Source organism: Rhinichthys klamathensis, unplaced genomic scaffold, assembly GCF_029890125.1.
Source record: "Rhinichthys klamathensis goyatoka isolate OS25496 unplaced genomic scaffold, OSU_Roscu_1.1 h1tg000228l_1, whole genome shotgun sequence".
Lineage (NCBI taxonomy): Eukaryota > Metazoa > Chordata > Actinopteri > Cypriniformes > Leuciscidae > Rhinichthys > Rhinichthys klamathensis.
The window spans coordinates 462,289-606,467 of NW_026606752.1; the positions used below are offsets into that span (position 1 = coordinate 462,289).

The following is a 144,179-nucleotide window of genomic DNA, read 5'->3' on the forward strand; positions in this document are numbered from 1 at the left end:
CAAACAGAAGTACCTCTTTACAGTAATGTCCAAATTCATCCTTGAAGAAGTTCTGGCCGTGTAGAAAATGTCTGACCATGGACTCTCCAGATGGCAGGTTTCCATCCTGATACAAAGAAACAGACTAAATAAGCTTGTTAAAGGGTTAGTTCACCCCAAAATGAAAATTCTGTCATTAATTACTCACCCTCATGTCTTTCCAAACTCGTACGACCTTTGTTTATCTTCGGAACACAAATGAAGATATTTTTGATGAATTCCGAGAGCTTTCTGACCACCCTATACAGACTGCAACGTTATTACCATTTTCAAGGCCCAGAAAGGTAGTAAAGACATAGAATTCTCAGTGCTTCATAACATAAAGGTTGAACCACTGGAGTCACATGGACTATTTTAACAATGTCTTTACTACCTTTCCGGGCCTTGATAGTGAGCATTGCGTTGCTGTCAATGAAGGGGACCAAAAGCTCTCGGATTTCATCAAAAATATCTTTATTTTGTGTTCAGAAGATGAACAAAGGTCTTACGGGTTTGGAATGACGTGAGGGCGAGTAATTATGACATCATTTTTGGGTGAACTATGCGGTGAAGAAACAAACAACAATTGGTGTCCTACCATCTCTACCCACGTGCCTCCGACTGGAATAAACTGGCCTTTCTGCACAAAGAGCTTGATTTCTGAGAACAGACCTGGATACCAGCTCTTCACCCACTGGAACTGTTGTGCCTGCACAAACACATCTGTGGTTTTATCATTTCATTGACATCTATTGCTTTGTACTGAGCTAATTATATATTTTATATCCCTTAACCCTAACATTTTTTTTTGTTGTTGCATGCTTACATTTTAACTATCCATACATTTAGTATGTTTATTAAGCATTTTCAATTGGCTGATGGCCAAAGTCAAGGCAATTCCTTCTAGTTGTACCTAAAAACAAAGAAAATCTGTAACAAAAACGTACTTGGGAGCATGTAAAGACAAACTCTGGGTTCTTCTCCATCAGTCTGATCACAGTGACCCAGCTGCGAGCACACTTCCTGATGGTCTCTTCATACGGCCACAACCAAGCTGAGGATGGGAATGAACAAATTCAACAAGATTTAACATTTCCTATGTACACTACCATTCAAAAGTTTGGGGTCGGTATGATGTTTAATGTTTTTGAGAGAAGTCTCTTATGCTCACCAAGTCTGCATTTATTTAATCAAATACAGTAAAAACAGTAATATTGTGAAATATTATTACAATTTTAACATGACTATCCTATTTTATCACAATTTGAAATGTCATTTATTCCTGTGATGCAAAGCTGAGATTTCAGCATTGTTACTCCAGTCTTCAGTGCCTTCAGAAATCATGCTAATATGCTGATTTTAATAATTTCTAATTATTATCAATGTTAAAAACATTTGTGCTGCTTAATATTTTTGTTGATGCAAACATTTTTTTTTCTGGATTCTTTGATGAATAGAAAAAAAAAACAGCATTTATTTAAAATAGATCTTTTTTTTTAACAATGTCAGTCAGTCTATAATCTGAGTTTTGATCAATGTAATGTGTACCTGCTGAATAAAGTGATAATTGCTTTCAAAAATATAAAAATCTGACCCAAACTTTTAAACATTAGAGTATATTTCCACCTGCCAAAAGCGTCATAATTAAAAAAAAAAAATAACGAAGTGAAGTAATAATTATTTAATATTACCCGAGTCAATATGGCAGTGGCCCATGGCATGGACCACATGTTGGCTTTCCCCATTTTTCTGGGCAAAAAACTTCTGAGCTAGACTTCGAGCAGCAGCAAATGAAGTAGGATTGGCTGGATCGCACAGATTCACCATCTCATTGGCTGTAAACAAGGCCTGGAATCCACGCTGCTCTCCATCTCCTAGTAACTGTGCAAACAGCAAAAAAAAAATTGACTGGGAATGTTTACATTTTTGTTCTACTGTTCACTTTAAAGGCAGGGTAGGCGATTTGTTCCAGAAACATTTTTTGTTTTGCTGGTTGAAAGTCTTTTCACATCCTGATAGCAATCACCAAGTAAAGCGGTTTAAATGTATATGTATATATATCGTCTGTGGAAGGCGTAGTAGGACCATAAAATGTTTGTCCAATCATTGCATTCGGCACCGCAACCGAGCTTTGCAAACTCCGCTGAATGCGTTCATGTGTTTTGAAGAAGGCGTGGCTTTGGAGGGATCTCATGTTTTCAAAGCTAGCTCGCTATTGCTAGCCGCTCCAAAAATTGCCTACCCTACCTTTAACATCACAGTTCAATGTGAAAATACCTTGACAATGTCCACAAGCATCTCAAAGTCGGTGAGAAGCTCCCTAACATCTCGATTGAAAACAACAAGCTCGGCCTTCTGGAGAGTGAACTTCCTCTTTGGGTCGGGGGCGGCAATCATGGAACCTTGTCCGGCTCCAAAAAGTCCATTACACGCAAGTTCCACGTATAGGGTAATGCTTAAATATGAGATTAAAACATTAAAATGGAAGCAAATGTATATCAGGTTTGGAGTCAGACTTTAGATTTCCACTAACCCATGAGGTTCACTGTCCTTCAAGCACTCGGTCAGAATATAGCTGGTCTTCTCACCTTCTTTGGTCAAACCCTGAAAAAAAATTCACAATGCGTGAACTCTTAAATGTTAAATGTCATTCATGAGATCATGATCTGGTCTTGGGTTTCCACACCTGAACTGGTTGGTGATCCCGCCACACCATACCCTCTCCATCGCTCTCCCATCTCAAATGGACCTCCTTCTCTTTCCAGGCCTCAGGGATCTTCAAGACCACTTTGAACCAGCACGTCCACCACCTGCCAAACATGTTTAGTCAATACACTAGTGCTATACAGTTTGTTGGACAGTAAACATTTACACAACTTACGTGGGTCCGAATGCATCGCCAACGTTACAAGGCTGAAAGTTTTGCTGGATGGCCTCTGAATAAGGAATTCTCTTCTCCGACAGGAACGCAGTGATGGACTCAAGTGGATGAGTGTCTCCAAACAGTCTGCAGTGAATGAGAGTGTTTACATCACTGCTCATAACAAACTACCAAACAAGGTCAAAGGTCTTTCATTAACCTTCAATAACTTGTTTACAAGAAAGAAACACAAATATTCATTATTTAAAGACTTATTAAGTACAAATAGTTCGTTTAACATTAAAACTGATAAGTGAATTTGCATGAACACTAATAATTAAATATCAAACAGAAGTGCACTGGCTTACCTTCCTCTAAGATTGCAGTCTGTGAAATATATATCGGAGATAAACTTCTCCGCTCGCTCCAGTAGAGTCCGTCTGTTTTTCAGCACGGGTTGGTGGTACATGATTAAAAACGAATGTAGTTATATGAATGAACATATCAGCTCCAGACGCGTCTCTGTATTAGCACCCGGAAGTACTTTGACAATAACAATAATCTGTAAATGCCGTGATAAACACTAGAGGACGCCATTGCACCATGTGTTCTTTTCTTTTACTGTCTATGCCTTTTTTTTACAGTCTATGGTCTATGCCGGTCTATGCACGTGTTTCCAAAAATATAAGCATGGCCGGTGTCATGAGAAATCGAGTCCCCTCTTAGATTATACTTGTACATACGAACGATATTAATTTAAAATATGTATAGCTTAATAGTGCATAATAAATCAAATTGAACGTAATTTCTATCACTTGATAAACTGTTACAATAATAATCTAATAATAAGTCTATTAAGTTAATAATTTAACATTATTATTCTTTTAATAGGCTAACTGAAATATTTGGGCATTTAACACTAAAATTAACACGTAATTAAGCCTACATTTAAAATTATTGTGAATAAATGTAGGGTAAGTATATAATGCATGCATTTATAAACTAAGCTATCAGGCTATCGGGTATCTGTATGCTATATTCCATCTGTCTATTTATCTATCTATGAGTAAATCTATCTATCTATCTATCTATCTATCTATCTATCTATCTATCTATCTATCTATCTATCTATCTATCTATCTATCTATCTATCTATCTATCTATCTATCTATCTATCTATCTATCTATCTATCTATCTATCTATCTATCTATCTATCTATCTATCTATCTATCTGTGTCTGTGGCATGTTTGCCAAGGAGACAACGTTGTCAGTGAAGAGCTTGATATGAAATAGAAATGTGATGTGTGAATATAGAACAAAGAGAAGGTAAATATCACAATATTTGTATTGTTTGTCCAAATGTTTTTATGTATTTCTAATTTGTATGATTGTTTTCAATATATATTTCAAATTATATTAGTAAACATATAATAATATGAAATAATATTAATAACATAGGCTAATTAATAATTATTATTCTCTTCTGTGATTGAGGTTTATAGCAGGTGTTATAGCGTTTAACCACAAATCTAAAAGGGAGGCGAGAGTCGGACACCTGCTATAAACCAATAAAGCTCATTTGTTATTACAGTTTTTCTCCATTGGTTTGGCTCATTTCTTGAAACAGAAATTACATTCTCAAAACAACATGGACAAACCTCCAAACCACTTGGCAATTGTTCACAACAGAATTGAATTTCTCATTCATTTCATCAAATTGCAAATGTCTAAGTACATGTCTCAATGTCTCAGTACATCTTTGCAAATGATTAAGTACAGGTAGCCTACATTTAGCACAATTTCCAAGTGAATAGATCTTGTTGATCTAAACTGATTGTTGATTCTCAGTCTAATGGTTGTTCACTCCAAAACGTGTCAGCGTCATTTCATTGTATAAGTCATCACATGCACAATAGTCTGTTCAATTGTCAAAATTAGTCAAGAACATAATACCATGAATACCATATATGAATCCCTTGGAACATTTGATAAATTTATTGCAGCAATTGACAGTCAGGTGAAACTAACTTGACTAACAAAGGAGTTTCACACATCTCAGATGACCAATCAAACAGTATGTTTAGTTACCTGACAGGTGCTGTCCATGACTGTGAATGCTGCCAAACATGTAAAGAGCTTGACTATGCAGGACCAGTACAGTTTATGAACATGGAGGCACCTGGCCAAGTAAATGAACAAGGGCAACTGTCTGCTCGAGGAGGAGGAGGAGGAGGAAGAAGAAGAAGGAGGAGGAGGAGGAGGAGGAGGAAGAGAAAGGGTGCGTGGTGGTGGAATAGGGGGAAGAGGCAGAGGAGCACGAAGACACCATGGACTATAGAGTACGGTGGCCAGGAGAGGGAGGGTGAGGACAGCGACCAGTGAAGAACTGTTAGTTGTGAAACTCCAGCTTTATTTACAGCACTGTAGGCTGCATATCATTTTCATTGTTTTTTGTTTGTGTGTCTATATTACAATATATTATGCTGTATACATTTTCTTTTTACTCTGATGTATGGAAGTTACTTTATGTGTGTGAATGATCATGGTTACAATTTCCTTGGCAGTATGAGTGTGTGATGTCAAACCTTAGATGTCAAACTCTTACCCTAAAATCCTATTTCTTTTTTTCAGTTTTATACACAATTGTATTCTGTTAGCTAGACTAAAAACAGTATAGTAACCATTGCCAATAAAGGACTAGGCTAAGGCTGAAAGGTGGACATGGGGGATATTTCAATGGTCCTCTGCATAGTGACAAAACATCTAAACATTTTGACTTGCAGGGCTTACACAATGCCATAGGGACGAAGCATTTTGGGGGCACTGACTGTTTAAATAAGAAAGAAATTTAGTTTTGACACATGAGTGAACTGTTTTGGGAGAGGTATGAGCTTTTGCAGGTGAACCATGGTGTTGTGCTGAACTGTAAGTCTGTTTTGCCAAATGATCTTAGAGTTTTGAGAATGTAATTTCTGTTTCAAGAAATGAGCCAAACCAATGGAGAAAAACTGTAATACCCCATGTCTATTGTCTACAGTTTTTAGTTAATCTGTGATATTTTTTTTATTTTTTGGCCTGTGTAAAAAGAGAAATATTATCCATCTAATGATCTTATTCTTATGTCAGAAACTGATTGTAGCACTAAAACCTAAATAATTTCATACTTCTCTATAGTCTTAAACAAAAAGTCTGCACAAGCTGCTTATTTGCTAATCTAAGTCGTTTATTGTCATTTAAAGCAGCAAAAAATAAAATAAATGTTTCTTCTGCTACTTTAAATTTAATAGGATTTTTTTTTTTTTTTTGCTGCTTTAAATGACAATAAACTACTTAGATTTGCAAATAAGCAGCTTGTGCAGACTTATTGTTTAAGAAGACTATAGAGAAGTATGAAATTATTTAGGTTTTAGTGCTACAATCAGTTCATTTCTGACATAAGAATAAGATCATTAGATGCTTTGGAGTTGAACGCCTTAGCTGGAACAATTTTTGAAAACTAAGATTATGTTATCATGGGGAGAAGATTTTGAATATTTTTAGTCAAAATTAAGTACTTCATTTTCATATAATAGTAGTAATAAAAGATTAAAGTTCTACACATGGCAATTTGCATAATAAATATACTAAATAATTTTATATTATTAAAATGTTAAAATAATATAAATAATGCCAAAAATACTATTTATTTCTTTTTTTATTGGGTCAATTTATTAGCAGCACAAAAAACATCACAGCACATATAGTTCACAATACCAAAACACTTTAAGACAGTTTTAAGACCAATGAGGAAAAATACAATGAAAAGTAACACCTCAAAATTCATGTGCACACAACTAACCCACATACAATAAATCCAAATCACATTCTGTCGCCTTTCTTTTCACATTTTCCATCAGAGGACAGTCTATTTCCAGATTCAGTGAGTGCTAAAGAGAATACAAAGGCTGTTAACTGGAAAATCACAAAGATTCTTCAGTCAGTCAACTTCAACAGACCGGTTAACCAGCTTAACCAGCCTAGAACAGCATTGGAACTGGTATAAGCAAAACCCACTGGCTTATGGAAATATGGACTTTATTTGCTTATGTCATACAGAAATCACAGCTTAAAAGATCTCCAAAGTCATATCATAATCAATATGATAATTCTTGAATAATCATATTTCTCAGTCGACTCAGGCTACATCTACACGAATCCGGATACATTTGAAAATGCATCTTTTTCTCTGGGCATCTACATGACACAGGGTTTAACTAAAAATGTAAACCTTTTATGCGTTTTGGCCGTTCACGAAAACGCCGCTTTGGGAGCCTGAAAATGCACACTTTTCAAAACGAGTTTCAAAGTGCAAGTTTTTGAAAAGATACCGTTATCGTCTCAGAGTAAACAACAAAAAGGCGTATTTGTGAAAACGGTGACGTCATACACACGTGTTCAGTTTATAGTAGCTTTGTCTTTACAATGTAAAATCGCCAACTACTGGTCTGGCATGAAAAATACAGCGTTTTTAGTCGGTCTTGCAGATCCATGTGAACCGAGATCGTTTTGTCAACGTTTTCAACTTTTCAAAAAACACAAAGAAAAAACTTTTCGGTTTTTAGTACATCGTTGTCGTGTAAACGTACCCTATGTTTTGGCCTTCCACCCACATTGAGACAGTGCTTTTGTCATGTGAAAACTGAGCTTTTTGAAGACACTAAAGTGGGTGTATTTTTAAACAGAGGTATTTGAAATCAATTATCTTTAGGCTACATCTACATTAGTTCATATACAGCGTTTTCATTTCAAAATGCTCTCTGTCCACACTAGGGTTTTTAAGCATTTTCCAAAAGTTTCTTGTCCACACTGAAACGTCGGAAGACGAGTGCATTTTCTGTCACCTTTACAGGAATGTAATAAGAAGATCGTACAAAGTAACATTTAATAACATTTTTAGCAAGACTGTGAAAGTGACCGGTATAAACATCACATATCGATACAATATGCATCACATGACAAAACGTGCCATCGTTTTCAAAAACCTCAGTTTTCACAGTCCACACTATAATACAAAATCTGCATTTTTAAATTGATCCACTTGGGCGAATGTCTTTAAAAAGCTCAATTTTCAGAGGACGATGCTGTCTCAGTGTGGATGGAAGGTCTAAAACTAGAGAAAAAAATGAATTCACACCATGTCGTAATTACGTTACTTCGAAATGACAACAGGTGAGAGAGCTGTGGGAACAGAGCGAGGCCGGTGGCGTGATTGCTAATGAGCCTCAAGTGTCTCACAGTGGAGCTCCGGATGGATAAAAAGAGGAATGACAACAGTGAAGAGCGAGAGAGGACCAGGCCTGGACAATTTTACGTTGTGTTTTGTTTATGTTTGTGCGGCAGTAGTCCATGAGGGGCTGCCGCTTTTATTTATTTTATTTTGTGCTTGTTTATTTTATATTAAAATTTACATTGAATGTTCGCCGGTTCCGCCTCCTTAACTGAACTAAGACATTAGACATAAGACATTTAGGTTATTTGACGCGTACGATCACACCGGTGTGATTAGAACGGTCAGTGCATCACGTGATCAACTGCTAAATTCAAACGTGCTTTCGCGCGTTGGCTGGCGCTGAGCCAGAGACAGACGCACTCAGTGCTGTCATATATCACAACTATTGAGTATTTTAAACCACATAATGTTTATTTTAGGTTTCAGACATTTAAAAACACATAAGTACTAGCAAAACAGTGATTTTGAATTAGTAAAATAGACACTGATGTCTATGGAAACGGCAACAATAATCATTTCCATTATAATAAGACAAAACGTTTTATTCATATCAGATACACATTGTGTAAGTAGCTTTACATTTTACCCTATTCTTCTCCTAGTTCACCGGCCACTTACTTTCATGTATTTCGTGAGAAACAACAGGTCCGATTCTCTGAACTGTGAAACAAACTAACATGGCGCCGCCCATCGTGCATACAGCTCAACTAACGCGATCGTTATAAATATGTTTAAACAACAAAACACATCCACTTGCACATATTTGACAATCGGAATATCAGTGTTTCATGCTGTAGCTAATACATTTGTGAATATTTTGAATAGAAAAGGAAAAAAGACATAAAAGCAGATCATCACTCATTCAGCTCTGTGTTGTGATTGCGCTGTGTCACGTGACAAGAAATGACGCGTCACCATGGAAACATTAAAGTGACAGGTTCTAAATAACGGTCGCCTTGAAAAACTCACGCTGGGGGGTCAGTTAGAATATTTTAAACTTACGTGTGAAAGGGTTAAGACATGGCCTGAATGCACACTTTCACAGTGCTGCTAAAAATGTCAAATGTTACTTTGTACAATCTGCATTTTACATTCTTGCAAAGGTGACAGAAAATGTACTCGCAAATGTCCTGCGGCAAAGACCAGACATGAAATGGCGATTGAGTGTGAGATGCACCATTGAGTGGTGGGATATTTTGCTAATTAAGTGATTGTGCCAGAAGATTACTGTGAAAACATCATTTTCGATGCACGATATATCGGCCACCATATCTGTATCGGTTGATATATGTTTTTTTATGTCTGGTTTATTATGTCTGGTCTATCTCATCTCAGTGAGCTTTTATTACATTTTATTCATGCGCAGTGAGATGATTTTAGCGTTTTCAGATGTTTCAGTGTGGACAAGTAAAAAAAAAAAAAAAAAATTGGAAAGCACTTGAAAATGCTGAAAAACATTTTCAAATGTACTCTATCTGGAATAAATGTAAATGAAGCTTCAAATCAAGCAGCTAATCAAGATCGTTGTGTACTTGAAAATTACAAGCAGGTGAAGGTGAAGGTTCAAAATCAGGATCGAGCCCCCCTGACGTAGCGTTCATCAAGCTAATCACTCGAGTCATGCAGTATCTTCACAGTTACAAGTCTGAGCATTACAGTACTTTATATTCGTACGGGTTACTGGGTGTGCATGGGCGTCTAGTCTCATGATTGCTCAGGCAACGAGAAGTCAAAGGTCAACCTACACGCAAGCTGGGAAACAATAGGCCAGTTCTGTGGCAAGCTCAGTGGGAACCGAGAGCGTGGCTCTTCTCGTACCCTTTCATTACTCTAATCGGTCGAACAGCACAATAGTAAATATAGGGTGGGGACATCATAACTATCCATCTCAGGCCACCACATATCCATGCTGAACCAGAACGTCTTCATTGCCTCGGGCAGAAGCTGTGTTTTCCCACCACATCTGACTGGCACTGCATGGAGAGATGTCACATGCCGCCGGACAGCAAAGGAAGGCCACCCTTGCAGAATATTGTATGATGGTTTCTGCTTCGCAAAGCACCAGGTTTGATGTTGACTGGTGGGTTATTCGCATGTGGTGAATTACATACTGTACGAAAATGACATATTTTTACTCTTCTCACGTGTCATCTTAGGTTTTCGGATCCTGTTGGATTAGAATGTGGTTGAAGAAGAACTCGGTATTCAAATAGTCTGAGTTCCTTGAACATTTTTGATCTAAATATTGCATGCAACTAGACGGTTCCTTAGCAACCAGGCCCATGAGCCAAGGAGACAAATGCAAATGATGGAAAAACGGATGGACTGCATGTGGATTTCAGAGCGTAATTTGCTCAGGTTTCGTCAGATGTTGAGAGGTTATACTTTGGAGATGTTTCCTTTGTTGTGGCAAAAATTCATCTCAAACAGACATCACTGCGTAAGAGACACTCAGAGTCAAATTATATAAAATAGAAGTATTTATTCTTGCAAGAATAGGAGCAGTCTAATACACAGTTGTTACCCTGTGCAGAAGAGTGACACACCCCCAGACAGACTGAACCAGCTTTTATCTAAGTTTCAAGGCCTTCTTTTCCCCCAGAGCCTTCCTCCTAGTAGTTTTCCATAGACTAAGCCCCCCTGCACCAAATGGCCTTCCGACATCTAGGTCAGAGGTCCCTGTTCGTCTGCTCTCTGGAGTGTCTCCCCCTTCTGCTTCCCCAGGTACATAAACAGAATCTTCTCTCACTACAAGTGAGAGACACACATGTGACATTCTTTGAATCATCTATATTTTACACATTGAATAGGTTCTCTCTCTTATGATATCTGTTAGGGATCAATGACTATTAAAATTTCCACAACAAATTCCCGCTTTTTATCATTCTGATTACCCATAATCATAACAATAAACAATAAGACAAATTTTAAGTCATATCCTCACACTTATACTCTTCATCTCTGATTTTTGCATAAATGATCACTCTCCTTGAACCTGTGAAGAAAAGTTTAGAATGAAGAAGCATAAGGCTGTTTTTGTGGGGGAAAGGCCCCGTAATATTTTAGCTAGCAAGTAAACATTTTTACGACGCCGGGCTAAGCGAGAAATCACTGTTCCTGCGCTCCTGTAAACAGACCCTCAGTCACGCCAGTAAGGAAAAAGGTAGTTATAACATAGTAAGGAAACAAAAAGATAAAAGTATAATAAAAATCACTCAGTTTCAAACCCTATCTTTGTACGCCATCTCGTAACACGGATGACCGCTGCTTGTAACCTTCTTTAAATCTTTTGCCCTTAATCTTTCTCAGAAAAATAAACAAATAGAAGAAAAACAAACAGAACATACATTTAACACATATCTCACTGTAGCTCCCGCTAACTGTATCGTCACATAATTTTGTTCATCCTTGGGATAGACTGTCATTTTCACCAATTGAACAGACAGCATGTTTCACCTGTCACTGTAATCATATTCACCCATGAATAACAAAATTATTAGAATAACAATCCTAACTCCTATCATTAAGCCTTTTCCATTAATCTACGCCCATCTTCATATTTCACCTCGGTTTTCCTAACCATATTTTGTTCACTTCTAATTCAATTTAGTAAGCTCTATTTAATGCCATATTTAACAAAATCTAACCAGAGAAGTCTTATAATTTATCCATTCTTCTAACCAATGCAGTTGTTCAATATTAACTCTAATATTTCCATTACAGACACAATCAATATATTTTCTACATTTACAATCAAATCAATACCTAGTTTGATTCAATCAAACAAAATCATCACAAAAACAGATTCTTCTGTTAAACTAAAACCATCAGTTGTGTTGATCATCTCGTTCGCCCCACGGACGTTCCGTGTTCTTTTACCTTTAACTTTTAATCCAAAACATGCTGTGGTTCTACTTAATAAGCTTCAACAATTATCCCTACCATTTACATTAATTAATAGATCTTCTCTTCCCAAAAACATTTTCCTTAAATATTTCCTAATGAATAAGTAACCAATCAAATCTTTTGATCTACTGTATATCAATACTAAGCCCTATTTTGATTTAATCAAATCAAATCCTCAAAATAATCACAAAACCACATTCTTAAATCATTAGTCGGTTCACATCCTCCTCCAGGCGTGTTGATCATCTCGTTCGCCCCATGGACTATGGGATGATTGTGGCCTGTTGGTGTTGTCTAAGGTGAGAGGCTTGGACCCAGGTGACACACTGATCTCCTGAGATCACCACCGCACCCCCACTGGAATGAACCATTTCCTGCTTCCCGTCACCTGTGAATGGAGACCTTAAGTATTTTGTTAGTGACCGCTTGTCTTGCCGCTCGTCCCCTTTGGTGTGACCTGTGGATTCAACAATCTGAAACATTATCACCGGATAATTTCTTGCTCACTTAATAGCACTCAGTCCTTTTCCCCTGAAAAACACATATCCACTTTGCTTATTTGTTCTTACATAATGGTAATTATTCTAGTTCTCAATAACGTTTCACATTTCTCAATCTCAATTTTAGTTGTCAAGTTCTCAATTACCATAACTTAATATCTGACCTCAAAGTTTTCTCTTCTAGGAGTTTATCAGTCTCCAATCAGGATTCACACTAACTTTTACAAGGCTACTGCCTCTTTTGCAGTTATTATAAATCATCTTTGAGATCTGTCTCTCTATATTACCTGAACCCTTTTAAAAATGCTTAATTAAAACACAATTCTCCTTCTAGTTACCTTTACTATATTTTGCAACTCACATTTGTTGCAGTCATTCATTTTGCATCAACCTGTATTCAATTCACTTATAAAAATTACTATTATAGATCTTTTCTTCAAAAGGATTCACTTTGAGATCAATCTTTTGACCTTGTTTTTTATCTCTTATTTCTCAGACCAAAAATTGTCACTGTCGTCATTTAAACACTGATCTATTTTCAAACCAATATTATTACCAGAAATGTGTTGTCATTTTATCACATTTTTAAACACCTTCTCGGTGGTAATTTACAGTTACCTACTAAATTGTCCTGATGACCACCATTAAAACTCTCTGTCATCTAGTGAATTTGTTTCAGCCTCAACTTCAGCATCAGACACCTGTCCTTGACTATAGTTTGATCACTGTGAGCTTGCAAACGGCTCCAACTAACTGCACACTCTTGAAGCAGTGTGTCCCATTCAGGAATGTAAACAGAGCCACTGATAAGCAGTTCTCTGTATTCCTTTGACCATCCACCAATGGCGGATTCAAATCACAATAGCCAAATCATACTCTTTATCATTATTATTGGCAGAACATAATTTCATGAGCAGCACAGAAAATGCTCAAAATATTCGAATTTGTTTTCTGTCTTTACCTTAGTAATTTGGTATTATCATCAACAACACTAATTACAAGTACTGTTGCTGTTATCCCAGCTTATCTTTTACAAAACATCATCTGCAAATCTCTTCAAAGTGAGATCTTCAGAGCAGAGCTGTTTACAGCATTTGCTCTCTTCTGTCTCACTATTTATTTACTTATTTATTTTCCCGGACTGTTCCGTTACTCTTCATAAAGTGTAACAATTTGTACATCATTATTTTCATTACAACTGGTTTGAAGCCTTTTTCTTCCATCACATTATTGTCTCAGTCTTATCTCTACTGTTTCTCCAAAACAGATTATATTACTCAGTCCGTAAATTACACAGACAACCATTATAGCTACTTGCTTCAATACCCTTATTTTCTTAATCTTAATAGAATAAAGCAGATATATCATCATTATTTTATCAAAATCTAGAATTGTTCCCCATTCTGCTTAAAACATTCTTCATATCATGTTAATCCCTGTCAATCATACAATGCCTTATTTTATTCTAAAACTTTTCATATCATTTAAACTTCCATAAATTCTATCAGACCATGTCTATTTTCATCACATATAGTTCTCTACTATATTTCTCCTTTCTTTTCCCTACATGCCAGTTCCTTCATTATCCTCTCCTTTCTTTTCTCAAACATGCCAGTTCCTTCATTATCTAACCAGTACATGATTGTTTGAACAATCCCCACACACACATGTCTCACACACCAACCTTTTTTGTTTTTTTTTCACTTCCCTCTTCCACCAAGTCTTCATATCACAGTTCCCTCTATTTCACACAGACAGCCTTATTGCTTCTTGCTACTTCAATCCTTGTCATATAAATTTAAGTTCTATAGACATCTAATGTCATGCATCCATTTACTGGATAAAGAAGTAAAAAAAAATTATTTCTCCTGGCAGTTCGACATTTTATCTTCAACTGAACAATCCATTATCTGTTCACATTTTTTACACACATGTTGAACGCAGCCACAACAACCTTTTGTCCCGCTGCCCTGTTCCACTGATTCTCGCACACTCTTAGTCTATTTGTGCTCATGGTAGCTCATGATCATGGTATTTTCTCAGTTTTTTTTTTCTCTAAAACATACATTTCCCCCCATACAGTCCTAGTTCTACAGAAAACCGGTGTATCAAATTTCGCAAGCTTGCTTTTGAGACATCCCCATACTGGCTGTTTTCTGTTCTCTGTGGATTTCTCTTCAACGCGCGTTCTCTTGGTCTGAAAGGCGTCCCTCCCAGACCCGATTTTTCTTTTAACCCAAATCGGTCGGGTTGCACTATTAGTGCCCTCCTAATTATGGTTTACCAAAAAATCTTTTCTGGTTCCCCCTAATTAGCCTCAGCACCTAAAAACAATTTGCTCCGTGGTGGAACAACTAATTTTCAGGGTACCTATCTGTTTGAAATCTCTTGATCTGTTACAGTTCTCACTTAATCCCAGATTATTTATCTGCTTGAAATTTCTTGTTCTGTTACAGACCTCAATTAATCTCAGATTTTTTCCTCTCGTATCTGTTTGAAATCTCTTGATCTATATATAGATCTCAATTAATCTCAGATTACGTACCACAGAAGCAGCCTTCAGCCAATATGGTTCAATTTCACTCTTCTCCCCAATTAAACTGAATTTAATTAACTTACCCAAAAGAAAATAAATTGAACTGTCTCTTACCAGAGATGCTTCTGTTGCCACCTGCGGGTTCTTTAGGTTCCAGTGGTCGATTCTCCCGGCCCTGATATCGGTCGGCCCCTCTCTCTCAAGTTTACGAGGTAGAGCTGGAACTTACTTAGCCCAGGTGGCCAAACACCGTCCGATCTCAGGTCCAGGAGGCACGTCCAAGGAATATCACTTCTGACACCAAAACTGTTGTGGCAAAAATTCATCTCAAACAGACATCACTGCGTAAGAGACACTCAGAGTCAAATTATATAAAATAGAAGTATTTATTCTTGCAAGAATAGGAGCAGTCTAATACACAGTTGTTACCCTGTGCAGAAGAGTGACACACCCCCAGACAGACTGAACCAGCTTTTATCTAAGTTTCAAGGCCTTCTTTTCCCCCAGAGCCTTCCTCCTAGTAGTTTTCCATAGACTAAGCCCCCCTGCACCAAATGGCCTTCCGACATCTAGGTCAGAGGTCCCTGTTCGTCTGCTCTCTGGAGTGTCTCCCCCTTCTGCTTCCCCAGGTACATAAACAGAATCTTCTCTCACTACAAGTGAGAGACACACATGTGACATTCTTTGAATCATCTATATTTTACACATTGAATAGGTTCTCTCTCTTATGATATCTGTTAGGGATCAATGACTATTAAAATTTCCACAACACCTTCTTTCTCAGCCAGTTTGTACGCAGTGGTTTTGTCTTTCTGCTCTTCGGTGTTAGATCTAGGTAAAAGAACAGGAGATTGGCAGTTAATTGTGGGAATATGTGGAACAATAAAACTGGTAAACTTGCATTAAGATGCAGTCACATCAGTGTGGCAAATTCACATGACCAACTTAAACACAAGCTCAATTTGCGTAGGGAACTTTTTCGCTCTTTTTTGAAACTCCTGACAAGGCATATTCCTATAAAATGACTGGATTTTGCCCACACTACGGGCAATTTTAAAGAGCAACGGTACATTTAATCTTATGAAAACTACTAATAAATTAATGTGGCATTACATACGCACATGTGCTGTCAGATCATTTCTATGTTAAAACAAACACATTGTCCTGGTAGTTGGATAAAAGCTGGAAAAGCAATGGATCTTAATCAACACATTCCTATTGAAGGCAACTTTTTCCATTTAGTGGTCTGTGCCTGAGGCTTCCTAAATTAATGTTAATTAATTATGGTGGGATCTTTACAGCACCGTCACATATTGTGTTAAATAAATGCATTATTATTAAATTTGAACTTTAAGCCTATGTGGTACACACAGTTTCCCTTCACTTGCAACAAACTGAATTGTGTCTTTTATGCCACATGGCATTTGATTTTCACACTTAGTTGTTTCTATAGTGGCAAAATTGCAATATGCAAATGTTTCCCCAAAATATTTCCCCCAAATTCAAAGTTCTGTCATGAAACTCTAGATGGCCCAGGCTGATAAGTCCTTAACTCAATCTGCTGCAATCATATCATTCTCTATCTACTTTTCCACCAATGGTTCGCGTCTAGAGCCAGAGCCTGTTCTCGGCCAGGCGAACCGGCCGCGTGTTTCCACAGACATGAGGAACGAACGGTGATATAACTCTACTATGTGTTGTTTACCTGCATATAGACACTTTTTGTGCAACAACACTATTACTTCACAACGTTAGCTTGAGGCAAAACAAAGGGAAACCTGGAGGCGGCCAATACAAATCAGCTAGATTGTCAGCTATTAAAGGGATAGTTCACTTTGAAATACATTTTTGATATGTTTTAGCTTAGTTTCCGCAGAAGTTTCAATTTTGATATTTTTAGGTCAAACCGTTCTTGTCTGTCAGTCATATAATGCAGGTCTATGGTCACCACCTCAAAGAGCATGCACAGAGAAGTCCAAATTAAACATGATTTAATGACTCGTAAATGTAAGTACACATTGATGGCCTAAGACACGAAACGAGCGGTTTGTGTGAGAAAACAAACAGTATTTATATCGTTTTTACCTCTTGTAACCACAGCCACGTCCAAGTGATCTGAGGGCGCGGGCGCTTCGGTCTGCGCGTTCTCACACAAACCGCTCGTTTCGTGTCTTAGGCCATCAATGTGTACTTACATTTACGAGTCATTAAATCATGTTTAATTTGGACTTCTCTGTGCATGCTCTTTGAGGTGGTGACCATAGACCTGCATTATATGACTGACAGACAAGAACGGTTTGACCTAAAAATATCAAAATTGAAACTTCTGCGGAAACAAAGACACCTACATCTTGGATGCCCTTGAGGTAAGCTAAAACATATCAAAAATTAATTTCAAAGTGAACTATCCCTTTAATATTTATAGTCGGCTACATAAGAAGCTTAAAACGTCATCTTGGTGTGCTGTTGGGTGCCAGAATCGACAGAGTACATGCTCCAATTTCAAATTTTATCGCATTTTGCCTGACAAAAAAAAAAAACAGATGACAGCTGTGGTTAAATGCAATAAAATGAGAGGATGGACAGAAACGATCATCAAAAATGCTAGCGATTGCAGCGCACATTTTATATCAATAAACTATTGTCTTTTGTTGGTATGGATTATGGTTTGGTTATGTGTCTAAAGATTTCCCATGCATGCCACACCTAGAGATGCCATCAGAAATTGGGGAACAAATTAAGTGATTTCACACGTAATGCTAATTTGTTTAGCACATAAGTTAGCAAATTTTTTGTCATACAACTTGCTAGCTAACGACCAGAGACTAAACATAAGTCTCCCCCCAAGACCAAACATATCAACACTGTCATATCCATAACCGTGCACTCCAAGAGTTGTCATGACAGAAATAAAAACATCCTTATACTTTTGTTGTTGGATCTATATTTTACGTCAAAATATCTAAGATGATTAAGGGTTCAAGTTTACAAGGAAACTCTTTGCCTTAGCTTCACACAAAAGTCTTTTTCAAACCAAGCAGCTTTCTGTTGGTCAACGCTGCGAATTCGAGTGGCCCATTTGAACCAGTTGTGATATGTGGGAAAGTGTTTTGAATCAATTCCCAATCCCATAGATTACTATTGAATTAACACGATTTCGACTGAAAATTCACAGAAGGTAAATGTGACTGCATCTTTATGTCATTTGTTTCATTTTGGTATGAATTAAACACTCACCTTTTTCTCAAAAGACACCACACTAGTGTAATGATCAGTAGCAGTCCTAGCATGGAGGCCACTATTATTGTTGCTAGTATACCTGAAAGGAGAATTAACCTCATAATTAACAGTATGTTTGATTACCCTCAATTGTTGGTTTAATTTTTGTACAACTTTGTATTATAAGTTTACAAAGTTTCCATTTTAACTTTGAACATTTATCAACGAACATGATCATAACCTGGTTTAAAATAAATTTTGTGCATGAAATGAAAGCCAGTGGCATTAAAGTCAACATGAAATGGCATTTGCAATCCATTTTATAGTCATAAAATAATGGATTCCTGAGTGAAACAAGATACTAAACAAGAAAACACGGCAGGATTTGATTTTATCCATAGGGAATTGATTGGATTGTGGAAAGTAAACGCTTTTGATCATTTTACTTTAGAATAATGTTTACTTTTGAATTGTGGATGTGAATGTGTGTGTATTAAGAATGTGTAGGGTAAATTTTGATTTCATGTTGACTTAATAAAAATAACTTACCTGCTTAACTCCTTAAATATACCCAGATTAGCTTATTGGTTAGCCGTTCTCAGTATGATTAGCAGTCATCACACAATAATGTTACACAGCTGACATAATGCACAAAAATACACAAATGTGGATATGATTACACATGTGGCAACAAAACCCAGTAGTGTCAAATGAGACATGCATGCTCATGGGCGCAGTGGTTTAAAGTAAAGATATCTGTCAGCCACTGCAGCACTACAATTAGAACTAAACCATAGATACGTCAATGATAAGGTCCCTAAAGTCATGCTAAATGAACAAACATGCCCTCTCCATATGTTCAATCTTATGTCAACAGCAATTATGCTGTGGTCAAAGACGAGTGACGTAACACTGCAGTTACACGTCACTGCATGGCCACCAGCAATTCGCCTTGCGTATGAGTGTCATAACGCAAGACGTCACGTCTGTTAGCCAGAGGTGAGGAAGTATCTGACATCACAAACACACACACACACACATGCACAAACTGTGTTACCATAACATACCCCAGCTCATCCAAGTAAAGTCTCCTTAGAGGAAAGAAAAGAAAACTGAATTGAGAGGAAAGTTTTGTATACATATTGCACATCCAAATTTTTTTGATCTTTTTTAGATCTTCATCAGCAGAAGAAATAAAGTCAAATGGAAAATAAATAGGTTTGAAATGACATGAGTAAATGATGACAGAATGTTCATTTTTGGGTGAAATATCCCTGTAAGGGCAAAAACATAAGATTCTGATAATTGTAGAAATTTTAACTCAATACAAAATCAAACATAAACAAATATGGCCACAGTGATACCTTATAATATTCACAAATCACTTTTGAACACCATTTAGAATAAAAACAGGGACATGGTTCTCCTTTACAAATGGAAGAAGTGATACATTTTTAATTGACGTTATGCTTTTATTTTACAATCCATGATCTAGACATTTCACAAAAAAATGATACAGACCAAAATCTGAGTCAGTGTACAAAAAGATTACTCTGTCTGCTTTCTCCTTCGTCTCAGATCACACCCAAAAAAAAACAGTACCACACAGAGTTCGAGAATGTTAAAATACTTAAAGTGCTGATTTTGTCCCTTTGTCCCTTTTAATTTGCGAATGACTCTTTTCAACCACAGAATACAATTACTGCAATACGCAGCTCAACTTTTCTCAATAAAATGTAAAAATATGTCCTCAACATTATGGTCTTCTGTTTTTTTTTGTGCATTGCATATCATAATTAAGATTGTTTGAGCCATACTCTCCCACAAAAATCACTAATGCTTAAAACAGACCAGCTTTTAGTCTGGACTAATCATTAGAGAGTTCATATGGAGTTTGGAAAAAGGTCTATTTTGTGGTCCTGTAGACAGCCATCTAGCAAATGTTGTCTAGCATACTGTCCAGTTCTTTGTAAAGTAACTACAAACTTCTTCGTAATTAGCGGCATAACATATCATGAACATTATTTGCTCACCGATTCATTTCATCTACTGCAAAAGCAACTAGTTTGAGAGTCTCTGAGACAGTGTTAGCGGGGTACCATCAAACTAAATAAATATTAGTCAAATGATGTGCTAGCCTTAGGAGCAGAGTTGACTAAATATTGTGCGTGACAGCGTACTGCGGAAATTTAGGCCCTCTGGGAGGTTTGCTGTCTTCTCTGGGTCTAATCTTCCCATTCAACACGTTGAGGTCTGTGGTAAGTCAAGGCTGAGTTGTAGTCCTTCGGCAATGTAGCTTGAGAATGCCCCATGGTGGTTTCCATGTTTGGGTTTCTATGCCGTTTGATTTGCCTCCTTATCTGCCTCAGCATGGCTTTAGTCAGTGATTGTTCGAGCTCAACTGCCTCATCCCGAGATCTTCCTTTTATGAGTTGCCTTATGGTCTGAAGGTCCAGATCAGACCGGCAGTGCAAGTAGCTCCTGAGGTTCAACTCAGGAAAAACAACCTCTCTCAGAGCTTCGACCATCAGACCCTTTGCATGGTATCTCTCGAGCTGGTGAACGACATTCTCCTCCAGGGATACAAAGCACATCCCTTTATCCGTACCCAATGCTCCCATATACCACGGTGTTGGTGTTTTCTTCCCAACGGAAGAGGAGTAGCCTGTGTTGTTTGGTACCTTATTGTTCGACCACTGCTGTTTTTGAGTTGCCTGGCTCCACTGTCCCTGCTTGTTGGTCTTTTTCCACTTTTTATCCACTCCTGGTTGGAGACTCAAGTTTGGCAGAAGCTGGTAGAGTCCTTCGTCAGCCAAGTCCGCAAGGTTGCCCACCAGAAGCTTCTGGATGACTTGCTTCCTCTGAAAGGGGGACGCCACTGAAAAAATACTGTGCAGTCCTGCACCAGACACAATGTAGAGGGGTGTTCAAGCAGAGCATTGCAACGTAGGACTGCCAGGGCAAAGCCTTACTAGCGCAGAGGCTGAAAGGAAAGATTAAGGACCAACCTTTCCTCTTGGTAAGTCAGCTTTTTAGGAAACATTGCCATGCAGTGAAGAACGCAGCAAGCGGTAGCCTGGGATATTGATGGATTGAGCCTTCATGCAAAGATGTTAGAAAACAGCAAGACTAAAGAAGATTACTGGGCTCCGGTGATAACAGCAATCCCAAACTTCTCTCATAGCATAGAAATGCCTGAGAGTTAGAAGCAAACTCTGTTATGCACCAACTCAGGTTTAAAGGAAAAGATTTATGTCAATGGAAGCATCTAATTTAAAACCCAGCATATGTTTCGAAGGAGCCTGAAGTAGCGAAGGTCTTTCATTGAGGAAAAAAGGTAACAGTGCATAAACTGAGGCCTTAGACAGACGTTGAGAGAGAGACAAAGCCATCTTGAAAGCTCATATTCCTATCAATTCTTTGATAGGAAACCATGATGCTCACATAAAGCACTGCAGCAGATATTTGAGCATTTCAGCTTTAGCCCTTCATTAGGCTTCCTGGTCATATCATACACATTCAAATTGCAATCTAAACTGTACTTACCGTCCTTAAAAGAAACCAGTACCACTCTGTTGTCTGTGAGTTGTGGCTTCCGGTAATTTCCATGAAGTGGCACGGTAGCAGAATCTTGGGCATAAGAGGCATACAGAGCTGTGGCCAATGCCAAAAACTGTAAAGACACAACAGTAACATTACTACAATATGGACAGGTGAAACTATTGCCTCAGAGGTGCATACCACGCTTAAAGTGTCATGGTTTGGCTAGTTAGCACCTGCTAATAGATACCGTAACTAGATGTACAACTGTTGATGACCATTCAAAAGTAGACATGCATTCTGACTAGATTAACTTTTCCAAGCAACACATGAATAATTTTTTCTGCCTTTCATATCACAGCTTACAAAATGTGCTAGTTGTTAATTGCAAACATGGCAGATTTCAACTGTAGTCTAGCATTAAATGTGAATGCTAATGAATAGCTTAGCTCCAGGTATTATAGACCTTTTAAGAGAATGTGTAGCCTATATTTAATAATAATTGCCGATTTGATTTTTTTAAGCACACAGTGCTCCCATTTAGTTTAATATATGTTTACCAGTCCTGTCTTATATGTTATTAGATAGAACAGTTATGCATAGAAAGTAGACAGTATATGAAAAAGTATTAGCGCTTGCCGTGTGGTTGATGTCCAATGCTAGCTGAGCAGAAATACATAATAGTGTTTCGCTTGGTCCCCTCAAAGTAGCGTTGGATTTTCTCCTTGGCTTAGCGTAAAGGTTGAGAGGTCCATCTATCTCCGTTTTCCATGTTCGTAGAGTTAGTTTGTGGAGTAAATATATATGCTATAATCTGTGTGTGTACAAAGCTTTTTTTTTGTTTCGCGTGCGTACACGTCACTGGTAGTTCCTATTGAGCTGGTTTAGACCCTACTCTGAAGCAGGAGCTAATTTAGTTCCCTCAAAAGGCATTCCTAGAACTAAAATCATTCCCAAATCCTGTGGTGCGAACATGCCAAAAAGCACGTTAGGCTTCTGAACAATAAGCGTGATTAATTTACTTGTTTTCTTGAAATGGTGACAGGTTTCCTGAACACGGTCCATAGCACACTGGGATAGCAGGGTGGTGTGGTCAGAGAACCATCGTAGCGGTAATACTCGTCCAGACGTGCTGGCAGCAGTGCACGGACGTTAAATGCTGGGACCTGTATTTTCTGATCTGTCAGATAACAGGTTAGTAATAGGAGTGTTAGCATACTTGTGTTGTGCATATCATAATCAAAGATATTTGAAACTATATGAAAGTAACGTACCTCTGTACTTTATCCCATTTATGTATTTGAAGAATTTGTCAAAAGCAGGGTTAAACTCTCCAATCTAAACAATATAAAACACTGCATGATTAGAAAATAGACTCATGCTGGGTAAATTTGTTGATGTGACTTTCAAGCAATGAGCTTATTATAGGGACAATTACCCTAAAGCATCTGGAGTTAAATGCCTTGTGGTGATGGCCCATTGTGGTTGTGGTTGTGATTCCCACAGTTGTGGGAATCAAACCGGAAATCTTCCGGTCATCAGCCCGAGTCTTAACCACTACACCACATCAGTCTCAGTGGTTTTTTTAAGGTCCGGACTCACCTCAATGAAAACTCCCAGCACAGCCAATCCATCATGCTTGTCCACTGCCATTGAGATGTTTAGGTATTTGTCAGAATTGAAGTGTACTACATGCATCTGGATACAACAGAAAAGGCTGCCTTTAATGAGGACTCATAAGTAAATCTATCCATCCATCTATCAGAATTTCTTTTTTAAATCTGATTCAAACCACATTTGGAGGTGGTTTCAGCCTTGTTACCAAAGCAACCCATGCAAATAGGTTGGTTATGTCTGGACACACAAATCTTTTTTGTTTACCTACAATTAATAGTGTGGACAGTCTGTTTTGTAGCGCAGAATCTGACGGAAAAGATATAGTCCGGAAATAATTTTCGTTTAGGCTATCTACAGCTCAGATCTAGAATTCAGAAGTGAAATAGCCCTGTAATATACACTCACCTAAAGGATTATTAGGAACACCTGTTCAATTTCTCATTAATGCAATTATCTAATCAACCAATCACATGGCAGTTGCTTCAATGCATTTAGGGCTGTGGTCCTGGTCAAGACAATCTCCTGAACTCTAAACTGTATGTCAGAAAGGGAAAGAAAGGTGATTTAAGCAATTTTGAGCGTGGCATGGATGTTGGTGCCAGACGGGCCGGTCTGAGTATTTCACAATCTGCTCAGTTACTGCGATTTTCACGCACAACCATTTCTAGGGTTTACAAAGAATGGTTTGAAAAGGTAAAAACATCCAGTATGCGGCAGTCCTGTGGGCGAAAATGCCTTGTTGATGCTAGAGGTCAGAGGAGAATGGGCCGACTGATTCAAGCTGATAGAAGAGCAACTTTGACTGAAATAACCACTCGTTACAACCGAGGTATGCAGCAAAGCATTTGTGAAGCCACAACACACACAACCTTGAGGCGGATGGGCTACAACAGCAGAAGACCCCACCGGGTACCACTCATCTCCACTTCAAATAGTAAAAAGAGGCTACAATTTGCAAGAGCTCACCAAAATTGGACAGTTGAAGACTGGAAAAATGTTGCCTGGTCTGATGAGTCTCGATTTCTGTTGAGACATTCAGATGGTAGAGTCAGAATTTGGCGTAAACAGAATGAGAACATGGATCCATCATCCCTTGTTACCAATGTGCAGGCTGGTGGTGGTGGTGTAATGGTGTGGGGGATGTTTTCCTGGCACACTTTAGGCCCCTTAGTGCCAATTGGGCATCGTTTAAATGCCACGGCCTACCTGAGCATTGTATCTGACCATGTCCATCACTTTATGGCCTCCATGTACCCATCCTCTGATGGCTACTTCCAGCAGGATAATGCACCATGTCACAAAGCTCGAATCATTTCAAATTGGTTTCTTGAACATGACAATGAGTTCACTGTACTAAAATGGCCCCCACAGTCACCAGATCTCAACCCAATAGAGCATCTTTGGGATGTGGTGGAACGAGAGCTTCGTGCCCTGGATGTTCATCCCACAAATCTCCATCAACTGCAAGATGCTATCCTATCAATATGGGCCAACATTTCTAAAGAATGCTTTCAGCACCTTGTTGAATCAATGCCACGTAGAATTAAGGCAGTTCTGAAGGTGAAAGGGGGTCAAACACAGTATTAGTATGGTGTTCCTAATAATCCTTTAGGTGAGTGTATATATTTAATGAATAAACAGAGAGAGAGAGAGAGAGAGAGAGAGAGAGAGAGAGAGAGAGAGAGAGAGAGAGAGAGAGAGAGAGAGAGAGAGAGAGAGAGAGAGAGAGAGAGAGAGAGAGAGAGAGAGAGAGAGAGAGAGCGCAGAGTTATCACCTCATTGCTGAGAAATATAATGCAGCTTTCAGTAGTGACTTTTATTTATAAAAGTCACGGGCAGAGGTTGAAAACCAGCTCCTGAATGTTTCTGTGTGCGTGCAATTTCTTTTCTTTACAAAGATAAATATAAAGTTCCCACCTCAATAAAAAGCTGTGAGCGACCGCGTACAGGCACGTCTGCCTCATAATACAACATTAAAAAGCTATCTTTGTGAATAAACATGTTGTCCTCACCTTGTGGTGGCTTGGAATTCAAAGGGGAATTGGATATGCATGTTTAGACTAAGGTCGGATGTCCAGATATCAGATATGTATCTGATTTAAAACCACATTTGGAAGTGGCTCAGATTGGATTTTAAATCCTCTATAATAGGGTTTAGGGCATTTGTTCAAGCATTAAACGTGTTCACAGTAATGGTAAGGTCTTGTTTTGGGGGTTTACTTTACCTCTCCAGCAAACCGATTGCCATTAACAGTGTGTTCTGATCCAGTCAGCAGACTGGAGGAGCCCCAGTGGAAATGGAGTTGAGCTGCTGAATATCTGTGAGGGAGGCTGGAGATGTGCATGTGAGACGGCAAGGACAACAGCACTGTGGGTACAAAAGGAAAAAATAAATCCATTTCATCTTTAAGGCAAAATTTCACTGGCAAGAAATGTTCATTGTGTAGAGATGCTTGAAGAATCACACAGAAGTCACTTTCAGACAAGCAGGATTTTGTTAGTCAATAAGGCACATTTGTGTGAAAGACAATAACCTAATACAAAATCTGCATGGAGAAACGTTTCGCCCTCACATAAAATTCTCAAACGCACGGACTATTATTGAAATTAGTTAATTTTACCATGCAGAGGCAAATGTGACCACACTGTGTCAAATTAACTCCTCGGAGAACAAATATTGGTCACAGCATATCATTTTTACTGAGGCTAACAATTAAAATGACGGATGGCATTGCTTGCTATTGCTATATGGTTGCTAGGTCTTCTAAGTGGTTACTACTATAAGAAATAATAGACTACCCCGACCCAGATTCCACTCCAAAATACATGTTAGAAAGAGCTCATCCCCAAAATGGCTTAATTATCTTAGAGACAGTTTGCTCTGGTCTCAGTAATATGAGAATAGTACCACCGGAATGGTATTTATTAATCAGTTATAGCATGGAAGTGGCAGCAGAACATCAAGAACTATCCTGTGACAAAGAGTTTGTTACCGTGATTGCCAGTCATAAAGCCATCACCCACCGACCCCTTTGGTGATCACACCTTTTACAACATCTTTGATGTGGGAACGGAAGGTTATCACTTGAAAGGTTGCCCTAATTTACATTCAAAACGAAACCTTGATTACATGGTGAGAGGGAAGACTGGTGCAGAAACGGTATACAATGTTTGAGCCTGTATTATTAGGGGTTCAACCCAAGGTGCTTTGTGTACTTTGTCACTGTTACGCTGCAATAAACTTCTTCATCGAGATCTTCAACGTCCTCATATTTTTTTCTTACACTATCCATGCTGGTCCAGACTGGTTTATGCTGGTTAGAGCTGGTCTACTGTAGCTAGTGGACCAGCTGTTCTTAATCAAAAACAAATATAAACACTTATAATAACTTTCATCAATAAATCATTAACAAACATTATATAGTCAGTGCTTAACAGATCATTAGTTAATATATATTCACATAGCTAGAAATATGAGATAATGTGCTTGTTAATGTTTATTAATGAACTTATAAAACGTTGCATGTTGATTAGTTAACAGATCGTTATTTAATGTAAATTAAAATGCTTACAAATGCCATTAAACTTTCAATTCATATGAAGTTCTTGAAAATCTACAAATGTCGATAAACTTCAGTTCATATATTACCTGATACACTTTTGTACATTTACAAATATACAAATGATTCAAGAAATATCCTCTTTAAGAAAATAGTACACTGTTTAAGGCAATAAAAACATGTTTTGCACCCAAATTACAATTAGCCAGTGTGTTGTTGTTATGTCTTTAGCAAGCATTTAGATTAACTTAACCCTTTACACAAACGTTGTTATAGTAGCTAAAAGTCCAATGCCCATAAAGGTACTAAATGATTAGTAAACGTTTATAAACATTTACAAATAATTAATAGTGTAAATTTTAAATGGCCATTTTAAAGTCATTTTTAAAATGACTAATTAAATTAATAATTAGTTAATTAAATTTTTCACAACATTTGTAAATGTAAAAAAGTGCATTAGATAATATATGAATCGAAGTTTAATGAGATTTGTTAGCATTTTATTTACATTAAATAACGATCTGTTAATCATTATGTAATTTTAATGTTTATTTAAATATTAATAAGCACATTATCTGATAGCTATTTGAATATATATGAATGATCTATAATAATCTGTAAAGCATAATATAATGTTTTTTAATGATTTATTAATGAATACTTTTAATTTGTAGATTTTTAAGAAGTGCATTATCATATGAATTGAAAGTTTAATGACATTTGTAAGCATTTCGATTTACATTAAATAATGATCTGTTAATCATTATGTAATCATCATTAAACATTAACAAGCTGTCATAGTTATGCTTAGTTTTGGTTTCGTTTTCTATCAGTGTTTAATCACCTGTTTTATATTAAATGTTAGGCTTTTGTTCAGATATTTACACCCCTAATAATTATGGCTGATGCCTTGAATCTCTGTATTAAGATTACCGTTCAACAAATTCTGCAAGCTTTTCGACTAATAATCCTGCCTAACTTTTTCCAAACCGAGTCTGAAATGGCTCCAAAACCCCAAACACAGTGGCTCACTGTCAGAAAACTTCATCAGTATTCATCCTCGTGGCAACTTAGTTAACTACTGTACACATTTCCCTCTCTTTCTGACCAGACATGGCTCTCTGGAGTGAGAGTGCATAAAATAAAAGAGTCTCGAAAGTAAACAATCACAGTCATGGGATGGTAGATGGAACAACTTCAGTCTGTTTAGTGCAACTTGGACCAAAAATATGGCAGAAAGTACTCATTACCTAGAAAAGTATCACTTGTTATGTTGTTTAAGACGTTACCTCGAATCAAAACTTTGCTATATTTTCCAGACTAAAATACAAACAGCTTTGTTTTATCATAATAAGCGGGTGATTGTGGAAAATTGCTATGGCAGAGATACAAAATAGATCCTTCTATCATTTTCTCCACGTTGACCTTGAAATTAAGTTAGAGAAGAAAGACTATTTTACCTTTATGTCTGATGCACGGTCTCATTAGTTTAACAACCACAAATCCTTTAATCTATTATTTCGAATGAACAGTCTATGTTTTGCCTCAGACATTACAATATGAAATGCAACAGCCTATCTAAAAATGTATGTTTGTAATGCATGTACCGTGACAATAGTTATTAGTAATGTTTCAAAACAAAATCACGCTCTGTAATCATGCTGCACCAACCCGAGTGTCCGTTGTTTCCGAGAGTGAGCTGCTCATTGGTTGACAGGTTGTAGTTCTGGACCTGGATGGGCGGCAGGTTCGGGTCGTATCTCAGCAGCTGGGTCTGGAAATCGATGGGCGACTGGAACGCTCCTCCGCAGAACGGGTACTTGCTGGACCAGTCGTGTTCTCCATCAGGTCCTGAAACCAAAGGTCAAAGAAAGTTGTGGTCACAAAACATCTTTCCCTGACCGATTCTAATATCTATTGGTGTGCATTTAAACATTTGGGGCCAGAATTACAAAACAGGGTAAATTAGCGTGAGAGTGCAATTCCATAAGTGGAAAGACGACGCGCAAATTAAAGAATACAGACGCAACCGTATCGTTTCCATAATGACCAATGCAATCAATCAAGAACAGCGCAAATTAGCATCTGGTTTAAGTTTTTTTTAGGCGCAAATAGCAGTAAATTGACGAGCGCAAACCTTGCATGATTCATTTAAATACTCTCCTCCCATAAATTTGGCATCTGAAAGGGAAACTCCTACAAATGCATATGCAATAACGTCAGCCGCAAAAATAAATCTCCACACCTTTTCAGTGCTTATTTTTCACTGTGTGTCTTTAGTAAATCCTAAAAGTCGTTTTTTAACGCCACAAGAGTGTTTGCGCTGGCGCAAGCTGTTAGTAAATCTGGCCCTTGGTGTGGCCAGAATTGGAGAGTGCATTAGCCACAAGTTTTGCTAAGACACAAGCTAAGGTCACCAGTCACAGAACACTGCCTTACAAAATGAATGCCCTTACATGAATACCACACCCAACAATAAAAGATAATGTTTTGTTGCTTTGGAGGAGGCTTCGAAGTCACTCCAACAGAGTGTATGCTTGTCTAAGAGACATTTCTGGTGCATTGTGGATCTTTTAGAGAGTATAGAAAAGGATTTTCTAGACAGCAAAGTTCCTTACCATTATCATTTCTAGCCTTTTAAATGCAATCGTCATGGTTTCTGTTTCTGTAAACAGTGGCAGTAAGAGTGATTTGTTGTTGCTGTGGGCTTAAAACATCACATTAAGTTCTTGCGTATTCTTCGTCAATCATGATCATGGTTTTGTGGGCAGCTTTTGTTTTCTGGACCGCTGTAACTGCGAAACTACACATTGTCTTTTTTAGTAGCTTAACACGCTTAACTTTCCCTTGCGGTCGTAATTACTCACCGTCCAGTTCATTTTTAATCTAGACTAGCTTCTCCATCATAATCACATCAGATGCCTGTGGCTGGGCCCGTAGAGGGTCATAACTCCAAACCATTACTGTCAGTCTGTGATGTGGTCATAATGAGCAGGCCTCTACAGTAAAACATCTGAAGCTCTCTGGTCTGGACGTGTTTGACATTAACGCACTGAACCGCTGGAAGCTGAGGTCATGCAGCTGTTTCAATCAAATCCCTTAAGTTGAGAAAACCTTTAGTGGTAATTACCTTAAATCAAAATAAAATATTGTTTAAATTAAATTAAAATCACATACATTCTAAATATAAAACAAAATACTTTTTTTTTTAATTAAAAGTTAATTTGGGGTTTGCTGCAACTGGCATATGATATAAAAATACAGTAGCACATACAATTATTTCACATTTTATGAAGAAAATGCGTGGTTCTTGCTTCCAGTCCAAATCGAAAGAGCCCAGTTCCAGATCTCTGGGATATTCTCTACTCAAAAAGCAACATTTGAGGTGTCGTTCATGTCTGTGTTTTACCAGGATAAATTATGCTAAGATAAGCTAACTTTTTTGAGTAGTGCATATGTGTTTTCATCTTAGGCTGTAGATGTTTGACGTCATTACATCCCTCTAAGCGACTATAAAAGGCCTTGACTCAGCGGAATTAATTCAGGCTCAGAATGTCAAGAGCTCTCAGTGTTAGCCAACACAAAGGACAACGCTCATCTGAGCTCTGTTTGATATGCTTGATAACATCTACACAGCAGCACAAGCACTGCAGTGTTTCTCTCGGAGAAATTCGTCATGCTATTTCAAGCAGTGGTCAGTGCTTTGGACACTTTCACTCCATTATCGCATTGTCCACATCTCAATATACAGTATAAATACATTATACATACAGTATAAATATAAAATATATTTTACAATATATATAAACATTTTCATGGGCAAAAAATCCCATAGACTTATTTCTTGGGACTTGTCTTGAGCCAGTACACAACCACTTAGTAATGGCTTTGCAACTACTTAGACACACATTGAAACACCCTAGCAACAGCATAACGATTATAGAGACCTGAGAATGGGCTCTTGTAACTTGGCCTAGCAACCACCTAGTAACACCCTAGCAACCATGTAACAAAGTTGGAGGCTCTTCTGACTTGGACCAGTAAACAACCCCTTAGCAAGGGCACTGCAACCACTTAGAACAGCTTAGCAACTATATAGCAACACCCTAACCTAGAAACCACTCAATGCACCATAGCAACCACATAATAATTACTGGTATAGAGACATGAGGGTGGGGTCCTTTGATTTGGTCCAGTAAACAACCACATAGCAACAACCCAGCAACTGCATAGCAACACCGTAGCAACCATGTAACAATGTTCGAAGCTCGTCTGACTTGGACCAGTAAACAACCCCTTGGCAAGGGCATTGCAACCACTTAGAACAGCTTAGCAACTATATAGCAACACCTTAACAACGCTTCTGCTAACAAACAACCACCTAGAAACCACTCAGTGCACCATAGCAACCACATAAGAATTATAGAGACATGAGGGTGCGGTCCTTTGATTTGGTCCAGTAAACAACCACATAGCAACACCCTAGCAACCATGTAAAAAAGTCGGAAGCTCGTCTGACTTGGACTAGTACACAACCTCTTATGGGCATAGAAACCACTCAGAACACCTTAGCAACCATATAGCAACACCCTAACAACGCTTCTGCTAACAAACATCCACCTAGAAACCGTTCAGGGCACCCTAGCAACCACACATTTTAACCGCTGACTTTTGCAGTACAGCTCATGTTTTCTTCAGAAAATGCAAAAATCTAGTTTTAGTAGCAGCTAAACTTAGCAATTTGCTTAATGAGGGTGCTTGGTTTGATAATCACGTTGTCTAAAATTCTTAGTCTACAAGCCTAAAATACAGCACATTACAAGTTAGTCTGACTTTGCAGGCACTGCAAATTTGCACACAGGGGTATAACTGAAGGGACAGAAGAGATTCAGCTTGTAAATTGCAATGTGCCACACACAAAGACAGAATAATATAATGCATTGTTCTTTCCTAAGTATAGAGAGCTATAAAATTTCACAGCCAAGCAATTAGACGAACAATCTCTTCCCAAAATAAAGCCATTATAACAGCTCTGTTTTGCAGTTGAGGTCCCTTGAGTTGTCTTATATCTTAGTTCAACCCAGCTTTAAAATAAATCAAAACTAGACATGTAATGTAATGACGTAAATATGTGTAATTCAATCATGGAACCTACAATTCAACATGAGAAACCAATGAGAACACATGAGTGACAGCGGCACGAGGAGAGAGCCGAGGGGGAAGCTAACAGGAATGACATGAGACATTGTGGGAATCATTTCAGAGCCGTGAGAGCCAAAAGGGGTCAAAACGAGGTCAACTTTGCACCACGAGTTCCCTTTTTCCAGCAGCAACCTGTTTTTTGATACCTTCATCATGGCTGCCAGTGGGTCTCCATGTCCACACTGGCATGGCATACTGGGATTGTTAGAGAAAACAGTTAAAATGACTGCCCAGGAATAGGCTTGACTCATGAGGAAGGTAACCAGAAGCCTGCTTGGTTCCCTAGGTGAAAGCACTTGACCAGAACTCTGCGACAGCAGTCGTGATTAAGCATGTTTATTTTAAAGCTCTCCGAGGTGTAAAGAGCACGTTCTGTTGGTCTCTGTGTGACTGACTGACCTTTTTTACTGAGGTGAAACCGACGGCATCTGGCCATTAAGGAAACGCATTACAACTCAATTACTTACAGTAAGGTGAAATATAAATATTCACATGACACTTTCAATGATTTTGCTGGCGAAATAAAAGTCATAAGCAACATCGTAAACATTTATGTGCTTATTATTTGACCATTAAGGTCCCTAAATGTCATTAGACAAGTTTTACTATCCTATTTTTTGCTTATTAAGTTGCTGCCTTAAATTTTTAGTATCAACTTGGATGTTTAAGTCATTTCAACTTAAATTACATTAAACTGACTTAAATAATGAGTTAAAGCAATGTAAACATGTTGTCATAACTTATTGATCATATACTTTTTTACAGTGTAAAGTCTCAGTAGTGAAAAGGGTGTTGCAGTTTGGTTAATTTCTATTAATTATTTCAAACTGTTTGTGTCATCACCTCATGACTGTGTGCAGATGTCTCTAAATGGCATTTGTCATATGTTAAAATATTTTAGTAAAAAAAAAAAGAAAAATAATTTTTTGAGAGAAATTAGTACTTTTATTCAGCAAGGATGCAATAAATTAATTAACTGTGACAGTAAATACTCTTACATTGTTACAAAAAAACTATTTTAAATAAATGCTGTTCTTTTGAACTTTCTATTCATTAAAGAATCCTGAAAAAAAGTTTCCATTAATATATTAAGCAGCACAACTGTTTTCACCATTGATAATAATGATAATAAATGTTTCTTGAGCAGCAAATCAGGATATAAGACTGATTTCTGAAGGATCATGTGACACTGAAGACTGGAGTGGTGATGCTGAAAATTCAGCTTTGCATTACAGGAATAAATTAAATATTTTGAAATATATTAAAACCGTTATTTCATATTTATTTCAGTTTAGATTTTTCAATTTTGGTCAAATAAATTCAGCCTTGGTGAGAAAAAAAAATATTATCCAAACTTTTAGGTATGCAGGTATATTTTACTGTTTATGACTATGTATTGTTATATTGGTGGATATAAATTAATAAAATAAAATATTCTTTCTGGTGTTTATTTAGTGTGGAAAACATGGCTGTCTTACATGAAACACTTTGAATCTACATTGTGAAAATGATTGAAATTACAAAACAAAATAGCCTACTTACCATTATATGTCCATTTTGCCCCTGAAAAAGAGATGGTCATAATTATTAAACGTTTTGAAACTGGATGTCGAGCTTCATTCTCCCAGACCCGTTTTCATGCAGTTCTAATAGAATGACTGAACTCCAGTCATAAATCTGTCAGATAATGCATTCCATTGCAGCTGGACTCCATTCTGGTTGCAACCTGCTGCTCTGGGCATTGCAGGCTATTCTCAGTCAATCTGACGGACAGGCTGAGCCAGACTCTTGCTGGTCTTTCCCACAGATTTCTGGTTGACAACGAGGTTCCCCGGGAGCGTGTATAATCTGCCACTGCTAAAAATGCGGAAGAGCAAGTCAACGGAAATCAAGGCATTTCTAAGTCCAAACTAAGATTTAAAAGACATACTTGTCTAGTCTAGTCTATGATGAAACCTAAAAGCATTTTTGTATGGTGCAGCTATTTATTAATTTTTTACAGGAAAACCACTATGCATTGACTGTGTACAGTGATGGAAATTTTTCAAAATGACACAGGAAATTATGATATTTTTCCCAATATGAGACTGAGACTCCAAACAGGAAGGTGCAAACATGTCCTCAGCAATTTGGTCATCACTTTCTTTCACATAAGTTAATCTTCCTTGCTATTATGGGAGCGTAGGTTTTTCCTGAACTGATCCTTTTGGGGAAGATCTACAGACAAGATATCAGCAGTGCAATTAAGTCAGCACCTGGGCGCTAATTTGGCGTGACAAATGTTCCTCCTGTGGTTTTCAATACACTGGGGTCATTTCAGGTCATTTGTCAGATCATGCAGACAGAAATCCTCGCGCTAATTCAGAGCGTTTTGGGGTTCTGCAAGTTTATAATTACACATTTGACATGTTCTTACTTTACTCCCAAGGTTGTTCATTTATGGAAACAACATTCACCCACTCATTATGTTAACAACTCAAATGAACTTCCAGGAATCTATATTTGATGTTCAATTTTCTCCCAAATTACTGCTTCTACACCAATATGAGATTACATTGTCCAGTTAAAGTGATGCAAAATGTTATGATTTAATATTTTTACACAGTAATAATTCGTTTTTTTATTACTAACATTGAAAAAAATGCAAAATATTTTGCATATGACATTTACAGAAATGTGTATTCTAAAATAAATGTAACAGAAATAAGGGTAAATGGTACATTTCTGCAGCATATAATCAAATTATCATATCTATAATCCATTATTCGGCAAAAAAAAAAAAAAACTACTAATAACTTTCATTATATTAGCAAACATTTCCACATTATAGGTAGCCTAATGTTAACAGATCAGTACTAATTCACTTCTTCTTTAATTCTTCAATATGTAAGCTACAATTTTGAATGCACATGTAGCCAAGTAGTAATCTGTTAAGTAAGAGTTTACCATGTTTTTGAGCTATCAATGGAAGTTTAGGCTTATTATAAAGTGAGCTCTGCAAGACTTTGCCGACTATAGCGCGCGAGACTAACTTACCTGTGGACGCGAGGGGACACGCGATGAAGATGATGAGTAGAAGTGTAATTGTCATTGCAGAGAAGTGCAGGCTTCTCACGTACCCTCAGAAGTCGACTCAGAAGAGAGAAATTTTGACATAGCTGTCGGAACCGTCTCTTATATCAAGCATGGTGCGCTCGCGAGTTAAACAAACTGACGTCACGGTGATGATATCTGTCTGTCGCTCGTTTGCAGTGACTTCATACAAATCTGTGGCTGTGCCTCCTCGTGTTGCTGCTACCCAGACAGCTTTTTAGGCATCAGAAGCGCACAACTTTGTCTAAATAGCCATTAGCCACACGTTCTCAAACCGGTAATTTAAAAACTCCGCAAACAATGTACAATGGTGCGTCATGTGATATGAGAAAAAAAAATTACAGCTTATGACAGTGATATCTCCATATTGTAACATTTGCTCGGTGTTTACTGTGCCCGCAAATGACACACTGCGTTATTATAGGTGTGTATGTAGCCTATTGCAGGTATTGTGTTTAATGTGGAAATATCCTATACATTATCTTTGACTGGTTTTGCTACGTAATTTATCATCTATCCATCAAGTAGGACGGAACGCCGCCTGGCCAATCAAATTCGAGGACTGGAATTATTCCATTATACCCAGTAAACAAAAATATGTTAAAAGAACGTTTTGATAACGTTACATTAAGTTATGAAACGTAAAGTTAAGTTACTTCTCAATGTTCTCTGAACTTTCAAAACGTCAAGTTTTAAAAATAAATATTGGTTGTGCGAAGTTGCAAACATCATGGCATTGTTACTTTTGAATTCTGCAACAAGTGGTAACGCTTTAGATTACAGCCCGGAAAGTACTGCGTAATTAAAGCGATTTTACAGTGTAACTTTTGGTAATTATGGTGTACCTATAAAGTACTTACATGTATAAGGGAACAATACGTAAAGTTTGGGAAATAAAGGGGTAACAACCAGGAGAATTAAAAAATAATTTATACTGTAGGCCTAAGTATTATAACTAAGGGGAACTTATTCTACTATTATGATACAACAATCTTACATTTGGGAGCAATTTAGCAAGAACATACAATGCGTGCCTTTTTGTAATAATGGTGTACCATACCAATACATATTGTGTATAGGCTTTTTAAAAATTATAGGGTACATATGCATTTCAGTAATCTTTTTAACAAAAGTGCACTGACAACTAAAACTATTGCAACTTTTGCTTAAATATTGGGGAAAGATACTCTTGTTTCATTAGTGGTGCTTGTTACCCTCTTGTTTCATGTAGTTACAGGGTCAATAAAAATAAATATACACAATCTTATATCATTGACTCGGAAACCTTTATTTGAAAAACAACTTAATTCAGAACACTTATAGTGCAAGCTCATGTGTTCCTAAAAGGTGGAGCATCAAACAGCACATACTGCAATAACTGTAGTAATCCATACGACCCCAATGGATGGATCAATGTCTTCTGAAAGGAAACGATAAGTGTTTGTAAGAAAAATTACAATATTTTAAACTGTAGACTATCTCTTCAGACTAACTGTAATAAGTTGTTTTTCAAATAAAGGTTTCCGAGTCAGTGATACAAGATTGTGTGTATGTATTTTTATTGTACTTAGCCTACCCTAACTACATGGAACAAGAGGGTAACAAACACCACTTTAATTTACAGCCCGCAATGTCACACTTACCCTGTAACTATAAAACAAGAGGGTAACAAGCACCACTTACCCTGTAACTACGTGGAACAAAAGTATATTTCCCAGTATTTAAAAAAATTGCAATAGTTTTAGCTTTACTTTTCCCTTGAAACATGCAAGCCCAAAATTAAACATCTGCACGTTTGCTATAAAAACAAACAAACAAAAAAACAACTGTTTAAATACATAGATATGTACCCTGTCATTTTTTAAAATCCTATACAATATGTATTGGTACACCATTATTACAAAAAGCTACGTATGTTCTCGAAAAATTGCTCCCAAATGTAAGATTGTTGTATCATAATAGTAGAATAAGTTCCCCTTAGTTATATACAGTATAAATCATTTTTTAGTTCTCCTGGTTGTTACCCCTTTATTCCCCAAACTTTACATATTGTACCCTTACACTTACATGTAAGTACTTTATAGGTACACTATAATTACCAAAAGTTACACTGTAAATTCGTCTTAATTACGCAGTACTTTCCGGGCTGTAATCTAAAGCGTTACCAAACATGTTTTTGTGCTAACGTTTTGATAACATTATTGAAGACCAGATAACTTTGAACAAACGTTCTTTTAACGTTATGAAGAACATTTCTTTAATATTTGAGAGAACCTTGCCAGAACGTTGGTCAGGGAGGTTCTGAGAACATTCCCTGTCAGGTTATTACTATTATGATAGCCTAAACGACATATATAAGCATCATCCTAGCTTTTCTTCATGAAATGCAAAAAAACAACAACAAAATTAATACAACGACAAAAATGTAGCTAAATACTCTTACAATAACATAGCAAACCTCTGTTTTTGGTTAATTTTGTAATGCTTTATCCCTCTAATGATGTAATACATGCACTGATAAAAAAAAGTTGCGGCCTTAAATTAAAGTACAATCAACTTGGATGTTTAAGTCATTTCAACTTTCACTGTAAATAAACAGCAGGTTCCCTAATGCAACAACTTACACTCACCGGCCACTTTATTAGGTACCCCATGCTAGTAACGGGTTGGACCCCCTTTTGCCTTCAGAACTGCCTCAATTCTTCGTGGCATAGATTCAACAAGGTGCTGGAAGCATTCCTCAGGGAGTTTGGTCCATATTGACATGATGGCATCACACAGTTGCCGCAGATTTGTCGGCTGCACATCCATGATGCGAATCTCCCGTTCCACCACATCCCAAAGATGCTCTATTGGGTTGAGATCTGGTGACTGTGGAGGCCATTTTAGTACAGTGAACTCATTGTCATGTTCAAGAAACCAATTTGAAATGATTAGAGCTTTGTGACATGGTGGAAGTAGCCATCAGAGGATGGGTACATGGTGGCCATAAAGGGATGGACATGGTCAGAAACAATGCTCAGGTAGGCCGTGGCATTTAAACGATGCCCAATTGGCACTAAGGGGCCTAAAGTGTGCCAGGAAAACATCCCCCACACCATTACACCACCACCACCAGCCTGCACAGTGGTAACAAGGCATGATGGTTCCATGTTCTCATTCTGTTTACGCCAAATTCTGACTCTAACATCTGAATGTCTCAACAGAAATCGAGACTCATCAGACCAGGCAACATTTTTCCAGTCTTCAACTGTTCAATTTTGGTGAGCTCTTGCAAATTGTAGCCTCTTTTTCCTATTTGTAGTGGAGATGAGTGGTACCCGGTGGAGTCTTCTGCTGTTGTAGCCCATCCGCCTCAAGGTTGTGCGTGTTGTGGCTTCACAAATGCTTTGCTGCATACCTCGGTTGTAACGAGTGGTTATTTCAGTCACTGTTGCCCTTCTATCAGCTCGAACCAGTCTGGCCATTCTCCTCTGACCTCTGGCATCAACAAGGCATTTCCGCCCACAGAACTGCCGCTCACTGGATGTTTTTTCTTTTTCGGACCATTCTCTGTAAACCCTAGAGATGGTTGTGCGTGAAAATCCCAGTAGATTAGCAGTTTCTGAAATACTCAGACCAGCCCTTCTGGCACCAACAATCATGCCACGTTCAAAGTCACTCAAATCAACTTTCTTCCCCATACTGATGCTCGGTTTGAACTGCAGGAGATTGTCTTGACCATGTCTACATGCCTAAATGCACTGAGGTGCCGCCATGTGATTGGCTGCTTAGAAATTAAGTGTTAAAGAGCAGTTGGACAGGTGTACCTAATAAAGTGGCCGGTGAGTGTATATGTAATATGCCCACACGCTTACACAAAGGGTTAATATTTGGTGGATATTTAATGAGAAGTATTCACTTGAGCAAAAAAGTATAAGTATAGCCCCAGTCTCTTTTTAAATTTATTTCAATAGTCAAAAAATGAATTTGTTTCCCTGTATATTTTGTAACAAAAATTGTGAATGGCGAGATAAAGATGTTCAGATTTTGTTTCTTATACACACTGATAGCTACTTTATATGGAAGCTTGTTTTCGCCACAGAATCAAATAATTTTAAAAAGTTAATTGCGACTTTTTACCTCACAATTATGACTTTTTTTCTCGCTATTGTGAGTTAACTTGCAACTACACTTTTTATTATTTTTATTACACAGTGGAAACAAGCTTCCAGCCACTCCAAGCTAAATCTGTCACATGTCACATACTATGTGAATCACCCACTGGAGACACATGGATGATCGTTTAGTGATTCAAAGGTCAAACGAGGGAGAAGTGTTATACCAGCTGAGCCACTCCAGAATAAATATATTTTGCATTTACATGTAATAAAATGATTTTTTTTATTTAAATAATCTTATTTATGATGGGACTGCAGATTTGAATTTACTTAATTGTGTGTTAATGTTCCACTAGGAACAGCCAATACTGAAACCTGAATCTGCCACATGATTTGTGGAGCCTCTTTGGCATCATGCTACTATTTTCACTTGTAACCTCTTAAGAATTCTCCCATAGTGAGGTGCATTAAATGGCCATTATACACATTATTATATTATGTTATATTATAATATTATTGAATATATATTGATGGTCCTTGATTATGATTTTTTTTTAAATATTTACTTTAGTTAGTATGTAATGTTGCTGTTTGAGTATAAACAACATCTGCAAAGTAACGAGGCTAAAAGTTCAATGCAAAGGGAGATATTTTCTTTTACAGAAATCGCTTTTTAAGGACTACAACAAACGGCTGGTAGGGAGTAGGGACTTCAACGAGCTTCTTCCCGGGTTGGTGACGTCACAAAGCCTAAAATTTACATAAACCCTGCCCCCGGAAATGTATGCAACAAAGTGGGTGAGGCAATGTTGGGCTGCTTTAGAGAAGAGGAAGAGTTGTTGTCGCTGTTTTTCACACACAGGAAAGTTTGTCCTATAAAGGTAACAAACTTAGAGAGGGTAACATTTATTTTTAACACTCTTCCTGAACATTATAACCTCAACGTTCGCACAAAAGCTTCTCGAAAGACGTATAGCCATTCCCATTTTGTTGGGACAATCTGTTGTTTATGGATCACAACTTGTAAGTGTTAAGTCTTATTTGTAGTTGTGTTTTCTATTAACAGTTCCAATTATACACTTTATGTAGTTTATATGATAGCTATGATGTAAACGAAGGGCAAAGCTTTGCCCTACTATACTGTAACATTACAGTGAGCTAAATTTTTTTAATTATTTTGTAATCGATTACTGTTTGTATTACCATATTTTTCCGACAAATATGATTAAATGGTGGATAACATCGTATCTATAAGAAAATTACAACAAAAAAAACATACCACTCTGAAACGTCCTGTGAAATTCGTGCTTGCAAAGTCTGTGCTTGAAATCCGTTCAGCACAATCCTCTTGTTCGTTAACATTGTCAGGGTCTTAATCAGGCTTGAAATGGTTTGAAATTGAAGCCATCCTACATCTGAGAAGAGCTTGCGGTTATGAATGGGGCATGACCTTTCCCGAACACGTGCTAAGTGCTGCCAATCACAACACACTGGGCCAGCTAACCAATCACAGCACATTTCGGAAGAAGGGGCTTCGTCGAAAATGACACGTTCAAACAGACTGGGGAGAGAGGAGCTGTAATAATGAAAAATATGTGAATAATGCGTTTTTTGAACAATCAAGCATGACAACATTTTCCAGTACACACCAAAAACAAAAGCAAGACTTCGTTAAAGGGCAAAATAGGATCCCTTTAACTAAATGCCATAATAGTTTCATTTTAGCACTGTATAATCGAGTTATTGGAAATCATACTTATGTCCTCCTCCTCTAAGTTTTATTGCTCTTTAGACAGTACAAATACCAAATAATCTCGTGTCTGATCATAACTTCCTCAAACATTCATGCACACCAGTGTTCACACGACTCTGTGGTTCACTATGAGGGAACTTGCCATCATTTTACTCCTTTTTGCTCTGAAGCACAACATTCAGGCACAAACTCAGAAACCAGGTAAGTGTTGTTATTGTCAAATGTAGACAAATAAAACACAAACGTTAATAAATGAATTTGTTAACAGGGTTTATGTCTGGTTTGATCTTATAATAACTTGTTCTGTTAGTCACTGTGTTTTAGACCAGTAGAATAGTAATAACATGTAAACTCATTGAAATTGGCAATTGAATGTTTGTGTTTAGGTATGATTGCAAATCAGTAAACAGTACAAACAGAAAATGAAGCCATTGTCTTAGGTTTCTGTAGACCACAATTAGTCACTTGTTACCCAGGTGTAAAACGCTAGTAATCGTTAACATATGGAGAAGATTCCCAACATTTGAGAGATTTAGTGACAGTTAATTTTGACCCTTTAAAGTACCCCTGTGCTTAAAAAAAATCAAGTTTTTAATGTTGTTTATATGTCTATATGGTGTTTTTAATATGGTTTAAGACAAACCATGTGCAAATTCATAAGTCAACACCATCGCTGAGTATTTTCTCCTTAAAACTGCAGTGAACCAAAGACAGTCTCAAAATCGCGGTTTGAAATCGCTGGTGTTTCCGACGTCACAAACTACCTTGTAACCAATCAGGTCAACGTGTGATCGACAACGAGTGGAATTCTGAGCTGGTGTGAGTGAGTGGAGGAGGGGCTAATTTGCAATTATGAAACATCAGTATATTAATATTGGTTGATCCAGAGTCTAAATGAAAAAGCGTTAATAGTTCAAGTTCAAAACTTGATAGAAGATGAAGAATTTTAAGAACTGTGTAAAAAAAAAAAAAAAAAAAAAAATTTTTTACCAAAAAACAACTGGCTGTGATTGGCAGAATAATTAAATAAAGATACAGTAAAATGTAAACAACTTTACAGAACAACCTGTACATTTACAGTTTAAAACTGTTGTAATTTACAAACAATAAATAAATAAATAAACTGGTAAATCCAACAGTTCTTTTTTGCTGAATAAGCATAACCACACTGCAACTAAAATCTGTTTTGATCCTATAACATATACTGACAACCACCATAATAACACAGGTGGTAAAGAGAAAGCCACACGACGAATTTAAGTTCATCACAAGATGAGGTAAATACCAATACATAGAAGGTGCAAGCAGTGTCATTTACACACAAATACAAAACACCATCATGGTAACACTAAAATAATGCAATAAACACTCATGTAGAAACATAAAACCCTAATTTATGTAACTTATTACAAAACTAATAAGAAACACAATTATTTAAAGTCCCCCTGTAGTCAATAATTGTACCCCTTAAAACTCATATTTGATCACCAAAATTGCAAAGTTAAAAGTTTTTTCCTTAAAAAAAAAAAGTCTTCATGCCTAAAAATAGATTGAATGCCCTGAAAGATCTATTATAGTTTTTAACCCTCTACTGCACGCATTATTATGCAATCATGGAAAAAAAATTTACAGTGTTTTTTTATATATAAAATAGACTCAAATTAACATTTCTTTTTTTTTTTCTTTTTTCTTTTTTTTGGGAGGGGTACTTTTGGGTACGTTGCCATATGGCAACATTGTGCGACAATGGAACAGCCTGATGCGTTTTCTCCCAAAATGATATGAAATTCATAGATGATTACAGACCTGTCTTTTAGAAATGAAATTGTTTTTATTATTTAAAATGTTTTCAAGAGCTTTGTGTACAAAATATGAAACTAATTTTCAAAGTATTATTTCAACAATATTTACAAAACATCTGACGCAAACTCATAAGAACTGTTCAAGTGAAACTACTCGATGTGAAACGCCTTAAAGCAGTTGTTCTCTCCGTTAAAGGTGGGGTATGTGATTTTCTTTTTTGACCATTTTTTCAAAATCACTTGAAATCCTATTCCTAACCCACTTACAGCCACTGAGTTAGAAGCACTGAGATGAAAATTAAAAAAATTTAATCATCTGTGGAACGGGCAGGACTGGAAAAACTCCAGCCAATCATTTCCAAGACCACCTAGAATCATTGGACAGTAAGTGCGTCAATCAAACGGTCGTACCATACCCCCCTCCCCCATGCCCCTCTTCGAATGGGTGGAGTCAGGGCCAGCGTTGGAGGAAAGAAGGTAGGATCTTTTGAGTTGTGTATTTTCAAAATCTGCCGGCCGTTTTGCAAATCACATACCCCACCTTTAAGGCAGAGGTGCACCTTGCACTTAGAGCAAACCCCTCTGACGATACCCTTGCAGCCAGGATTCTTGCACCTTCCTTTTGGTGCACCCATCTCTGGCCAGTGATCAAAGCGGTCAAGACGGATATATATTTTACTTTTATACTTTACTTTTACTTTACTTTATAAATATATACAAATATATATAAATATATGAGTATAATACAACCATCCAACTATATCAGTGCATCCATACATTGTCATTCATACAAAGCTACTCTGCATTAGCATGGGCAAAATATTGTTCCATTACCGCACAATGTTGCCATATGGCAACATACCTATTTTATTAAATAAAAAGGTAATATAAGTATCAAAACAATGTGACAATGATTGAAAAAAGATTAGAACTTATCCCAGATGCTTGATGTATTTTTTTATTCCGAAGAAATATGAAAAAAATGAGGAAAATCTTCACATATACACAGGCACTTTTTCAGCAGCTGGAGTCATCAAAAGTGTGTGAAAAGAATGACGTTGCAAGGGTGTGTGTAGTGTCGTGATGTCATCAAAGCATATCATTGGTTACCACCGGGTTCTATTATGAATTTAAGATCAATCAGAGCTCATGTTTATTTTCAAATTTCAAGAAATGTCCAAAGAAAGGGTATGTTGCCATATGGCAACACTGTGCAGTAGAGGGTTAACCATATAGTAAGAGAACAAACTGTTAAGTTTAACCATTTAACAGGTAGCATTTTTACAGTTATTACGGTTAAAATTGCAATCATTTCTACAGTGTGAATTTCAGAATTGGGCAAAAATCTCTGGAAAATAGTGATCTATGACATTGTTTTAAGTTGAATATCAAATATTTTGTGTCTATTTGTTGGACACATGTTGGTATTTGTGGACACATTGATGTTTTCAGATTTGTGGAGTAAAGTTAGTTTTTATTTTTAAGTAAAAGGATAAAATACAGCATACGGCCAAAATAAAAAATGGCCAATCAAAATAGACATGATTGTGTGGACTGTCTAGTTAAAAGTAACATTCAAGATACAAAACTCATTCTCTTTACATCATTTCCATGGATGATTCGAACTTTGGCATAATGTAGGATATATAGTGTAGATTTTACACAATTTTAATTGAGGACCATGGACAGAAATATAATACAGTACAAATCACTCTCCTTATTCATTTTTCTCCAAATCTAGAGGCCTGCAGTCTGAAACCAGATGAAGGAACGGGTGAATCTGATGTTGTGGTTTATATGTACTACGATGAAGAAAAAGACAGTTGTTTTCCATTCCGGTACAAAGGGCAGGGTGGAAATGCAAACCGTTTCTATATAGAGAAGCAGTGCATGAGAAACTGTTCTCACAGAGCTGAAGAGCTGTTCCCAAGAGACGGTAATCTTTCTACTCACATTCGTCTGCAATAATGCGACATAAATCGTTTTGAATGAAACGGATTTTCATTTACTGACTCATTTTTAAGTCAAACAGCTTTGACTTAAGAAAATACTGCCACCCTGTGGTATTTTTTATTATTTTTTTGCAGAACGCAAAGCTTGCATGCTTCCAAAAGAAGCAGGGCAATGTTTCGGTCACTATCTGCGGTATTACTACAGTCCTGAACATCACACATGCACTTCTTTCTACTGGACCGGATGTGTGGGAAACGGAAACCGATTCCTCACTGCTGACTGGTGCAATGCCACGTGTTTCAATGCAGCAGGTACGTGTAGTATGAAATTAAACTTATAAAAGTGATTTTACCCAGAGATCTATATGCAAAACAAAAACAAAAAAAAAACATAATTAATGTACATTTGTTTGATTAGATCAAGGCCACGAGGACCATTCAGGTGAATCATATGTAGGCCTACCAGTTGGTAAGTGAAACATGAATATTATGTTTTCAACTCATTCAACTAATTTATCCACCGATATTAATTCAATTAATTCATTCTCCCATCAGGAATTATCTGGGGTGCTGCACTTGGTCTTATTGGTGTCATTATTTTCACTGTGGTGATTGTCTTTGCTGTCAAGAAGAAGTCTTCCCACACCCAGGTGTCATATGAGCAGTGCAAAACAAATCAACCATTTTATATAAACTTGTCAATATACACCTATTAATGTCCAATCAATGATGTCTTCTGCTATATCTGTAAGTGAACTTATTTCAAATTCTGCAAAACAATAAAGTTTCATTTGACTTAGCGCTATAGGCTATAAGTCTCTGCAATCAGTTATTTGAAAGAAATCATACTGTGAATCTACAGTAACATTAGTGTTTTCCCCTCCTCAAAATTTATTGCTCTTATCTCAAGGAAGTACAAAGTGCAAAGCATCCTCCCCTCACACCGATTATTTGCAAACGTTCATCTACACCAGTGTTCACACAACTAGTGGTTCACTATGAGGGAACTTGGCATTATTTTGTTCATTTTTGCTCTGAACCACAACATTCAGGCCCAAACTCAGAAACCAGGTAAGAGTTTTGTTTTGTTTTTTAACACAGAAAGGTAAAGGTATTAATTTGTGTTGTGAGTTATAATAAGGTTTATGGGTTTGGACTTTGTTTTTAACTCATTACTTAAAAAAACGAATGTTGAATTCTCAAGGTTGTTTCATGTATTCTGTGTGATGAAATGAAGTAAAGTGAAGATATAAAAGCATGAGCAAAGGTTCCATCTATGAAGCGCCGTCACACCTAGAAAATGAAGGTTAGTTTGGGCAAACCTTGGATTATTGCTTAAAAAGCCCTAAAAAATGTTTTTACCTAAACGTCTACTTAATTTTTTTAAAAGATCTTTATATTTAACAAATTAACTTTTATTATATGGCCGAACACTTCGTTCAAATTTGTTTGAATTGTAAATCAGCAAATTCCACTTCCTGTCATTTCTATGCAACTTCCCGTGGGGCGTGGCCAATTCAATTCAAATCCACACTCAATGGAACAATCGAAAAGTAGTGCAGTGAATTGGCTTTCTGTGTTTTTGTTTTTTGTGTGTGTTTTTTTTTTTACAGAATTTGCATAATATTTACCAGAAGAATCAGCCGCATTAAAAATTGGTAATACAAATGAAAGGTTAATGGAGTTACAAAAACATTACAGTGATCTAAAGCTGTACAGACCACTCAGTAAACTACTAGAATACATACAAACAGATTAGAACGGACAAGTTTTAACAGACTTCACTCATAAGAACTGTGTAAACTACAACACTGGGCATTGCAATTGATTATATTAATGAGAACAAGAAAATGTATGTTTGTGTTTGTTTACTGTTGGAAATTTACATGGACTTACAACTACACATCTGCTCCAAGAGAATATTCTTTAACTGTACACACAGGCACAAATAAAACCATTGTCTCAGGTTTTTGTAGGCCACAGTCAAGGTTTGTCCAGGTTTAAAATGCGAGTAATCGTTAACGCGAAAGTGTCTATCTGTAAAAAAAAAAAAAAAAAGACAACATTTACAACCATCATAAAAACTAGGTGTGCACTGTATCCAGGCTAGTTACACATTACTCATTCAAGATACAAAGATCACTCCCATTTCCATTGTTGTTCCGACCAAGTTACATGTACAACAAAATATCGTGGCAATTCATTCACTCTTCATAACTATTTTACGAATTGGTGGCTAAAGCATATGATTCGTAGCATCTCATTTGTATAAAGGCCCGTTCAAACTAAGAACGATAACTATAACAATAAAAAAAGAATAGAGTCCACAACACAACTAACGATAATGGCACAGACTACGATATTGTGAGTCAATCAGAATGCATCCTGCTTTAAAGGGATAGTTCATCTAAAAAATGAAAATGTTGTCATTTTCTCACCCCCATGTTGTTCCAAAACTGTATGAGTTTCTTTGTTTTGCTGAACACAAGAAGATATTTTGAAGAATGTTGGTAACCAGACAGTTGATGAACCCCATTGAATTTTTTTCTAAATGGAAGTCAATGGGTGCCGTCAACTGTCTGGTTACCAACATTTATCAAATATTTATTCTTTTGTGTTCAAATAGTGGGGTTTAAATAGTGCCTTACTAGTTCTCCTTTCTTTATTTTTTCAAAATCTAGAGGCCTGCAGTCTGAAATCAGATGAAGGAACGGGTGAATCTGATGTTGTGGTTTATATGTACTACGATGAAGAAAAAGACAGTTGTTTTCCATTCCGGTACAAAGGGCAGGGTGGAAATGCAAACCGTTTCATTACAGAGAGGCAGTGCATGAGAAACTGTTCTCACAGAGCTGAAGAGCTGTTCCCAAGAGACGGTAATATTTCTACTCACATTCGTCTGTAATAATGCGACATAAATCGTTTTGAATGAAATGCATTGTGATTGGTTGATTCATTTGTTGTCATTGGTGTACCAACGACACCGATACTTTATGCGTAACATTTTTTGCTGAAGAAAATACTGCCACCCTGTGGCAAAAACAGATTTTTTTTTTTTTTTTTTTTTTTTGCAGAACGCAAAGCTTGCAAGCTTCCAAAAGAAGCAGGGCAATGTTTCGGTCACTATCTGCGGTATTACTACAGTCCTGACCATCACACATGCACTTCTTTCTACTGGACCGGATGTGTGGGAAACGGAAACCGATTCCTCACTGCTGACTGGTGCAATGCCACGTGTTTCAATGCAGCAGGTACCTGTGGTATCAAATTAAACTTAGTTATAATAGTGATTTTACTCAGAGATCTACATGCAACAAATATATATATATATATATATATATATATATATATATATATATATTAATGTATATTTGTTTGAATAGATGTAGGCCATGAGGACCATTCAGGTGAATCAGATGTACCAGTTGGTAAGTTAAACTCGATTATGATGTTTTCAACTCATTCAACTCATTTATCCACTGATATTAATTTCTTATTATCCCATCAGGAATTATCCTGGGCGTTGTGTTTGGTCTTATTGGTGCCATTATTCTCATTGTGGTGATTGTCTTTGCTTTCAAGAAGTATGTCACTACAGTACATTTTTGTTTGTGTTAATCCATATTATTTGTTTCTTCACTTTTTCTGTATTTACGCTGGAATTTATATCATTCAATTTTTAATTTTCTAGGCCTAGCTCGAAGAAACGTCAGAAGAAAGATGGGAAGTCAGCAGAGCAGCCGCTGAAAGTGCAGGCCATTGAGATGGAAGGAGGAGAAGAAGCACAGCCAGCCACGCTTGAAATCTCTACAATCCAAACTTGAAATCTCCGAACTTACATTTTAAATCACAAATGTACATTGAAACTTTTGCCCATTTTTTTTTTTTTTTGGTAAAGTGATTTATTTTTTATTTTTAAAGAAGCAAAGGTTTGACTAAAAAAAGGGCAAATAACATTTCTGTTGCTTATTTACTTGTACTTTATACTTGTGTCTACTATGTTTGGAAGTTCTGGAAGTATGTTTTGGAATTCACATTGTTTTATATGTCCGTCAAACTGGACATATCACAATAAAGATTTTAAGTAGAAATGTCTGTATGGTCTTAAATGGTTTAAAATATAAAACTGTGGCATTGTCTGTCTGTGAGAGAACATCAGTGTATGGTGATGATGCAGCTGCTGGAGGCTCTCATAGGGTACAGGAACCCCATGGGGCTGTAAAGGGGTGAACAAAAATGTTCAGAGAAAGATAGTGTAAAAATGTGAAAATAAAGAGTTACCATTTTTGGAAATAATTGTATTATGTTAGCCATAGTTTTATGTTTCTCTTCAGAAATAAAATAAAATGAAAATATGAAATAAATAAATTGCAATAATAAAAAATAAAATAAAATTAACATTTACAGAATTAATTTTAGTATATAGTTAGTCATAGTTGTATGTTTCTCTTGATAAAATAAATTACATTTATTTAAACAATAAATAAAATAAAAATTACATAAATTGCAATACAATAATAAATAAATGTTAACATTTACAGAATTAATTTGATTATATTTTTAGCCATATGTGTAGAATGACTTTGTGTAAATGTTTTTTAAAGATGAAATAAATAAATAGCGATAATAAAATATGGAAAATAATAAAAATAAACAACATTTACAGAATTAATTCTATTGTTAGCCACGGTTCAATGTTTCTCGTCAGAAGTAAAATGAAAAAAATATATAATAATAAAATAAATAATATAAAATGAATGTAAAATGAAAATAAATTAATAAATAAAAAAATTACATTCATAGAAATTATGTTATATTGTTAGCCATATTTTTACGTTTCTCTTCAGAAACAATATTAATTTAATAAATTAAATAAAAATTAAATAAATAAATGTAATAATAAAAAAATGAATAGTTAATATTTACAGAATTTATTTTTATCATAGGCCTACTATTAGCCATACTTTCATAAAATTAAATAAATAAGTTAACATTTACATAATTTATTTTATTACACATTAAAGATAAAAAAAATGTTTTATTTTTTTCTTCTTCAGGATTATATTGGCCTATAATTATAATGATTATATATATTATTATATTACAGCTATTATTATAAGTATATTATTATCATGGTTGGTAGAAAAGCCATACCTCATAGACTTATGAAATATTTGTCAGATACTATTTTACACTAAGGTCTAATTCACTGTAGCCTATACACAGGTTTTTATACATTAAAGCTTACCTTTTTATTTTAAGGAGGGGACGCAAACCGGGATAATGATATTATCCATGGTATCAAAAAGTTTGAAAACACCTGCAGTAAAATATTGATTTGTAAATTAGTTACACTTTCTCACTTATCATCCACTATGACAAATCTCTTAATTCTCTCTCATTATCACTGCTCTACCTATGACCCTGGATCTGAATTAAATCAGGACTTTTCTCGATTAACACACGCTTGTGTATACATCCCATCAAAGTAAAAGTAAAGTTTGAAGATTGTCAAGTACGCTCCCTATTTAGACTGTATTTCTGCTGTCTGGGTAGGGAGCTCGGTGGGTTTTGAGACAGCCCGAGTATATGCATACATGTCTGCCCTCTTACCATAACAACACTGTCTTCACTTAGCAGAGCAACATCACTGCTAACACATCTATACGTTTAGGAATCTACATACTGCTTCTCCGAAACACATTTTGTGGCTTTTAAATATACACGTTTAGTGTTTACACACAGCAATCGTGCAGCAGAGTACAGACTGGGTTAGCTAGTGCTTTAGCTAGCACACACAGGCTCATGGAGTGCCCTCACCTCAACTCCAGTGTCTGTATGACGGTGGATCCGAGCCGCTTCCCCAACGGTTCCCCTTCCTCATGGTGCTGTTCTGGTGAGTTAAATGCGGATACAAATGAATATTCATTAATAATCACTAACAATTAACATTAAGTCCGTTTCCTGTGAAATAGCTCGAGCTAGCCGAGGCGGCTAACGTTAGTGCTTTATTGCTCACAGCAGCTCGCGCTAGGAGACTTTTATGGTTTTTTTAAAACAAATAACGTTATAACTGAAATTCGAAGAAAACCATAAACGTACACTATAATAATATGATGTGAAATGATCATATTTCGTAATTGTACTCATTTTAAACCCCAAACTAAGTAAGTTAACGTTAGTTTAGCCTCACACAGCACTCAAACCCGCTAAAACTTGCTAAGCGCAAAGCTTATTGTTCTCTGAACATATTTTAGGATCAATGTTTTGTTTTTAAATAATATTAAACGGTTGTCACATTTACTCTCCTTTTTGTACAGAAAATGTTGTGTTGTCCTTTGCTTCAGAAGGTTGAGTGAGACAGCTTTGGCTTTTTAATCTTTGATTGGATTACAATTTATTTGCTTCATGTCGAGCTGTTTATTTAATATACAGACCTGCTGATGTACAGTCAATTATTAATATTGTTCTTTATGTATTATTGTCAAGAACAATTGAGCAGTCTAGATGCAGACCTTGATATCAAAATAAACCGGAAATAACGTCTGCAAACGTTTTTACAACATTAGTGTAATGCCAGAGAATGTCTGCTAATGCATTCATGGCCTTAAATGAGTGCTTAAATGTGTAAAACGGTCAAAACAATGAAATCTAAGAGGATCTAAATTTTAAACTTTTCTATCTTCTCACCTCTGTTTTGGGCTTGGTCAGTTGCTGTATGTAGGAAAGTATTAAAAGTGGCATTTGAAAGCAAGTTATTGGAAATGGTAAATTGGCTTAGTGAGGTTTAGTAAGGGCCAGTTTTAGTAAGGGCCAGTTTGCTGGAAAATGTTCCCGAGGACATTAGAGGAAGCCATAGGTTGGAGAGACCTTTACAGTAAACCATTAAATCTTATGGCAACGAACTTGTGTAAAGAAAAGAAGTGTGGGATCTAGTGTCCACTGATTTTCACCAGAATCATATAGATTTTAAATGGACCAAATAAAAACAAAATGTAAAAATGGGTATATTAGAGGGATTATTTCTGGGGGTGCATACATACAATTTTGGCTGATAATTGTTTTTTTTTATATCATGGACAATATAAATATTTCTGAAAGAAGTCTTTTCTGCTTCTGCATTTATTTGATCAAAAATATAGTAAAATATTACCCTTTTTATATATATATATAATTTATTCCTGTAATGGAAAAGCTTAGTTTTTAGCAGCTATTTCCTCAGTCATCAGTCACACGATCCTTCAGAAATCATTCTAATATGCTGATTTAATGCTCAAGAAACACATCTTATCAATAGAAAACGATAGTAACATTATAAATGTCTTTACTATCACTTTTGATCAGTTTAATGTGTCCTTGGTGAACAAAAGTGTACATTTCTTTCTTTTTGACCCCAAACTTTAAGTTGGCTAACTATTTTGAGATTTTTGACATGGATAAATCTGATAAATAAATATCAATGCAGAAACACTTTAAGATGTTTTGTAGTGAATATTAACAACTAGTAAATGCTTTGTACATCATGCACATAATATAGCCTATACTTTAATATTTATATACATTCATGTGTAGCCTATATATATACACACAGAGTAGCAGTCAACATTTGAAGTGGATCAAAACCTTTCATCAAAGTTATACATGAATTTTGAACTATACCCGTTCTTGTCTTAGGACAACTTTGATGAATGATCCACTTCAAATGTTGACTACTGTATTAGCCTATCTATATACTATATTGTGTATTGACATATTTCGAATGAAGTAAATATTTAAAACCAATATATCATGCATCCCTAATTGAATTGAATGTGAAATTTCAAAGTAGAAACTGAAATAGCCTAGTATTTTCTTAATATCTGTGAAAAATCTTTTTTTGCAGTGTATGATAATGTTTATTTTTGGTCGAGATGAATTGTCATGTTAGATTACACTGAAAACACATGAACATCTAGGGCGTGACGCCAGTGACCCTTCAGCACACCCACGGGACATGAGAAATGCCCCATATCTCATGTTTAACACATTTCACACTTATGAAACATGTCTTTTCAGTGAATCTCTCTAGTTACTAAAAATACTTTAATATTCACTTAAAATAATCAAATTAGTAAAACAGAGCTATGAACTACCTTAAATACCATATAATTCAAGATAGCTTCAATTGTACACTACTTTGTGTCAGATTCATTGAAGAAATCATACAAATTGTACCTGCTTAGGTGGTTTTGTTCCTAATAAAACCGACTTTTTTAGAATGGTTTCTTTTGTATGAAGCACATTATATAAAGCATGTTACAACAGCACAGCATTGCTGCTTTCTTAACCTTGCACAGCAGGTACGAGGAGACGCACGGGGTCTATTGACTTTTTCCACATTTGTTGGGTCGTGCACAGACCAGCATTCACCAGAATCGACCGTTCCTTAGCAACGGCTAATTCAGATGCTTGTTGTGCACTCAGAAGGGAAGGTGATCAAGGCAATTAGAACAAAGCTCTCTCTCCCAGCAGGCCACAGCTAGAGATTACTTTCACATGAGGTTAGCATGCCACCTCAGCTCAGCGCAAAACTGCTTATTATTATACACTAGGATTCATCTTTTTGCTATGTGGGTCTGGATGTATACTTAATTAATGCCTAGTTATATTTGTAAAATTATGTTTTGAAAAAAAAAAAAAAAAACAGTTATGGAAACATTATAAAAAATATAAAAAAAGTATACAAATAGTAAAACAAAAATACAAATATTATACAAATACAGAGTATTTGTTTGTGTATATATATATATATATATATATATATATATATATATATATATATATATATATATATATATATATATATATATTTGTAATATTAAGCCCAAGAGAAGAATGTGTATGTCTAAATATTATACAAATTAAGCAAATACAGAAAATATTTACAAATATAGAAAACATAAAGAAGAATGTATGTTTAGTATAGAGCTTAAAAATATGCCTTGTGGGAAAATGTATAATAATTTAAATAATAATAAATAAATAGATACAAATTGGGAGAATGAATTAATAAATAAAAAAAGATATAAAAATATAAAAGAAAAATAATACATTACACAAATAATATTATTAATATTATACAAATTTATAGAGAAAAATATATGTATAACCCCAAGAGGATTTTATTTTGATATTTTATTTATTTTATATATTTTTAAAGGTATTCAAAATAAGAAATGATTGTCTGGTTTTATAAATTTGTAAAATGCCATGTTATATCATGTATGTTGTATATATATCTATATATTGATCTAGATTTTTTATTTTATTTCATTTTTTTTTTGTAGTTTGCCGGTCAAACAAAAGCCCGTGGGTTTGCCTGACGTGCTTGAACGTGCATTGCGGAAGGTGAGTGCTTAAACTGATGTTTTTAGTCTTTGTGGTTTCAGTGTGTGCGGTTTTCTTTATGATTTACACTTAATATTACATTCAAGCGTAAATCCAGAGCTCCTTGATTTACTATTGTGAAGAATTATATTTAAGCTGTATTAAAATATAAAAATTCCAATTATTTTAGTAAGTAAATTGAATTAAAATCAATCCAATTTGAATGATTAATAATATATTAAATTTCACACATATTAATATCCTTTGCATCTGTTTGCTGTGGCAGGTATGTTAACGGCCATGCCAAAAAGCATTTTGAGGACATTCAGGCTCCAGGTGGCGGTCAAAGGAAGCCAGAGCGAGAGAAGTTGAGCGAGAAGAGTCAGCAGCACTCTGTGTGTATGGACTGCAACAGTTTTAGCACATACTGGTTGGTTTCTTTACACAAATACATTAATAAGATACGAGTGTCCTTAAAGGGACAGTACATACAATATTATTCAGTGAGCAGTGTTTGTGTTAATCTTTCACATTGTTTTTTTTTTCTTCTTCTTCTGTAGTTACAGATGTGACGAATTTGTGGTGAACGACACAAAACTAGGAAATGTGCAGAGGGTCAGAGAACATCTTCAGAGTTTGGAAAAGTAAGACTGATGTTTGTCGAAGTGCATCCATTCAACAATCATCATCACATGAATACATTGTTTTTGAAACGATTTATTCTCTTTGTTCAGCTCTGTGTCTAATACCGACAGACAGAGGAAGAGAAAGCTGTCAGACAGTTCTTCTCATGACAGCAAGCTGAAGAAAGACAGCGTAAGTTGAGTTTGATTCTAGATATGTGTGCAAAAGGGCTCAGTGTGTTGAGAAATGGTTCAGAAAAACATGATGCGACCATCTACATATCTCACCAAATAATGAACGGTTCATTTCTGGAAGGTAAAAATTCTCCTCACAGAATGATTTCCCATGAAGTCCTTTATGTGACCCTGGTTTTGTTATTGTTATGACTCCCCACACCAATATCTTGTCATGTTGTAGCCTATTAATGTTTGAAGTTGAATATTTTGCTTATTTTGCTAATAATATGGAGCTTAAAAAATGTAAAATGCTTCAAAAAGAATAATTTAAAATTAAATGTGTATATATATATATATATTATATTAGTGAAATATTATTGCAATTTAAAATAATGGTTTTCTATTTAAATATACTTTAAAATAACATTTATTTCTGTGAAGCAAAGCTGAATTTTGCTGAATTCAGTGTCACTTGATTCTTCAGAAATCATTCTAATATGATGATTTGGCACTCAGTTATTATCAATGTTGGAAACATTTTGAACATCATTTTTGATCATAATTTTTCTATTATTTTCTATTATGTATTACTTAATATAATATATATAATAACTAATTATTATTAACATTCTAAGCTTAAAACAAGCCAATTATTTTACATGTGTAGGTCTGGTTTGGACGAAAAATATTTATTTTGTATATATGTGTAGTGAATGTAATATTTTAATAAAATAAAACAAATAATAAACCACAACTATATATACATTGACACATTAAATATAACTTAAAAATAGTAAATGTATCAATAAAAATACATAACGTACAGTTCATAGAAATCTCTGGTCATGTCACTGTTCAGAAGCAATTGGATTTTTGCTTTGTAAATTTAACTAGTGGCGTGTATACATTCACTTTTAGTTTAAATTATGTATGCATCATTTTTTCAAATGTGTGCTGGTTCCATAATTTTTCTGAAATGTCCCCACACAGGACGGCACTCTAGCACACTGTGCCACAGGCCTCCGCAATCTGGGCAACACCTGCTTCATGAATGCCATTCTCCAGTCCCTGAGGTAAGAGCGACCCCCACGACCCCGAGCCAAGGGCAGCCGGCGATGTGTGTCCTGGCAGGGTGTGTGTGTCCCGGCTGGAGGAGCTCGAGTGGCTCTCTGCTCTCTGTGGCCAGTGAGCTGGCTGGAGTAGAGCTTGATGGGAAGCCAGGTGACGGATTAGGCCGTCTGCCCGCTCACCGCAGCCAACCTTACACTGGCTAAACCGCAGCGAGTAGCTCATGCCAAATATCATAAACCGTTAGGCCTGTGTTATTATGAACTAGTGAGGGGAAGCATTGAACATTGTCATCATTTATTCACTGTCTTATTGTTCCCATGGATTTTATCAAGTTACAGAATGATAAAAGATTATCGCAAAAGCTATTTTACTTAGAGCAAATAATATTTTACTATTTTTAATGATCATTATTTAATTATTATAGTGTCATAATTTTTTTTTTTTATTGATAAGCTGCATTGGTTTTAAGGTCTGGATAAGGTTTAAAACTACCTAAAAGAAACCTTTTCTTTTGTGGACTTTTGCTGGTCATAATCCATGGGAAAGGAAGCTTTGGCAAGGTTTCCGAGGATTCTGGCATATTGTCAGTGTTTAGTTTGCCTTTTGAAAGATATACTAAAAGGGCGTAAGGATTTTGAGTCATGTTGGAGACAGGTCTGTTTAGTTAAACGCTGGTTTTTGTTTCCTGTCTCCAGTAACATCCAGGTGTTCAGCTGTTATTTCAAGGAGCTGCCCTCGGTGGCCTTACGAAGCGGGAAAACGGCAGGAAGGAGAATGTACCACACCAGGAGTCAGGGGGACAGCAGTGTGTAAGGTCCTCTCCACTGAATGGCAAAGAGGGGGGTTCGAATGGTGTCCTTTATTTTAAAGAAAGAAAGTAGTCAGAACAGTTTTTATTTGTGTGTAAGCTCTTACAGTATCATATATGTAAGGGATAATCTGTGCATTAAATGATATTAATGCATGACGTGGAGGCAAAGAACCACCAAATGTGAAGCGTAGTGCATTAAAATAATTGAATGCACAGCTAGCTGTGGATTATCCCACTTATACCATGGTCATTTGCCAGCATTTACAACGTAAAGCTGTTATTGATGTTTGCAGCGAAATATTTGACCGGAAGGGTAAAATTGACGGTTATTTTCGTCAGTTGCTAGTTAATTTTAGTTAATTTTTGCTAGTTAGATCTAGCATTCTGCCCGCTTTGAATCAGACACAGAGTGTGTAACATTTATTTGAATGAGTGATTATAGAATTTATTTGAACTCATTATAGAGAGAGAGAGAGAGAGAGAGAGAGATTGTAACACTAACATATTGATCTGTGGACAATTCTTTTACTTACAGAATTAATATACCATGACAAAAATATTTGTCATTTTAAAAAAGTGATTTATAAAAAGTAAATATAAATTTTAAATATATCAAATTATATAAAAATATTAATAAAATATAAAATATGAATTCCTGAAATTTTAAATACATCACTACATCTATTTAAAAACTTTTTTTTATTCAACTTTTTAAAAATTCATTTGTTATACATAAAATAAGTACAAATACAGTGTTTATCAACTGGTTTTGCCCAAGAATATGCATGTTTTTTTTTTTATGTTAAATTTTGATGTCGGTGGCCAAAACACAATGTGGTTGATGCAATCTATGGTTATCCTTAATACAACCTGTATTTAATAGTTTGGGTCTTTATTTTTTTTACTTTGTGTAGTTTGTTTATGGTTTTCATGGATGAGAGCAGGTCATATATTTTGTTATCCTAATCACACAATTATTTGTTGAGATACATTGTATTCTTTGCATTAATCCAAGTTTTTTCTCTGCTCTCTGCCACCCCAGAACAGGCCTGACGTATCAGTCCCTGTAATGTCCCTAAAATGCCAGTGTTTTTCTGCTCTGTTGTGCAGATCTCTGGTTGAGGAGTTCAGGAAAACACTCTGTTCACTTTGGCAAGGGAGTCAGACCGCCTTCAGCCCAGACGCCCTCTTTTATGTCATTTGGAAAATAATGCCAAGTTTCAGGTATCATAAAATCACACAATTTATTGCATTTTTTTATTGTTTTTTCCTTGGATTTGTCATCCTGAGCTTTTATAAGACATACTACAAGTCACACTAAAATGCAATTAAATTTTTCATTATTCAAGCACCCAGAATCCATTCTTGCTAGTGGTCGACCGTTATGTTGGCTTCTCAAAGAGCTGGATGGCCAATGGCCGATATATGTGATTTCATTTACAATATTATTTACTAATGTAAAGTTATATAATTAAAATAAATAATTTGAACTTAATGAAAAAATGAATCTGTAAAGTAAACAGATTTATTCTTTAGATAGGAACTTCTTGATTTTGTAATCTTATTATAGTAATTTTTACAAATATAGTAGTTTTCGCAAATAAAGACAAGGTTTTCCACACTGCCAAAAAAAGTCCAGCTTCCAACTCTTTTTTTCCCCCTCAGAATGGGCAGTACCAATAATTAAAAAAAGGCCAAATATTTTTACTTTCTGTTTGATGACATAGTAAATATTAATATATATTAATATTAATATAAGTAGTAAATAGTACATTTTAAATGTAAAATATTTACATTTGACTTCCGTAATTATATGAACTAATTGTAATAACAATGAGTAATATTAGTGACCTAAAATATTAAATGAGAAATATTAAATGAGAAAAAATGTGTCCTTGATTGTGAAATATGCTGCCAGACCAAATCATCGGAAAAGCGAAGTGTTTTCTTGGTTTATTTTGAAATAAAGTTTACGAAGTCAAAAATTGTTTTTCTTTGAAGTAACATGCGCTGATGAATCTTCAAAAAATGCCAAGAACATCTTACAGAAAGTAATGGGATCAATTTTGACTTTTATCCGATGTTTTTGCAGGGGTTACCAGCAACAGGATGCTCACGAGTTCCTGCGCTACCTGCTGGATCATCTTCACAGAGAGATGCAGGGGAGCAAGAACGGGTCGCCCAGTCCCGCCCTGCCCCCGGACCGACCCAAACATGCCTCCGAGAGCAAATGCTGCATGTATGATACCCCTCTGAACATATACATTTGTAATTTATACTCCCATGTCCGCCTTTGTTTGGACAAACAGATAGTCCTGCCCAAAACTTAAGCCGCCTTTCCACTATTATCTCTGACATTTGCGTAACTTTCAAATTGGTCATAAAGCAACTGTTACCCGCTGCTTATTCACTGTTAAAATGAATAGAAGTCGACCGATTGGTTTTGTTGATTAATCGGCACCGATAACCGATTGCTGGAATGATCGGCATAAATCCATATTGATAGTTTTTCCGGGTTGCATCTGTTGCTTGAGTGGCTGAGAAGGGTCCGCTGTCATTATACAGTGCGAGAGCGGCCTCTAGAGGCGAAACAGTGCGGTCCAACCTAGTTTTTGTTATCGGGAAAATCCACTATCTGTCGAACCCTAAAAATTTATTATGTGAATTAATGATTTGAATGAACATGTGTATCATGTATCCACACAAAAAATGGCACGCAACATGTCTGAAAGAAAAACTAGGTTTTCTTGGCTGAAACAATGTAAAAAATTATTAAATAATTATTTATTTCCGAATTATTCATAACCGCCATTTTATAGAAATAGTGTTTAAAGAATGATGTTTTAGTGGAAAAATACCGGTCATTCTCCGCTCGCGCTCATAGTGTTGATTACATTTCGGATCCAAAATTTCTGCATATGCATATGGTTGGAACTCCACAAAGCTCCCGTACTACTCGACGTCAAAGGCAGCTTTACGCCACTGGTTAAGCAAGAACTTGATATTTTGGACCACTCAAACAAACGCAGTGTTTTTTGCAAGCGCCATAGTAGCGGAAAGTCTCTCTCTCTCTCCCTATATATTAGTGCTGGGCAACGATTAAAAAATTTAATCGCGATTAATCGCATGATTTTCTTGCGATTAATCGCTATTAATCGCATTGTTACGCGCAAAATTGAATAATGAATTCTAGTAGTGTATTGCGCACTTTTGATTTAAATGTACTGCTACAAAAGTGCAATAACATGTGGTTTGCAAAAACTTTAAACAAATAAGGTGCTTTTATACCAGCAGTATTCCCTTTACACAGTATCAATAAAATATTTCTTGTAAATCTCAACTTAAACATTAATGTAATCAAATCAAATATTTAAACAAAGCTATTTGCCACTGCCAGGGCATTACCTTTTATCTAGCTTGTTAAAACGAGTCCAGTTTTCTTGTTTTTTTTTTTCTGAACAGGTATCTTGTATCAGGGAGCAGCAGAAACAGTCTATGTAGTCAAAGGGTCATGATCACTACAGATATAAGTCGACCAACGTTACTTCTCTGATAGAAGCTTAGGTTTGGTCATGGCATGCCATGGTTTCCCACGTAAGATTACATTAAACAGAGGTAAAGCCCAATTTATACTTCTGCGTCGAACTCACGCCGTAGCTGTGTAGCGCGCGTACCCTGACGTGCATCTCTCCAAAAATGTAACGTCAATTCTACGCGTACCGCAAGCGCTGTGATTGCTAGAACCGCTCCCCGGGTTTCACACTCTCCCTCTGCATGTGTAATTGCGCGTCAACGCGGACAACGACGCAGATATATAAATGAAAACCAACGCGTTGGCTATAGCGTAGAGGCTCCGGCGTAAGTCCGACGCAGAAGTATAAATCAGCGAGGTGAGGTGAAGTGGTCGAGCACAGGTGCAGCGACAAGCGGGTGCGTTCCTGTGAAACTGTTGCAGTCATGCTCGCCTCACGCACGCGCCCGCGCGTTGCCGAAGTTGAATTGTCTAACTTTTTTGTACACGACGCGCAGCACAAATCATTGGAAGAGAGACTGATCCTCAGCTCGCTGTTTGTGAGTTTCCAGAATCGAAATAGTTATCAGGACATCAACAGGAGGGAATTCACATGGCAGAGCATCCCCGCTAAACTAAACGCAGGCCTATCAGGTAAAGTTATGTATAATTTTAATTTAAGTTAAAAAGGCTACAGCTGCGTAGCGCACAGAAGCCGTTGCATGGTTACTATCCATAGAGCGCCTGTCATTCACTCGCGGAGCGCTGTCTCCCTTTCTGTTCACCTGAGAGAACCTGCCAAAGCCCATCCACTGCTTGTTTGGGTGGGTTATTTGCTGGCTGACCAACATCCCACCCCTCCTGTGATCATGGTTTGACTGTAGGCCTATGTGTATTCAGAGGCAGTGAGCAACGGACTTTCAAAATAAAAAATAAAAAAACCTCTGCGTTAACGCGCGATAAAAAAATTGTCGGCATTAATTAATAAATGCGTTAACGCGATAATAACGCGTTAACTTGCCCAGCACTACTATATATATATATATATTAGGGCCGGGACTCGATTAAAAAAATTAATCTAATTAATTAGAGGCTTTGTAATTAATTAATCGAAATTAATCGCATTTTAATCGCATAAATATTTGACCTGAGAACAGGGAGAAGTAATTTTTTTCACATGGATTTTTAGTATACCATTGAATAATGACTGAATACATAAGCTTAAGCAACAAAATATTGTTTATTTTTGTTCAACCAAGTCCAGCAGACCAGTGCGATTTTTGCCATTAAGTGTAGCAATAGCATATTGCTACACTACACTAATAGCAATAGCGAATTCCTTGTTGCATAGCTTGCACACAACCATGCTCTTATCGACGCTTCCATCCGTTCGTTTTTTGTAACAAAATTTCCCACCCACCGGCCAACCAAAGCGACCTCGTCAGCTTCTTCGTCATGAACGCTAGTTGGTGCGCCAGTATAATCGGTCCGCCGAAACTCATCCAGTGAGAAACGTTCCGCGGTGCAAAAATAAGTGCGATTAAAAATATTTTTTTGTGTAATTAATTAACGCGTTAAAGTCTGTAATTAATTAATCTTAATTAACGCGTTAAAGTCCCGGCCCTAATATATATATATATATAAATGCACAACTTGTCTTCAGTTAACTACATTTTTTCCTAGTCAAAGCGGTACACAGATGGTTCGGGGCAAATTTCTAATTCGAGGTAGGTCTATCTCAGCAGGCCGCCCCTCGTTCCATATCTCCCCTGCTAGTTTAGCGAGTACGTGGGCAGCAGTGATAAAGATAACTCTTTACGGCACGCAGAGGGAAGTCTCTCTCGTATACAGAGACTGCTGTTCCCACACTTGCCTGCTGCTAGAGGCAGAGCCACCCTGTTGTGTTTGTATTAATAGCAGCAGACAAGTGAGGAAGCCCCCAGCCTGGGCTGTGAGGGTGACCTGAGTGGATTTGCAGGGTTATTGAAAAGGAAGTGCAGTGTTGTGTCGTGCTCACTGGATTGTGCGGAACAAAATGGCAGGTTAATCCTGCTGCGAATAGACGGACTAAATGTGCTTTCACAAGGGCCTGGTTCTGTTGAACACATTTGGGAAACGGTACTCATGTTGGTTTATTTAAACAGGACCTATTTTTCCCTTGTTCAAAGTCGTCTTTTAGTTTTTGGGGTCTAATAGATTAGGTTTTAAAGCTTGAAAACTTTATATTTCACAAATTTGACATTGTCGCAGCACCTCTCTTCCCAGTCTGTCAGTAACGCTCTGTTTAGTTCTGGTCTCTATGAAGCCCCTCCTTCCAAAAGGCACAATGTGCTCTGATTGGTTGACTGGATCAGTGTGTTGTGATTGGTCAACTTCTTTGAGCGTGTTTGGGAAATGTCACAGCCCTTACCAATAACCATGGGTTTCAACACACTACTAGCGCAACTCAATCAGGCCTCGCCCCTTTTTTTTGGCGGGAATTATTTAAATAAGGAATATTGTGACGTGTTCGTTCCCTGACGAAAACTCAAGACTACAATCAAGGCGTTTCAGGGAGTTCAGAAACAGTGTGCTGTGTGCAAAACTCCCATTGGAGTGATAATAGGACCCCTTTAATAATGCTTTTGCTTTTCTGCTAGAAACGGGACCTCCACTATCGTTACATCTGTGTTTGGTGGCGTCCTACAGAATGAGGTGTACTGCTTGATATGTGGCACGGAGTCTCGGAAATTTGATCCATTCCTAGGTGAGTCATCAATCTGGTCCATCAGCTCTAAAAGCTTTTGTTGCCATGGTTATGCCAAATCTTGCTCTCCTCCAGATCTCTCATTGGACATTCCCAGCCAGTTCAGAATCAAGACCACAAAAGACCAAGAGCCGGGGCCAACATGCACTTTGAGAGGTAAGAGATGTTATTAGTAACTTTTAAAATCAGGTAATTTTGTTCTCCAGTAACACTAAGAGGTTGTGTGCCGTCTCTCTGCCGGCTACAGATTGCCTTTATAGTTTCACAGACCTTGAGGAACTTGATGAAACTGAGCTCTACATGTGTCACAAGTGCAAAAAGCGACAAAAGTCCACCAAGAAATTCTGGATCCAGAAACTGCCCAAGGTGATGGAAGTAGCCTATAGAAATATCATTTTTTTTAATCTCAATGTAGTTTGTAATGGTTATATGATGTCTTGTGCCTGTGCAGGTGCTTTGTTTGCATCTGAAAAGGTTCCACTGGACAGCGTTTCTGAGGAATAAGATTGACACCTATGTAGAGTTTCCCATGCGCGGCCTTGACATGAAAAGCTACTTGTTAGAGGTGAGAGCAAACCATTTAATTCTGTTAATGCTGTAATAACGTTACTTATAACTGATTTTTTTTGGGGGGGGGGGGGGGGGCAATTTATGCACTTATTTTTTAATATATAAATGTCATTATATTTAATTAAATTAAAGATTATTTATAATTATAATAGTATAAAGTGTAATAATGTAATATATATATATATATGTGTATGTATAACTTTATTATGCTATTACTTTATATATGAAGTAATTAAAAATTATTTTAATATTATTATATTCAGTATCTAATATAAAAAAATACAATCATTTTGTATATATATATATATATTTAGTCATATTACTCTTCAAATATATTAACATACCATTTTAATATAATTTAATAATAATTTATATTTTTTATATATAAAATAAATTCAAAACATTAAAATTATTTACATAAAATATATTACTATTAAACATTAATTCCAATATTTTTTTGTTATATTTCATATTTAAATAAACATAAGTAGATAGTGATAAATACAATTACTATTATTCATTTTTATTCATATATAAAGTAGTAAAATAATAAAGTAATATTCATATTACTATACTTTAATTGATTAGTTATCAAATTTAAAAAAAGTAATTTAATTTTAAAAAATGATTACAATAATATTATATAATAAATATACTTCTTATTATATGATTGTCTTTATATAAAATATAACAATTTTGTAATTATATTCAGCCTGAAAACAGCTTGCCTGAGAGAGGCCTGTATGATCTTGCTGCAGTGGTGGTGCATCATGGGTCTGGGTAAGTAAAAGCTTGTGGTATACAACTCATTTACCAGCCTGAACTTCTGTTTCATTGTCATCCACTAGGGGGGGATGTTATATCAGTGGCTGTTTCCTATTATTTCCTGTTATATCAATTCACACTCTGTACAGATAATCAGATCACTGATATATATACGATATCCCCTCTCCATCATCTCCCGCAGCATCGGCTCAGGACATTACACGGCATACGGGCGTCACGAGGGCCAATGGTACCACTTCAACGACAGCACGGTCACTCTGGTCAATGAGGAGGCTGTGCTGAAAGCCAAGGCCTACATTCTGTTATACACAGAGCACAGCGATCAAGAGAGTCAACCCAAGCACTAAGACTTCAGTTATTGGACCTTCATACGTGTGCCGTCATCCGTCTCATGTCCTATGCTATCCAGTTATGTTTTCTCCGTCACAGAACCTCAGTATAAACCGAATTGCTGCTTACGTTTTGACTTGATGACTTGCGTTGAATAGACTGTCCCAGTTTTTGTTTTTGTTTTCATATGCCACCAGTGTGAAATGAGATTCCAAAGGCAATTCTTCAGGGGGCTGAAAAAAATTGACTGTAGAAACAAAATGCTTTACAATTGATTTTTTTTTCCCTAATTGAGTGTTTTTCCCGTCTGCTGAAATGATGACAGCCGTCTCGTTTTTGTGTCAGACACTTGACGTTCCCTACTCACGCCAACGTTCTGCTCGCTGCTCCAGGAAGGTTTTTTTTTTTTCTGTTCAGCTTGGAAATTCATTCTTGTCCTCTGAGCCTGCCGTTCATTTGATCTAGGTTGGCGTTGGAGGTATTTCCGAACCAAAACTTGAAATGTATGATTTTACATAACAAAACAAGATGTCATTTTTTATCACAAAGCAGTAGTTGACTCAAACACAGCTATCACCTCACTAATGTGAAAATGAATTTTGAAGAGAAGGGTCCAGTAGCTCACATAGTTCGTTTCGTTTCCTTTACGCTTGGAAATGTCTGACCTGATGTAAAGTTTCTGTCCTTTTAGAATTAAAGGGATGCATATTGTGCAAAAGTTGATTCGTGTTTTTATTATATTCTCATAATTAAAATGCATACAATGAATTATTGTATTGTATAGAAGGTCTAGATTCCTAAAAACAAATTTGCGGCATAACTAGTCGATCTCGAGTGGCTCAACAGGTAGATCTATAGATAAAATCATCTTTCAGGCATTTTGGCATTTCAGGAGTGGCGGGTTGACTAGCTTTCGTGAGGCACACTCGCAAGGTCTCTCGCTCTCTCCCTCTCTGCCATGCTCTCGCTATGTATGTTATGCACGCAGTATGTTCTGTCTCGCATGCGCGCACTAGATTCCGGCAGATTTTAACTAATTTTCGGGCATCAGGGAGACGCTATCAATATGCGGGAGACTCCCGGGAGACTTGGGATGTCTGCAATGGCCATAGACAATTTGAGGAAGTGGTGGGGGAAGTGACGTATGCCGTAAAGCGGTCGAATTTTGTAGTTCTTTTTGTGCACGGGTTCCTACCCGAAACCCGAAGTTACATAGTGCCAGTAAAAGCGATAAAGACCACGTCAGGCTATGGCAGACGTGTCATTTAACTTATTTTAAGTCGATGTACCATCACAAGGGTCTTGGAAATATATTATGAAGGTTGAAAAACTACATAGTGTTACTATAATACTCACACAGGTCAGTTTATTAGACGAATGAAACTTGAGGTAACGTTAACGCAGCGCTGTTTCACTTGCTCTAACAGTTACACTATCACACTAAACGGGATTTGAGTGTGTTGAATGTTGTTAGTTAGGTTGGCTGTATGAGACTAGCGGTAAGCTAGATCAACATTAGAATAACATACAGATCATATTCTAACATTTCATCATGTTGAACTAAATAACATTGATTAGTTTTATGTACATTTGCTCACCTGTCTAATAAAGTACATGCGACACTCGCGTCTCTGTCAAGTCAAAGTTAGTCGCGGACGTGGAGCTCTCGGCATCTCGAAAGATGTTGATCTTCGTTCTAGTCCTCTTTTTGTCTCAAAGTCTGCTTGCCATGGTCCATAATGTTTGAACAAAACAACAACAGCGTGAGCGTCCTGCTAGGCATTACCCAGTTGTCCACGTCTGTCGCCATGGTTACTATGGCAGTACGAGCGGAAACCAAGGGTAACGCGGATATGACGCCATTGACTGGCGACTCCTCACCCCTGCTCACACGTCCCGTTTCCTTGGTTAAAATCGCAATTTTTTCACGATTTACAAATGGTTGGAAACATTAGGGATATTGTAAGTAATCAACTAAACAAAATATATAATATTTGGCCTAGTGGTTTTTGGATATTTTACTGCAAAAATCCTACATATTGTACCTTTAACTATTATAACCCTGGTTCTGACTGACATATAAAAGGCCCAACCACTCATTTTGGTACTATTTAGGACTGGGTAAAGATGAAATCTTGTTAACATGATTTTGTTTCCAGAAGTTGTGCAAACCGAGCCAATCAGAAGAGCTTGCCAAAGAGAGGAAGTGCTTGGCATTTTTTGTGTGCTAATACGCATCAGATGGTCCGTGGGTGTGTCGGCTTATGCTGGGACTAGCTATGCCCCACTTCCATATCAGTCATTGCAAATAGGGTAAAAATTAATAGATCATAATCTGTTAATATTGAAAAAAAAAGAAATCCTAAAGGAAGTAAATCTAAAAATGCGCCATATTTAAATATATGTCGTCAATACAATGTCTTGCGTTGCCAATGCCTTTCCAATTCTGCGACTCATTTGCGTGTGTAAAATAATATTAATATTTAAGTATATAAGAAAAGAAGATAATATATATATGATAATAATAAAATATTAGGTTACACATACATATTATATTTTTTATATAGTGTATATATAAACTACCCATTGATCTCAATGTTAACCTGGGTGTATGTGACCAGGAATGAAGAACATTTGAAACTTTTCTAGTTTCGTTAACTTAGGCGTATTTTGTATACAAAAGGACATGCTGTTACACCATTTGAATTTGCTCGCATTTGGTTGAATGATTCTGGTACCAGGTACGCACTGTTCTCAAATACGGGTGTGGGTTCAGTCAGAGTGTGTCACAATGTACAGGATTGCTTTTATTTCCTCTGTTGTGCCCATGTAATTGCTCCAGGTGGAGTAGCTTTCTCCTTATCCTCGCTTGAAATATAGTGGCAAGTACACTAGTTCTCTATAGTCTTTTTTTCAGATGACCACTTACAGTGTCACCCACTGTAAAATGGTTTTTAATGACGTAAAGCGCTCCAAAACAACAGCGTATGAGGGTGTGCATTGTTCCCATTGTGAGTATTTCTTTTACTTCCTCCTCTCTCCTTCTATCAATTGCTGCCACCCACACCCACACTCCTGGGGGCAGAGCAAACACTGGGACTTCCCCACGTGCAAGCGAAGAACAGGTGAGGAACAGGTGTCTGAAGCTGTCACACTTTAGAAAGGACAACAACGTTTATTCTCTCTCTCTCTCTCTCTCTCTCTCTCTCTCTCTCTCTCTCTCTCTCTCTCTCTCTCTCTCTCTCTCTCTCTCTCTCTCTCTCTCTCTCTCTCTCTCTCTCTCTCTCTCTCTCTCTCTCTCTCTCTCTCTCTCTCTCTCTCTCTCTCTCTCTCTCTCTCTCTCTCTCTCTCTCCTGTTAGGTCACAGCTGCCAATAAGATCACGTTGCTTGTGTTATCAAGTGCCACTGCGTCAGTCGTGGCATGTCATGATGACTCATTGAAAGTGACTCAAATGTTACAGGCTGAAATCGCACTTTACTTGGAAAAAGATTGCCAGGTCCTCTGTGATTCACCTAATGATAGCAGGTGGTATTGGCAAATGACATATAAAGTGTAGTAGATATTGTCTCTAGATAATTCCAGTAAGGGGCAGGAATGCTAGCCTTGCTAATTTAGAAGTACACTTTGTTCAGTGCGCGCAACACGTGCAGGACTTCAGCTCACTCTGTACTTTCTTTCTGACATGTTGCCAAAAACCAATGCCTTCCTTTTTCCCCCTAAACATTGTTTATTTGAGGGTTCTGACTAGCCTGACACAGCAATCTTGGCTCAACCAATGGCTGACCAATGGCAGGTGACAAGGCACAAATACATTTTTTGTCATTTCATTTGGTGCCGCAAAATTACTTTATCTGCAGTATTGTTAGAAATATATTCACATTCAGTCAGGTATGTTCAAACTTTTGACTGAAAATTTTTTAAACAAGGCGACTTACGTTTACACTCAAATTCTGGAAATTTGTGGACACATTGCTGGAGAGCCTTTTGTGTAAATGCAAGATGGAAACGGAATTCCGGTCTGAGTCTAAGGGGTTGTTTACACGACACCGGTTTTAAATAGAAACAAAACTTTTTACGCGTTTTGGCCGTTCATTTACACGACAACTACGTTTTGGGTGTCTGGAAACGCAAACTTTTGAAAACGGTCTCTGTGTAAACAACAAAAACGCGAATCTCTGAAGACGACGACGTCATGCACATGCGTATTCCGTGTTCAGTCTATCAGACTGATCTCATGAAATGGCGTATGTATGACACGCCAATTCGTATTTCCATTTTTGGCGTGCTATCAACACGCATAATCGCTTTTCAGCGTGTTTATCAACGCCTTTGACTTAACGTTATATTACTGTATTATGTACATATAAATATATGACCTACCCCAACCCCGTCCCTAAACCTACCCGTCACTGGGGTTAATACCATTTATGAGTCTTCTCCTACCATCCTAGGAAAAGAAATATCGCTCCACAGATGTAGAATATAGATTTTGCTTCGTTTCGCTCGGACATTTAACGGCGTACACATACACGCGGAATCACTCGGACGTTTAATGGCGTAGACATACACGCAAAAGATTTCGGCGTGGACATACACGCGGATAGCTCAAAATGCGTATAGATAACACGCCACTTGAATTGAAAGTGGCGTGTATGTTTACGCAAAGTCATGATGTCATGTTGCGTCTATAGTGTTTCATCGCCATCTATTGGTCTGGTAGCAGAATACAGGGTGTTTATTTGTGGATCAGTGTGAATGGGGATCATTTGAATGGGTCGTCTGTAAACTTCTCCGTTTTAAGCATATTGTTGTTGTGTAAACGTACCCTTAGTCTTGTGGGTAGTCGAAATCTGTCCTGATCTTTTTCCCCTTGCTTCTCTCCTATCACTTCCTGTCTCTCCATAACTATCAAAAGCATGTCGTACCAAAATAAGTTCCTCTCGAGAAACCCTGCTCTTTAGTTTTTTATCCTCTTAAAAACATTTTCATATGGTACCGCTAACCTGACAGATAATTTCGGTGTCTGCATGGATTGCCAGTAGCTCCTTAGTCTTGACACCAGTCCAGTTAGTAGTCATTGTTATTTTTCATTATCATCTTATTTTTTTGGCATTTTTGTCTATACAAAATCCCAGTTGCTGGAAAAACCTTTTCAGAATCTCTGGCTCATTTATACCTGATTTTTGGTCGATCCAATCACAAGTGAGAAACAGGATAAATTGGCGAATGTCTACTTTGACCACCTTAAGGGGTCGTTTACACGACACCATTTTCTACTAAAACCAGAAAACCCTTATATGCATTTTGGCTGTTCATTTACACTACAATGGCGTTTTGGTGGTCTGAAAACGCACGTTTTTGAAAACAATACCGCTATCCTCTCCATGCAAACTACAAAAACGTGCATTTGTGAAAACGGTGATGTAATGCACATGCGTATTACGTATCAAGTCTATAGGCGTAGTGTTTCTTTACAAAGTGACATCGCCAACTACTGGCCTGGCCTGAATAATACAGCGTTTTTAGTCGTTTTCGCGGATCCGTGTGAACTGGGATCGATTTGACAACATTGTCGCCTGTATGTGAAAAACACGAAGGAATAACTTTTCTGTTTTTAGTACATCTTTGTCGTGTAAACATGCCCCAGTGTGTCGTCTTTTATCAACCAAAATGCAAGCAAAACCAGGAGTAAACGGGGTGTTTCGGTGTAGAAGAGTGTCTCGCCATCCCCCATCCCCAAAGATGTAAGGCGCTGAGTGAAGCCTCTTGCAAGTGATAAACAGAAGCTGCCACACTCTAAACGTCTCTCACGCTGCCTCCTGTCCAGGCGTCAGAGACAGATGGACCGGGAGGGTCCATGTGCCTCACACATTTCCATTTTTGACCGTGCCTGCAGCGGTCCTCCCAAAATAACCCCCATTCCTTACGACCTTATATGTGCAAGGCCTCAGTTAGATTACAGTCTGGGGGAGAAGCAGCAATCCAGGCCACACAAGACTCGTCGTTGTCCCGTTGCTTTGTGGTTGTTAGCAGGCCTGTTAGTGTCTTCAGTCTTGCTATGCATCTCACAGAACTAGATCAGGAGTGTTTGCTACACCTTTTTTCGTACCTAGACAAGGACAGTCGCCGCAGCCTGTCCCTGACTTGCGTACGACTAAGACAGGTCTTCCTGGACCCGCGACTGTGGACGCTACTTCACTTCAGGTCTCCATGCGAGTTAAGGAGGGACAACTTTGTTCTGAGCTCTTCGCTGAGGTACCTGGCTGTATGCTGGCACTCGAGCAGGGTCAAGGTGTGCAACATCGAGGACTGGATGAAGACCACGTTCCAGAGAGACCTCTGCAGAAAGCACGAGAGCCTCGTCAGTGACTTCCTGGAGCGGGTTTGCCACATGTGAGTGTTTCTGTTTGTCTTGGCATCAACATTCATTTTGTCATTGGCTTGATCTCTCGGCCAGGCTGATGTTGTACCCTGATATATTTAGACCGATGAAGTAACCGTTTACTCATCCTCGTGTTATTCCAAACATTGGAAGAAGAATATGCAGAGCTCTGTCAAGCTCCAAATAGTGCAAAAACCACAATATTATTAACGTAAATGTTGTCCATACAAAATCAATATGATCGATGTGTGTGTCGAACAGACCAACATTTTAGTCATTTTCGTTTTCGACTTAAATCTCATTTGCACTTGTATATATTCAAACTTGTTGCATAAAGACATGTGTTTTACATCAATGACACCAAATCACATTTGATTTTTGTTTCATAGCCTATCATGACGTGTCAAGTTTGATATGCACAAGCGCAAATGAAATATGAAAGCTGTGGTGGAGGGAAAATTGTCAGTAAAGTCAGCATAAAATCGAAGCCTTTTTTTTTTTTACGGAATGTTGCAGTGTTTATTATGAATGATTTATCTGTGCGCATATTTTTAATCAAAATCATCCTCACAACATCATCACTTCTATCACTTTACATGAAATTGCAGAAATTAGCGATCCAATCTATTCCAGATGGACAAAATCAAGTCATGCAGACAAACCGAATTTCAGTGTCATGCTGATTTTGTTCTGTTCCTTCAGACTTCATACTGCTTTTGTTGTATGGGGAAAAGAGTAGAATGAACATTCTTTAAAATATCAACTTCTGTTCCACAGATGAAAGCGAGTCATACAGGTTTGAAGCATGAGGGAGTAAATGATGAAGAGTTAGTTCTCACAATATATATATATTTTATTCTGTCAAGTTGCAAAATCTTGAAACTATTTTAAAACAAGTCACAACTAAATGTTTATGAATTAATCTGGTTTACGATGGTGCTTAATAAATTTGGCTTAAATAAAGGTGCTGGCTTAAATAAATTCATTAAATCCCTACATAAAAGATTGTAAATGGAAACAAAGACACCAACTGGAAAATTTCACGCATTGCCTGCAACAACTGGCCCATCACTCCACAGCTACAGGCACACCGCAGGCCCTCTCAGTCAACACGGAGCTGTGGGACTGTCACTCAATGTATGGAAGAATAGAACACAACACTGGCCCACTTTCTTGTGTGTTGCAGCAAATTACTCATTCACCAGGTTCTGTTATGGGTTGAAAAGAATTACATGAGTACAGAACGTTCAGAAACTTTTGTTTTTGAGGACCGCAGATACATTAAGACGTAGCGTGATATTTTTCAAGGAACAGACATCAATGGTGGAAAGCTTGAAATGACTTCAGCATGAATGTTCCTCCCGTAGTCATTTAACTCCGCCTGTGTCTGACTAATAGGGATCTACTCAAACCTTCATTCCTTAAGAAGTTCATCATAAACACATTTTAGCCTCAAGCATGCACGTCATCAGCGATAGATGCGGCTTGCGTTCGAAGCGTGTTGAGGCTGGGAATGTAGTTTGCCTCAAGTTTTGAATGACACGAGGTCTGCGGTGTAGCATGCAGTGCACAGCTGAATTACCCTCTGGAGTTTTAAGGGCAGATCTGTACAGCCTCTTCCAGGCAGCCAATAATAACGGGAGACATGATGGAGCTCTGCGGTTTCTCCCGCTGCTGTTCTGCACTGTAAACTCACTTACGAAAAAGAAAAAAAGAAAAGAAACACTGTGATTTGGCAGAGCTCTTAAAAAAAAGGTTCTACAGTAATTCTCTGCATTGCCCTCAGAAAAAGAGCCAAACTTTGCCTTACTGATCTGAAGAATGTGTTATGAAACATCAAGAACTCTTTAATGTCTGAAGAACCATTTAGTCAACTCAAGGTGGTTGTTAAAGGTTTTTTGGAGGTTAAAGTCAGTGTGAACTGGAAGTTGCAACTGACTTTACTTCAGTGTTGTGATGTATTTCCAAGTGAAACTTGTATATGAATATTTGATAGAGGGGGGGTTTTATTTTAGCGCTCCTCTCCATCCCTTGCTCATAGCAGACTGACGGTTGGAGGGGAGTTTTTAACAAGAAACGCGAGAAAAAGCCATCAAACCAGCCCGTTCTCATCCCAAGGCGTCATCTAACTGACGCTTTTGACCATGCGTCAACATGCCGACGCACATGGTACCCCTTTAGCGTCAATATGAGACGTGCCTCCTAGTGGTCTAACCCTAACCCTACCCCAGACCTAAACCTACCCATAACGGAAGCGTCATCTAACTGACGCTAAAGGGTGCCATGTGCGTCGGATTTAGACGCATGGTCAAAAGCGTCAGTTAGATGACGCCCGAGGATGAGCGTCTCATATTGACGCTTAAGGGGTACCATGTGCGTCGGCATGTTGACGCATGGTCAAAAGTGTCAGTTAGATGACGCCTTGGGATGAGAACGTGTTGATCAAACAAGATTAAAGATTTGATTAAAGATTACTACAAACAATTTCTGTCTTTCTGTTAACTTGCACTGGTTAATTTTTCACCACAAGACTCGTAATGTGCGCTAACAAAGTAAAGAATCAATTTTGATTTCATGCCGACTTTAATTATTCTAATTTTTTATGTTACATTATAGGTTCCTCGGGTCAGTGTATTGGTTTCTATGTTATTTAGTTCTTCCTTAAGAATAAAATATTAAAATCTTTATTTTTATGTAAGAATGAAAGACAAGTGTGAATATGGATGTATATTGACCAGAGATTTATAGAACGACACATGATGAAATCATAGGGTTCTTGAGTTGGCTATACTGGTTACTTTTTGATGATTAAGTTCTTGATGTTCATTATAGGTTCTTCAGATCAGCATGTTACTTTCTGCTCTGTCTAAAGAATTAGAACACAAGAACCAGATCATTCTAAAGGCCTGTTCACACCGGGACGACGTTTAACGCCTCATGACTAAACAAAGGGCGCCAATGTGAGTGTGCACACCGACACGAAAAACGCCACGCGTAAAAGCGTCATTTTTTTTAAAAACGCCTCGGGTTCGGTTTTTTGGTTTGACGCGCCGCGTCAAAAACTATCTGACCAATGAGATTGGCGCTTTTGCTCACGTGTCTGGAGCTTCCGAAGTTACAGTAAAACACAACTTGGGGGCGCTCAAACACAAAACGGTCTTGCCGAGTACACATACGTAACGGCGAAGAAGATATACGCCAAGTAGCGTCTACACTGCCGGGAAAAAATAAGACGAGGAAGATGCAAGGCCAGATGAATGTGGAGCTGCTGGTCTCGTTGGTGTCGGAACATAAAGAACTATATGACAAACGCGACAGCGACTACAAAAATAGGACTATTCCTGTTTTACATTAAGCGCCATCTAATGTCAGGGAATTAATTTGCATGTTCACTCGGCTCATCGTCAGCGAAAATCGCTTGGGTGTGAACACAAAAAACGCGTTGAAAAACACTGCCGAATAACGCGCGCCGATATTCGTCCGGGTGTGTACGGGTTCTCTTATGACATCAGGGTACACAATTCTACAAAGATCCAATGCAACTCAAGATGGTTGTTGAGGGTTCTTTAGGGTAAAAAAATAAATAATGTTAAATTAGGGGTTCATCAGCATAAGGATGGTTGTCCCTTTGACCAGAGAAAATTGGAGCAACACATGATGAAATTGGAGAGAAGCAGAAAGAAGTCCCTCCCTTGTGCGCTCTCCTCTCATGATTTGCATTGGCAGGTGGAGCCTACAATCAGTTCTTTGTTGATGAGGGTGGAATGCACATGTGCGTCACAGTCACTGTGCACTGTGTGTGCACGTGTGTGTGTCTAGCTCACTTTCCTACAAAGACATACACACACACACACACTGACTGACGCCATTGTGGCAATATATTTCAGCTGCAGGAAATTTTTATAAAACAGTGCCTAGGGAAGAAGAAGTCTCAGATGGTGTCATTAAGTTCAAGTAGGGATTTAGTTTTATTCTTCAAATAAAACATTGCTTTCTTTCTCTTTCTTGAACACCTAGTGCAACTTACCGTTGCCGTCCACTAAAATTCAGAACCGAATTCAGACATTTTCATGGCCAAAAATGCTAACACTAAAAAAAATTGTTTCAGCGATTTGATGGCTTAGACCTTTGGCTCCACAACAAATAATTTGTTATGGATATTGCGCATGATGAATAACACCATTTATCCAAACAGGCTAATAGAAATGAAAAATGAAGAACGTAACTACATCTGACCACATCCATGTGCTGTGTGAGACTTTTTCTGTTGATGTTCTTGGCGCAGACCTATCATTATTGCCGCTTCAGGGAAAAGAAGTCTCTAGACTCAGTCCTTTGGCCCTAGACACGCCCTCTAGTCTAGAGTGTCCCGAGAGAGACATTAGCCTATAGGAAGACTACTGTCACTGTGATGACTCTGAGTTCAAAGAAAAAGCATTAGATTGAATTCCTGGTAAATTACTATACGCGTACGTCCTGCCACGTGCGGGATGTCTATAGAGGCCACATCCTCGTGGAGAAACCTTCACACCCAGCCTCTCAGAAGCAAAGTAAAATAAGACTTAGTTGAGTCTTTGTTAGTTTTTCATAAAAAAAAAAAAAAAAGCCTGTTTGATGGAAATCTGTGCTTAAAAAACCCAAAACAAACGAAACATCTGCACAAGAGAAAGGCGGAGCCACGAGAGGAAGACGTGCTTATGTAACCGGAGATGATGCGACGCATATATCTGGTGTGTTTACTTCATCTGGCCAGCTCTGAAAACTCCTCCCGCTCAAACACAATGGCCGAAAGCTGCTCCAGCAGAATCTGTCAAACCAACCGATCCCCGAGGCTTCGAATTCTTGTGAGCCTCTCTCATCCTTCCTCTCCCGTTGATCCCTTTATCAGACCGTCTGTGTCACAGATGGCCGTCTGTGATAATGAAAGCAATGGCACGTGTAGCGTGAGATCTGCCCCATGGCCAGGGTTATTGGGACATAACACTTACAGGCGGCTGGAATGTGCCGGTCTCACATGTGGTTAAGTGGTAAGATTATGTAAGAGTTTATATAATCTGCATCAGTAAACGTGAATGACATCTCAAAGCTACAGTCATTAGCTCGCTCCATGTGAGCGTGTGTGTGTGTGTTGACCCAGTGTGAGTCCCCCAGCAGGCTGCAGCAGAGGAGAAACACGGACACACAGAAGGGCCACTCTCCAGAAGCCAGTACAGAAGGTTCCTGTTGCCCGAGCTCACTGGTGTGGGCTTGGGAAATGGCTCGGCTTTCAGCTGGTGCGATTTAGCAAGAGCACCAGCTGTGTTTATGTGTCAAAAATAGCTGATGCAGCAAACACTGACTTGGGGAATGGTTTGTGTTATGCTACAGGTATGGTATACCATGCAAATGCCTGGTGGGGCCACATCAATTACTGCCTAAACAGTTTTGGGTTACAGTTTGTGACAACTTGACACGTTTATTATACAGTCTACCACTTCATGTGTCCCCTGAGGAATAAAAAGCATTCGCAATGCAGTAAACTATGTGTTTTCCAGCCAGTGCATCTTTGGCGGCTGTTTACATTTGTGAAATTCATATCCCATTTCTCACTGTCTAGTCACTTAAAGCTGTCTTTAAAAAAAAATGAAAATACTTTCTTTGATTCCAGATTAATATGTCAAGACATGCTGAGATGATTAATATGGCAATACTAACTAAGAGGATCAACAGGATCAACCAATAGAATGAGTTTGGGAGCGGGGCTATCAGTTTAATTGACCAGTCACATACAAGGGGAGTGTTTAGGGAAACCTGTTTGAAAAATAGCAGCACAGAAATTACACACTTCAGCTTTAATGGACAATTGTTCGTTACTCGATAATTCACTATTCAAATCTATTTTTCCAGACAAATAGCAAGCAAACATGTATGCACTGCATATCGCTCTTTTGTATTATTATCAAATTATAGATATTTCTGTCATATAGCATGAGAAATTCTGCTTCTTGTTTCTTTAGGTGTCCGAATCTAGTCTCGCTGACTCTGTCTGGATGCGGACACATTACGGATCACAATGTCATCGACGTGCTACAAAGCTGCAGGAGGCTAGATAGCCTTAGTCTAGAAAACTGCGCTCGGCTGACTGACTCCGTCCTCCAGGCTGTGGTGGACCACGGTAAAAGTCTCACAGAGGTGAGGGTGGACTTCTGCCGGAACGTGACCCAGGCAGGGCTGCAGGACGTCAGAGACAAGAGACCAGAAGTCCAGCTGAGCGCATTACACAGCGCAGATATGATTCCAGACAGCAAGCCTGAGGAGAAAACGCAGATCAGGAGAGCTCTGCAGAAGTTCTTGATCTTCTCCTGACAGAAGCTACCTAGAGACTTCATGTCAAATTGAGGTTCGCAACATTGTCCAGTACTATTACAAATGTTTTATTTTTATCTCACTTTTGATATTGATATTGATATGACACTTGGGGTTTCTCTTGTATGTTCTCTTTTGCCATTTCAAAGGTTTCCATGACATACAGTCTTCTGTGTTTATTTTGATCAGCATTCTCATTTCAAACTAATTTTTTGTACCTTTGCTGTTATGGGTTGTTTTTCATTTGTTTGTTTGTCCATTTGGCTCCATGAAATGACTCCCCGGTCAAGTACACAGTACAAAGACTAAGTATTCAATATGCAAGGCAGTGGCCCAATCCACACATTTCAACCAAATCTTAGGTTTTGATTATAAAACATTTGCAGTATTTCTTAAAAACACAGCTTGTTTTTCCTTGCATAATCAAGGTTTGTTCTGGAACAAGTCATAGTTGGTTATTCTCATTGTGGGTTTTGGACTTCCTCCAATATGCAAGAACAATATTTGACCGAGCACAGGTTAAAGCCTTGCTGCATGACTTTTATTAAGCAATAAGGTGTGTGAGGCTGTATTATATTGTGAATATAATCATATTGTGAATCATGTTAGGCACTAGGACTATTTTCGCAATACGCCTCATTGCTCCTATAAAACTTTATTTCATTAAGCAAATTCTTTCATCTTGTATAAGAAAACCGTTCCAGTCCTGGTTGCTGATTGGTCAACACAGCGTTTCAGCCATACTAAAACACGCAGTATATATGGCTACCCATAGAGACCAAACTTCAGTTTACATACATCAACTACTGTATTTTCTAGCAGAATGATGTAACAATGAATTTGCTTAGTAATAATGTTTGTTTTTGTTTTTTTATTCTTATTTTTTATTTTTTACTTTTTTTATTATGTACTGTATAATTCCTGTTCCTGACTATGCACTTCGATGTAAGATCTTACCTGTTGACCATTGATGAAGGTTTTTTTTTTTTTCCTATCATGTCTGCCTTAACAGAGATTTATGACCTAATGCCTGCACAGAGTTATTTGAGGCCATGTTGGAAGTCTTCCAACGTTGTGATTAGAAAGCTATTATGTAAGAGATTTGGAGTGTGGAAGTATAGTTTGGCCAGTGTCTGTGTTGTCCACGTGACCACACTATTTTGCATCGTAATTGCAGCAAAAATAGTTGTTGTTTCCGCTTGGAGTTACAGAATTTGTTCTTCCTCTCTTGTGCCTGTTTGACCTTTTTCAAGTGCATGCAATCCAGCAAACACAAGTACGGTTTCCTCAAACCCTCAGGGCATCATCAAGACTGTATGAAGAACAATCACACATTCTGTCCTTAGTATGTAATATTATTGGAGATACATTTAGATAAACAAAATCATTTCTAATGAGTCTTAACAGAAAGTCCCTTGTTTTACAGCCAATGTTCTCCACAGGATGTTCTCTGCAATGGACTGAAGGCTGGAGGGTAAAATAATATTGGGATAATTTTTTTTTCTCTCTCATTCTTGTTATCAGTATCTCTTTTCAACTCTTGCTCTAGGTTTTGTTCTTGTCAAGTTACATAAGTAAATGTCTGAAGAAAAAAAAATTCAGTTATCGTTGTAAAAAAAAAAGTCTGTTATTGTGTTACAAATGGAGATGGTTACATAACGTTTGTCTAATCAATACTTTACGATAATTCCCATGACCATAATCATTGGTGGAGGATGACGACGAGGGCCTGTGACCCACGGTTCACCCATAAAACTATTGTCCCGGGCCTCGTGAAATCAAGCATTGTGATATTTCGTAAGACTTTGAGAGGTTAAATGAGCCGGAAACCTGATCAGCATGCTGCGATTGCCTAAATCAGGTATTTCTTTGTTGTGGATGTCAATCCACTCCAAGTGGTTATGCAATCCAGTTAGTGTTTAATAATATCAAGGATCCAGCCAACAGATTTAGAAAGGCTGAAAACATTAGCTACTATTTATGTTCACGATCACGTGTAAGCAATTAGCAAGTGAAGCCAAGAAACTGTACCCTTAAAAGAAAAAAAAGTTGTTATTGCCAGAGTGTAGACCTTCTTTTTCTCAAAACTGAGAACTAGTTAACACCCATGGGCAACTTTAAGGTCGGTGTTGATTGGCTGTAGACAGCAATGGGCCTCTAATGTGTGTGATTTGCCTGAAGCTACACGGGTTTGTGTTGCTGAGGTTACAGTTGTAAAGCATCTCATCTGTGAAGTCTACTATGGGCAAACACAATCTCTGAGGAGGTCATAAAACATGCTTCACATCACAAGAACTATTTGTTCTGTTTATTTTTTAATTTTTTCAGTATCAGAAACCTCATGCAAAGGTTATGTTAGACATTAGTAATGGCAGACAAAGTTTATATATTCAAACGTATATTTATTGAGACAACAAGGACCTTCAAAATGTAGCTGTGTCAATATCTTGCTGTCTTTTGCAACATTCTTATGAATGCCTGATGGAGATTGTGAGCCTGAAAGTTGCTGTATCAATATGTTGCTGTTTATTACACCATGCTTACTGTACGAATGCCTGAAGTTAAAAAAAACTGAAATCTTGTTTCCTAAATACGCTGCCTGATCAAGTTTGTATAAGACCAAAAGGTTTGTCTTATACGCTGCATTCTTCCACAGCATTCTTACAAATACCTGCAGTTCGTAAGTTTGTAACATTGCTGTCTTTATACATTGCCTTTTTTACGACCTTCGAGAAAATAGCTGACAAAAAAATCACAGTATTCTTCCAACTCCCACAACTTAGTTTGAATGGCATCTTTAATGCGTTTAATAATGCGTGATGAAGTTCAAAAGGCCGTACATTTTCTCGTAAGGCTTTAGTCAGGCATTCGTATAAAGGTTGTAAGAGAAAATTGAGACACAAACGTTTCAGTCAGAAGGTTGTCTCAATCCGTACAACCTTTTTACGAACGTAAGACCGAAATGTCCGAAATCTCAATAAGCTGGAATCTCTAATGAATTCTTAGGAAATGCTCAATTGATCCGAAGAATTTTCATTTTGCACGATACAGCAAGACTTTTTCTTATTTTTTTGTACAATTATAAGCTTAAAAGTTACTTTAAATAGTTATGGACGCACCTATTTTTTTTGTCAAAATACAAAGGATTTTCATCAAACAAATGCCCAAACCACAATTTGTTCTCAGATCAAGAACTTCAATACCTTACAGCAATTTAGATAAACTTCAAAGCAAATTGCTTAAAATGCACCACAGCCGTTTTTACCAGATGCAATCGTTCATGTGGGATTGTGAGGTTGAGCCAAATCCATAAGACCATATAAGAGCCAGTTTCCTTCAGGCTGCATATAGAAATGAATTATGAGTCTGCATCAACCTATAAGAGTCTCCACGTGTCGGTTCTAAATGTCTAATCCAGTTCTTGACCAACAGCTGTGAATATGTAAGCCAGAAAAGTATGGCAAACCAGAAAGACTGGTCACTGTAAGAGGTGACATTGACACATTTATGCAATGTCTCGGGTGAATTCCATTCCCTCACGTTTTTGGCCTGTGATGTATGTTTGTCTCCTCATTTCTGAAAGCACATCACATGTTGTACATATGCCTGTCCTCGCTTGCTAGTCCTCATATGCCATGTAAACCGAACGTAAGGTTATGAGGAAAGTGATAAAACAAGCTGCAGAGGGTAATAAATTGTACTGGATGTTTATTGGTTTGACTGAAGCACATGGGCAAGTTGTGACATAAGATCTGCACATACATGTACAACATGCAGTCTCTTTCCTTCTCTTTCTCTCCCTCTGGGTGGAGGAATGCAAAGGCAGCTCAGGCCACGAGCTGTTTCGTAAAAACTGTGGGAGGGAAGTCACGTTGTAGTGAAATTCACAGGCTGAGCGGAAAAGAAGGGGAGGGGGAGTTGATTTATGTCATCCAGGAATGGTTGCTGGTGCGCTGGCTTCTCTTTTAGACCCATGCAGCACACATCCATAGCCACTCCTACTGCATCTCTCATGTCCTGCAATGCACATTACCAGGGATTTAGCAGGTCTGTTGGGATTCATAAAATGTGAGATGTATTTTTAGCTGCTGTGCCTGAAGGATCTTCGTTAAAAGGGTGATAATGTGCATTTTATTTTATTCAATTTATTTTATATTTTATTTTAGAATTTCTTTATACCTGCGCGATAATATTTACCATTGTTCGGCAAATTTTCATCAACTCCACGCAATTGTGAATTGGGATTTTGTTTGAGTGCTAAAGATTTTCCACACAGATTTTGCATCAAGTTGACAGAAAGCTGCTTGTTTTGAAAGTGACTTTTGTGTGAGCTGTGCTTCATACACAATTGACAATATAGACATTTTTGCACAATTTCCGCCAAACATTTAGTCGTTTCTTTATTCAAAAATTAAGAATTAAGCGCCCCTTCATTGGCATGTGAAATGAAAAGCCACATTAGCGTAGGGTCAGATATAGTTGTTATCTGTCCCTTTGCAAAGCCTACATTAGATTGTGATAAAAAACATTACACAATTGCATGCAGACTTTGTTAAAAATGTATACTTTAGCCATTTGTTTCTAATGTTGGGCATCTATCCTACTTGTATTACACACTATACAAATGATATGATCAAAAAGTTATGACAACATATGGTTTTACATTGCTTTAAAAGTAATCTTTAACTTTTTATACAAGTTGTACAAGATTCAACTCATTTTTAAGTCAGTTTAATGTCATTTAAGTTGATTACTTAAACATTTCAGGCAGAAACTTTTTTTTACATTGTAAGGGGGCGGGCCAAGTTTCTGAACATTGAATGAAGATTAAACAAATTTTGATTCCAGTCATTTACCCAGACAGCAACATAGTGTCGGCCCAGATCTGGCCCACCTGGAATTCATACATTAATTGAGCACATGTAGGTAGAATGTATGCAGTGCCTTCATTTAGTGCACATGTTTGCAACATGGTTTGTCTTTGTGATAGGTTGAGATAAGGCAGTAGACCTTATGAGGGCATTACATAAGGATGCTTGTGAAATGTGTGCAGAGAGATGCGTATAACAAACAGAGCTTTATAATTTCACATAATGGAGCAAATGCTTGCTTAAGTTTACTCCACAATAGTATACACTCCCCAACACAGCACTCAGCAGCTTTGCTATTTGTAGTGTTAGCCTCCAAATGTCTTTTACTTGTTTAGTTAGGACTTTTTTTGTTGGTAAAAGTGTGACAGTTAAGTGGCAGACTATGGCTTATTTCATGCGTTACGTCTGCAGTCTGGAGGCCGTGGGTTGGTGTTGAGCGTTTTAGTACCACATGAACTGAGATGCCCTTCTCTGAAAGCTACAGAGTTGAAAAAGGTGTTTAATGTGCAACATTCAGGTTTCAAGGATTCTCATTTATTTGAAAACATTAAAGAGAGTCACAGTGCCAGCTGTTCCCCCACTAGTGCCTCATCTGCCTTCTTTTCCATTTTAGTCGAGGAAAACCAATGTAAATCAAACAGGCGTCTATCTGTCCTTAAAGACACATTCCACGTTAGCTCTATGCAGGTTTTTTCATTGGCCAATACAAACATAACAAGAGTTTCACAGACACTTCTCTTTTGTCCGGTGGAACTTCTGAGTAAATGTATTGGCTATGCTACAGAGTAATCTATGGATTAAGATATTTACTTAGATATTTTTTTTTTATCTCTCTGTGCACATAAATCAACTGATAAAGAGTAATGAGAAGAAACCAATGAAAGTTCTTACTATTAAAGTCCACATGAAAAAGCATGTGCAACCCAATTTACATGAACATTTTCATAAACACTTTTTACTGCCACTTCGGACACTGAGACTTCTACCAGTACTTACTACTTTTTTACTATTTGTTACTTCTACTTATTTGTATTTATTGTTCTGCCTACGTTTTTTTCTTTTGCCTACGATATAGGACGTCACTTTAACATCCCACTGCCCTCCACTTTCTGTTTATGGTCATGTTTATTAAATGTGCGTATGGTCCTGTTTAATGTTACTGTAAGTCTGAGCCTCGTCACAAGCATTTCAATGCCCAGTTTCCCCAGTGTAAATTGTGCACATGACAAATAAATGATGCATTTCCATGTAAAACATACATTTGTGGGGAAAAAAGCAGGACAGGACTTAATTTTATACACCAAGTGTTGATTGCATAGTGGATGTTATTGTGCGTAAGTCCTCACAATCTCATGACAATACATAACATTTTGGCAAATTGAATTAATTCGTACAATCTCATTCATACGTTTCAGGTGAAACAATAATGAAAATTGAATCATTATTTAAACCCAGACAGCAACATAGTGTCGGCCCAGACCGGCCTAGTGTCGGAATCCACATGTACCAGATGTGGCCCGGATCTGGGACAACACTATGTTGCTGTTTGGGTATATCGTAATTAAAGTACTATCGTATTTTGTACAGGAGACTTAGCTAGTTTTAATGTAAATGAAAAAAGAATAATTTCAGTCCTTTCAAAGCAGACACTGCATTTATTGTGACCGCCATGTTTTTTCACTGACTCTTGTAATTACAACTTTGTGGTGGCATTCTTGTTCATTCAACTCATAAACATGATCTTTCCGACATGACTTGAATGCACCATTACATACATTAGCTATCTGTTAGCATTCCCATTAGTGATGCATGGATCGCAGTTATATCCCCCACTGCGGATAATCCACAGACCGGGCGGGTCAAGTGATAAAAAATTACATTTTGGTTAATTGCAGGTGTGTCGTGGGTGGATGAGATAAATCATTAATGATGGAAATATTAATGTGTTTGAAACTTAATTTTCCATCAGGCACTATTCGCAGACTCTAATTTAGCCATGCTTGCGGGGTCCACTTGTTTAAGCAGCAATGGAGGCAAAATGGTTTATAATGATTTATATGTTGCTAATGGTGCTATGCTAACCGGCCAAACGCAGACTCTTTGACCAGCCAGGTGGTTAGAGAGGAGCGGTTGAAAAATATGGTTACCGTAATTCCTCAAATAAAGACCGGGGCCTTTATTTACCTGAACTGCAGATGGTAGCCGGCTTTTATTTGAAGCAGGCTTTTATTAGAGGCAGGCCTTTATTTCTTATTCGCGATCCCCGCCCGCCCGCCAGCCAAGTTTCCATGGTGACGCGTCATGCTTGGCACGTGTTCACCACAGCCAAAATAGCGCTGTATGACAGATGTAGCGCTTTTATTTCTAAATATTAACAAACTTGCTTACCATGTCATCAACTATCTTCTATTCTGACTCTCAAATCCGTGTAAGTGAGTTTGTTTTGTCGTTTAAAACCCTTTATAAATGATCTTGATCTGCAACGTGAGATGGGCACCGCAGTTCAGAGATTCCTGTCTGTTGGATTTGTTACGTTACAGCGCGTGAATTCTTCAGTTTCTCCCGAAATACATGAAAGTAAGTGGCCGGTGAACTGGGAGAAGAATAGAGTAAACTTTATAGTTACTTACACTGTGTATCTGATATGACTAAAACACGTCGCCAAATATATTTGAATGGATTGTTATTGCTGCTTCCATAGACACCATTGTGTATTTTACAAACTATAAATGTATTGTTTTGCTATAAATCATATCTATTTAAATGTCTGAAACCTAAAATAAACATGTGGTTAAAAACACTGAATAGTTGTGATATGACAACCGCTGAGCGAGTCCGTCTTTGAGTGTACACAAATTTTCCCCCGGCCTTAATTTGAGACCGGCCTTTAGTTGTCCGCGTTGACCACGCCCCCGGCCACTATCAGAGGCCCGGCGTTTATTTGAATACCGGTCTTTATTTGAGGAATTACGGTATGTCGACTGAAGTCGTTTCAGAGACGAAGCAAGTTAATACATTTTGATGAAAGGTACGAAGACAATCATACTTTTCTTTCGAATTGCATGCAATGATGAATCGTTCATAATAAGACCAGGAATGTGTATTAAGAATATAAATCAAAGAAAGTCAATTTCAATGTCATGTTGACTTTAAGATCAAGCACAGATCAGTAAAACTCAATAAAGGAGCATTAGTCAAATCCACAGCATTGTAAAACGAGGTAAATGATTTTTTACCTTATTGGAGTTTATGTACATCAACTTGTCAGTTAAAAGGCCAGTGAGCTGTAAGAAGACAAACAAATCTAATGCACTTCCACAGACGGCTTGTTATTCGCAAATGAATTGAAGCAAACAAGTTTTGACAACAGCCAGTCGTTATCCAATTTACTCCGATTTTCACGGAGGTCATTTTACCACGGCAGCCACATTTTTCAGAAGGAACATTTCCCCCTTTGGATTTCCTCTGTGCGAAATGGCAGCTCAAGCTTCCTGGCCGTGTTCATGGCTGCTCATTTTACAGAACTTATTTCCAGCAACTTCATTTGAAAATCAAATTGAGCGGGAACAAGCCTCCAGGTGCTAGGAAATTATGAACTGGCTAATCACTCTAAATCAGTTGTTATACAGTATGCAAAGAAAGAAGACTGCATAATGATTATAACTGGTACATTTGAGTTTAAACGTTGGTTGCTGAGGCTTTGTCTTCAAAGCAAGTAAGTTGGTCTAGAAACATTGGTCTGCTGCTATTATATATATATATATATATATATATATATATAATAGCAGCAGACCAATGTTTATTATATTATATATTATATACACTCTAAACAATGCTGGGTTGTTTGAACCCAAATTTGGGTAAATTATGGACAAACCCAAATGTTGGGTTAAAAATGTAATTTCAAATTTTAACCCAACTTCAACTTTCACTTTCAACCGTATATTTTTTTAATTGCATTTTTAACCCAAGATTTGGGTCTGTCCATATTTGACCCAAATTTGGGTTGGCGCAGTGGATAAGACACATGCCTTTGGTGTGAGAGACCCGGGTTCGAATCCACTGTGATACAACAATGTGTCCCTGAGCAAGACACTTAACCCCTAGTTGCTCCAGAGGCGTGCGACCTCTGACATATATAGCAATTGTAAGTCGCTTTGGATAAAAACGTCAGCTAAATGAATAAATGTTAAAATGAATGAATAAATTAGTGCTGTTAAATCGATTAATCACATCTAACATAAAATATTTACAAACTTCAGGATTAATTTATTTGACAGCGCTAGTTTTCGTGAAATAACCAATGAGGTACATAGCAGGAAGTTATAAATATAGCTGTTAATTTAATGTATTGATTTTGTGAACATAAAAAAAGAATTAAAAATTGTAATGTCTCTTAAATTAAAAACAAACCGAAAAATGGTTAAGGTTTGTATTGTGCAATACAAATTTGGCACAACTGTAGTTTGCTAAATGTCAATTATCTAATGACTGTTCATGCTTTATAGCAACTTACGGACCAAAACTGTTTTGTAATCAATTATCTTAATTTTTTCTTGGCAAATATTCATATATGCTAATAATTGGGATTCGTTTGATTAATGAATCTGCATATAATGTAATTAATTCAGTTAAAATTATTAATAAATATAAAAAAACCCACTTCAATTAGACGTTGAGCTGGTTCGGATCTATGTCTGCAGTTGTGCTTTCCTCATAGCGGTTAATTGTATACATTCACAACACAAAGAGCTGCCAGTCTTACAAAGGTCTGCATGTTTCCAATTATCTCACTTGCCTGACACAATATGAGAGAGCTTTTTTCTTTTGCTTAAAAGGGTTTGATGTCTTTTATATAGATATGCTTCAATATAGCTGTCTGATAGCACTGTGCAGGTTTAAATTCACATCTATTACGACCAGCCAATAATAAGCCTGAATATATGTGTTTTTATTATGTGCGATAACAGCTTCTTTCCTTTAGTGGATAATGATAAAGAACGGGAAGTAGATGGTAATGGAGAGATTAAGTGTGTATGTCTTGTGTGTGTGACAGTGTCTGAGATAGTAAGCCATTAAGACGAGCACCTCCTGCTTTATTTATGAGGGTCTCATTGTCAAAGTATAAGCATCCGCTATAGATTTTCTTAATGGGGGAGTGGGTTCAAATGTGACCTACCCTTTTTGCTCTGCTTCAGTTGCTGCAGTGCTGGGTTTCATTGTGTAGCAATATGAGAAAAATACAGAGTGAGTGGATGGAGATGGGTGGAGGTCGGACAGTCTTTATATATTCCTCGGCCCAGAATCGAGGATGGAGCGAGGGTGCGTTATCTGATCCTTTCTGTAATCTCATATGTCCACAGAGAGGGAACATCAATACCAGGCCTGTTTTTTAAATTCTTTTTTTTCTGTCTGAATATGGTCCACATTTCATCTGAGAGTTGTCTAGCTAATGTTGTCTTAATATTGTCTAGACCTCATGGCCTCTGTCTTTTCTCAATGGCCAGATCTGGGAGTTCAATTATTATATAAGATATTCTTAAAAAAAAAAAAAACTTATTTAGCTGAAGGTAACAGATGCTGAATAGTAAATACAGAATGTGAATTTCAAAATGATGCACAAAAAAACTGTTTGACTACCAACCAGAACACCCTAGCAACCACACAGTATCAGTCTGGCAACCAACCAGAACACCCTAGCAAATACATAATCAGTATCAGTCTGGCAACCAACCAGAACACCCTAGCAACCACACAGCATCAGTCTGGCAACCAACCAGAACACCCTAGCAACCACAAAGCATCAGTCTGGCAACCAACTATAACACCCTAGCAACCACATAGCAACAGTCTGGCAACCAACCATAACACCCTAGCAACCACATAGTATCCGTCTGGCAACCAACCAGAACACCCTAGCAACCACGAAGCATTATTCTGGCAACCAACCAGAACACCCAAGCAACCAATAGCAACAGTCTGGCAAAAAAACCCCCCAAAAAACCCAGAACGCTCTAGCAACCATATAGCAACACTTTGGAAACCAACCAGAACACCATAGCAACCACATAGCAACAGTCTGTCAACCAACCAGAACACCCTAGCAACCATATAGCAACACCCTGGAAACCAATCAGAACACCCTAGTAACCATAAAACTAATTTTGGAAACCATAGCAGACCAAGGTTTTTCATGTACAAACATACAAAAAATGCAGTTGGATACTAAACACCAGCGCGAACTTAAATTCCCCCTGTTTATTCTCAGTAGACGACATCATGCTGAGTGAGGAAACCTTCACGTCTAGACTACAAAATCCCAGTGTAACATAATTCTTTGCAGTATAAACATGTGCTTCCATTAAAAGACTCTTGAGAAATATAGTAATTATACGATATAGTAATTATACAGTAAACTGGCCAGTAGGTGGTATCTGCATATTAAACTAAAGGACTATCTCTGTGTACTTGCGGCTCCATCTGCACCTCTATCCTGGCTTGATCTTTATTTCACACCTGCACAGTGTGTGCGCCCGGACATATACATTCATGCATTCGCCCCCAGAGCGCGTTCCTGCCCTCGTCTGTTGTGTCTCCTGCCGACTGTGCAGGTGTCGAGGAGGCTTTTAATAATGCACAGTAAGCCTGCTTTGAAGCCGACTGCTCCTGTGCACAATATTCCTTGGCTCCCCATGGATCTCCCTGTCAGTTTCTCTGCCCGGGGCCGTGTTGCCTCAGCCATCAGCTCTCCTGTCAATCACTCTCCTGATGAAGCAATGCTCACACACCACAGGGTGTCAATTAAGCAGCAGGGCATTCAGTGGACCTATAGCTGCACATTACCTGCACGGCCATGAGATTTGCTTAATAAAACTTTATTTGCAATAGACATTATGCAACATAACTTTTTTGATGCTAATTGGTAGTTCACCCCTGTGTTCTTCCGAAGTGGTGCCACTTAAAAATGAACTAAATGAAAACACTTTTTAAATGATAAAGAAAACAGTGTACTCAGCTACACAGAAAGAGAGAGATTTTCAATGAATAATGACTGACATATACACTCATCTAAAGGATTATTAGGAACACCTGTTCAATTTCTCATTAATGCAATTATCTAATCACATGGCAGTTGCTTCAATGCATTTAGGGCTGTGGTCCTAGTCAAGACAATCTCCTGGACTCCAAACTGAATGTCAGAATAAGAAAAAAAGGGGATTTAAGCAATTTTGAGCGTGGCGTGGTTGTTGGTGCCAGACGGGCCGGTCTGAGTATTTCACAATCTGCTCAATTACTGGGATTTTCACGCACAACCATTTCTAGGGTTTACAAAGAATGGTGTGAAAAGGGAAAAACATCCAGTATGCGGCAGTCCTGTGGGCGAAAATGCCTTGTTGATGCTAGAGGTCAGAGGAGAATGGGCCGACTGATTCAAGCTGATAGAAGAGCAACTTTGACTGAAATAACCACTCGTTACAACCGTGGTATGCAGCAAAGCATTGTGAAGCCACAACACGCACAACCTTGAGGCGGATGAGCTACAACAGCAGAAGACCCCACCGGGTACCACTCATCTCCACTACAAATAGGAAAAAGAGGCTTCAATTTGCAAGAGCTCACCAAAATTGGACAGTTGAAGACTGGAAAAATGTTGCCTGGTCTGATGAGTCTCGATTTCTGTTGAGACATTCAGATGGTAGAGTCAGAATTTGGTGTAAACAGAATGAGAACATGGATCCATCATGCCTTGTTACCACTGTGCAGGCTGGTGGTGGTGGTGTAATGGTGTGGGGGATGTTTTCTTGGCACACTTTAGGCCCCTTAGCGCCAATTGGGCATCGTTTAAATGCCACGGCCTACCTGAGCATTGTTTCTGACCATGTCCATCCCTTTATGACCACCATGTACCCATCCTCTGATGGCTACTTCCAGCAGGATAATGCACCATGTCACAAAGCTTGAATCATTTCAAATTGGTTTCTTGAACATGACAATGAGTTCACTGTACTAAAATGGCCCCCACAGTCACCAGATCTCAACCCAATAGAGCATCTTTGGGATGTGGTGGAACGAGAGCTTCGTGCCCTGGATGTGCATCCCACAAATCTCCATCAACTGCAAGATGCTATCCTATCAATATGGGCCAACATTTCTAAAGAATGCTTTCAGCACCTTGTTGAATCAATGCCACGTAGAATTAAGGCAGTTCTGAAGGCGAAAGGGGGTCAAACACAGTATTAGTATGGTGTTCCTAATAATCCTTTAGGTGAGTGTATATATATATATATGGATGCACAATATATTGGCCACATCTGCCGCCAATATATCTGGCCACCATATCTGCCAATATATGTTCATTTTTAATGTTATCGTTATCAGCCCAATTAGAAAAAATGGCCGATATATTAAAGTCGATTTTATAAAATTAAAGCGATATTTCCTACAGCTGAGACGTGATGCTTTTGAATTGCTTGAAATGTGATTGGAATAAATTTTTTGTGCATCCCTAGCAAATTTTTTTTTTTTGAATAGTTAAAATAGTTTTGAATGAAGTGTTTGTTTTTGCAAGAGATGTGTGACGTTTTGCATGTTGTGTGCATGTTTTGTGTGTAGAGTTTTGATAAATGGAGCCATAGTTTCAGAAATTGTGAGTAAGCAATTAAAAAAAAACTGTAAGATACCTAACCATTAATATTGTGCATTAAAAAAACTAGGCAGAGTCATAGAGCTGAAATAGTAATTATGTCTAAAGGTATTAGTGCTATATTAAGTCAGCCAGTTCCACAGTATCATTGCAGAGTTTCTTAAGGATGCATTGTTAGCTTTGCCAAAGTGTGTATCCCCTGAAAGAGAGGCTGGCTCAAGTTCATGCAGTGTTTATTTTTTAATCTGCTCGTGGTAATCTGAGATGCGACCCTCAACGTGCTTTATCCTCCCCTGTACAACAGATGCCGCTTTATGGAAGTCAGACACTAACTGCCGCATTCACACAAAGCCTGCTCACTTAAGCAAGCGCAGTCACACGGTGGACGAGGAGCGGACAAAGAGTGCACACAGGTATATGTGTGAGCACAAGGTCGTTTCAAGGACAGGCCAGCTGTGTCGTCTAGGCAGAAAAGCCCGTCTGCCACACAACGTGATCCGCCTGCCAAACAAAACAAGTGGAGAAACACGCAGACGGCCCGGTGATTCACACTCACAAACACCCACATATGCCCATAACAGCAACAGACAATGTACACACTTTTTATTTTTCTGGAAACTAGCATTATATTTCAAGACCAGACGTAATTTGTCATAAAACTCACAATCAGAGCAACGTCATAGGACCTTAAAAATTCTGTCCTCATTTACCAATTTATTTATTTTTGCAAAAATTAAGTCAATATTTTGATATTGTCATTCATTTATTTCATTTTACTCATACTTAAATGGAATCAAATTTTAGTCTACAAAAATAAAAGCATGTTATATAGGAATTGAAACATGTATCATCACTTAAAAAGCACGTGAAAATTGTCCTTGTTGTGAAAACATGAGCTCCAGAAATTAAATTATGAGTACACTTGTAATACAATATTGTGAATTATTTGTGCTTTGGTTATTAATTGTTCTCTAAGTTCACAATTGATTTGCATCTTTTTGTGCAGATTCAGTTGTAATATTGTGTCTATGTTCTGTGTATGATTAGTATCAAATGTATTTAGGATGCAGAGTAGACCAATCACAACAGACTGGGCCATCTGACCAATCAGAGCAGTATAGACCAATCACAACAGACTGGGCCATCTGACCAATCAGAGCAGTATAGACCAATCACAACAGACTGGGCCATCTGACCAATCAGAGCAGAGTAGACCAATCACAACAGACTGGGCCCTCTGACCAATCAGAACAGAGTAGATTCTCAGAATGGAGGGGTTTAGAGAGACATGATCCTTCATTGAACCTTTTCAGACACTGTGGTGAGGTGAGGCTCCAATGTATATTATGAGGAAATTAAAGTGTTTTTGATTGTGAATGCATATAAACCTGAAACAAAATTAGAAAGCTAGAAACCTTTAAAACAGCACAATAGGGGCACTTTACGTTTTCTCATGAGATCAGGTGCTCTTTTACAAATAATTCAAGTGAATGCATCTTGTCAAGCTCTAAAGGCAGGCAAATTATGACATAATTTCATTTTTAGGTGCACTATTCCTTTAAATGAACAATAAATAATGCTTATACCTGTGCAATAAGAATAAGGTCTACCCACAGCAAGTATTATCCCTGGGAAGCGAAGGTATTTCAGTTTTTTATTTTCTTGTAAAGCAGCAAACTCCAATTTGATTCGAGCTCATAGTAGTACACAACCCTGAAATCCAATCTCTTGATATATCATTCACAACCAGTCTGAGCTGCTTCTACATCCATATGAAGAAAGCTTCAGTTGATAAGATACTAGGAAACTATACCTGCACTAATCCCTACTTGTGTGGTGATCTGAGCCGCGTTTGTGTGAGATTGCAGATATACAGTCGGTTGGGAAAAGTTTAGCCTAGATCAGTGTGACGCATGATGCTCCCTGTGAGAAACTGAGGGGTGTAATGTAATCTCAGCACTGTCTGTTATCTGAAGCCTGAAGGAGTGAATCTCTGCTCTTTTGAGACACATGACGACTTTGTTCTTGCTATAAGATGCAATTATATTATATTGTGCACCCACCAAACTAAAATCAGAGAAAGAATTCATTTTGATTCCAAAACGAAAGGCGGATTATTAAATTGTGTTTTCACCTGTAGCGTTTTTTGCTATACAAAGACAAAATTTAAAGGGATAGTGCACCTATATATGAAAACTGGTTGAAATGTAAATGATTCAAAATAAAATTGACTCACTCTTATGTCATCAGAACCCATTTGATTTGTTCTGTTTCTGAAGAAATTCGAAGACATTTTGAGTGTCCTGGCTGCTCTTTTCAACAAAAGTAAATGGGGTCTGGAGCTCCAAAATTGACATAATTTAAATACAGAGGAGAAGATTTTCAGGTAATAACTATCGTATATGGTTTAAAGATGCATAGTGCAGAAGTCGTATGATACTTAAATAATTTTTTGGGCATTTTTCAAGCTCGAAAACATCTGTCCCATTTACTTTCACTGAATGGAAAAGAGCAGCCTGGACAATCTGTTAAACGTCTTCTTTTGTGTTTCGCGGAAAAAACTTTTCTTGTCTCTCTTTTGCTACTTAAGTTTATGGACAAAATCCCCAGACGTCTTACCTAAAATAAACCTATTTTTGTAACTTTTTTAAACAATATGTATTTATTCATGTGCCTTTTTCATTTCTACGGTGTTAGTAGGTGATCTAATAATTCCAGTTTTAATTTCCCAGTGGTTCTTTTGGCTTGGGGCACAAGCAAAATGAGAGGCGCTTGTGGTAAAGTGGGGCTCGAATTCTCCAGTGGATTCAGAAAACGGACCCGTTTCTGAAAGCGTCTGTCATTGCATCTACCATCATTTCTGCCCAGATGCAGTTCAAACATATACAGTACAAGGGGGGTTTGAAGTAAAAAATAACCCACTCAAGGCCATGCGTTACAGTGATTTTTTATAAAACTATGGCAAGAATAGCATAATAAAAGAATAAAAAAATCAATAACATAATTCATAATAGGATTTCAAACAGGTGTCGAGAGCCGTTTTGCACAGGAACGGTTGTTGTGGAGGAAAGAGGAGGGTGAAAGGGGGTTTTGGTGTACTCTGTGACCGCCTCCAGTGCTTCATGCCGGTCGGATGACTGAGCGCTGCTGACGCGATCGGTGCAGGAGGAGGACAGAGCAGATGCCATGTGAAAAAGAGAGTGGGAGGATAAGTACAAAGTGCACATGGCCAAGACGCCACAAGCACATGGGATCCTGAACGTAATGAGAAGCAATGATAAGGGCCTCGTCAACAAACACTGAGTTAGTGTGGGACACGGGGCGAGTGGAGGAGGTCAAGGCAACCTTGCTGAGATTGAACACAATTATTCTTCGGACTTAACCCTTTACAGGAAATTATTATTTTTTATTAAAAACGGTTTACTGAGTATACATCCTGTATATTATTGCACAATTTCATGCTTGAAAAATAGTCATCCAAAATGAAAATTCAGTCATTATTTACTCACCTTTGTGTCATTTTCCAAACCTGTGACTTTCTTTCTTCTGTGGAACATTTAGTTTTGTTTTGTTTTTTGGTTTATACAGTACAACAGTAAACGGTTTGGTTACCAACATTCTGAAAAAATATCCAGAGCGAAAGAAGGATTATTAAATTGTATGTTTTCAACTAGTGAGTTTTGAGAAATTTAAAGGGATAGTGTACCTAAAAAATGAAAACTGGTTGAAATGTAAATTATACATTATTCAAGTTTTGAGTGTCCTGGCTGCTCTTTTCAATCAAATTAAACGAGATAAAAAAAAATAGGATATCATACACCTTGTATGCTATATTTTAAAACGTTTGAAGCCATATGAAAGCTATACGAAAGTATCAGGAATGTTTGCTACCAAAATTCTTCTAAATAAATTCTTTATATTCCACAGAAGAAAGTAAATCACAGAATTTCCATTTTTTTTTGAGGAGAACTATCCGTTTAACAATGTTCTTGTTTTCTACAGAGTAAAATATATTATCACACATTGAATAAATAAAAAAATAAAAAAAATTGTTGTTATACCTGTTCTTTCTTCTGAAGACATATTAGATATTTTGGACAATGTCTCCATGTTGTTTTGTCCACATAGTGAAAGTCAATGGGATCTAATGTTTTGTTTGAGCGTTGTGTGGACACAAATAAATATCTTTGTTTGTATTACAGAAGAAAGTCATACAGCTTTATTGTCATTTTTTCCTTGCAGCAACTATGACCGCAAGTTCCGTTGTTACCAACATAGTTCAGCGATTCTGTGTTTCCCAAAACCATAGTTACAATAACCATACGTAAACAGCATCGCAAACTTGTGTGGTGAACTTTTGAAAAAATGTCTGAGTAAATTCTACATTTGAATTTGAACTTTGTGGCCGTTAAAAAAGTATGTTTTACATAGTATGAATGTCCGCTTCCGTGGCCTCATGGGATAGTATAGTGTCCAGCGAATGTGCACTTCAGACTCTCACCGGAAGTATTAGGTCTTACTGTTTTTTTTCTCGCATATTCAGACATACTACTCTGTTGGCATACTGTTTTTGGCGTACTATATAGTAGGGAAGTATTTGATTAGGGACGCAGCACATGTTTTTTTTTGGGGGGGGTGTCCATACAGTGAAAGTTTTGTTTTACAAAACTTGGTGTTTTACATCAATGTTTTGTTTTGGACCCCATTGACTTTCACTGTGTGGACAAAAAACAGTTTGACAAAATATCTTCTTTGTATTACGCAGTACATCTCTTTGAATACCAGTGTAGTAAAAAAAATTGTCACACTTTAGATTGGGGTCCAATTCTGACTTTTAACTAACTATTAATTACTACTTTTGCCTCAACGAACTCCTAATTACTGCTTATTAATAGTTAGTAAGGTAGGTGTTAAGTTTAGGTACTGGGTAGGATTAAGGGATGCAGAATATGGTCATGTCCCCGGCCTTATTGTGTTCCACTCATCATTGCACACTTCTAAAGTAAAAATAAATAAATAAATAATAATAATAATTTAAAAAAATTGTCAAGTCTTCATAACCTGTCATCAAAATCTAATAACTTGTTCTGCCTCTTAAATGACTTTCCTTTGATGTCACCAACCTCTTCAATCTAACCAAATAACCCATGACCCAATCAATCTCCAATTGCTAAAATCAAGTGACACAATGGTGAAAATATTCCAATGTAAAGCTGCTTTGTGCTGATGTGGTTTGCAGGGGTGGATTCTGCCCGTCTCTGAGCAGCCTGAGGCTGAACATGATGAATGATTGTTTCTGTTAGCAGTGAGAGAGCAAGGTTAGGAATCTGTGTGTGATATACAGCTGGCTGACTGATATTCAAGCAATGAGTTGCTAAAACATTTAGCACTGCTCTGTTTGGTCTTGCGTCACACGGTTCCCGTAAGCTTGTGGCTGACAGGAAAGGAAGTGGCAGAGGAAGTGGGGCACCAGCTAAGTCAATGTCATTTTAGCGAGGCCATGCAAACTGAAGTGGTGCAATCCATTGGAACCGTTCTGGGGTAAAGCTTGGGGTTAGCCAAATATGGAAGATATTTTTGAAGAATGTCGGTAGCCAAGCAGTTAATGGACCCCATAGTATTTTTATTTCCATACTATGGAAGTCAATGGGGTCCATCAACTGCTTGTTTACCCATATTCTTCAGAATATCTTGCTTTGTGTTCAACAGCAGAAAGAAATTCACACAGGTTTGGAACAACTTGAGGGTGAGTAAGTAATTTTTGGGTGATCTTTAAATCCCTTTGATTTCTTCAACGTTGAATCGTACAACGGTGGTTAAGTCGTTTTACGGGAAACAGACCCCTGGTCCAGTTAGTTGTTCAGAACAGCTCAGAGTTCAAACTGTATCTAGTTACTGTCTAACACTTCAGGGATTGTGTCAAAGGTCAGGAGACGCTAAAATAGATATTGCCTGAACATGCAAACTGTCAGGTTTGGTGTTGCTTTAAGGCTGTTTAAAGTTCATCAGTATTAAAAGACGCCCTATTGCTAGCGCTTATAAGGCAGCATCCCAACCATGGAACCTCACTAGTCACTCTATAGGCAAAAAAACAAAAACAAAACATGCACGATGCATATAGCACCCTTCATATGTCAGGCACAGATCTTACTTTCTATTGATTACAATAGAGTTTGATGTTAGCGTGCAGCTAATCTAATGACATTAAGAAGTTCAGTTTCACTGTTCAAAGTGTATCTTTCTATAAAAGCTGTCCAATTGTTGACTTTGCTCTAAAATGTTACATAGGGAGTACACTTACTAAGGTGCATTCACATCAAGTTTTAATAACCATTCTGATTCTATGAGAATAGGGAAGTCCACACCATAACGATAATTACACAGATTAATGATATGATTGGAATCACTTTCAGAATGATTATTTTCCAGCTGATGAACGGAAAAAACATTTACAGCCAATCAAAATCCATGCAATTTTAAAGAGCTTGAGCATTTAAAGCGGCAGACGACAATGCAGTGCGCTTATAATAAACACGTTAGTCATGTGTTAGTTAGTATAGCATAGCTGTAGTTAGCATTATATTTATCGTTCTTGGTGTGAACGTGCCTTTAGCAGAGCTGCCAACTCTCACGCATTGACCGTGAGACACACGCATTTGATTGGTTTCACACGCCACACCCCCGATTTCTCACGCTGAAGTGTCAACCTGGAGTGCGTTTCCCGAAAGCATCGTTATCCAACTATGATCGCAATTTCCATTGAACTCTATTGGTAACGACGGAACTTGTGACCATAGTTGGCTTCGGGAAACGCACCCCTGGTCGTTCAAATGCCTGGAAGATGCGTTTATCTATATATCTACCTGTTGAGCCACTCGTGATCGACTAGTTATGCCGCAAATTAGTTAAAATCTCCCGGAATCTAGAGCGAGCGCGCACGCGAGACAGAGACTGTGCTCCAAACCGCGTAGCGCGCGCGCACGGCAGAGAGGGAAAGCGAGCGAGAGACCTTGCGTGTGCAAAAGTCTCACGCCAAGCTAAACTCAAAAGTTGGCAGCTATGACTTTAGACAGCATCCTAATCATCATTGAACCTCGTTAGTAACACTTTATAGGGAGCATCTCGCACAGGAGACTCGACTTAGTATTTATTTCGATGGAGTTTGACGTTAGTATGTTGCTATACTAACAACACAATACTCTGATTAGCATCAAAATACACAGAAAACACGAATATTGTGCACGACAGTGACTGAACCATTTTTATTGTTATTTTTCAGTACGAAATATTTGAAATATTTATTATGCATTCTGGGATTACCTTATCTAGGAAAGATATAGGCCCAGTAACGCCAACAATATTCATCCAGAGCAAATTTAACTTTGTGTCAACTTGCTGTCAGAGAGAGAGAGAGAGAGTGAGAAAGCGCAGCTGGTATCGTGTAGGCTTTCTATTCTGTGGAAAATGAGTATCGGAAGCGATTCAGATATTTCAGTACCAATAGGCTATTGAAAAATCTATATTTTTTGACAACATTGCTCTTAGTTTATTATTTCAGATGCATTTTTAAAAGACTACAATTGAAAAATGTATATTTAAGCTACATATGTAATTCAACCCGCCAAGGTGTAGGAGTGAGTGCGTTACAAGCCACTGCTGAAATCCACACGCATTTGGCGGGTTAACGGGTGTTAATGTCAAGCCCTGTATGCCCAAAGCCCAAATGTTGATTGATTGATTGATTGATTGATTGATTGATTGAATTTTCCTTCTATTGTGATTAAACAATCCTGTATTCCGAGTATTATGACACAGATGCTGCAGGTGAGTCATGATCCACAAGTGCTTTCCTGTCATACAAGTGCCCCTTTCATGTAATTGGACGGCTGATTGAAGGCATCATTTGTCTTGATTGTGTCCAGTTTTGCAGGTCCTCAACCTCTGACCTCAAGATTATAACTCACTTGAACTATACCATTTAAGAAGGCATATAGTCATTTTTCTCATCATTAACTATTTCATGGTTTTAGTAGAGACTTTATGCATAGTTGACTACATTTATGTATTTGGAAGAGTTAACAAACACAAAAGCAAGGTTACAATGCATGAAAGACATTGCAGTCAGATTGGTTTAAATTCTTTTCTTCTTTGTTCTTTGTGTGAATGCACAGATCCTTTCACAAACAACCTCCACACATTTCCTCTGGAACACATCTCCGTGTAATTAGCCGTCCTCGCTTCCTATGCTTTTTCCCACACTAATCTGTGGTTCTAATAACAACAAATATTTTACCACTTATCATTTACTTTATAACGTTTAGCATCCAAGCAATTATGTATTTATATAATTTATGTAATTAAAATATTACATAAATAAACATGAATATTTATAATTCAATATCACATATATTTTAAATATAATGTTACAATTGAAAACAAATGTTTAAAAATGTTTGAAAAAAATAATCCAGAAATCCAATCCAATGTTTAATATATATATATATATATTTATTTATTTATTAAACATTCATATTTTTAATATAGGTTTTTATTTATATTGTATATACATTTTTAAGGGAGATTTTTGGAAAATTAAAACATTTGTTTTTAATTGTATATATATATATATATATATATATATATATATATATATACATACAGTATATATATATATATTATAATATTTTTACTTTTAGTATTTTACATTTTATTTTATATACAAATATATATGTTTGAAATAAACATGGACATTTATATATACATTTATAATTAAAACATATAAGATTACCCTACATACAGTATATTTTAAATATAATATTTTCATTTTATACAGATGAAAAAAAAAGTTTTTAAATGTTTCATTTTGAGGGGATGTTTACAAAAGAAGATGTTGTGTGTTTTTGTTATCAGATGGATTGTATCATACAGTTATACAGATTAGAGTGGTGTACAGTTACTGTAAAGCTTATGATAAAGTGTTAGCACATCTAGTGCAACAACAATCCTTCAAAACAATTACATTTTCCAATGGTGTCTCGTGAAATCCTGCGTCACACAGGTTTTGTTTATAACAGGGAAAATGGGCTTTGTCAACTCAAATTCCAGTAGGGTGTACTTAAAATTTGACCCTGTTCCCTGCTGAGACTACAGCTTCTGGAGCGAACACACACACAGACACACACACACACACATAATGGTTAATTTGTGTGTTATCTCTCCCAGACACTCACATGGAAACAGCACACACACTCACCTTTTATGCCCACACACACCCACGTACACACACATGCACAAGCACATTTCTGGCACAGGCTCATTGACGTCAAGAAACCCCATCCCCCATCACTCCTCCAGTATTTGCCATTCTTTACAAAGCAATGCTGCCTATTTGGGTCATCTGCAGCTTTAGGTGCTGGTTTCAACAGTGACCCTGACCCAGCTGAACTGCCCCCTATAATTAGGCTAAAAGAATCAGATTACCAAGTCAAAGTTCAGCCTCTCTTTCATCCTCCATTTCTTATATTTAGTGAACTGAAGCGTGGAATTTCCACCGCACGTGATTTATGATCTCAGCTCAGCCCTCTGCCACCTCAAGATAAGTGCAAGAGAGAAGATACAAAGTACTCCGGCCTAATTCACCATAACTCAATCATAAAAGTGGCCGAACTAATAATCTCAGATCATTTACTCACCCCATGTCTTTCCAAACCCGTATGATTCTTTCTTCCCTGAATTGTATTTTTTTATTTAGTTTGGTAATGCTGAAATTACCCACTGCACCTTTAAAAAATGCAATCATATCAGTTCCCTTTGTAAATATAAATGATTCTAGAGAAGTTTATTTCCTTTTCCGAATAAAAAGGTCAATGTAAGATATTGTTTAAAATAAGAAATAAATTTGCACTGATGTATAAAGTCACAGATGGGAGATAGATATGACGTTACATATAACGTCACATTGTGACATATAAGGTCGCAATTACAAGAAAGTTGCTATAGGGATAATGGCACAACAATAAATAGTCACAATTTATGAGAAAAAGTTGCCAGAATGAGATATAAAGATTCATTGTAAGATATACAGCAATTTACGAGAAACAAAGTCGCAATTGTGAGTTTTTTTATTTTTTATTATGAGATGGAAACAGGCTTCCAAATGTTCAATCATTATGCAAGAGTATAGATTTTTTCCCCTTAAGTTTCAAAACTCTGCACTTTTACATTTATTTTTTTTTTTTGTGGTACAACCTTGATTAAGCCCACTAGAGCTTTTACTGGCTTGAATCCGTCTTTCTCACTCCGAAGACAGATGCTTCCTAATCCCAAATGACTGATTTGTGAATTCTCCTTATGCAACACTTCTCCAGAAATGAGGCTTCTGCAGAAATGACTAGTGCCAAAAGGAACCACAGTCCATCAAAAAGCAACCCGGTCATCATCCTCCCTACACCAAACCTCAATAGGATACACAAAACTCATGCGCAACAAACTTAAGCAGATCTTGAAGTTTATAAGGATGGGAAACCAAAGCTTCGTTAACGGCTCAAGTCCTCTATGATTAACTGTGGGCTCAAGCATTCCTGCTTGGTTTGCGGATGCCTAATTGGTAGCGTAAAACCACTTGCATGGCGAGTTCGGGCAGACAGCTAAGGAATGCTGACTTAATGGAAGGGTTAATGTATGGACGGTGCATGGGGATAAAATTAGGGACGCAAAGGGAATTTGTCCTCACCTTGGGAAGTAAGACCGGACCCCAGCAGCAGAGGCATCCCTTCCCCCATGACCTTCAGTTTCCTTTTATGCTCTGTCTGCAATTCCTGGGTCAGCTCAGCTTGACCTGGGTAGGGTTTTGGGAAGAGCTGGGTTCAAAATAAACACTCCAGTTGACAAAGAAACTGTATAAGGAAACCGCTTTACCTCAATTGTAAGAATAGTAGTCTGACTTTTACTGGTGTGAGTGATTCAAATCAAAAGGTTAACTAAAGAAAAAATTCAGTTGCGAATATTCAAAATTATTATATCATCTTAGCGTAAGTGGTAAACGGATTTGGCTTGCTGTCTGCTATAGAGGGGCTCAGAGATATACATATTCTACTCGAACATATTCTACATTAAGTGAACCAGTGACGCTATGTTGTTGCTAGTGTGTATCTGTTCGTATGTGTGGACTTATATTTGTGAGGAGAAAGAGAGTGAGGAGTGATAATAAACTGTGAGAGATAGCCTGAGTAAGAAGAAGGAGAGAGCAGGGGGAGGAATAGGGGGGGGGGGGGGGGGGGGGGGTGACTGAGACAGGGACAAAATGTCACGTGTATGCTGGAGAAAGTGCATAACCCCTCACAGGGCAGTCCCTAGACACAGCAATAGCATGAGCGGAGCCAGAACCTCGCAGACACGTCTGTCACGTCTCTCTGCATGCGTTTCAGTCTCATGCTGCCCTAACACCTCCCTCTGTCTCGTTTCGTCTCATTCAGCTCACTTCCTTGAAGCAAATCACCGTGGGATCAGACTTTGTCTCAAATGTTTCTCCTAAGTTATGCTCTTTTCCAAGTGAAAGTGAATGGTGACCTGGGGCTCCAAAAAGCTCCATAAAAGTAGTTAATAAGACTTGCGCGTGATCTCAAGTATGCTAAAGCTGGTTTAATTGAGGAACAGACCAAAATTGAATTCGTTATTCACTAATAAACATCTCCTCTGCCTTTACTCATTCACATTTGCGTATACATAAAGCCTAAAGTATACTCTGTTTTTTTCACTTATGCTAGCGAAAACGCAGCTTTTCAAAGTTTTCACACATGCGCTTGACACAGGGGCGCTAGAAAGTTTCATCCATGTCCATATTTCATCTGTTTCTCTCCAGCAGATATGATTGATAAAACTGTCTTTGTACATGTTTAAACTAGTTGTGTATCGGTTAAACCCCTCACAAGCGCTTGTCAATGCAGGTATCTATTGTTGTTGCGTCTCAAGTAGCTTGTTGTTGTTGTTCCGCAATTTCTTTTTCGACTGCGAAACAATGGCCTGGGCCAATGTTGCCACCTTCACTGTAAAAAATTACTTTCATGATTTGTTATCACAACTTTTTCTTTTGTCAAATCAACTTAGATCATTAATTTGGTTTAGATGAAGTAATGTTCTGAGTTTCTGTTGATTAAACCAATCTCCTTCATTGTATTAACTCAAATGTTTAATTTCAATGAACACAACATTGTAAAGCAACCGAGTAACTTACTTTTTTAAGTTAAACCAACAACAATTTTTTTTACAGTGTTGTGGACTAATAACTGAAATAAAGTCAATGCACATGTGCAACCAGCATGTACAGAGTATGCATGAATCATCATGTATATTGTACGCATACCCAAGCAAATTGTCGCTGTCGGGCGGAAACCTCAAACGTTACATTGTCAAAGTTGATATTATAGCTTTATATATCAGACAATTGCCTGTCATTAGATCATTAACATTTGACCTAAGGTTTTTGACCAGCGAATTTCAGAGAATTTCGTATACATATGTGTTTTGTCCTTCATTAAAGGGTACATATCATGCTTTTAAATCGTTCCTTTTTACATATAAATCATACATTTGTGGTCTATATAAAGCGGAACTGCAATGCTTGGGTCTGAATTCCTCATTATTATAGCTCCAAAGGCCCCTTTTCTACCCCTTTTCTTATGTGCGTCTGAGAGCAACTCGTTTTGGTGTGGTCTCTTTAAATGAAAATAAGACACTTCATACCCCGCCCCCTCTCCAGCTCGCAGAGGTGACACTCGGTTCAATTCCACCCCGTTCGGCCATTTTTGTAGTTTGATTAGAGACATACGATTATCTAGCGGCACAGAAACTTTTTATTCACACGTTAACAAAATTTCAACAACTGAAGACTTATCAATCAAGCCTTACATGTTCGAGCCAGAGCCGGACCCTGACCGAGTTGAAAATCAGTGTTTCCCATAGGATTTTTTTTCAGGGGGGGGGGGGGGGGGTGGGCCGCTAGTGTTGCGCAGCGGGCGTGTTACGGTTACGTGGTGTACATTTTTTAGCAATCAAAAATAGTGTCTAATTAATTGAAATCATGTATTATGAATCATTAAACTTATACAACATTTAAAAAAATATATCTGAAAAAAAATTCACACTAACTCTGTGTTGTGTTTTTTCTGGTAATAAAATGAAGAAATAAAACACAAATTTTTTATCATTTATCATCAATTTTAATCATATGAAATTAAACTTTTTGTCAAATAACGTGCTGCACAATGAGCTTTAGGCTACTGTTAAAATTAAAGCATGGATTATTCCTTAAAAAATTCAGTTTTGATGATAATTTATTTGGATTAGTGTTAGTATTATTACATTGGGACATATCTAAATTCTACTGTACAACGGTAATATATTTCTGTCAAGTTAAACCGAACTTTTATTTTGACGGGTTGCCGTGAAGACCTTTTGAGTTTGTGTGTGTTTATGTCATAATCATAGGCCCAATCCCAAATGGCACACTTCATGTGCACTTTCGGTCTTGTGGACTTACAATGGCTGCCGCGTGCGCGTGTCCGTTAAGTCCGTGAGACCGCAGTGTGTCCCATTTGTCATTTTTAGATCTCAGAAGGGTGCTCGCGAGCGCCCCCTCTGCGGTCGATTTGCGCCCTTGATGCGCACTTTTGCCGAGCCCGCGCTGATGCGGACTCCACAGCAGACTTCTTTCCCGACATTCAAAGCGGCGTTACGTCGCGAAAGTGCGGACTCAGAGGAAGACCGCGAGTGCTAAGGGTTCCATTTGGGACAGGGGCCAATGATAGTTTTTCTCAAATGAAGCGGTTAAATGATCACGAAGTGACTTTCGGAGTGGATCTAGAGCCTGGAGAGGAAGTTTAGGCTATGCATTTGTGTCTTCATATAGGCAAAAAAACAGCGCAAGCGTCACACGTGCTTCAGTGTGTGTGTGTGTGTGTGTGTGTGCGGTAAATGAAACTGCGCGTCGGCTGCACCATTCATTCACAGAGAACAAGCAGGATTCGTATTTAAATTGTCTTTGTGGTTTAATATTCACATCCACTTGTCTACATCGCGATTTGATTTCAAGTGTACTGAACTGCTTTCTATTTATTCCTCAAAAGATTGACAAATTCCGTGAAATTCCGCGTAAATTCCTTTTTATGACTGGATTTCGTCAGCATTTTAGGGGGGGGGGGTCGTTTTGGGGGGGCGGGCCGCCCCCTTAAAACAATGGTAGGGGAAACACTGCGAAAAGACGACGAAGCTGCAGAACAACGTCTTCAGATGGATGTATCGCAATGGTATGTTACTGTTATTTACAGCTTACCGAAGTGCTCTGTTCGTCGTCTCCAAGGGAAGAAGGAATTGACCCCTCAATCAGACGAAGTCTATCGGCAAATTAAATCCTTCTTTATACTGGCGGAGGTTGCAGAAGCAGGTGTCCTTGAAGTGCTTCGCGCACACAAAAATGACTTTACCCAGAGATGTGGATACATTTCCTTGATAAATAAAACTCAACCAGGCACTTCGAAGAGGTTCTGATGCTGGGAGACGGTGTAATGAAGCGTGTGGGTCACTACACCCAACAACCGAACATTTTGACCTACCCTCTCGAAACTTCAGCATCCTTGAGCTTGGACTACAAAATCACAGCGAGAAATAAAAATGGCGGATTGCTCGAAGTGTTGGGCCGGGAGTCTATGTCCTTATTTGGCAGTTCCGCTGCAAATACTGTGACGTAATAGTTCAAAAAATGTCATAGATAACAGAAAAATCGAAACAGGTTGAAAAATATGACCAAAACAGAATATAAAGATATCAACGAAGTACCTGAAGAGACTAATTTCAACTTTTCTGTACAAATAAACACTCCAAATATACATCAAAATGCATTTACGGGCTAAAAAAGTGGATTTAGCATGATATGTCCCCTTTAAAGGCTGCTTCTGAGGCAGTAAGTACATCATGTAATGTTTTTGATCAACTTATAGGTTATTAAAGGCACAATATGTAGGTTTTTTTCGCCACAAGAGGGCGCAGTTTCCAACAATAACAAAGGCGTAGGTTTATGACGCAGTGATGAGCTGAATGATGGGACTTGCTGTCAAGCTGATGGATCTAATAATGTTTATGGATGAGTGCAAATATTCATGTTTTTTAACATTACAGTGGTATGAAGCAGGTCGCGATTGCTAAAGAGACAGATATCACACGCGAGTCCCGCGGATATAAAGGAATAAGGACATTTAATTCTACCGAACTACTCGCAAGTGCTGGATTACTCACACAGGTCAGTTTATTAGATTAATTAAACTTGTGAGGTAACGTGCCACTAGCATTAGCCTTGAAGCAGTGCCCCACCATTAAAGGGATACACCGGGCGGGCTCGGAGCATAAAGTGTCACTTTATGCGGATGACATGTTATTATTTATATCTGACCCCCTTTCAAGTCTTCCTGAATTATCGATTCTACTCACAAAGTTCGGAAGAATATCTGGTTATAAAGTAAATTTTCAGAAAAGTGAACTTATGCCTATCTCTTCTGTAGACAGATCATATTTTGGGTCAATCCCTTTTAAATTTAGTCCTAAAAAAATCAAATATTTAGGTATATGGGTCACACGTAACCACAAGGATCTTTTTAAGGCTAATTATCATCCTCTCTTAAGTAACCTTAAACAAGACCTGGAGCGCTGGGACCCTCTGCCTCTCTCCTTAGGAGGGAGGATCAATACAATTAAGATGAATATTCTCCCTAAGTTTTTATATTTATTTCAATGTCTTCCTATCTATCTAACAAAATCTTTTTTTTCCAAATTAAACAGTCAGTTATCATCCTTTATATGGCATAAAAGGCAGCCCAGGATTAATAAAAATATATTACAGAGGCCCCGTGCAATGGGAGGTATGGCACTTCCTAATTTTATGTATTACCATTGGGCTGCTAATATAAGAGCACTGCTGTATTGGTTGAGAAATGATTACACGGATGTCAATAGTACTGAATGGATGGTGTTGGAGAGGGCATCCATTGGATCTACCTCCCCTGCAGCTTTATTATGTTCCAAATTACCTTTCAAACAGCCTATCTCAGCCTTCACCACTAATCCAGTTGTTATCCATTCAATTAAAACCTGGAACCAGTTTAGAAGGACCTTTAATCTCACTGATCTTTCACTTGTTACACCATTGATAAAGAATCATATGTTTGTACCATCAATGATGGATGAAGCTTTTAATGTTTGGGCAAGAAACGGAATAGGTACATTATCTGACCTCTACATTCATAATAGGTTTGCCGCTTTTATACAATTGCAACAGAAATATGGTCTTCATAAATCACATTTCTTCAGGTATTTACAGCTTAGAGATTTTGTGGCTTCTAATTCTGACCGTTTCCCGTTGAGTCCTTCTGAAACCTTGCTTGAAACTATTTTAAAATGTAAAGTTAACTTAAAACAAGTAATAGGCAGAATTTACACATTGCTCAATACACATAACATGAATAGTCTCGATAGCCTTAGAATCAAATGGGAAACAGACCTAGATGAAACGATTCCAGAAGAAATATGGCAAAAAATTATACAGCGTATCTACTCTTCCTCTATATGCCTCAGACATGTTGTGGTTCAGTTTAAAATAGTGCACCGTCTTCATTGGACCAAGGATAGATTGTCTAAGATTAAGACGGGTATCGACCCTACGTGTGATCGGTGTAGGCAGGCTCCTGCCACACTGTTGCACATGTTTTGGTTGTGCCCTAAGCTGCAATATTTTTGGCAGTCCATCTTTGAGGCATTCTCTGTAATATGCGGAAGAACAATACACCCATCTCCTCTGATTTCACTGTTTGGTGTGGCTCCGGTGGATGCCACCTTTTCTGGGGGTCAACTGAGCATGATGGCCTTCTGCTCTTTGTTGGCTAGGAGGCTTATCTTGTTAAAATGGAAAGATGCTTTCCCCCCAACATATGGCCAATGGATTAGGGAGGTCATGAGTTATGTCCACTTAGAAAAAATTAGATACACTGTAAGAGGGTCCACTAGAAAATTTTATGTCATTTGGCAGCCATTTATTTCCTTTGTAGAAGGCATGGCAGCTACTAACGTATCTATGTAACCCAATTGTGTGTACATACCTTTTTTTTTTTTTTTTTTTTTTTTTTTTTTTTTTTTTTGTCAGTTGGTGTGTGCATTTGTTATTATTTATTGATGTTGTCTTTCCTTTTATTTACCTAGATATTTTTTTTATTTTTTTATTTTTTTATTTTTTTACATGTATGAATCTGTCGGAATGTATGGAAATTTGCTGGGGGTCTAGTACTTGTGGGTGGGGGGCATTGGGGAATTGGGTGGTTTGTTCGTATGGACAGGAACTAGATTTGACTATTTCATGTGTGAATTGTATTTCCTTTGTTATATCTGAAAATAAAAGAGACATTGATCAAAAAACTTGTGAGGTAACGCAGCGCTGCTTCACTTGGTCTAAAGTTACACTATCACACTAAACGGCATTTAAATGTGTGTTGAAAGTTATAATGTTATACTACGTGTTAGTTCGTTTGCTATACGAAACTAGCAGTAATGTTAAGCTAGATCAACATTAGAATAACATACTGACCATATTCTAACATTTCATCATGTTGAGCTAACGTTATATAACATTGTTTTATGTACATTTGCTCACCTGTCTAATAAAGCTGTCAAGTCGTGACTCGTGAAGCTCTGTCAAGTCCAAGTTAGTCGCGGACGTGGAGCTCTCGGCATCTCAAAAACGCCACGCTGATATTGATCCTCATTTTAGTTCTCCTTGTTTGTCCCAAAGTCTGCTTGCCATGGTCTATGTTTGAAAGAAACAAGAACCGCGTGCCGCTAAACGTTACGCACTACGCAGTTGTCCACGTCTGTCGCCATGGTTACGTCATGGCTATGGCAGTATGAACGGAAACCGAGGATAGCGCGGATATTGCGTCATTGACAGGCGACTTTTTTTTCTGGGACGGCCACTTATTTAAAATTGGAATTTCTCTGAAACAAAAAATCTTTGGAGTCTTTTGGGATATTGTAAGTACACAATTGCTGGAGATATATCACACTGTGCAAAATTCTTACATATTGTACCTTTAAGTTTACTGTAGTTATGTGGGTGCTCAGATGGTTCTGTCATTTGGCTCATGTTATTAAAAATGAAGTTCTTTTTTTGACTCGACGACAAATGCTAAACTACGACACTCTTCTACGCTCTTCAAATACATAAAACATTAGCCTTTATATAGTGTTTCGAGTAAAGAAAAATCCCGTATTTATTCAAATAACCAGTTCTTTATTTACCCTTGCAGTGCAAACAAGCAAAGACAGTCAAAACTGCGTTTCCAGCACTTCACTCACGATAGAGGCTGGTGGAGTTACAAGGTTTGACCGACAGTTTGAGGATTCAATGTAGTTATGAGGTGTATAGGATAGGGATGAAAAGACTGCTGGGGTCTTTTTCTTATATGTGAAACATCTCAGAAGCAGGACACTTACAGTAAGCTTGATTCTGCATTTGCTCTCCATTGGTTCTCATTGCTGTCTATGTGAAATCAAAGAGATCTCCTTTTTCCTGCAGGAAACTTCACAACTATTTTAATACAACTAGCTATTCATAAACGTGTAAAACAGGATCTGAAGATCTAAAGCACTTTGTGTGAAGCAAAGGTTGAGACAGTCTTGAGGGTTTCGTAAACAAAGACGATTCACATCCCTTAAAGAAAAGCGTTTTTTTCTCACTCAGCAGGACGTATGTTTGAAAGAAAACTCCGGTTTGGTATCTCCGCCACCAAGTCTCAAGGCTGTCCCACAGAACTCAGGACTGGAAATGAGCCAGGCGATTTTTTATTGTTTGAAATTTGGGATGTAATCCAAACAAAAGAAATACAACCCTGGTATAGGCCTCTTAAAGTTATGCAAGTCTATGAGAGTAACAGTCCAATAAAAAAAAAAACAGAAGAAACTTATGTAAAGCTCTCATTACTGTGGCCGTGCCCCGTGAGGAGGGGATGTGGAGCTCTTCAACTATAGGGCTGTGAGGCGTTCCATGAAATGAGTGCTATTTGTGTCCACAACGTTTAATGCAAGGCACAAAACACAAAAATATGAAAGTATTTTAGCCAGGTTTAAGTCACAATGAAGTGAAGATAGAAGTGACTGATCTTTTGTATTGTGAAATATACTGCCCAGACAAAAAAATAGTCACTGTTTGGATTTAAAAAGGCAAATGCTTAAGAGTCTATGATTGGATCATTATTGCAGTGATTATGTTTCTAGCATGTTATATGTTTGGCAGCAGTTCTTCTAACCCTTGATGGAGTGTGTAGCTTTTCATTTCTTAAACAACTATCATGGCCATATTCCAGGATGAAAAAGTCAAGATTCATCAGGCTCAAATTGTGAAAGAATGGTTGGGACGAAGCATGAAGAATAATTTGCACACATGAATTGGCACTTCTCCAAACCCAAACCTTAAATTCCTTTGACTTAAAAGTCTTTGGGATGTGCTGGAGGAGACTTTACAGAGTGCTGGACTCTTGCATTGTCAATCCAAGATCTTGACCAAACATTGATGCACCTCTTGATGGAAATAAATGTTGTGATGTTATTTCAATCAAGAGGTGCATCAATCTTTGGTCAAGATCTTGTATTGACAATGTAAGAGTCAAGCACTCTGTAAAGGATGACATTGCCATCCTGGAATATGGCCATGATGTGTCTTCTTACATGGAGTGTGTAGCTTTTTATTTCTAAAACAACCATCAATTAGGGTTAGAAGTTGCCAATATAACATGCTAGAAACATAATAATCACTGCAATAATGATCTATAGAGTCTTAAACATTTGCCTATTTAAATCCAAACAGCACCTTTTTTTTTTTGGCCGGGCAGTTTACATCCAAGTGTAAAGATTATCAAAAAAATAAATAATATAGGAAAGGTGTCTTGGTTCAATCCACTGGTTGTTGATTGGATGGAGGCAGATATAAGAAAAGGACGGGTTTAAGTGGACAGAATGATTAGAGAAGTCCGGAAAGAAGTCGTTGTTTTAAATTTTAATATATATATATATAGAAGATTCAATTGCCCATTTTTGACTCTTGAATGGTAATGATTGAAGGCCATAAGCTTCATAATAGAGCAGAGCCATCTTGACTTGAAATGTTGAAATGGCTTGATATTAAATGAATTTCCATAGAATGATTAAATTCTTACAGACATTTTCTTTAAAAATGACTATCCAAAATGGAAAAAGAAGCCACAGATTACAATGACCCTCTCAAGTTAGAACAGGATGGCAAATTATAGCTGAAGCCATATTTCTTTTCAGAACATGCTTTTAACGAGCAATATGGAAAGTTTTGCAAAGTCTGCAGGCGCTCTCTCTTTCTCTCCGCCTGTAAACCCAAGTAAGCATCGTGAGCATGAGCCTTTAATGCCTGCTCTGTGTCCTGTGGAGACTGGAAGCTCAGGGTTGTGGGAACGCAGGGTGCCACCTTATGCCAACCCATACGCGGTCACGTCTGCCTGCTGGTCATGTCAGATGAACCCATGCAGCTCGGCTCTGATCTGAGTAGAGGAAGAACCAGTGCGATATTGTCGATCTGTGTACTTCCTCATCTGCTGCTGAGATCTAGTTTCATAATGGCATTATAAACATGTCTGTGGTGTTCAGATCAGATGACCTGCTTGAGAACAGAATAACTATGGGAACCGAGAAAGATATGGATGGAATGTAACTGTTATATAATATGAAACACGTTTTCATAAATGGATATCGTGTCTGGGTTGACAGTGAAGATAATGCTGAATGCAAATGGATGTGTTCAGAATGGCATACAATTTACTGTATTTCTGCTGAATATAGTATATATGCTGTGAATTTTTAGCATAGATGAAATACCTGGATGACTGACATTTGCCAAAAAACTGCAGTATATGCAGCAAAGTACACTGCATAAAATAACATATCCTACAATTCAATGCTCAACTTCCATTTTCAGTGAGATTTCAGTCACAATTTTTAACATACTTCTTGGACTCCCAAGACATTATGCAAATAAAATACAAAATAATGTTTTTACCTGAAAGCCATTTTAACTTGAGGCTGAATTGTCATGCAACATAGTAATGTGATCTGGCAATAATGTAGTTAAAGGGATACTTCACCTCTGGAAAGATGAATGTGTATTTAAAATGGGTCATTTATGTAGAAGAAATGTGAAATAATTTTCAGAATTTGGAGCTTTCTAGACTGAGAAAAGCCAGAAAATGTATTTTTGGCTTATGTGGATGAAAGACAACAACTCCCAGAATGCACTTGCTTCGCTGCCCTAGGAGGCCACGCCTACCGGTAACAGAGCGCAGTAGTTAAACAACAAGTCTAGGCTACTAGTGTCTCCGTGATGAGTCTGCCCGAAAATGTGTTTCGAGATCGCCCAAAATGTCCGGGTTTCGGCTTTTGCGTTCTACAGTCGCCATTCATTATGTTTACTGTGGCGAGCAGGACGAGGATAGGGGCGCGGGAGAACGGCACGAGCCTGGTGGCGTGATTACCGATGAGCGAAACCTGTCTCGTATCTCTCACGGAGGAGCGGGAATTTTCTCAGCAATGTTAAAACGCACATCAACCGATCACTTGTTTAGCGTTCATGTAAACACTACATTCAGATTCACCAATCGGAATGAATTCAGTTAGATTGAAACAAAAGGTGTGCATGTGAACAATGAATGGCGACTGCAGAAAGCAAAAGCTGAATCCCGGACATCGACGGCCGGACATGTCCGGTAAAAAGAGGATGGTAACCCCTACTACTCAGCTTTCTCCACAGAACAAGAGCCTGCTAGCTTAGCTTCCAAAAAAAGATGGCTGACACTATGTGTACATTCTGTGAGTGAGATCCCATCCTCTATGGGCGGGTTGGGAACATGCGGGACAGCTCCTACTACTGGCTGTAGTCTTTAGCCTCTGGCCAAAAAATCCTCCGATGACGCAAAATGACGATTTTTGCGTCATCGGAGGATTTTTTTCCAGACAAAAAATACATAAATCTCTCGTCTCAGGGGGATATGAGGGTGGAAAGCATGGTAATTCGAAAATACTACAGGTTTTCTACTAATACAAAGCTTAATGCTGAATCCTGAAGTATCCCTTTTGAGTATTTCTATTCAGTAGTAGTGTATACGGTTTATTATTTAGTATCCCATTCTGAACACAAACCTTAGTTTTTTCATCCTTAGATGGAACCAGAAGACTTGCTGTCAGTTATACAGACAGAACCACTGGATGTTTGACATTGACATATTCATATTTTATAAACGATAATGAATAATTTCCACCTGCCTATCATAATCTGTCATTAAAGGTAAAAAATTTGCTGGAAAAAAAGATTCTGACCTTTTTGTGGAGTAAATTATGCTGGTATCATTACAGTTCCTGCTTGACTAGTCCCTCATGTTGGTCTCATACAGCCCCTAATATTAGTCCAAAGCAGGCCTTTGAATGAAGCTTTCGGTCCAGGCTGGTGTCATTGTGATTGAATTACAGGGTGCAGAAGGATTGTGGGTGATCAGCTTGGTGCTGTGCACTGATAGCATTAAGTCATCCATTCTGCATGGTGAGAGAGAGTGAATCAGGGTTCAGTCGACCATAAACACCTCTAATTGATCTGGGCTCATTTCACTTGACTCTGCAGTTTTCACACAAGAGTTCACCACCATTTCACCACAGGACTGGCCCTGCATTGCATTATAATTACGTGGGTAAAATGCTTAAAAATGACAAGATAATATTTATGTATATATAATAATTAATTCATAATAATTAATAAATATGTATATATATAATTTTTGTAATACCATATATATATATATATATATATTATGTGTGGTGTGAGGTGGTGTTTTAAAATGAGGCGCAGTCCTCACATATTTTATATATCAAATGTAAATGTATGTCCCTGTTACACTTAATGTTCCTGGTTAAATAAACATTACATAAAATAGACATACTAAATACAATTCTATTTAGTATTTTTACACTATGTAATGTTCTATTTATTAAAACCAAGTATAAATTGAATCAAGCATTTTTACATTTATTCCAAAATAATAACTAAAGGCAGTAACAATTTAAACAATTTATTTTATTTGTGAACTAATGTTCAGCCTTTCTTTTTAATAGTCAACTTATTTTCAGCATCATCAAGCTTGTGCACACTGATCACAGACACGAAGATGTAACTTTAATTTCCCCAAGCTCACTAAAACCCCCCACGGTCATCATGTTTTCAGGCCATTTAATGTGACATAAAGCGGTGATATCTAGTGGCTGAGTTATTTACTTACTTTTAAATTAGTCTATTAACGGCCATCATTGTTATCATTCAGGCCGATTCGCTAACACGCACAAAAACAAGAGGCGGGATTTATCGCACGAACCAATCATATACAATCATAACCAATCTTGTAATCATAGCACGATGGAGGCATTGCCTCCTCTTTCCCCCATTTATTCCCAATTACCCCTTCCCCCTCCATTACCCCTTCCCCCTTTCCGCTCAGTTCCGGTTCAAGTCGAACAAGCCTATTCACAAAGAGAGCCATTTACTTCATTCCTGATTGATTCAGCCATTTGAACGAATCGAATGAATGAATGACTCAGTGAATTACTCATTTAGACATTTATCGTCAACTACCAGCAGTTTAAGTTTAAGTTACGAGTATCATTTCATTAAAAAAAAAAAAAGTTTTTCCATAATAATAAAAACCCAATAAAGGTCGTTCAAAATGAAAATTCTGTCATTATTTACGCACCCTCAAAGCCATCGAAGCCTAAAAGTTTGTGTAATAAATTCTATGTTGAATCAAAAATTTTTTTTTTTTTTCAAAAGATACTTTTCTATTTTATGCTTTTCTCATTTAATACAACAATGACTTTAAATTATCTTTTTGGGGGTAATTTTTCAGCCAAATTTGATGTGTGATTAATTTGTGTGTGTGTGTGTGTGTGTGTGTGTTTAAATATAAAAAACTGAAAATTTAAAAACAAAATCCAATTTGAATTTTAAATAATACAATAAAATACAACACATATAACAACAAAAATTCAAAGTGCATATGTTTTATATGTAAGCATTTCAGATCGCAATTATCAGTAGAAAATAATACATGAAAATTTTGAAATGAATGTTTATGAAATGCTAGTTTTTGTCTCTGAGGTCAAGCTACCATATTATAATCAATCGCTAAAGGCCTCAGCTTTATCAATATTTTAGCTTAAGGATTCCATTACCCAGATAAAATTTTAACCCAAACATTTACAGTTACAAATTGTAAAATTATCGGTATAGATAACAAAAACCTGACATTAAAGGTGAAGCGTACATTTTAGATGTTATTTCCCCTCTATTCCTGTTTAATGTCTTACCATAAGTAAGTCAACTAAGTAACTAAGTAATGAATTAACTTATAATCTAGGTTGATTTCCTGAAAAAGTGTCAAAATACAGTGCCAAAAATATACCGTGCACATGCACAGGGGCAGGTGTACACAAGGGCCCAAGTCTGTCGTAACTGACAGCTCTTTGCGAGAATCACTTAATCTGTTTGGAAATGAACACCGGTAAGAGGGCAGGCGCGCCTCTGAATCATGTACAGCCATCTTTATCCGTGCACTGTGCATAGACTCGGCCAGAGCGCTTACATAATCCAGTTAAAATACACCCCCAGTCACATGTAGCATTCAGCCCTGTGGGGGGAGAGAGAGAGAGAGAGAGAGAGAGAGAGAGAGAGAGAGAGAGAGAGAGAGAGAGAGAGAGAGAGAGAGAGAGAGAGAGAGAGAGAGAGAGAGAGAGAGAGAGAGAGAGAGAGAGAGAGAGAGAGAGAGAGAGAGAGAGAGAGAGCCTACTGCCGCTAGGGTTGTGCTGGCAGCTGTTCAGACATTCACACACACACACACACACACACACACACACACACACACAAAGCCATTAAAGATTCAACTGTGATTCGTTGCCAGATTTTCAGTGCCCTGCCTGCATGTGAACTGTCTGTGGAAAATCGAGCCAAGAGCTCTCTCTCCGAGCACATGTGACTCTGTGGAGTCTTACGAGAAAACACTCACACACACACACACCCCCACACACACGCGTAAAGACAAAATGAGCAGGACGTCCAGCCCTTTAAAGTCATAGTGCGGGCCTCCTGAAAGCATGCTTGGTTTCAGTTCTTGCTGAGCACATGTAACCCGTGCCCGCACTAAATGCAGCTAGAACACCCTTTTTTTTTTTTTTTTGGCTGTGTGCGTTTGGCTAATGGGTGACGGGCACGTCATGCACAATTTCGACATGACTTCAACAGACAACCATGACTGATCTCTTTAAGGAGCAGAGCTGACGTGAAAAACCACATAATCACCCGGGTACATCTGGCCACCCCTGTCTGAAAACACGCAGTCTCACCATCTGGGCTGGCACACAAATATGAGCCTGATCACCAGTTCACCCGCGTTATACCAGCTGGTCATTCTATGGTCACATCTATTAGTTATGCAAGTGTCTTTAATATTAATAACTGTTGAATAAATAAGGGTTGTTTATGGGTGCGGTGGATCCTTTCGGCCATGACTCGTGCTCGAGACCCTTGCCTTCTTTATTATTTATCAGCACTGCGGCTCTAATGCATTCTATAGGAACTGCAGTAGGCAGTATAGACTGTGTGTCTCGTGTTATTAAGAGCAAAATCTCCTTACGCCTGTCACTCAGAAAAAAAGAAAAAAAAGAAAACTAAAATAAAACTAAAGCACTTCTCATCCAGTTGGATGAAGAAAACGGCTCATCGTTTAAAGGTAATTTTCCGATGATTTACTGGTGATGATTTTTGGTACTGATATGTGAATGGTATCTTACCAGTAAAAAAGACGGAACGCTGCTTGTGAGAACAGCGCATTTGTGTATTTACCCGGAAAAGTAGTTCTGGTAATTTTACGGTAATTTACCGCGATTGCTGTGTGAAAGGGGCTGGTGGATGCATCACAGAGGAAACCTGTCCATTAGTTTTTAAAGTCACGATCATTTCCGCAACACTGTAATTTCTGCAATTTATTGCGTTTAATAGCATTCTGTGGTGGAAAGACTTTTTTATTTTGCTAGAGTTAATTCCATAGCATTCTAAGTATCTTAAATATAAAACTATTACAGGCAAAACAAACATGTAACTCATTTACGGTCTGTGAACAGAAATGTAAAAAAAATTCAACAGTATAAATTTGTTAATTGATTAACTGTAAAGCCTTGTTCACACCAAGGACGATAACTAATGATAACGATACAGATATAGCATTTAAATCATTCTAGTAAAATAATAACAAAATCCACACCACAACTATGATAACGATACAGAGGAACGATATCGTTGGAATCACTTTCAGAACGATTTTCCAGCTGATGAATGATAAAATCATTGGCAGCCAATCAGAATCCCTCCTGCTATAAAGCACTTTAAAGCAGCAGACGACACAACTGCAGAATGCACTTTGATAAACATTCTGTAATAAAAACAGATAAAACAGAATGTTAACGCGATAGCCGATAGTTAACGTTATTACTTGACTTTTTTTTATTTCCTAAAGCTAATTTTATGGCTAGCATGGTATGTACTGTATCTTAAATATGAAACTTTATTAGACAAAACAAACATGTAACTATTTTATGTTTTGGCGACTTCATATGAATTTGAGTGATCTCTTACGCCCAGATAACGGTTAGGTTTAGGGGATAATAATGCTTACATCTTTTCAAAAATGTTTAAATTTTCAAATGAATCAAATCATACAACAGAAAAGTGCCCAAAGTTGAAGATCATAACAGTAAAAGCAGAGGAGCAGAACATCTCAAAGCCTGTTATGTACAGCTGACTCAGTTACATAATCAATAAACACAGCACATGGATTTCCACCCCGAACAATGTCTCTGTCTGGAGTAATCCTGTTAGATTTAGAAACGGCCTGTTGCTCACCGCAAAACTCTGTTCGGGTGTCATGTTCTTTCACCCCTTCAGCACGATTTAACTTACTCGCACGTTATTTCTATGAAGGTGTGGGCTGAATGGGTTTTATGATTGCTTGTAATGTGGGCCACAGGCTGTGTACTCATCTGCCATCACTCACGTTTACACACACAGAGCTCTGGTTCAGTGTGTAACACAGAAAAGCACGTGCCAAACTTAATTTACCCTTACGAAAAATAAGTATACTCAAGTATATTTTATACTTTATGTAAGTAATATCAATGTACAACTATTACACTTGTGTATTATTTCATTTGGGACTAAATTGGCCCACTTTTCAGTGAAGAAAAGTACACTTTTAAGTATACAGTACATTATGTGTAACATTAGTATAGTACACAACTACTTTACAACTGTTTTTCATTTGTACAGCAAAGTGAACTTATAGGTTCTTATAGTTTACTAGTTAAATACATTGTAAATTGTAGTACATTTTTTAGTTCATGAAAAGTACTTTAAGTGAACTTATCATACTTATAGTTTACTATTTATATATTATTTTTACACTTTAAGTATGCTACTATGTTCCTATTGGAAGTTTTTTATTTAAAGTCGCCAACCAGCGCCAGCATTTTTTGGATTTTTTTAAAACTATAAATACTTATCCTTTTTAAGTATATCTCCATCAAAAGATTGAGTACAAGTACAGGCCAAATATACTTAGACTTTTCTGTCAAAAGTCAATTATACTTGTATAATTTTAAGTAGCCTATATTTCTGAGAAGTGCATAAAAAAATTATTCTAAAAAAAGTATACTAATAGCACATTTGAACAAACTTCTTTTTGTAGTCCTCCATTTGGTGGCAATGCAGTTTAAACATAAGTTTGTCTGCAATAAAGGGACATGTTACTTCAAATGCACAGTTGAAAACAATTCCACATTCATATTATTTAAAGTTCACGTGTTAGTGTCCCCTCAGTAGGCGCTATTTTCCAACCTCCCTGAAGCAAATGAAGTGAGAGGTCACCAACCATGGCCGATGTGCAATGCTTCTACAAAACCACATTGCTAAATATAGTGAATATGTTTTTGTGATTTTTTTCTTCTTCTAAATGTAACCTAGAACTGTTTTTGATGTGAGATTCATTCATCCACCGTCACACTTTTCTCCAGATTGAGAGCAGAGATTCATTTAGCCACCTGTGGAGGTGAAATTCAGGACGAAGGCTGATTTTCTCTCTTTTTTTTATGAATGAGATAAAGAAAGTCAGTGAGAAATCCAGCATCCCCCCGCAATCCTCCATCCTAGTGAATCATCAAGGTCCGTCAGACAGTGCTTCTAAATCACCAAGCCAAATTTCACCTGTGACTCATCAAGGCCAGCCACACGGACGATGGGCTGAGCATCAATGCCTTGTATGAATATGTGTGGCAGAGAGACCTTTACAAAAGCGCTAGAACATGCTCAAGTGTTCAATGAACCTTGTAATTGCCGAGTGTGAAAGTCACTCTATAACAGCATTTTGAAATGATTACGATTCAGGAAGTCAAGGATGTAGCTGTTCACGATTACGAATATGGAATGTGAGAAGTATACTAGTGAATTGCATAAAACATAAAAGGTTTTATTTCATTAAATAAAATAAATATATGAAATAGGAAATAAAATAAGAAATAATAATACATTCTTCATAAAGAAACTGAAGACTATTTTTAGGATCATTCATATTATTTTCATTATGATTAAGCACATTTTCTCTCATTACCACAACTTTTTCTCACCATATTTTTTATTACTTTAATGCAATACTTTTTATGTATTAAAATGAGCCAAAATAAATCTGGATAGCCTATATTACTGTTTCTTTCTCACATTAAAGTAATGAAAAAAGTAATGATAATGGGACTTTTAATAATAAAAATGCTTAATTGTCTTTAAGCACAATATGATTTCTTATTTAGGCCTATTTCTTTAATTCTGATGATTGATTTAAGTATCGGACATGTTCTTCACAAGTTTCGTGTGATACATTTTTCTGTAATTACTTCAATATGTAACATCTGTAATATGTTTCTGAAGCTTTCATTATCTTGAGGTGACTGTAAATCGTCATGGTCTATGATTAAATGCAATAAACCAATAATTATCTCCCACTTACACCATAGCTGTCAACCCTCCCGTTTTTTCCGGGTTTCTCACGTATTTTAGCTCTTTTCCCGCTGTCTTCCCGTTTTATTATTTTCCCGTAAAATATCCCGTATTTTTACGCTCTGATTGTGTGAGACGTACATGCTCGGGCAGATTCGGCTTGAAGTCGTTCATCCTCGGATGCGGCGCCGCGCGCGCTGTTACAAAAAAAGCTGTGCACACAGCCAAGCGAAATGGGGTCTTGCCGGTCTTGCGCACCCAACGCGTAATCTTTGCCGCGCTCGTGCGGACGCGTCAAGTATAAACAATTATACTCCGTGTCAGCGCGCGCTTTGATCGGTAAAGGAGCACAGACCTCTCCCTAATCATCTCCAGCAGCCCCCGAAGCACCACGTACCGTTTCCCTCGTAAGCTGATATTAGTATTTAAACATTCTCTGATACATTTTTTTTTAAAAATGACACACTTTCTCTAATACACACACACACTGTCTCTTTCTCTCTCACTCATTTGTAGTTATAAACTCTTTAGACTTTTAATGATTAGTGCTTTATTTTTAAAGTTAGTGGTGGGTAAGAATCGTGTAAAAAAATTCCCTTATTTTGGGGATGGATTCCGTAAATCTCCCTTATATTCAATGTTCAATGTTGACAGCTATGACTTACACTGTAATCTCGTATACACAAGTTTCTTTCTTTCTATGTAATAGAACTAGAACATGTCTTCAATAAATATTTCAGAGAAACATCATCGCTGATTGCCTAATTGGGGAAATGACTGATATAATAGGAATCATAGCTTGTGTTTCATGTATTCCTTTTTTGGACTTTTATTCCCACAAGTTGCACATTAACTGCTGTGTCATTTGCTTAGCCTGTGATGATTAGGTTGAGCGTAGGACTATTCTCTCTAGGATGTTCTCATCTTATTGCACAATGTAAAGTGGCCAAGCTGAGCACTCTGAGAAAACCCCATTTGCAAATAGCTTCCAGTTGTTGACTTTCCATCCTTTCAAGTGATTGTTTTGCGGGGTGTTTTGGACACCGTAATGTTCGAGTGCGACTGCACTGTGTCCCAACAAAAGGAAGAACAAGAGAGTAAAGATTGTCGGCCAATAGCATATTTGCTGACTCCCGCCTAAAAGGGAGGGTCACCGCGGCTGTTTTTAGCAGCACGTCTAGTGTTTGCAACACACCTTCTTTGCATCTAAAAGAGATGATGTTGAGAAATATAGTTATCATTCCTTGCCTCTCGTTGTAATCTCAAATAGAATCAACACAGCTGAGCCACACCTATGACCTTATAAAGAATCTTTCTACCGTCACATAACTGATATTTAGCGGGCAAAAAAAGGTCCATTATCTATAATGAAGCACAGCTCACACTTTTAAACCAAGCAACTTTCTGCAAATTTTAAACTTTTTGGGCATTGCACACGCAAAACTCCAGAGCACACAGATTACTATTGAAGTGACTGAATTTCATCTGCAAACTTTCGCCGAGCAACGTTAAATGTGACCTTAAAGCTGCAGTCCGTAACTTTTTTTTCTTCAAAATTTACAAAAATTATATAATAGGCGGGTACATCATGAATCCATTTTTTAAACCGTGTTTTTGTCTTATCCTGAATCACTACAGTACACCTATAATAAGTGTTTATATTTGGACTATTTTAGACTGGTACGGGTCGTACCGCTGCGGAGTAGCCCGGTTCCTGCGTGACTCGTCATAGACATAAACAGAAAGTAGCTCCGGCTACAATGTTCTTCCGCAAGACACATGCAGTTCTGTTTATTAACCACTAGAGCGCCAAAAGTTACGGACTACAAGTGATTCCAACCATATCCTTCTTCTGTGCCATTATCGTTATAGTTGTGGTGTGGACTTCTCGATTCTCATATCGAGAATCGAGAACATAGAATTAGAACAATTATTAGAACTTTACAGTTATAGTTATTGCTATAATTATAGTCCCTGTTGTTAACTGGCCTTTATATCGAGAAACAGTCACAGCAGGGCCTTATAAATTGGCCCGAACATGCTATTACTGGCCTCAATAGGACCTGTTGCCAGAAGAAAGTCTGCATTTAAAACCAGACCGGTTTGTGTCATTAATCCATCTGGGTGGCGTATTTGGCTAAGTTCAGAACCCATAATGTTTTGTTAATGTTCTCCTGGTTGTCAAATACCGACAGGAACTGAGAGGGAGAGATTTGGAAGAGACATTCAGTTCACATCAATTATGACTTTCAATTGCGCGAAGCCGAAAGGAGAGACAGAAGATGGGTGGGTTTTTTCTCTCACATGTGCTCACGTTTTCCGGGGAGGAGGACTATGACTCATTGGCACCAGCCGTTGAATCTTTGTCTGGACTCCAACCAGAGATCCCACCCCCCAGAGAGAGACTGCGAGTCCTCATTTGCTCTCTCACCGTCACAGCCACCAACTTGAACAACCACCACAGCATGAGCGTGAACATACCAGTGGACACAGACCACCTGGCATGCCCTTTTCCTCCCGTTTGGGCTTTTTGAAAAAGTGCGCTGAATAACGTATGACGGAATATATCTACACAACTTCACCTGCTGTGAGGCTTCTAGAGAAGTGAACTGCTTTGGAATGTTTTTCCCCCTCACCATGGAAACTCCACAGGCTGCTGTGTAAAAACAGTGCGAGCGTAAAGGCAGCATGTGTGCAACCCGACACGAAACAGAACGTGGCCTATCACGTTCAGCCTCATTCATTCATTCCACTTGGTTCACATACGAGCAGCTGTGCACATTGCAGTCAGTCGGGGGCAGGTAAGGATAAGCGCCGCTACGGGGCTCCTGCATCCAGTGAAACAGAGAGCAACAGTAGCAATGCGCACATTGAATCGCTTCTTAGACACATGTGACGCTGGCTCGTGCTGCATGCAAATGTTTCCACATTGGTTTGTTTACAGTTGCTAAATGATCAATAGACCTAAAAGTGTACTAGAAGTTGTAAATGCCTAGTCCATAGGTCAATATCATGAAAAAACCCCCAGAAAAATCAAATTAGTAAATGTATCAATGTCTTTAAAAAGGAGCCTATTTAAGGACCAATATGTTTTTTTGTGAAAGTTATTGTTCACCTATATCCCCAAATACTCATTCATGTTATATGTCATGATATATTACTTGATTTTTTTGTAATTCCCATTTTTGAAATTTAAATGAATTATAAACAAAATAAGTAACATCTACAAACACATGCGCGCACACACACATATACACAATAAAGTGATACATAATGACATCATGATACATACCTCTTGAAACAGATGCAACATACTGTTGTTGTGGTTATCCAATCTTGTGAACATGATTTATGATAGCATATGCTATAGCATATAGCCTAGCATATAGATATCTATTTGTAGACAGGTGAAAAATGGTCACCCCTGTTGCAACAATTAAACGTGAAAAATATGTACTGTCACTGCAAGACGGAGAGGAAGTTATTTTGATTGAAGTTTAGGGGGGGGGGGGGGGGGCACATAATTACAGAAATAATGACGTTGCCTACATAAATCATATATTCTGCAATATTCATTAAAAAGAATTGTCCAATTTGATTTCATGGTGACTTTAAAAGCAACTCAACCCAAACATATGAGAGGGAGGTGCATATCTGGCGTCATCGCATCCGAGCTAATTAGGTATAAAAAAAAGTTAGTATCTGTGAGCAACAACCTAAAAAAAAAAAAAACGCTAGCAGTTGACATTCTGTCCGCCTGTTGGAATGAAACCGATCCGCGTGTCCACGTGTTTAGTTAATTTGCATATTATTTTAATATGTAAGCTCGTCTCCCCTATCAGCCGGAGTTGGCTTCCAACGCAATCTCTATTTGTCAGATTCGGGTCTGGAAGCACAAATCGGAACACTCGGCGTTTTAGTGCCCGCCCTCTCAGACACGTTGCCTTGGGAGAAGTAACACGGGGCCACACAACTGCAGGTCTACATCACTGAACCCACGTACGCTTCTCAACAGAGGCTCGATCTGGCGCTCCAGTTGTCTTTGGATATACCGCCGAAACAAAGGACAGTGCGGCCATTCGTCCCATCCGGCTTGAGGTAGGATTCGCGTTTTAAATAACAGCGATTGCTTCCGATAATATTTTTTGTGGGGTAAAAATGGCACATATAGGAATAACAGTGAGGTATAGGGCTTTATGTATATGTATGCAAGAGATGTTAGAAGATGCCGCTGCGTGAACAGAGGCATCCGCCTATTAAATGATACACATGCGTTCTTAATATATTTAAATACTGATATATTAAATGTAGCTTATCGTGTCTTTTGTAATAGTTCGTGGCTTTGTTTATATCCGTTTTTTTGCGAGAGTATTCGTTTTAATATACAAGTTAGCTAAACCTATAGGCATATAAGTTAGCAGTAACGTTATATATTTAACATTTTGTAATATGTTTGAAAAGGCCAAAAATTGCGGTGGTCTTGTCTTGGAAGGGTCTATTAAGGTGTTAGTCATCACCAGGGCCCCACCCTCAGATATCAGACAGGTACATTAATTCTGTACGGGTTTTGTTTTATTTCATAGTCCTTTTAATATTAATATACGTGTTGCCCATAGCAACCGATATTACGTGCAGGCGTAGCTATAAGAAATACGTCTCGGTTACATGACTTCCTACATTTGCCGTTGCGCTAAATACCGCTATTAAATAATTGTCACGTGCCCGCTTTGTCTTTACACTGGTAACCAAACGTAAACACTGCAAGTAAACCTTTCAATGATTGTCTTTGTTTTGACAAATTATCTGTTACCACAAACTAATAAAGGGCCTTTTCATCCCCGTCCGCAGCTGTCGACAAAACTTGTAAAGTATCCGATGTAGGCAGTTTTTCGATTTGAAAGAGGAGTTTGTTCGCTAACGGCAGTCGTGCTAAACGCGGCGTTTTGTTTGATTCAACTTTTGGTGAAACCAGTACTGACAGGAAAAAGCTGGTCAGCAGTTACATCCATTTGGAAGGCTGAGCTTTGTAAATGTTATAAAGCCAATTAGTCGCGTGCTTGAGGTAGAGCTATTACATAATGTGGCTTTATTGGCAGGGCAGAACTCTGGCTCAGCAGTCCATTTGTTTGCAATGATACCGACCAGCTGATGGAAGGATTAAATGCCCAAGAGATGTGAATGTGCTTAGGCAATCTGAAAATCCTCGTGCGTGGACAATGGCTACGATAACTTGCTTGATAAAATTTAAGTACTTTTATTGTATAATAAGGTATTTTCATTTATGTAAAAGTTACATTTAGAGTGCATTTTAAAATATGATTTTTGGGGAAAAAACGATACTTTTGTAATAACCGAAAGTGAATGTTATACTGTAAACATCCCATAAAATGACTTTATTTGTTCAAACTAATGTAACCACAATGATTCTGTTTTTGTATTAAAAACAACAACTATTTTTGGTATTAATTAAGGACGGTGTAATGCAGTGTGTGTGCAGTTTTCTGGGGTTTTTATTAATTTACGCATAACATATTTTTGCATCATACTCATACATGTCCTGTTAATTCATAAGAAGCCCTTGGCTCGTCTATAAAAAGATGAGTGGTCGGTCGGCAGTAGCTTCTGTTGAACATATGCTTTTAACAAATATTCATGGCTTGGCTCATTAATCAACGTTGTCAACACTCCTTTTATGTGTATTCCTTAAGGCATGTCTATTATGAAGTACCAAGGAGTGATGGAATTGATAATACAAGCAGAAAAATTACTGGTAGTGCTCAAGGCCGCAGATCTGGTCCCAGCTGTGTGTTCCTAGACTATTTTCAAATCACCCTCTTTTAAAAGCATGCCCACAAACTAATTAACTTATAAATGTAAGCAGCATACACTACCAGCTTGCGCCTAAATCGAACGTGCAAGTAATGTATGATTTTGAGCAATTTATTAATGAAATTCTGCAGAAAGAACGGTTTATTTCTAGGGCCTTTGTTCTGTCAATTGCTGGTCACCATGGCTGCGGCATTCTGGTCTCATTGAATAAACGAACAGGGCTTTAAATATGTGCGGTTGTTGTATCACCTGCTTCAACACAGACTGTTAGTTCTGTATTGCTTCATTTTCAAGTGTTTTTCAATTAGGTGCAATCAGAACAAACAAATGCATGTGCCTTACAGGGCACACAATTGTTCTAAAAAGACCAGCATAAAATCTTATTTCAAACATCTTAAATTTGAATAAAGACCGTCTCCTCCTGTTGCTACAATATTATGCATGAATAAGGCTAATTTAGTTTTTTTTTTTACAAAAATGTGTAATAGTATATTAATCTTTTAGGGTTTGTTTTGGTACTGTTCATGTACAGAAGAATCAGTGTTGTCATTGAAAACATAAGAATTAACCATACACGTCAGTGTCATTAGTTCTCAGCACTGTTCGTGAAACGGCAGTAAGTGTTTTTTTTTATTTTGTTTTAATTAATTACATAAATAATGACGTTGCCTACATAAATCATATATTCTGCAATATTCATTAAAAAGAATTGTCCAATTTGATTTCATGGTGACTTTAAAAGCAACTCAACCCAAACATATGAGAGGGAGGTGCATATCTGGCGTCATCGCATCCGAGCTAATTGGGTATAAAAAAAAGTTAGTATCTGTGAGCAACAACCAAAAAAAAAAAAAAAAAACGCTAGCAGTTGACATTCTGTCCGCCTGTTGGAATGAAACCGATCCGCGTGTCCACGTGTTTAGTTAATTTGCATATTATTTTAATATGTAAGCTCGTCTCCCCTATCAGCCGGAGTTGGCTTCCAACGCAATCTCTATTTGTCAGATTCGGGTCTGGAAGCACAAATCGGAACACTCGGCGTTTTAGTGCCCGCCCTCTCAGACACGTTGCCTTGGGAGAAGTAACACGGGGCCACACAACTGCAGGTCTACATCACTGAACCCACGTACGCTTCTCAACAGAGGCTCGATCTGGCGCTCCAGTTGTCTTTGGATATACCGCCGAAACAAAGGACAGTGCGGCCATTCGTTTTTCAATTAGGTGCAATCAGAACAAACAAATGCATGTGCCTTACAGGGCACACAATTGTTCTAAAAAGACCAGCATAAAATCTTATTTCAAACATCTTAAATTTGAATAAAGACCGTCTCCTCCTGTTGCTACAATATTATGCATGAATAAGGCTAATTTAGTTTTTTTTTTTACAAAAATGTGTAATAGTATATTAATCTTTTAGGGTTTGTTTTGGTACTGTTCATGTACAGAAGAATCAGTGTTGTCATTGAAAACATAAGAATTAACCATACACGTCAGTGTCATTAGTTCTCAGCACTGTTCGTGAAACGGCAGTAAGTGTTTTTTTTTATTTTGTTTTTTTTATGGCCGCTGTTTCTTTAGCCTGTGTGTGAGACTCAGGTAGTGTGTGTGGAAAACACGCTGGTCTGAGCTGGCATGAATTCATTATCCCACAGGATTTTATTGAAGATCCATGCTTAAACTCTCATTTTGGACCACTGTTATCTGCTAGACTATTAATCATGCAAATATAGCTGGAATTTTTGCTTTTATGTTGCTGTCAAAGCAATACAATGAAAGAGAAAACATTCCTTTTCTATTACACAATTTAATGCCAACTCCTGTTGTATTGTGTAATAATGTTCATTATTAACGTTGTGTATTAAAAATTGGAGATTAAAGTACTCCCTGTTTCCCCTGCAGGTCAGTGATGGTTCATGCTGGTTAGACCCTGCTTCCTAAGATGTCAGCTTCAGATTCGGACTATTCCATTGACTGGCTGGCCAGTGACGATGAGGACAACGATAGCGAGTTAGAATCAGACTGTACCAAAGTGCAGGGACAAACCACCTTGCCAAAATCCCCCACCTCGGGGGTCGTCCAGGGGGTCCAAACTTGCCAGTCGCTCTCAAAGAGGAATGGAGATAAAGGGGAGGTAATGGACAAAGAGAACATGAGTTCTCGGGGAAGTTCTCCTTCTAACTGCAATAGCTCTGACTACAGCGAGGATGGCAGTCATTCTCTCCTGGGACAAGGGGATCGGACCAATTGCAGCCGGTGCCCGGAGAGCCCTATAGGCAAAAAGAGGCAGGCGCTGAAGAGAACACGGAGCTCCATGGTGCCAGAGCAAAGGGAGAGGCAGCTCACGCCTGAACAAATGGAGAAAGACAGGCTGTTCGCATGCAAGGTGAGACGTACCACTTTTTTGACTTGCCGGCATGCCAGGGAAGAGACATGGTGTTCTGAAAGGCACCCTTATCTCCTACATGATCTATCCACCCGAGCAGAATAAAAAAAAAAAAATACTCGAAGCAAAACCACTTCCAGGAAGACCCCTCCTCCATGTGTTCTATCTGGGTGAAAAGTGAATGAGTCACACGAGGCCACTGAATGAAAAAACGCAGTGTTTTCCTCTACCTTGTATAAATGCAGTGATAACTCGTTCCATTACATTTGCATAAATGTGTGAGAGTAGATGAGTCACTTTTTGCATCAGTGTCATTGTTGTTAGGAAATTATGAGCTGTACAAAGGAATATCCTAACTTGATGTTGTTTGTTTATGGTAATTGGCAAAAGTGTACTGTCAATACCCTGAAATGAAAACAGCAAAACTCTAGAAATTATTAGAGAAATGCTAAACAATAAATAATATCAGACAAATGAATGAAATACTGAATGATGCTCTTTGTTTTGCAGTGCTTGGAGCTGCAGTGTTACATTCACCCACTGTCCTCAATCCTTAATGGCCTCCGCTCAGGCAGATACAGAGAACGTGAGTAATGCTTTATTCATTCTTTGTCTTATAGTCTAAAGCATCAGCCTTGATCCAAGAACTTGCCTTAAAAAATCAGTATACAAGGAGTACTGCCAAACTAGAGGCAGCAGGTGATGACACGCTTCTCGAACCATGAGATTTGGGACAGAGATGTGTCATGAAACTACACAAAATGAGGCACCCAAATCAACCACAGTAATTTCCTAGTGGCGCTTGCTGCCTTGCTTAGTCATAATAAAACGTGTATGGTTGAAAGACGCATGTCTAAAGCAGTGCAAACCGCACGGCTCCAAAAATACCCCAGGACCTCGAATGAAATTCCGAAGACACTATAGAGATAAGCTCAAGGGTTTGGGTTAGCTGTTTCTTTTGTGTCCTTGCGTAGTGGGATGAAATTTTGTAATCATTTGACTCAGTTTTTTAATGTGGCTATTGTAACTTTTGATACAAGTAATGACAGTAAAATCTGCACCGTCACACTGTGTCCTAACAAGGCGCCAAACCGTGATTTAAAAGCTGCTTGGGTCACTTGGTTCTCATTTATGTAGTCCCGCTCACTCTGGATTAAAATCACATTCCTCGTGTATATTAAAGATCGGAAAAGGATATACTAGCTGTGGAAGGTACGCAACATCTCAAGGTACCTTCAAGTCATAGAATGTAAAACCGTGAAATTGATGCTAAATGGAAAAGTGTGGCATTTCTGTTCTTCGGTTTACGCATGCAAACATAGAACCGCCCACACAATATTCTGGTTGACTGTTACATCGCAAAGCATTTTCACTTTCTGTGCGGACAGGAAAATGACTTGTTACTGGAATCATGTTGCGTCACGGCTGGTTGGAACACAGAAAACTTGCTCAAGCTTGACCTTACTGTAAAACACCAACAGATGGTATTAGCGTGACTGGGTACTTAAAAGTTTTATTGGCTAGAGCCCCACATATACTATAAAACAGGTTGCGCACCAGGCGGACCTGCTCATGAGTCTGGGACTGCTGTCAATGCAAGGGCTCTGGGTGACACTGGACTTCCTGGCCACAGAGACAGCAAGTCTGTCGTCCCACGTGTTTCACAAGAACCCATCTGCCTCGCAGACGTATCACAGCCTGTCAGAGACAATAAGCTGGCACTGCTCATAAAAGAAAAGGTTTAAACTGTATCTTCTCCTTTCACAGGCCTCAGCAGTTTCCAAGAGAGTGTGGCCATGGACCGCATCCAGAGGATAATGGGGGTCCTGCAGAATCCCTGCATGGGGTGAGTTCCCTACTGTTTCTTTTACTTCACTCATGGGCCGATTGAGGGTGGGAGGGCTTTAAGTCTGCACAACACTCCTTCGCAGATCGATCTGAGAGATGTTGTGTCCATTTACTTAATCTACCTCAATCCACTACTTGCAATGTTGTTTCAGTGTGTTTGTTTGTTAACGCACATAAGCAGTCAAGTCAAGATTAAATTGTCCCATGTCATTTGCGAATGACTTCTACGCCCTCTGCTCTGTTTGGAAGTCTTGTGAATGTCTTTGCTCTGAGGGTATAAATGAACGAGACAAGGAGATGTGAAAACACATGGCTTCGCAGCATGATGCTTGGTCCAGAGCAGCAGGAAGGGAGGGAGGGGGGAGCCTGTGCAGACCTGCCACCACAAACCTAAAAATGGCTGGACAAGAATAGAACTCAAACATGGGTCGTTAAAAATGTCCCAGCTCCTTGAGGGAATAGCCTGTCATCCGATTGATTAGCCCTCCTCTGGCTAGACGGTGTAAAGTCTGTGATGTCGTCTTTGGGGGGGGGGGGGGAGTCAGTGCTTCTGTTGCATTGAATGACCTCATAATGGGTCAGGCTGGGCTTAGGTGCGTCATTTACTTTTCCTCTTAACAGCACCTGGCACGCAGCCCAGATCTGCTCTCATTGTATTGCATTGTGCTGCTTCACAAAGTCCAATATTCACGTGTGAGAGTAGAGTCTAGAACATCTAGATCGGTGGTGTACTTTGGGCCACGTCCAGCAGTGTTGCAAACTGTGCGGCATGAAAACACACCTGGCAAAAAATACGCCTGAAGTGGGTATTCAGCCACTAAAAACATAGATGATGGGGTTTTGGGTGGGGTACTAATTCAGGCCATCTGAACGAGGCACTGAGCCAAGCCATAACCAAGCTGACACAAGTGGGGGCGTGGCTGCGTCCCCACCACCTGACCCCTGCTATCATTCACCCATTCCGTCATGCCAGCTGGCAAGTCCCCCAACGCAAAGGTGCATCAGAATAGGGAATATTAAAGTAAGTTTAACGACAGTAGCCATTTAAATTTGAAATGCTGAGAATGGGGGCATAGCAGATACTTTGTCATGTGACTTGCACTAATCCCCATTAACCATCTGTCGGGGACTGGTGCGAGTCAATGGGCACCATGTGCGTGTGTCTGCATCACTGCTCCTTAGCGCTACTATTTCTTTTCCCTGTGACGTGGACGTCAGTGCCCCGCTGCAGGCTTAAGTCTATATTTAGGGGCAAGGGAAGTGTACAAACATGTGAATTAACAGAAACGTGTTTCTCAAAATGAGAACAGATCGTGTCTGTGTGTACATGTACGCATGATGCAGTGTACTTGCGGTTAAGTGTTCTTTCAACTCGCCTAACACCAAACAAGGTTACAGAACAGTAGACTTTCATTTTTAGTCACGTCAGTCACATTAAGTCTCAAACTGTTTTTTAGTGCTTCTGTGGGTTACCAGACTCAAATATTGTCCTTCCTGTGCCATGCAGAGAGAGATATGTTAACATCATTCTGAAAATGGAGGAAATGTTGAAGAACTGGTTCCCTCACATAAAACCTCAACGAAGCGACCAAGCCAATACTGCGGCGCTGATGGAGGAGACGACCCCATCTAAGAAAACCAAGGTAAGACTTTTGGAGAGCTGTCATGAACATGTGTAAGTTAAGACACCAGGCTGATTGAAAAGGAGAGACTGAAATGCCTATTATACTGTAATCACTGGGACAGAGAGGAACAGGACAGACAAGAAGGGATTAAAATCTATTTTTACAGTACAGAGGTATAAAATGCACATCTCATGTTCACTAAGAACAAAGACGGAAAAGAAAAGGTAATTTTGGAAAGCTTTCAGAGGACAGATAGAAGTCAGCAATGTAAAAGGATATTCTCATGCTGATTTTATACCCCTACACAAGTTATTATTGTATGGTAATAGTTTCTGGGTTAATGACCTGATGGTGTTTTTGTTTTTCTCCTGGATCGGTTAATGCAAAAATACATGTGAAAAATGCAGTTAATACAAACAATGATTTGTAAATATGTTCCTTAAATATTCTTTCATGAATAATTGTAAAATGTCATGTGGTGCGACACCCAGAAAACCATGATATTTATGAATGGTTATTTAAAAATAAAATAATAATAATAATTTCACCTTAAAGTATATTTCAACTTTAAAAAAAATATTTAAGATGTATACGGTGAGGTTACATTAATTTAGTTTATAACGAAATGTATCATTAGTTCTTGATGGTTACACCACATGATATTTTTAAATGTAAACTTGGGATTTAAGCTTTTTAAAACCATATGAAACACGCATTTTTAGAGCATATCTTTGCATTTGATTTTTCACAAGATTTAAAACTAGTTTTATTAAATTTTGTAATTTAAAAGTATTTTCTTAAATCATAGCAAACCAATTGCAGAGAGATCCCCAGGAAAGGTTTGTCTCTGTTAGCATTGAAATCTTAAGTAATTCTCCCTCTTTCAATTTTTTACAGTTGTCTCCAGCTACATCTCCCCTGCTCACTGGCATTGCAAACCCTGCCACCACAAGTGCCCTTTCAATGGGTAACAAGGCAATGAGAGTCAGCGACCTCACACCCCCAGGGCCCTACTCTGCAACCAACCTAAAATGGCTCCACACATCACCCATCTGCTCCCCGACGGCTGAACAAGCTCAGGGGACGGTTCGGAACGTTCTAACAGCTCACAGGGACAGTGACGCGACGCAGGACAACTCTGTGTCCTCCAGCACGGACCGTCTATGTAAGACAGAGTCTGCTCACAGTCGACCGCCTCCGGCCAAGATTAACGCGCCATGCCTTGAAAGACTTCTTAAATCCACAGAGAGTATCATCTCCCAGAAAGGCCCAGTCGGCTTGGGTGGCATGGCAGCTGGTGGATGGTCCTAGTCCTGTGAAAGGGCTCTGGGAGATCAGAGCCTAGCTTGAGCATGACTGCCCCCAGCTGGTCTGGAGTCACCCGACTCCAGCACAATCCCTGCCTCCATTCTAGCCTTGGGAAGAGGCACAGAATGCAGCAGAGGGAGTTCAGCGTAGCCCAGCAAAACAGTGACGCTTTCAGTTACAAACTGAAAAGTGACGGAGTGTGATTTTGTGCGTGTCTGTGCGTGTACGTCTGCGTCTATTCCCTTTCTGTTGGACTGCAGATTGCGTTGTAGCAGTGTGTGTGGGGGTGGGGAGTGGGGGGGGGGGGAGGGAGGGAGGGGGGTAGTAAGGTTTTGTGATCTTGACTCAACTTCATACTTTACCTTTTGAGTTGGTTTCCTCTTGAAACAAAGAAAGAGGAAAATTCTCCTGTGGCGACAACATCCGATGAGGCAGCATATTGGTATCTGTGAAAAAGTGAATCTCTAGACAAAACAAAGCAGCCTTTTTTACAGAAAGGGAAGGGAAAAGAGGGAGGAATTTATTCTGGGAACACTTCAGATATTCCAGCCTGTTAGTGATCTCTATTGTAGGTGTGGTTGAATGTGAATTTATTGCTTTAGTTTGCTTTTTAAATCCACTCTATAGAGTTGATTTGATGTGACTGTTACTTCATAGGTTTAAAGTTCTAGCTATGTTTTTGGTACAACGGTTCTACCTCATTCTGACACCGCATCTCCGGTAGTGTATGGATACAGTAAGAACGTACGTACACGCAAGTAGACTCAGAGCGAGGAAACTTCATGAAGCGCATAAATACAGCAAGCGAAACTTGCCTGTCACGCCGAACTAACACTTACCAAGAGAAAGCTCCGGAGGCTTGACTGGTGCCATTGTAAAGAATGTGAACTGCAAATTTTCGTTTTTTTTTTTTTTTAAAGCCTCCCAGTTCAAGGGCATATAGTGCCTGTCAATTCGATGTCAAACTGTGCCTCTTCACTGGTTTTGAAGGGAGAGCGTGAACCATCCAGAATACCCGACGCCTCTGAAGGATGTACAAAAAGAAAATCAGGAACCTTCAAAACTCCTGCCATCCATTTTCTGCTATCAAGTAAATTATTTAAAACTCTTGCCAACTACTTCCTGTGGTCATGTGAGAAAAATGACATTACGGTTTGCCACAGAGCTGGACAATATCTAAGAGGGAAAGGTATTAACTGTGTACATATTTGGAAAAGTTGTTAATTTACCCTTGCAAAGTGGCCTTTATAGTGTAATATTTTATACTTTCAGAAATAAATGTGGTTATATTTGTTTGCTGTATTCCATTTGTCTTAAAGCATTTTGTTTCAACTGATCACATAAATTGTTGAAGGTTTTTCAATGGACAATGCCGATAACTAGACAGCAGAGTGGATAAAATAATGCAGAAAGTATGTTTATAAAATATTTGAAAGACAACTTAAAGATTAATAAAAATAAAAAAACTTTATATATATAATTTAAAATTATATTTGTTATACTTGCATAATGCTCAGTTTTTTGATGCGATTGATGGTTGTATTGAAAATGTACTGTGGTAAATATATATCATTACATTAGTCCATCAATGGCATGTATAAACTGAATGCAATGCGAGTCTAACAAGTCTAAAAAAAATTCACTAGGATTATCTATCAAACAACATTACACCACATCTAGTTTGGCAGCCCTTGTGTGCATTGTTACATGCAATATGGCTTTGATATTGCACCAGGAGACAGTTGATCACAGACCTTTTTGTTTGCTATACCAATTGCCATTTTCATATAAAAAACATCTATTCAACTATCAAAGCCACCAAAATCATTCTTAAAACAACCCTCCCAAAAAAAGGCCAGCCTATGAGGCAAATTCAGAAATATAGCTTTTGCAAATCACAACTTGACCTTAAAAACTGAATCTATTATCTGTCAGAGAGTATTGAATATTAAAGGATTGGTCTCTGGTGATTAACCGCTCTACAGTTTCTGGGATGGAGAGAACGGGGAATGTAGAAATGCCGAATAAAACCCACATCCTTTGGAGAATAGAAAAGCAAATGTTTTTCTGGACGGTGATTCAGATGTCCTCCTCCTCGATCCCCCTTTTTTCCATTTCCCTGCTGTGCAGAAAATCATGGTCTGAACCAATCAACCAGTTGCATTGAGCAATGGCACTCTCATTTCACATTATACTGTAGGTATTGGGAAGAGGGTCCATTCTGGTCTCAAGTCCACTGAACACTTGTAAAGAGAAGTGCAAATGTTCTCTGAGCAGATTAACAAATTACACTTCCCTTTTACTAAGACTGAGTGGAAGTTACCCAACTAGCATAACCGTAACCATTCTAACTGAAAAGATGTGAAGTAAGGTCATGTAGTGGTAAATTTCTCAGTAATCTGCAAGATGAGGTATTATTTGTCCATAAAACAAACAGTTCTACTAATAACGGCACAGAGAACACGCATGTACTTCTCAGAAAAGGGTATGTTCTTATTACCTCATCTTATCTTGCAATATATGTATATAACATCTTATACATCTGTACAACCACAACAAAAGTCACTTCCTCTTGGCATTAACTGAAACTCGACCTTTAGACACTATTCAGATGACTTATAACTGCTACTATGATTTACTACTAATATTACCTCTTATATAGACTAAATGAGTGTGTTGCTTGTTCAATGGCAGAACAAGCTGTTTATTTCATCTTCAGAGACTTGCAACAAAGTCAAATGTACCGGTAAGTATAAACATGAGTAATGATGCACAATATACCGGCTGATATTACTGACATCAATATTGTGTAAATAACGGCCAGTATTTAATCGGGTGCTTTTTAAATATCTTTACATTTTACATGATTTAGAGTTGTTAGTCTGTTAATAAAGTTGATGTTTAATATCACAAATTATTTAATAACACTGTTATGTGTTATTAAATATGTGAAAGTCTTTCATGCTTTCACTAACATTATATTGACTCTTTAATTCACTCTTAAAAGTATTTATATTTTTAGATTTCTTTGAACTTTTTTAATACATAAAACAGTATAATATTTTAATGTTGTGTACTATCTGACAAAATAATTAATGGCTCTCAGTATGGACCAGAATTTCAACACCTAATGTTTTTTTTTTTTGTTTTTTTAAGGAAGTAACAAGTCCTGAGTCACATGGTTCTTTATTTGTTGAAATGTGATTTTACTTTGTAGTTCTTCATATAAGTGCAAAATGTGTCATCGTCTAGTGGTAAGATGTTTGTTCAGCAATGGAACCTGGGTTCAAATTTAGTTTTGCAGTATCACTCCAGATTGAACGGGCAAAAATCGGAGGAAAAATATTGTCTCGCAAGCTTTATGGGGTGTTTTGTGCATGCTGAGTGCGAAAAGACTTTGCTCCACCAGGGTAAGATTAATTTCAAGGATTTTAATGAAACACTGAAATTAATTAACTGGGCACACTCCCCCAGTTCTTGAGGGTTTACCATTTGTACTCCTAGGAGATTTTGGTGGACTGGTATCAAATACTAACTGAAAAAGCTAAGGTCTTGGCAATTAAAATGGATCAAAACTGTAAAAGGCCACTACTGTTTGACTGTTAGGCTCAGTGGTCACAAGCTGTCGAGCCCAGTGGGAGGTGAGGAGGTCTGGTCCAGCCCAAATTAATTCATTTTCTGTCATGTGAGGGATGTGGTCTCATTCTCTTTAGCCATTTCCATCCACATTTTGTCCAAACTAAGTAAAAAAAAAGAGGAAACTTGACATGCTCAAATGAAATTCAGTTTAGAGGTGTGCACAAACCGAGCATGGTAAATTAAAGGAGTAGTTCACTTTCAAATGAAAATTAGCCCATGATTTACTCACCCTCAAGCCATCCTAGGTGTATATGACTTTCTCCTTTCAGACGAATACAATCGGAGTTATATTAAAAAATATCCTGGCTCTTCCAAGCTTTATAATGGCAGTGGACTGCAACCCACAGGAGCTGTTTGGAGTTCGTTTACGATGGATGGATGCACATTTTTGAGCTTCAATCTGTTGGTTGCAATCCACTGCCATTATAAAACTGGGAAGAGCCAGGATATTTTTTAATATAACTCCGATTGTATTCGTCTGAAAGAAGAAAGTCATATACACTTAGAATGTAGCCTGGTTAAAACCAGACCATTCTCATTTGTAACTGAGTTATGGTCAGGCAAAGCGTCATAGACAAATCATTTCCAGAGGGGCGTCACCAACGGACGTCGCGGATAGACCTAAAACCAATCAGAGCGATGAAGGAGATGACGTATGCAGAGCGGCGGAGAAACATCTCCGAGTGTTGTTCTTTGCTCAGTTTTTAACTAAAAGGAAACGTTCAAATCGCTTAAAACAGAGTAGACGCGATAGCTGATTCGAACGAGTGATGTTCGACGGCGGCATCCATCTTTGTAACGTAGGCTACAAAATCTGCTTCAAAATCCCAGCGCTGTCGTCATCATGTAAAGCCCGCCCCAACGTTTCTGATTGGTGCCGTGATTTCGGCGGATTGGAAATGAGCTTGAATGAGCTCTTTGCCAGACTAACTTTCAGAGCAAATCTAAATTTGCCGGAAGTTGTCTGGGTTTTCCCAGGCTATTTAGGATGGTTTGAGGGTGAGTAAATCATGGGCTAATTTTCATTTAAAAAGTGAACTAATCCTTTGATTGTTGACTTCAGACAAACACACTTAACCCTGAGAGACGGCAGGATTCTCAGAAGGACTGTCAGTGTAATTGCTCATTTGATATTCATGTTGCAATAGAAACAACAATGAATAGATGCAACTTCAGTAAAGGTCGCAGCACATTTAAAGTCCAAAATACACATATAATGTAAAGTCCTGTTCACACCAAGGATGATAACTATATATAACTATAAAGTTTTAATAATAGTTTTAATTTGATGAGAACAGCAGAGTCCACACCACAAACGATATCCTCAGAATCACTTTCAGAGCGATGAACCATAAAAACGTTGACAGTCATTCAGAATCCACCCTGCAGTGTGCGCTTGTAATAAACAGAATTTTATCTTGTGTTAGTGTGGACACTAATATAGGTTTAGTTATCATTCTTGGTGTGAAGAGGCTTTATGATAGAAATCAAAATATGCACTTTCTCTGGAATCCAGAGAAATCAAAAGCAAAACGAGGCAAATTCACTTGTCTTTTGTGCCTTGTTATTTGTTTAGGGTCTTAAAATAGATTTTTAGGTTTTTAACAACAGTGCGGCTCATTGGCTTTTTCCACTCATCCATTTACGTAACTAAAGTTGCATTTATATTTCAGCAGGCTAGACGGGAAAAGCTCTACTCATTCATAAGAATATGTGGAAGTCATCATTTAACATCGAGTCTGAGCCAAAAGTAACATTAAAATTGATACTCTGACTACAGAAAGACCACAGGACCTAAAGTCAAGACTCTTCTGGGTTTCATGCCACAGGAGGACAAGCCCAAAGCTCGTATATCAATCCACATCAAAGAAAGATGATGAAAAAGAAGCAGTATGATGGTTTAACCATGTGCAAGCTAGGGTAAAGATTTACTGCTATTGTGTTGTTTATACCGCAGTAAATACATTTTGGCGGCTATTAGTTGGCAGGACTGTGAAACTCACTGCTTTCACTTTTTTTTTTAATATTGAAATTCCAGCAAAATCATGACATATACCATTACTGTGATACAGACTTACTAGATAGATAGATTTTGGTCATCTTGCCCAACTTTAATGACTATTGAACAGTATAAGTGACCCTGTAATTGAAATTGAAATCTGTAATTCAGTTCCGATTATACTAAAGCGTGCTTTGAATGTCATTTTATAAAAGAAAATACCCAGTGAACCACTTTGTTCTTTCTGAACGTCAGCCTTTCTTCACGTAATAATGTCTATTTGTCTTCATATCTGTGGGGCGAGATGCATCATGCCCACGCACTTAGAAAATTGCTCATTAACTTGTTAAGTAATTCAATAGGTAATTCATCCCCACCAGAAATAATGATCTCATTTGTCACAGAGGGGCCCTAAATAACTGAACCATCAGATTACAAAAATAACCACTGCCATTGTATGATCACACCAAGCCATCAGAACATTTTTCTCCCTATTTCTTTACATGCGCACAGTATACTTGGCATTCTTTTAAGCCCTAATAGAAAAGAAAAATCAATGTGATTATTTATTTACTTTGTGAGTTACAAGGCTGACTGTTAGATTTAACATTTAAAAAAGGCTTGATTTTCCATATAGATTTTTTCACAGGTGTTTGAGGCTTTGCATTGTGTTTTGTTTTAGGGTTAAAGGAAATGTCCGTAAACTTAAAGGTTAATATTCTGGCAGAAAACTACATTTTTTCAGTTCCTGTTATAAATTTATAATATGTGGACATAAGTTTAGACTTAGCCTATCATAAAGTTATAACTGCTAGCTGCATGTGTTCCCATCTGTCATTGGTTGAACATTGGTTATCTCTGCCCCAAACTCACACAATTGGTTGTTGGAGTCAGTGTTGCTATGTTGGGCTAATTGGGATATTAAAACAAAGAGTGGTGTTTGAGAGCCACAGATTCACAGTATTTACACTTTGGGGGAAATCGACGTACTAATGGCTTCATTGTTTTTGCATTATCAACAGAGATTGTAAAAAGGAGTTTAACAGTAATAAACCTGTATGTCAGTGTGTTTATATAATGGGCTCTGATCCAAAGAAGAATCCATTGAAGTGCAAAGAAAATGAAAATATTGGCACAAGAGTTTCAAAAGGGGGAAATGTCTCTTTACAGACTGGTCTATCAAATGCAGTCTCATTTTAAATGGCTCAAATCTTCCTTTGAAAATAATTTGACTTGACATAATGAATTGTTTAGTGTTTGAGATTTGTATCTTTTCAAATCAAATTTAGAATCCAGGTAAACAAATAGATAAAAGTTGATTTTGCTAAGTATTTTTATGACTTTTAAGATTGTGATTTTTAATTATAAAGTCAAGGGGCTTTTTTATGCAAGTTTAATGTGTTCAAAGTACCGAACGTCACCAGAGACCAATTAACAGAGCACACAACAAACAAATCCTTCCCAATGACATCGTGTGGGTCGTTTCAGGTCTTTAGAAAGAGCACAAAGACACAAAGTCGTCTCCTAAAGAAGCCTCAGTGAGGACAGGACTGGGTCGAGAATGCTGACTCATTGTTATTTATACCAATTTAGCTCTTTCGTCCTCGTGGGAATATCCTGATTGGACTTAAGCTGCGTGTCTGAAAGTCTGGTTGGAAAAAAAACAACTGTGTGTGTTTGTGCTATTGTTTCCCAACAGATTTGATTATAAATGGGTTACTTATAGTTATGCCATCAGGGATAAACAAGTCACAGAAACATATAGCTGCCATTAAATAACATACTTCGGGATACACTAATATTACATTTCTGGATTCGGCCCACATCTGGTATGCGTGGAATCCACATGTAACAGATGTGGCCTGGATCTGGACCAACAATATGTTGCTATCTGTGCGATCATTGCTTCCATATTATGGTAGATTATTGATAAACAGTCGATACTAAATTCTATACTATTTTGTCTAAATACATTAAAAATAAAACAATCAAATTTTGAAATAAATCATTGTAAATGCTACAAGTGAATTCAGGCATCACAACATTATAATATACAGAATGAAAAATGGATTTAAGAATACATTTAATAGTGTTATTACATTTGTGTTTTTTAAAGGTTAACTTTAAAAATAGGGATAATTAGCACAATTAATAAATCTCAAATACAGTATATATATATATAGTAATATAGGAAGATAAGTGAATTTGTTTATCAGTGATTTCATTATATATTGAGCTGCTTACCTGAATAGTCTCTAAGTTGATCTCAGACGCATGCCAGTGATTTTGTCCTGTTGAAGGAAAGAAGTTTTGTTATGAAGTGGAAAAGGAATTTTATGCATTACTCGCATGTACCTACAGCACGTTCTGTGAATGCTCCATATTCTGTTATCATGCTTATTTTAAAAGCCTGTGTGATCGGCCAGCATCCTTACCTGTCCTGTATACTTACCCTGTTCTACTTACCACATATCTGCCTCTGCACTGCAATAAACTTCTGCAATTGGGTTCATCTTCATCGTCTCAGTGTGTATCATTACAAAACGATAGTGCACTATTGGAAGCAAACATTATCCCCTTTATAGGGCGTGTTTTGGTGTCTTCAGCACGCTGGCTTAAGATTTTCAGTCATGCCTTTAACCCAGAAAAAGGCAAAAGGCCTAATGATCCCCCAGAGATTGAATGCCCTAGATATGCTTTCCGCCCCATTTCTGCCAGAGCAAGAACCCTGAATCAATTCTATTGAGAAACCAATGAATCGCCTTTCCAGCTGGATCAATCATTTAATCTAATGCGATTACACTGCAAAAAAATATTTTCTTACTTAGTATTTTTGTCGTGTTTGCAGTCCAAATATCTCAAAATTTACTAAAGTAGTAAAATGCCATAAGATATTATGTCTTGTTTGGAGAAAAAAATCAAAATGAATTGAGTTTTTGCTTAAAACAAGCAACATTAACTGCCAATGGGGTAAATAATCTTGTTTCCATTTGAACTAAGATCATTTTTCTTACCCCATTGGTAGATCATTTTGCTTTTTTAGATTTTTGGACTGGAAACAAGAATAAAATACTGAGTGAGAAAAGCATTTTTTTTGCAGTGTAGGAAAGGAAGACCGCAGTTCCTGAGACTGACCTTCCAGACAAATCTCCAGAGATCGTTTATCAATAAAACTGGCTTTGGTGTTTTAGGTAGTAGCTATGTTTTGGGGCTAAGTTATTTATTTATTGGCTAATCTAAATCCCTCTATGACATGTAAAAGGCAAACACAACTGATCCCAGACTTGTCACAAAGAGTAACATTTACCCCATATGTGACACGTTAACAGGTAGGGAACAGAGCGACCTGAGCGAACATGTCCATTAAGCATCTATTCTAAGAATAGGGTATACGAGACCTGAATGAATAATGGAGAGGGCCCTCCAGAAACTCATCTCCTCAATGTCGTCATCTGACCAGAAACCAACCTAATGATATCACAAACACACACACACACACACACACACAGACACAGAGAGAGAGAGAGAGAGAGAGAGAGAGAGAGAGAGAGAGAGAGAGAGAGAGAGAGAGAGAGAGAGAGAGAGAGAGAGAGAGAGGATGTCATGCATGATTAATGATGACCAGCTCCTTATCTTCATATAATTCAGCAGCACTCAACCATCTACAAATCCAATTCTGATGTCAATTTCAATCTAATGAGTCAAATTTAGATGAAGATGTCAAACTCATTATTTCATATGTAAAAGGAATGGGCCCGTCAAGTAATCATACAACTACCAATTAGTTGGTTATTGAGGTCCTACTTTTTTTTTTTTTTTTATATATTATTATTAATTTTTGGTGAAAATTAAAAATTAAAAGTGAAAATTCTTTGCCTTTAACAATACACTTAAAGACAATTACCACCACACTTTACACCTGATTTTCCCATTATTATCAGTCAACAAGAATTTGATGGGGGAAATCACATAGTCTTCGAGGCTAAAAAAATATGGCTTGTTTTAAGAAATCTGGTTACCTTATGGCATATCATACAATACATACATGGTCTATTTAATTGGAATCGCTAATTACTAACAATCGAGAAACTGGGTCATTTAGCATTTGCCGGAACTGTCTGTTCAGTACATCAGTGGGATTTCCATGCAATCCAAATGTAACATTTGCTTACTAGCATGCTGCCCACGTCCAGATGGTAAGAGTTTGCAGTGCAGCCCAATAGGATCTGGATCACAAAGAGTTTCCCAGAGATCCCGTATAGGCCTATATATCAGCTGCTCCCCACATTCTTATATAAACCCTCATTTCATTTAGTTGTTGTCTGGCTTGAAATGATCACCTGTCAGGCACTCTATTCTTTAAAATGTCAACTTTCTAAAAGTACATCATAAAATAACCAAAGTATTAATATTGTCTGGGCTACACTTGGTTTTGGATAAGGAGAAAGTGTGAGGCATCTGTGAAATCTTATTAAACTCGCATTTGTTTTCCTGTGGGCAACACTCGCTGAAGAAGAAAAAAACTAAATGGACATGGTTGTTTTTGTGCTGTTAATATTAAATCATGTCAATATTAAATTACCTGTGTAGAAATACTGCTGGTACACACGACAATGATGACATTTTAAGAGTTAAACTCGTCTCTCATGGCGAACCCTTGTAGAAACCCGCGTGTCTCGTGAGTCGTGAGCTGCAAAGTTCGCGCTGAATTTTGATAACGGCGGGAAACCTCCATCAAGCACGTCCACTTTTTGGCCAACAGAGGGAGACATTTGTAAAGGTTTCAGTGATAATCATCTACTGGCAAAGATACTTCTTTTTTTTTTTTTTTTCTAAAATGAGCAAATACAGCCTGTGTTGTGTTATCATTTTGTGATCTTTTAGCCGTAGAATGTTTTTAGCACAAATGTAGCCTAGCATTTAATATGATTTTTTATTTGTCATACAATTATGACACATTATCACACTATTGGCTGTCCTTCAGATAATATCTTACATTATATAGATTCAAATATATATTAAAAAGAAAACAGATAAATAGGCATATGTGTTTTATAAAAAAAATGACTTTTGTCAAACCCATAATATTTTCTGTTTGACGGGGACAACCAATAGATGGAGCTGAATATCAAACATTCTGTGTCATAATTAATAGATGCATAAATGAATGGTAGATTTGCAAATAGTTATAATAAA

General features: G+C 37.8%; 7 protein-coding genes across 10 annotated transcripts in view; 5 read left to right on the forward strand and 2 right to left on the reverse strand.

The window, feature by feature from the left end:
* man2c1 (mannosidase, alpha, class 2C, member 1) overlaps positions 1-3,424 on the reverse strand; it is an 11,803-nt gene extending 8,379 nt beyond the window's left edge. The window contains exons 1-9 of the mRNA XM_056264905.1: positions 3,247-3,424; positions 2,900-3,025; positions 2,705-2,828; positions 2,552-2,622; positions 2,296-2,473; positions 1,710-1,899; positions 966-1,072; positions 617-727; positions 14-106 (exon numbers count right to left, since the gene is read on the reverse strand). Of these exons, the coding sequence (XP_056120880.1) occupies positions 14-106; positions 617-727; positions 966-1,072; positions 1,710-1,899; positions 2,296-2,473; positions 2,552-2,622; positions 2,705-2,828; positions 2,900-3,025; positions 3,247-3,347 (1,101 nt within the window). The 5' untranslated portion in view covers positions 3,348-3,424. The remainder of the gene's footprint in view (positions 1-13; positions 107-616; positions 728-965; positions 1,073-1,709; positions 1,900-2,295; positions 2,474-2,551; positions 2,623-2,704; positions 2,829-2,899; positions 3,026-3,246) is intronic.
* A 6,231-nt stretch (positions 3,425-9,655) lies between these two features.
* ca12 (carbonic anhydrase XII) lies at positions 9,656-101,979 on the reverse strand. Of its 4 annotated transcripts, XM_056264915.1 has the most exons (12): positions 35,266-35,578; positions 33,772-33,792; positions 28,699-28,878; positions 25,693-25,835; positions 23,453-23,548; positions 23,125-23,188; positions 22,873-23,030; positions 21,857-21,983; positions 19,378-19,401; positions 18,329-18,410; positions 15,864-15,922; positions 9,656-10,548 (listed from the first exon to the last, which is right to left on the reverse strand). In XM_056264915.1, the coding sequence occupies exons 1-12, from the start codon at positions 35,318-35,320 to the stop codon at positions 10,529-10,531; spliced, it is 1,029 nt and encodes a 342-aa protein (XP_056120890.1). In that variant the 5' UTR covers positions 35,321-35,578; the 3' UTR covers positions 9,656-10,528. The 4 variants fall into 4 exon arrangements, with proteins under 4 accessions (XP_056120890.1, XP_056120891.1, XP_056120888.1 ...); XM_056264916.1 differs by lacking the exon at positions 19,378-19,401 and having other exon boundaries at positions 35,266-35,575; XM_056264913.1 differs by lacking the exons at positions 9,656-10,548; positions 15,864-15,922; positions 18,329-18,410; positions 19,378-19,401; positions 35,266-35,578 and adding exons at positions 19,657-21,209; positions 101,897-101,979.
* LOC130099306 (kunitz-type U19-barytoxin-Tl1a-like) lies at positions 41,278-45,732 on the forward strand. Its single transcript, XM_056264920.1, has 4 exons — positions 41,278-41,376; positions 44,719-44,913; positions 45,065-45,241; positions 45,348-45,732. The coding sequence occupies exons 1-4, from the start codon at positions 41,304-41,306 to the stop codon at positions 45,404-45,406; spliced, it is 504 nt and encodes a 167-aa protein (XP_056120895.1). The 5' UTR covers positions 41,278-41,303; the 3' UTR covers positions 45,407-45,732.
* On the forward strand, positions 45,863-48,814 carry si:dkeyp-73b11.8 (BPTI/Kunitz domain-containing protein). Its single transcript, XM_056264919.1, has 6 exons — positions 45,863-46,000; positions 47,611-47,805; positions 48,004-48,180; positions 48,313-48,357; positions 48,438-48,513; positions 48,621-48,814. Exons 1-6 carry the CDS (start codon positions 45,928-45,930, stop codon positions 48,751-48,753), a joined length of 699 nt encoding a protein of 232 aa, XP_056120894.1. The 5' UTR covers positions 45,863-45,927; the 3' UTR covers positions 48,754-48,814.
* usp3 (ubiquitin specific peptidase 3) lies at positions 50,489-65,638 on the forward strand. Its single transcript, XM_056264911.1, has 15 exons — positions 50,489-50,825; positions 54,256-54,316; positions 54,582-54,725; positions 54,856-54,939; positions 55,030-55,111; positions 56,086-56,168; positions 56,862-56,975; positions 58,088-58,201; positions 59,070-59,216; positions 63,128-63,234; positions 63,310-63,390; positions 63,482-63,600; positions 63,686-63,799; positions 64,517-64,584; positions 64,772-65,638. The coding sequence occupies exons 1-15, from the start codon at positions 50,735-50,737 to the stop codon at positions 64,935-64,937; spliced, it is 1,575 nt and encodes a 524-aa protein (XP_056120886.1). The 5' UTR covers positions 50,489-50,734; the 3' UTR covers positions 64,938-65,638.
* Positions 70,586-77,672, forward strand: fbxl22 (F-box and leucine-rich repeat protein 22). The gene is made up of 2 exons (XM_056264918.1): positions 70,586-71,315; positions 77,301-77,672. Exons 1-2 carry the CDS (start codon positions 70,858-70,860, stop codon positions 77,647-77,649), a joined length of 807 nt encoding a protein of 268 aa, XP_056120893.1. The 5' UTR covers positions 70,586-70,857; the 3' UTR covers positions 77,650-77,672.
* A 22,203-nt stretch (positions 101,980-124,182) lies between the features above and the next one.
* Positions 124,183-133,527, forward strand: LOC130099303 (uncharacterized). Its single transcript, XM_056264917.1, has 6 exons — positions 124,183-124,450; positions 128,081-128,564; positions 129,075-129,150; positions 130,332-130,410; positions 131,920-132,055; positions 132,935-133,527. The coding sequence occupies exons 2-6, from the start codon at positions 128,121-128,123 to the stop codon at positions 133,346-133,348; spliced, it is 1,149 nt and encodes a 382-aa protein (XP_056120892.1). The 5' UTR covers positions 124,183-124,450; positions 128,081-128,120; the 3' UTR covers positions 133,349-133,527.
* Positions 133,528-144,179: the final 10,652 nt, after the last annotated feature.

Bases quoted from the DNA above. Each gene is read 5' to 3' on its own strand.
- ca12 (XM_056264912.1), bottom strand. From the start codon at position 35,320: ATGACAATTACACTTCTACTCATCATCTTCATCGCGTGTCCCCTCGCG. The intron at 33,793-35,265 runs GTAAGTTAGTCT...TCTCTTTTTCAG, and splicing joins GTGTCCCCTCGCGTCCACAG to GGGCAAAATGGACATATAAT. The intron at 25,836-28,698 runs GTTGGTGCAGCA...TTGTACCCACAG, and splicing joins CGGAAACAACGGACACTCGG to TGCTGTTGTCCTTGCCGTCT.
- LOC130099306 (XM_056264920.1), top strand. From the start codon at position 41,304: ATGAGGGAACTTGCCATCATTTTACTCCTTTTTGCTCTGAAGCACAAC. The intron at 41,377-44,718 runs GTAAGTGTTGTT...CTCCAAATCTAG, and splicing joins GGCACAAACTCAGAAACCAG to AGGCCTGCAGTCTGAAACCA. The intron at 45,242-45,347 runs GTACGTGTAGTA...TTGTTTGATTAG, and splicing joins CACGTGTTTCAATGCAGCAG to ATCAAGGCCACGAGGACCAT.
- si:dkeyp-73b11.8 (XM_056264919.1), top strand. From the start codon at position 45,928: ATGAGGGAACTTGGCATTATTTTGTTCATTTTTGCTCTGAACCACAAC. The intron at 47,806-48,003 runs GTAATATTTCTA...TTTTTTTTGCAG, and splicing joins AGAGCTGTTCCCAAGAGACG to AACGCAAAGCTTGCAAGCTT. The intron at 48,181-48,312 runs GTACCTGTGGTA...TTGTTTGAATAG, and splicing joins CACGTGTTTCAATGCAGCAG to ATGTAGGCCATGAGGACCAT.
- usp3 (XM_056264911.1), top strand. From the start codon at position 50,735: ATGGAGTGCCCTCACCTCAACTCCAGTGTCTGTATGACGGTGGATCCG. The intron at 55,112-56,085 runs GTAAGTTGAGTT...GTCCCCACACAG, and splicing joins GCAAGCTGAAGAAAGACAGC to GACGGCACTCTAGCACACTG. The intron at 63,235-63,309 runs GTGAGTCATCAA...GCTCTCCTCCAG, and splicing joins GAAATTTGATCCATTCCTAG to ATCTCTCATTGGACATTCCC.
- fbxl22 (XM_056264918.1), top strand. From the start codon at position 70,858: ATGTGCAAGGCCTCAGTTAGATTACAGTCTGGGGGAGAAGCAGCAATC. The intron at 71,316-77,300 runs GTGAGTGTTTCT...TTGTTTCTTTAG, and splicing joins CTGGAGCGGGTTTGCCACAT to GTGTCCGAATCTAGTCTCGC.
- LOC130099303 (XM_056264917.1), top strand. From the start codon at position 128,121: ATGTCAGCTTCAGATTCGGACTATTCCATTGACTGGCTGGCCAGTGAC. The intron at 130,411-131,919 runs GTGAGTTCCCTA...TGTGCCATGCAG, and splicing joins CTGCAGAATCCCTGCATGGG to AGAGAGATATGTTAACATCA. The intron at 132,056-132,934 runs GTAAGACTTTTG...AATTTTTTACAG, and splicing joins CCCCATCTAAGAAAACCAAG to TTGTCTCCAGCTACATCTCC.